Source organism: Emys orbicularis (genome assembly GCF_028017835.1).
Source record: "Emys orbicularis isolate rEmyOrb1 chromosome 21 unlocalized genomic scaffold, rEmyOrb1.hap1 SUPER_21_unloc_2, whole genome shotgun sequence".
NCBI classification, from domain to species: domain Eukaryota; kingdom Metazoa; phylum Chordata; order Testudines; family Emydidae; genus Emys; species Emys orbicularis.
The window spans coordinates 34,754-162,565 of record NW_027045156.1 but is presented as its reverse complement, the minus strand read 5'-3'; the positions used below and the strand labels follow the sequence as shown (position 1 = coordinate 162,565).

The 127,812-nt window shown below is 64.5% G+C and overlaps 5 protein-coding genes across 5 annotated transcripts; all 5 read right to left on the bottom strand.

Moving 5' to 3' along the window:
- Positions 1-7,133: 7,133 nt before the first annotated feature.
- On the bottom strand, positions 7,134-9,761 carry APEX2 (apurinic/apyrimidinic endodeoxyribonuclease 2). The gene is made up of 6 exons (XM_065423069.1): positions 9,653-9,761; positions 9,284-9,367; positions 8,972-9,158; positions 8,604-8,750; positions 8,222-8,291; positions 7,134-8,054 (listed from the first exon to the last, which is right to left on the bottom strand). Exons 1-6 carry the CDS (start codon positions 9,759-9,761, stop codon positions 7,134-7,136), a joined length of 1,518 nt encoding a protein of 505 aa, XP_065279141.1.
- A 402-nt stretch (positions 9,762-10,163) lies between these two features.
- Positions 10,164-13,511, bottom strand: LOC135895012 (Golgi-associated RAB2 interactor protein 6-like). The gene is made up of 6 exons (XM_065423059.1): positions 13,455-13,511; positions 12,443-12,610; positions 11,849-12,030; positions 11,250-11,514; positions 10,904-11,078; positions 10,164-10,261 (listed from the first exon to the last, which is right to left on the bottom strand). Exons 1-6 carry the CDS (start codon positions 13,509-13,511, stop codon positions 10,164-10,166), a joined length of 945 nt encoding a protein of 314 aa, XP_065279131.1.
- Positions 13,512-19,244: 5,733 nt separating this feature from the next.
- Positions 19,245-85,481, bottom strand: HUWE1 (HECT, UBA and WWE domain containing E3 ubiquitin protein ligase 1). Its single transcript, XM_065423058.1, has 83 exons — positions 85,388-85,481; positions 81,462-81,606; positions 66,347-66,417; positions 65,337-65,435; positions 63,575-63,781; positions 63,101-63,253; positions 62,951-63,013; positions 62,170-62,247; positions 61,514-61,561; positions 61,356-61,424; positions 60,868-60,967; positions 60,639-60,739; positions 60,264-60,414; positions 60,024-60,151; positions 59,488-59,628; positions 59,301-59,412; positions 58,509-58,610; positions 58,169-58,249; positions 56,808-56,914; positions 56,099-56,276; positions 55,661-55,752; positions 54,910-55,121; positions 53,838-53,895; positions 53,254-53,430; positions 52,466-52,711; positions 52,242-52,375; positions 51,314-51,414; positions 50,872-51,066; positions 50,283-50,499; positions 49,516-49,638; positions 48,939-49,173; positions 48,221-48,451; positions 47,761-47,883; positions 47,551-47,646; positions 46,821-47,090; positions 46,564-46,716; positions 45,764-45,891; positions 45,265-45,346; positions 44,793-44,969; positions 44,547-44,706; positions 43,962-44,305; positions 43,473-43,668; positions 43,057-43,224; positions 42,826-42,971; positions 42,667-42,733; positions 42,156-42,370; positions 41,803-42,014; positions 41,155-41,337; positions 40,671-40,843; positions 39,973-40,121; positions 39,800-39,875; positions 39,314-39,412; positions 38,831-38,964; positions 38,384-38,555; positions 37,850-38,078; positions 37,507-37,685; positions 37,322-37,411; positions 37,091-37,245; positions 36,523-36,568; positions 35,045-35,311; positions 34,482-34,737; positions 34,229-34,362; positions 33,636-33,850; positions 32,869-33,157; positions 32,124-32,226; positions 30,962-31,505; positions 30,016-30,574; positions 29,509-29,624; positions 29,270-29,426; positions 29,011-29,143; positions 28,730-28,932; positions 26,987-27,114; positions 24,432-24,528; positions 23,953-24,102; positions 23,263-23,508; positions 22,811-22,928; positions 21,768-21,908; positions 21,141-21,428; positions 20,890-20,995; positions 20,655-20,772; positions 20,066-20,247; positions 19,714-19,904; positions 19,245-19,347 (listed from the first exon to the last, which is right to left on the bottom strand). Exons 3-83 carry the CDS (start codon positions 66,389-66,391, stop codon positions 19,245-19,247), a joined length of 13,050 nt encoding a protein of 4,349 aa, XP_065279130.1. The 5' UTR covers positions 66,392-66,417; positions 81,462-81,606; positions 85,388-85,481.
- Positions 85,482-88,011: 2,530 nt separating this feature from the next.
- On the bottom strand, positions 88,012-100,002 carry PHF8 (PHD finger protein 8). Its single transcript, XM_065423056.1, is given in 24 exon segments — positions 88,012-88,100; positions 88,824-89,184; positions 89,467-89,576; positions 89,764-89,859; positions 90,067-90,188; positions 90,190-90,333; positions 90,823-90,862; positions 90,865-90,952; positions 91,712-91,797; positions 91,959-92,134; positions 92,784-92,881; positions 93,077-93,310; positions 93,970-94,059; positions 94,436-94,527; positions 94,735-94,841; positions 95,078-95,165; positions 96,518-96,554; positions 96,556-96,681; positions 96,778-96,964; positions 97,491-97,632; positions 98,084-98,244; positions 99,025-99,145; positions 99,283-99,368; positions 99,905-100,002. Coding segments are annotated over 24 exon segments (2,979 nt in total).
- Positions 100,003-108,866: 8,864 nt separating this feature from the next.
- FAM120C (family with sequence similarity 120 member C) lies at positions 108,867-122,492 on the bottom strand. Its single transcript, XM_065423067.1, has 16 exons — positions 121,710-122,492; positions 119,429-119,675; positions 117,394-117,476; positions 116,302-116,430; positions 115,739-115,841; positions 115,112-115,197; positions 114,414-114,715; positions 113,800-114,079; positions 113,370-113,541; positions 112,760-113,009; positions 112,382-112,496; positions 110,899-111,108; positions 110,361-110,562; positions 109,754-109,892; positions 109,330-109,387; positions 108,867-109,106 (listed from the first exon to the last, which is right to left on the bottom strand). Exons 1-16 carry the CDS (start codon positions 122,490-122,492, stop codon positions 108,867-108,869), a joined length of 3,399 nt encoding a protein of 1,132 aa, XP_065279139.1.
- Between the last annotated feature and the right edge of the window lie 5,320 nt (positions 122,493-127,812).

Here is a 127,812-nt window from a genome sequence, read left to right as displayed (position 1 = left end):
GCCCCCCCCCCCCCCCCCACGCTGTCCTAGCAACAGACATTTTTGGAAGAAAAGTTTGGAGTGTTTCCTGCGGGGAGGGGGCAAATGGGGCGCGGGGGGGTCACTGTGTTTCCTGCTGCCCCACTGCCTGGCATCCCCGCCTCCGGGCTGCCCCCCCAAGGCAAACACTGACCCCCCGAGCCCAGCCATCAGCCTCCGCCCCCCCGAGACCTCGTGGTCATGGAGGGGGCCTGGAAGGGGTCACGTGTGAGGGACACCCCCGATCTCTGGGGGCGCCCCCCACTGCGCCCGGAAACTAGTGGGGGGGGTTACAGCCTTGGCCATTGGATCAAGGTCCCCCCGCCCGCCCGGGACTGGCGGACAGGATGGGGGGGCCCATAGGGGGGCGCTGTTTGTCACCAGGGAAAGCTGGGGGGGGAAATCAGCTGATTCGGTCACATGACCAGCCTCACAGCTGGGTCCCGATGGGCCTCCGAGCCCCCACCCCATCCCCTAGAGACCCCCCCCTTAGCTCCTGTCCCCCCCTTGCTCTCTGTCTAACCCCCCCCATCGGGGAGGTTTGGGGAGGGTCGCCCCAATCCCGGGGGCCGGGGGAGGAGCAGCCGGACGCCTGGGTTCTGCCCCCCGCCCCCACTCAGCCCGTCTGGCCAGGGAGCCGGGCCGGGCCAAGCGCTGAATGGAGCCATCGGCAGCTGGACCGCCCCCCCCCCCAGGCACGGAGCACGGGGGGGTGAGAGCCCAGGCGTCCGGGCTCCCCCGCACCCCAACCCACCAGACGCCATTCCCAGAGAACCCAGGCGTCCGGCCCTAACCCCTGAGGTGCAGGTATGGGGGAATGGGGAGCAGGTACTGGACGGGGGGAGACCGGGACTTGGATAGCAAGGGGTGGGTACTGGGTGGGGTGCTGGGGGGTCACGGGGGGGTGCGAGGTGTGGGGCTGGTAGAGGGGAAGCAAGAGGGGCCCACGCCCCTGCCGCCCTCCAGGTCTGGGTCTATGCTCTAGTCTTGGGGGGTATGGGGCCGGGTGGATTAAAGGCCTGGGGGGCTGAGTAGGGCACAGGCTGTGGTCCCAGATGGCTGCCCAGGGGGGGCTGGGAGCCCGGACTCCTGGGTTCTCTCCCCAGCTCTGGGAGGGGAGGGGGGGCTACTGGGTTAGAGCAGGCGGGGGCTGGGAGCCCAGACTCCTGGGTTCTCTCCCCAGCTCTGGGAGGGGAGGGGGGGCTACTGGGTTAGAGCGGGGGGGGGGGCTGGGAGCCCAGACTCCTGGGTTCTCTCCCCAGCTCTGGGAGGGGAGGGGGGGGCTATTGGGTTAGAGCAGGGGGGGGCTGGGAGCCCAGACTCCTGGGTTCTCTCCTCAGCTCTGGGAGGGGAGGGGAGGGGAGGGGGGGGGCTACTGGGTTAGAGCAGGGGGGGCTGGGAGCCCAGACTCCTGGGTTCTCTCCCCAGCTCTGGGAGGGGAGGGGGGGGCTACTGGGTTAGAGCAGGGGGGGCTGGGAGCCCAGACTCCTGGGTTCTCTCCCCAGCTCTGGGAGGGGAGGGGGGGCTGGTGGGTTAGACCAGTGGATCCTGGGGTACTCAGAGGTCTTCCAGGGGGTCCATCAACTCATCTGGAGATTTGCCTGGTTCCGTGGTTCCCAAACTGGGGTTTGTGAAATGTTCGGGGGGGGGGAACTCCCTAACAGCAGACAGACAGAGCTGTCCCTAGGGCCCGGGGGCCAGCAGCCCAAGCCCCTGGACTTCCAAGAGCGAAGCCGATCAAAGCCGGCGTCTCTAGCCCACTGAGGAGATTTAAACTTCAAGACTCCTTATAAGAAACGGAAAAGGAGGCGGATAATTTTTTGCTGGTTTTAACATTAAGTCGGCAGCGAGTGGCGTTCTTAACGTGATGACGAAGAACAAGGTTCAGCTTCAGCGGAACGTGCGTCCTTTGCCTGGACTGCTCAAGACCCGAGTCCTTGGGGGGGTCGATCCGGCGGGTAGTGTGGACATGCCCTGAGTTGGTGCTTAAACCCCTTCCTGCTGTTCCACATCTGAGACTCCCTGGTGAAACGGGGCCTCGTCTCATGACAAGGGATCGAGCGACGGCCGCGCGGTCTCGGAAGCGGGCTGCCGTCGTTATCATGTAATAAGCATGCCATAAAACCCGGCGTTAGCTTTCCAAGAGCTCGGCCTTTCTCGTTTATACTCCCGGTGAGGTTCATTTGTAGGAGGGGGTTGGCGAGACGGGACGTTTTAGTGAAAGGGGCTCCCGGGTTGGTAACGTTGGGGAACCACTGGCCTGGTTTTACAACAGACTCTGTGAAAAGCGCTAGCGGAGCCAGTACCCGCTAACGTCACCCGGACATGGCCTTGGTCACGCGGCTCCGTCTCTACACACATTGTACAACTGTTACGGGGGGGGGGGGGGGGGTGCGCGGCATTCAGCACCAAAACATTACAAATTCTGCGTCCAATATTTCAAAATCCGGCCAGTTTTATTTGTCGAGCAAACACAGGCAGAGGCCCCAGCCTGGCCAGGGTGAGCACTGCCCCCCCCCCCCCCGGCTGCACCAAGGTGGGAGATCACCCTCCGCCCCCAGACTCGGTGGTGGGGCTGCCCCCCACCCAGCCCCAGAAACACTGTCGGGCACTGCCCCTCGGCGCCAGATAGGATCCAAGTGTGGAGGGGCTCGGTGGGGGGGGTGGTCTAGGTGTGGGGGCAGCTGGATGCACAGAGGCTTGGGGGGGGGGGTCCAGGTGAAGGTGGTTGGGGCTTGGGGTGGGGGTGGGGGGCAGCTGAAGAGCAATGAGGGAGGGGGCAGGAAGTTGAGGTTTCTGCAGCTGGGGGGCGGGTCCTATAAAAGTCCCCGCCCCTGACGCCACCTGGCGGCCGCTCTCTCCGACCCGCCCCCGCCCGGGCAGAAGGGCGCATGCGCGGCTGGTCCGGCCGCCCCATTGGCCGGCCCGGGGCGCGGCCGGGTATAAAGCCGGGCGCGGCTCCCGCGTGGGGAGCGGCGGCTGCTGCTGCATCCGGAGCAGGGAGCCGGAGGGAGCGGCGGGGCCGGGCGAAGGGACCCCGGCGTCCGGGAGGGGTCAGTCTGGCAGGGACCGGGACCCGGACCGGGCATCTGCTGGCGACCGGACGGGCGGCGGGACCGGCTGCCTCGGGCTTGGGTTCGCGGGGCGGGTTCAGGGCGCCCGGCCCGTCCACACGGGGGTTGGGGGACACACGGGCTCGGCGGCGGGTGGGTCCAAGGAGCAGAACTCGCCGAGCACCTGGTGGGTTAATAAAGCGAGACAACAACGGGGTCATTTCTGTTCCTGCGTCTGGAATCCAAATCCCACCGCGGTACTGTGCCGCTGCCGGGAGTCCCGGCTTCCGAGACGCTGCCCGGCTGGGAGGGAGATTCCCACTCGAGGTGAGCCCCGGCGATCACCGACCGCTGTCAGTCTAATGTCCGTACCGGGCAAAGAATAGTTACGAGTAAAATTGTCAGACACCTAGGAGAACATCATGTTGACTATTGCTCAACAGTTTGTTTCTGTAAAGGGAAATCGTGTCCCATGGGATAAAAGGGACGGTCCTAATGTCAAGTAAAGTAATCCACCTCCATGCAGTGTGCAGAGGTGGTCAAACAGGATGTTAGGAATCATTAAAAAGGGATAGAGAATAAGGTGGTCTTGTCTCAAAAAAAAAAAAAAAGTGTGTGTCACCAAATGAAATGTTCACTTGGGGGTGGGGGGGGTGGGTAGTTGATTAGGCAGGATAGATACTGGGCTAGATGGACCTTTTGGGGCTGACCTGATATGGCCATTCCTGAGTCACCTTCTATATAAGGGTAATAGGATATTCTTTATCCACACCTCTAGAGGGCTCTTAAATATTGGGGTAAATCTCTTGGTGGGGGCAGAAGGCTGTTTGTTGTTTGCTCTGCTTCTATGCCAGAAGCTTCAATCTGTGACCATCACAGATTGAAGTATCACGAGAGGAGGTTTTGGAATTAATTGATAAACTCAACAGTAACAAGTCACCGGGACCAGATGGCATTCACCCAAGAGTTCTGAAAGAACTCAAATGTGAAGTTGCGGAACTATTAACTAAGGTTTGTAACCTGTCCTTTAAATCGGCTTCGGTACCCAATGACTGGAAGTTAGCTAATGTAACGCCAATATTTAAAAAGGGCTCTAGGGGTGATCCCGGCAAGTCTAATGTGGACAAGGGGGATCCGGTGGACATAGTGTACTTAGATTTCCAGAAGGCCTTTGACAAGGTCCCTCACCAAAGGCTCTTACGTAAATTAAGCTGTCATGGGATAAAAGGGAAGGTCCTTTCATGGATTGAGAACTGGTTAAAGGACAGGGAACAAAGGGTAGGAATTAATGGTAAATTCTCAGAATGGAGAGGGGTAACTAGTGGTGTTCCCCAAGGGTCAGTCTTGTGAAGAACTTCAAAAAGATCTCACAAAACTAAGTGATTGGGCAGCGAAATGGCAAATGAAATTTAATGTGGATTAAATGTAAAGTAATGCACATTAGAAAAAATAACCCCAACTATACATACAACATCATGGGGGCTAATTTAGCTACAACAAGTCAGGAAAAAGATCTGCTAAACCCAGGGTTGTGAGTTCAATCCTTGAAGGGGCCACTTAGGGATCTGGGGCAAAAATCAGTACTTGGTCCTGCTAGTGAGGAGATGGGATATCTCCATTCATTTATTGTGGATAGTTCTTTAAAGATGTCCACGCAGTGTGCAGAGGCGGTCAAAAAAGCAAACAGGATGTTAGGAATCATTAAAAAGGGGATAGAGAATAAGACTGAGAATATATTATTGCCCTTATATAGCAACTAAAATGATTAAGGGTTTAGAGAGGGTCCCATAGGAGGAAAGATTAAAGGGTCACCAAATGGAATTAATAGGCAGCAGGTTTAAAACAAATAAAAGGAAGTTCTTCTTCACACAGCGCACAGTCAACTTGTGGAACTCCTTACCTGAGGAGGTTGTGAAGGCTAGGACTATAACAATGTTTAAAAGGGGACTGGATAAATTCATGGTGGCTAAGTCCATAAATGGCTATTAGCCAGGATGGGTAAGAATGGTGTCCCTAGCCTCTGTTGGTCAGAGGATGGAGATGGATGGCAGTTGCCTGTTACGTTCACTCCCTCTGGGGCACCTGGCATTGGCCACTGTCGGTAGACAGATACTGGGCTAGATGGACCTTTGGTCTGACCCAGTACGGCCTTTCTTATGTTCTCAGGATTTCTTCTCCCCCACCCAGCCCCCTTGGGAGGTCAAGTACTGTCGGACAGTAACGATGTGCAAAGACTACCCCTGCTTCTGTTTTCCCTGCCAGCTCAGGACTCCAACACAGACCCAGGGTCTCCTCACAGGTAAACACAGCCATCTGGGGATAATGGTCCTCATCAAGATTCCAAACCATCATTAATGGCCCACACTTTACATAATTACAATAGGCCCTCAGAGTTACATTTCATATTTCTAGTTTTAGATACAAGAGTGGTACATTTATACAAATAGGATGATCACACTATTCACTTACAACATCACAGTAAGAAAGACCCCAGGCCAGTAACTGACTCCAGGTCACCCTGGGGGTTGCTGGGCCAGTCCTCCAGGTTCCCCCATCAACACCTCAGTGGGCAAATGGTGGGTGTCTTCACAAACTTGGTCCATCAACCATCGCCTCAGGTCGGATGGGCACTGCTCATACACGTGCTCCAGTACAAACAGGTCAAGCTGGTCTTCTTTTGTTTGGGCCCCCAGCTGTAGCTGTCCACTCAGAACCTTTAGCACTTATCAAAGCTGTTTGGGTCCCGTCCCCCCTCGCTCATTGCTCCTCAGCCTGGCCAGTCCCAGCTCATGCTGACGTTCTGCTCCGCTCCACCGGGACGATCCCCTGCTGGCCACTGGGGGGGTCAGGGTGCCCTCGGTATTTGCTGGGCTTCCCCCAACCCCTCCCCTAGGTATAGGTAGGCAGGGTCTCGGGATGTCCTCGGCAGCAGTCTGACCCCTCCCAGCCATGTCAGGCCCCCGGGGCCCCCGCCAGGCGGCTTCCCTCAGGGACAGGGCTCTGTTCATCTAAGCCACCCTTCTCCTCCAGCTGGGCAATGAGCTTCTTCAGCCCACCTGGTCCCCGTCAATCCCTTCGTTTTACTGCTCCCCAGTCACTTACTGCAGGAAGCGCCGTCCACAGGGTGCAGTAGATCCCAGCGCTGCCACCAGTTGTCACAGAGTGTGTGTGTGTGGGGGGAAGACACAAGGCCCTGAACCTCCGACTTCCTGCGATTCACCATGACTCTTAGCCAGTCAGTAAAGCAGAAGGGTTATTTAGACGACAGGAACACAGTCCAAGACAGGTCTTGCAGGCACAGACAACATGACCCCCTCAGTTAGGTCCATCTTGGGGTCCCAGGGGCACCACAGCCCCATGGGGGGGGGAGGGTCAGAGCCCCATATGGGCTCTCCTCCATTACCAGCCAGCTCCTGACCAACCTCAACTCCCCAGCCTTTGTTCCGTTTCCCGGGCAAAGGTGTCACCTGGCCTCTAACCCCTTCCTGGGTTACATGCTCCGGTGTCTTCCCTCAAGGCCAGTCTCCCATCCCCCAGTGCAGACTGTCCTAGCCAACCTCCTTAAGAACAGTCCCAGTTCGTCACACACGCCCCCGACAAGGGAGCCAGCTAGGAATGGGGGGAAATGGCATGAATCTTGGGAAGCGAGAACCCAGGCGTCATGGCTCCCTATTCCCCCCACCACCCACACAAACAATGACACCAACCCAGAGTCTTTCAGCATCTTTATTTATAAAAATAGATGGAGTTTTCCCTTTCGTACAAAACCCAAGAGTTACAAATAGAATTGAAGGGTTTACGGGGTGAGGAAGGGGGAACAGGACCACAATGCCCTGCACCAACAGCAGGCACCCTGGTGGGTTTAAACCGTATGGGGGTGGTGAACCCAGGAGTCCTGGCTCTAACCACCAGAGCTAGGGAGGGAGCCTGGGCTCCCAGTTTCCTATGCTTGGCACGGGGAGGGGGATTCCTATGGGAATGACTCTCTTCCTTCCCCCCCCCCAGTACAGGGGCTGGGGAGTGAACCTCCAGAAGGAGCTGCTCCAGCCCGTGCACCCCCGCTCATGAGCGCCCCTTGCCGGCCCAGCGGAAGAAGTCGCAGCGGGCACGGGGGTCGTTGGGGCGCCCTGGGGGCCGGGCACAGACGTAGAAACGCCGCCCGCGGTTGGGGCCGGGTTTGCGGACGGTTCGCAGGGCGCAGGGCTCCCCGTGGGCCGGGCAGCAGGGCGGGGGAGCCAGGCCAGGCAGCACCGCGCGCCAGTGGGCCGTGCTGCTGGGCTGGGTGCCCGCTGCCTGCCCCATCGTCAGCTCCCTGGGCACCATGCCATTGCAGGGCTCCTGTTGTCCAACCTGCCCCAGTGCATCCTGGGCCAGTTCCTGTGTCCCGTGCCCTGAGGCATTCTGGTCCGATTCTTGTCCGCCCTGCCCCGGTGCATTCTGGGCCGTGCCTGTCCCCAGCTGGCCCTGTGCGGCTCTGAAATAGCTCAGCAGGTCCGCTTGCCCCCTGGGCGGGCGTCTCCGCCTCCGTGCAGAGCACCCCGGTCCCGCCCCTGCCCCTCGACACGTCCCGCGGCCTCCCGCGGCCCCCGCTCCCCGCTCCACCCTGACCAGGAACCGGCTGAGCTTCTGCTGGGTGCCGGCGAATTCGGGCATGTGGCGGGTGCAGAGTGGGGGGCAGCGGGGCGCTGGCAGGAAGGTGGCCGCCAGCTCAGCCAGCACGGGGCAGTGGTCAGAGCCGGGCACCTCGGGCAGGACGCGGGCGTCCCGCAGCTCGGCCAGCGCCAGGGCCCGGTCAGCCAGGACGTAGTCTAGCCGTGTGCCGTGGTTGGTGAGCCGGGCGCCGGTGTCGATGCGCCAGCAGGTGAAGGCGTAGGGCTGGCTGGGGTGCAGGAGGCGGAAGGTGTCGACGAAGAGCCCCTGCCCGTCTGGCGCCCACAGGAACCCGTCCAGCCAGCGCCGGCCTGGGTGCTCCCGGAACACCTCCTGGGGAAGGGAGAGGGGAGAGTCAGTATCCGGGAGAACCCAGGAGTCCTGGCTCCCCCTCCTAACCACTACACCCGCCTCCCCTCCCTGAGCTGGGGACAGAACTCAGGCGTCCTGGGTCCCCACCAACCCCCCAGATTAGAGGGGGAACCCCCCTGGGCACTAACCGGGTCCCCTGGCTCACAGTGGTCGATGGGCCGATGCGATGTGTTGATGTCCCCCAAGATCACGACATGGCTGGAAGACAAAAAATGGGGTTGGGGGGGGGGGGGGTCAGGAGTCTGGAAGGATGAGCCCAGGCAGTGAGAGGACGGGGGGGGGGGCAGCACCCCAGATGGGGGGGAGGTCTCTAGTACCAGGAGGGATGATGGAGAGACAAGACCTGGGTGGGGGGGTCACAGGGAGATGGGGGGGTGGCCTGGACCCTCTGGCTTCAAGAGGTGTTTGGGTTGATGGGGGTCAGGGGAGATACGAACCCCATCTCTCAGCAGCGCCTTGGTCCATGTTGGGGGCTGTCGGGGATGGGGGGGGGGGGGGCAGGGTACGTACCCGCCGTCTCTCAGCAGCGCCTCAGCCCGGCCCTGCAGCAGCCGGTAGAAGGATGCCTGGTAGGCGGCGCGCTCGGGGCGCTGGGGGTCGGCCCGGGGGCAATACACATTGATCACCGTCAGGGTGGTCTCCTGCTCTGCCGACGTCCTGCGGGGGGAGAAGGCAGAAAACACATTGGGTGTGTGTGTGTGTGTGGGTGTGTGTGTGTGTGTCAGGCTGGCATCTGCCCGCCCCAGCACTTGCCAACAACTATCCCCCCACACCTGGCTCCCTGCCCCCCAACCCAGCACTCTGTGGGCACCTGGCCCACGGCTCCTCGCCCCACGATCCTTGGGGACAAGGCCCCAAGGCCCCCCCGCGCCCCTCACCGTATGCGGTGGTGGGTGATCACCGCGCGCCCCTCGCTGTCCAGCGCCTTCAGCTCCTGGGGCGTGAAGGCCCCTAGGTCTCCGTAACAGCCCACGGCACCGCCCTCCCCGGGCCGGGCCAGGAGCCCGGAGAGCCCCTCCTCCGCCGCCAGCGGGGTGGCACTGTCCTTACAGAAGGTCGCCACACCTGGATGGGGGGAGAGAGAGAACCCAGGAGTCCGGTGCCAGCCCCAGCTCTGGGAGGGGAATGGGGGGCTGGTGGTTGGAGCAGTGGGGAGCCCGGACGCCTGGGTCCCGAGCCGCCCCCGTTACCTGAGTAGCCGCTCCGGGTGCGGCAGAAGCTGAAGTAGGAGTTGTAGCCGTCCACCATGGCCAGTGGCTCCTCCAGCAGGTCCCCTGGGGACAGGGGGTCACCGCGGGGTCAGGCTGGGCTCTGCCCCCCTCCCCCATCGCTCTGGGGGCCCGTGGGGCCCTTTGATCCCTGACCCCCATCGCTGGCCCTGCTCAAACCACCCCCCCCAGCTCATTGACCTCTGACCCCCCCATCATCACTACTTCCCCAGCCATGCCCTGTGACCCCTGACCCTGCTCCTTTCCCTTAGCTCCGCCCCTGTGACCCCTGACCCCATCTCTGTGACCCTTCCCTGGCTCCGCCCCTGTGACCCCCTGACCCCCGCTCACGCGTGACGCGGGTCTCCTGCAGGCAGATCACGTCCCCGCCCAGCGCCCCGAGCCCCGCGGGGCCCGGCCCGGCCCGGAGCCCGGCCACGTTCCAGCTCAGCAGCCGCATCCCCCCCGCCCGCCGCGTGGGAACGCCGTCCGCGTCACTTCCGCCCCGCAACCCCCTTAACTAACTTCACTTCCGCCCCGAACCCACTCTCCCCCCTCGCACCGGAAGTGATGGTCGGGGGACCGGAAGGAGACTAGCAACTCTCAGAGCTCCCGCTTCCGAGCCTTGGCCCCGCCCCCATTGCATGGACACACCCCTCGGGTGCCTGCTGCCAGAGCCCCGCCCCATGGGATAGCCCCGCCCCCTCACGACCACGCCCCTTGCTGGTAACAGACTTTATTGGGCTCTCAGGCAGGTTCCTCCCCCAGCTGCCCCAGGAGGCTCCGCCCCTTTCTTCCCCATGCCCCTCCCACTTCTCTACTGGCTCCTCCCACGTGCAGCTGGCTCCTCCCCCGGCAGCCGTCAGCGCCTCTTCTTCTTGTCCTTGGGGGGGCGGCTCAGGCTGATGCGGGACAGAGACTTCACCAGCGACAGGATCCGGCTGGGCTTCCTGCCTGCGGCTGGGGGCAGAGAACGGGGCGGGGGTCAGACGTGGCCCCGCGCGGACGACCACAACGCCCGGTCGAAAAGGGACCCTGGCAGGGCTAAGGCAGGCTCCCTGCCTGCCAGGGCTCGGCGCCGCTCCCCAGAAGTGGCCGCCAGGTCCCTGCCGGAGCCCGAACTCCCCCCCCCCCCCCCGCGCCCCCAGCCTGGTGAAAGCGAGCGAGCGACAGAGGGGGGGGCTCCCTCCCCCAGCCCGTGTCGGGCTCCTACCTACCCCGGCTCTGCGATGATTTGCTCCGCGTGGCTCCCCCTCCTCGATCTGCCTGCCTGGAAATGAAACGAGACGATGAGACGCTGGGATCCTCCCCCCCACCTCCCCGGCCCTCCATCTCCCCCCCAACCTCCCCATGCCTCCCCACCCCCAAACCTCCCCCGACCCTCACGGCTCCATACGCCCGACACCTCCCATTGCCCCCAACCCCCCAGATCCCAATTTCCTGGGTCCTCCCTCCCCCCCCCCCATCACCTGCTGGATTCTTTCTTCTTGCTCGAGGGGCTGCTCCCCTGGCTCCCCTGCAGGCTGCCCGGGCTCCTCTCCTGGGGGGCTGGTGACCCCCCTGGCGACCCAGCCTGGCTCCTGCGCTCCCCTGCGGACCTGCCCCGCTGCGACCCCCTCCCCACGCTGGGCGACTCGTGGGGCAGTGAGGGGCTGAGGCTGGGGGGGGTGCGGCTGCATGAGCTCTCTGGGTCATCCCGGGAGGGGCTGGGGGTCCGGCAACTGCAGACGCTCAAGGCATCCAGGCCCCCTTCCTCGGGGGCCAGCGACTCCAGGCTCTGGGGAGGACAACGGGATGGGTTATAGCTAGAGAACCCAGGAGTCCTGGCTTCCAGCCCCCACCCTCCCCTCCCAGAGCCAGGCAGAGAACCCAGGCATCCTGGCTCCCAGGCCCCCCTGCTCTAACCACTAGCCCCCTGCGTGGAGGGGAGCAGCTGGTGGTGCCTCACCCCGGTGGTGTCCTGGCTGATGCCTCTGAACAGGGGTTCCCCGAAAGCCCCGGGGTCTCCGGGCAGGGCCTGTCCCCCGTGGCTCCCGTCCGCGGGCGGCCGGAGGAGGTTGATGATCTGCACCCACATGTCGAAGAGCTCGTAATAGGCGTCGCCCTGGGGGCAGAGCTGCAGGTAGAACGAGCGGCCGCTGGCCAGCTTCAGCCGCAGCTGCAGCATCTCGCCGTCGTGCACCGAGAGCTTCACAAACCGCAGCGGGAGCAGCCTGCAGGGACAGCAGAGGCTGCGGGTCGGGACTGAGGCGGGGGAGCCTAGGCCTGGGCTAGCAGGGGCTGCGGGTCGGGAGTGAGGGGCACCGGCAGGACTGGGCTAGCAGGGGCTGCGGGTCTGGAGTGAGGGGCGGGGAGGGCAGGGATGGGCTAGCGGGGGGCTGCAGGTCCAGAGTGAGGGGCACTGGCAGAGCTGGGGGGGCAGGGCTGGGCTAGCAGGGGCTGCGGGTCAGGAGTGAGGGGCACTGGCAGGGCTGGGGCTGGGCTAGGAGGGAGCTGCGGGTCAGGATTGAGGGGCACCATTCATGGCGGGGGGGGTGTGTGTCTCACCTGGTGAGCTCTAGTGCCTTGACAGGGGGACCCCTGCGGCCCCGGCTGTCCTCGGAGGGGACCACGGGCCGGGCCAGCAGCAGCACGTTGGGCACCAGGAGGGCGGGGCTGGTGCAGGCCACGCCCACTGTGACCACTCGGACACGATTGTGCACGTCCACCACCTCCCCGCGCTTGCTGATCTGCGGGTGGGGCAGAGAGGGGCAGGTTAGTGCCTCCCCCTACAGCCACTTGCAGGGCTGGCTCCAGGCACCAGCCTACCAAGCATGTGCTTGGGGCGGCACCTGGAGAGGGGCCACGACTGGGCTCGCCAACCTCCCCGTGGCCGGGCTCGGCGCCCTCCTCCCGGCGCTCTGGCCGGTCGGGGAGAGCGGAGCCGCGGCGGGCTCGGCGCCCTCCCCTGCCGCACTCCCCGCTGGGGGGCGGGCGGGGCGGCGGGAGCCTTTTTTGCCTGGGGTGGCAAAAAAGCCAGAGCCGGCCCTGGCCACTTGGCCCCAGCTGTTCGCTGCCCCAGAGCCCCGCCCCCACCCCAGCTCTGCCCTTCCCCTATAGCCCCGCCCCCAGCTCTGAGCCCAGCCCCCCCACCTCCGGTACCTGTATGAAGTCGCTCTCGAATATGGGGGCGTACTGGAAGATCTCGTACTCGCCGGCCCGGAGCTGGCGCTGCAGTGGCCCCATGGCCGTGTTCATCAGCCCCCGCGCCTGGTCGCCATCCGCTGTGTAATACGGCAGCACCAACTCCTGGTGCATCTTCCCACCAGCCTACAGCCGGGGGGGGGGGGGGAGGGAGCCTGGACGCCTGGGTTCTCTCCCCGGCTCTGGGAGGGGAGTGGGGTCTAGTGGTTAGAGCAGTCGGGGCTGGGAGCCAGGAGTCCTGGGTTCTGTTTGCAGCCTAGTGTGTGTCGGGCCCTTTGCGTGTAAGCTGAGACCCTCACCCCAGGCCTGCTGGTCCTGCACCCCCAGGTGCTTGGCCTCTCCCCCCCCCCCCCCGTTGTGGTAGTGGGACTGGTGGGGGTATCGCAACCAACAATTTTTTGGGGGTGGGAGGGTGGTAGCAGTGGGAAATTTCCCAGCAATCTTCAGACCCCTCCCTTATGTCTCCCTCCCCCCCCCCCCCCGCTCTGAACCCCTCCCCCAGCTCCGGGCTTTCCCATAGTCCCGCCCCCCAGCTTCATTCTGCTCTCCAGCCCCGCCTCCTAGTTCCATGCCCCGCCCCCTCTTGGGGGCAGTTCTCCAGCAGGGGAGGGACCAGCCCCTCTGCTCCTTTGGGGTGGGGGTGGGGGTGTCTCTGTAGCAGCCATTTTAGAGGAAGGGGAGGGACTCACCTCTGCTGCCCCTATAGGGGGCGGTCTCCAGCTCCCACTGGCCCCACCCCCTTTCCCCCTCCCTGTGCCTGGCGAGGGGAAATTATGACGTCACGCTCCTCTCTATGACACAATACCGGGGGGAGCCAATCTAGCATGTGCCACACCCAAGATGGCCCCTCACCAGCGCCCATTGTGGCAGGGCCACACCCAAGATGGCGCACGGGACGCGCGCTCCATTGTTTCCGACACAATCAACATGGCTTCCGTCTTCCCGCGCAACGAGTATTCATCCGCCACACCCAATATGGCGCCCGCGCGACGGCCGCTACCAAGATGGCGCTGATGTCCGCGCTCATTCTGCCCCCCGTGCAACAGAGGCTGTGTGACTAAGGTTCCAGCCTCGTTCCCTGCACTGTGGGTGGGGGAGGGATGTGGGGGAATGAACGTCTCCCCCCCTGCTCCAGGGTGTCTCACTGCACCCAGCTGTTGCCACTCCAGGGCCTGGGGCCAAGTGGGGTGATGCCCAAGGGGCTGCAAGTCAGGAGTGAGGGGCACTAAGCCAGCTGGGGGGGGGGGTGCAGGGCTGGGGGTAGGTCAGGTACAGCAGCTGCCTAGGCTAGGCCTCCCCCCCAAGGCAGCATTTTCTGAGATGCTCCTAGTTCCACAGGCAGAGGTGCAGGGTCTCCGTGTGTGGGTGAGACGATGGTGTAGGGGGGAGGGGTTTAGCGGCATTAGGAACTGTGCAAACTTTGGGGAAAGGGGGAACTTGGAGCGGAAGGATGTGCTCCACCAGCTCGGAACCGGATTCGTGGCACTTAAAAGAGGGTAGAACAGCTTTTAAACTAAGGACGGGGGGGGGGGGGGAGAGAGAGAGAAGCAGACAGGTGGGGAGGAGCACGTGGTTCAGACAAAGACATCCCTGAGAGGAGGATCAATTAGTGGAGATTGTGTCATAAAAATACAGGTAAGGTCAGATGAGAAACAGTCAAATGAAAGAGAGTCCCATTCAATTGCATCATGGAATGGCAGACAGCTAAAAAGTGACCAGTTTTTAAAGTGCTTATGGACACATGCTAGAAGTCTAAGTAAGATGGGTGAACTCGAGTGCCTCATACTCAATGAGGATATTGATGTAACGGGCATCACCGATACTTAGTGGAATGAGGATAATCAATAGAACACAGTAATACCAGGGTACAATAGATAGCGGAAGGACAGAGCAGGTCCTGCTCGTAGGCGAGTGACACGATATGTGAAAAAGCATAGAATCAAATGAAGTAAAAATCTTAAATGAATCAAACTGTACCATGGAATCTCCATGCTTGACTATTAAGAATATAGCAGAAGGGAGATATAACTCACCACCCTGGTGACTGTGAAATGCGCAGGGAGATTAGAGGGGCTATTAAAATAAAAAACTCAATACTAACAGGGGATTTTAACTACCCCCATATTGACTAGGTACATGTCACCTCAGGACGGGATGCAGAGAGAGTTTCTTGACAACTTAAATGACAGCTTCTTAGAGCAGCTACTCCTGGAAGCCACCCGAGGCAGCAATTCATGATTTAGTCCTTAAGTGGAGCACAGGATCTGGTCCAAGAGGTGAATATAGCTCGACCACTTGGTAATAGTGACCGTAATATAATTAGATTTAACATCCCTGTGGCAGGATAAACACCACAGCAGCCCAACACTGTAGCATTTAATTTCAGAAAGGGGAACTACACAAAAATGAGGTTAGTGACACAGAAATTAAAAGGTACAGCGCCAAAAGTGAAATCCCTGCAAGCTACATAGAAACTTTGTAAAAACACCATAAGGGAGACTCAACTTAAATGTATCCCCCAAATTAAAAAAAAACAGTAAGAGAACCAAAAAAGAGCCACCGTGGTTAAACAACAAAGTAAAAGACACAGTGAGAGGCCAAAAGGCCTCATTTTAAAAGCGGAAGTTAAATCCTAGTGAGGAAAATAGAAAGAGCCTAAACTCTGGCACATGAAGTGTAAATATACAATGAGGAACGGCAAAAAATAATTTGAGGAACACTTAGCCAAAGACTCAAAAAGTAATAGCTAAATTGTTTTAAGTACATTAGAAGCTGCTAAACAACCAGTGGGGCCACTGGACGATTGAAGTGCTAAAGGAGCACGCAAGGACGATAAGGCCATTGTGGAGAAACTAAATGAATTCTTTGCCTCAGTCTTCACAGCTGAGGATTCCCGGACTTGAGCCATTCTTTTTAGGTGACAAATCTGAGGAACTGTCCTAGATTGAGGTGTCAGAGGAGGTTTTGGAACAAATTGATAAACTAAACAGTAATAAAAGTCACCAGGACCAGATGGTATTCACCCAAGAGTTCTGAAGGAACTCAAAAGCAAAACTGCAGGACTACCAACTGTCTGTAATCTATCATTTAAATCAGCTTCTGTTCCAGATGACTGGAGGATAGCTAATGTGACGCCAATTTTTAAAAAGGGCTCCAGAGGTGATCCTGGCAATTACAGGCCGGTGAGCCTGACTTCAGTACCGGGCAAACTGGTTGAAACTAGAGTAAACAACAAAATTGTCAGATACAGAAATGAACATAACTTGGGGAAGAGTCAACATGGTTTTAGTAAAGGAAAACTATACCTTGCCAATCTACTAGAATTCTTTGAGGGGGTCAACAAGCATGTGGAGAAGGAGGATCCAGTGGATATAGTGTACTTAGGTTTTCAGAAAGCCTTTGACAAGGTCCCTCACCAAAGGTTCTTAAGCCAAGTAAGCGGTCATGGGATAAGAGGGAAGATCCTCTCATGGACTGGTAACTGGTTAAAAGATAGGAAACAAAGGGTAGGAATAAATGGTCAGTTTTCAGAATGGAGAGAGGTAAATAGTGGTGTCCCCCAGGGGTCTGTACTGGGACCAGTCCTTTTCATATATTCATAAATGATCTGGAAAAAGGGGTGACCAAGGAGGTGCTAAAATTTGCAGATGCTACAAAACCATTCAAGATAGTTAAGTCCCAGGCAGACTGCAAAGAGCTACACAAGGATCTCTCAAAACTGGGTGACTGGGCAGCAAAATGGCAGATGAAATTCAATGTTGATAAATGCAAAGTGATGCACATTGGAAAACAGAATCCCAACTCTACATATACAATGATGGGGTCTAAATTAGCTGTTACCACTCAAGAAAGAGATCTTGGACTCATTGTGGATAGTTCTCTGAAAACATCCACTCAATGTGCAGCGGCAGTCAAAAAAGCCAACAATGTTGGGCATCATTAAGATAAGGATAGATAAGACAGAAAATATCATACTGCCACTATATAAATCCATGGTTTGCCCACATCTTGAATTCTGCATGCAGATGTGGTCGCCCAGTCTCAAAAAAGATATATTGGAATAGGAAAAGGTTCAGAAAAGGGCAAAAAAAGAAGAGATGAATAAGACTGGGACTTTTCAGCTTGGAAAAGAGACGGCTAAGGGGAGATATAATTGAGGTCTATAAAATCACGACGGGTGTGGAGAAAGTCAATAAGGAAGTGTTATTTACTCCTTCTCATAACACAAGAACTAGGGGTCACCCAATGAAATTAATAGGCAGCAGGTTTAAAACAAACAAAAGGAAGTATTTTTTCACCCAACGCACAGTCAACCTGTGGAACTCCTTGCCAGAGGATGTTGTGAAGGCCAAGGACTATAACAGATTTCAAAAAGAAATAGATAAGTTCACGGAGGATAGGTCCATCAATGGCTATTAGCCAGGCTGGGCAGGGATGGTGTCCCTAGCCTCTGTTTGCCAGAAGCTGGGAACAAGCGGCAGGGGATGGATCACTCGATAATTGCCCTGTTCTGTTCATTCCCTCTGGGGCACCTGGCATTGGCCACTGTCGGAAGACAGGACACTGGGCTAGATGGACCTTTGGTCTGACACAGTCTGGCCGTTCTTATGTCTTAGGCCTTGTCCAAACCTCACAGCACTAAAAGTTAGCGGGAGCTTCGGTCCATGTGATTTGCAGCCAGCCCAGTAACAGCTACACCTGGTGCTTCGACAGTGCCACTTTCCCAATGCTGAAAAAGGTGATGGGCCCAGGCAACTGGGAGGAAGAATGTAACCACAAAAATGTGACTAGAATTGGGAACCATTTAAGGACAATGTACTAGATGCCCTAAAAGCTAGAATCTCCCCCTTGACAAAGATTGAGTGGGGATGTGAAAGGAGTTATTTACACACACACACACACACACACACACACACACACACACGGAAGAAAGGGGAAGTTGATAGCAATGAATATAAACCAGAAGTTATGAATTGTAGAAAACTGATGAGGGAAGCTAAGAGACACAAGGAGCCAACAGAATTAAGGACAAAAAGGAGTATTTCATACATATATATCAGGAACAAAAATAATCCTGACACTGGTATAGGTTCATTACTAGATGGAAACAGTAGAATTATCAATTTTAATGCAGAAAGGCAGCTGTGTTAAATAAATATTTCTTTTCTGTGTTTGGGAGGACAACAGATGATACAGTCACATGGTGACTACAACACTTTCCATTCCACTAATATCTCTAGAGGATGTTCAGCAGAAGCTACTAAAGTTAGACATTTTAAAAATCAGCAGATCCAAGTAACTTGCATCCAAGAGTTTTACAAGAGCTGGCTGAGGAGCTCGCTGGTCCATTAACGCTGATTTCCAGTAAGTCTTGGCATGCTGGCAAAGTTCCAGAAGACTGGAAGAAATATTATGCCAATATTTAAAGAGGGTGCATGATGTGGCATCAGCCCCGGACAAGATAATGGAGAGGTTGGAACAGGACTCGGTTAATAAGGAATTAAAGGAGGGTAATGTTAATCAAGATGGGCTTATCGAAATTCGATCCTGTCAAACTTGGTATGTTGATGAGATTACAAGTTGGGTTGACAGAGGTAATAGTGCTGACGGCATTTGAGTTGGTACCACACGACATCTTCATTAAAAACCTCAAAATGATGTCATATGAACCCAGCCCACATTAAATAGATAAAAAACTGGCTAACTGATAGGTCTAACCAGGGAATCGTCATCAAGTGGGTCTTTTCCAGCGGGGTCCCACAGGGACTGGTGCTTGGCCCAACACCATGTAACATCATCAATGACCTGGCAGAAAACAATCCGCACTGATAGAATTTGCAGACGACACAAGCGTTGCAGGAATGGGAAATCGTGCAGAGGGCAGGTCACTGCTCCGGAGCCGGCTGGCAAACTGGGTGCAAAGTGCTTTAACACGGCGAAACCGAAACAGGTCCATCGAGGAACACGAGGCCGGGCATGCGGACAGGCTGGGGGGGCTCTCCCCTGGAAAGCAGCGACTCCTAGACAGATTTGGGGGTCGTGGTGGAGCTCGCAGCGCAAAACTGGAAGCGGAAGTGAGACAAACAGCCTAGGAAGGAGGCGTCACCGGCTGGCACGTGCGACCCAGGGGCGTGGGGCAGTCTCGCCCATCACCACACGGTGTGTTTCTAACAGAGCCGCTCTAGGCCATTCTCTGGCCCGGGTCACACAGGCCCCTCCGGTTTTGGGGCCCATGAACTCTCCACCCCCCAGCGGCGGTGCCGGACGAAGACACGACAGCCGAGTTTCTTACCAAGAGTGCGCTTTTATTTTTTAATTTTTTTTTGTCTTTTTCTTCTTTTGGAGGGGGGAGGGATTTATTTTCTTAAACCTCAGGGTGTCTCCCCCCCTTGTTTTCCCCTCCCCCTCCGCGGGGGCCCAACGGGGTGGGGGTGGGGGCAGAAGGGGGCTGGGGCAAGGGGAAGGATCGAGAAACCAAAGCAGATTGTATCGTCGTCTCGTCTGTCCGGCTCACGTCAACACATTCCAAGCACAACTGAAGAAATGCAAACTAAACCAAAAAAAATATATATATATTTATATATATCATTTGTCTTCTCTCCGGACGCGTGTGGGGGTGTGTGTGTGTGGTGGGAGGGGGGGCGCCACCTCGGAAAGGGAGGGGGTGGAGATCCGCTAAGCCCCGCCCCCATGGCTTGGCCCCTCCCTGTCCCCCGAGTCTGCCTCAGTACAAAAAGAGCCGCGGAGGCGGGCGCCCGGCTCACGCCAGGCCGAAGCCTTCCGAGCACTCCTGGATGGCCAGTAGCAGCATGTGACGTAGCTTCTCGTAGCTCTCGTAGGCGGGAAGGTCCAGCTGATTGAAACTGGGGTGAGGGGGAGAAATCAGTGAGGAGGGGGGGCAGGAGACCAACGAACCTCCCCCCCCATTCTAGGATCAGACACTACTCCCCCCCCCCCCACAGGGGCTGAGACAGATCCCCACCCTACCCCACCCCCCGATTCCCAGGAGATCAGAGTCTACAGCTTTCCCCCCCCGCCAGCTTCTGTACGCCCCCTTCCCACGGGGGGCCCCTGCCCGGCCCCCGCTGGAGGGGAAGGGCCCCACGCCCTGCCCCGTGTCCCCCTGCCCGGCCCCCGCTGGAGGGGAAGGGCCCCACGCCCTGCCCCGTGTCCCCCCACCCAACCCCCGCTGGAGGGGAAGAGCCCCACGCCCTGCCCCGGCCCCTCACCACGTGTGAGCGGAAGGCAATCTGTCGGTGGAGCGGTCGTCCCGGTGGATCTGGAATTTCTGGATGCCGTTCATGCCCTCCAGGGCGGCGAAGCCCTGCAGGGGGACCTTGGAGGTGCCCGTCACGAACTGCAGGAACTTGGCTCGGTCCGCCTGGTCGAAGGAACGCAGGGCTCGCCAGAACCACTGGATCTGCCGGGGCAGAGGGAGCGGGTCAGCCGCACTTAACGCCACATGGGGCTGGCTTGCCCGGTACGGAGCTGCAGCCAGCTCTGGGGCGGGGCAGCTGGGGAACAGCCGCACATAACAGCACCTGGCGCAGAACTGCAGCCAGCTCTGGGGCGGCCCCTCACCTGGATGGAGTTGGACTGGTACTTGTGGTACTCAGTGTTGGATTTGAGGTCGTCGATGTCGATGGTGGGCAGCCCCGAGATGAGAAGCTCCAGCTCCTGCTCCGTGAAGATGGAGATGAGGCGCTTGGGGATGATCTCGTAGAAACCCTCCAGGAAGGCAGCCAGCTGCTTGCGGATGGCTCCTGGGGGGCGGGGAGCAGAGTCAGTGAGCCCCCTCCTACTCCAACCCCCAGCCTCCCCTCCCTTCCTGGAGCTGGGAGAGAATCCAGGAGTCCGGGCTCCTACCCCCCATGTTCTAACCACTCCCAGAGCGGGGAGAGAACCCAGGAGTCCTGGCTCTCAGCCCCCCTGCTCTAACCCACCAGACCCCACTCCCCTCCCAGAGCCGGGGAGAGAACCCAGGAGTCCGGGCTCCCAGCCCTCTGCTCCAACCCCCAGGCCCCCTCCCAGAGCCAGGGAGAGAACCCAGGAGTCCTGCTTAGCTCTTTAATTTACATCTCAGTCTCACTGGGCTGCTCGGCAACGTTCGTTTTGTGTAGGTCCTACAGAAACCCAGGCCCCTTGCCAGAACCACCCCGCAGCCACCTACCCGTCATCCTCATCTGGCAGACCAGGTGCACGTATTCCTTCTTGTTCTCTTCCGTCACCAGGATATTGGCGCCGTTGGGCTTGAGGTCCCGCACCTCACACACCCCAAACTCCTGCACCTGAGGGGTGAGGGGGGGCAGCGGATGAGGGGGGGCTCCATTCCCAGCCAGTGCCGCCCCATCCAGCCTCCCCCAAGACAGCCCGTCCCGCAGCCCCCCAGCGCAGCCCCCCGGTACCTCGGTGCTGAAGGTCAGGTCGTAGCCTAGTGTGGACACGTCGTTCTCCAATAGGTAAACCAGGCCCTGGTAGAAGTGGTAATCCTCGCTCTCCATATCTGTGTACCTGTGGGGGGGACGGGGTCAGTGGGGTCACAGAGCCCCCCTCCAGCCCCAGTGACCCCCAGCGGGCGCCCCCAACCCCAGTGACCCGCCTCGGAGACAAGTGTCCGCCCGATCCCAGGCCCCACCCTCCCCAGAGCCCCGCGCACCTGACGGACTTGCCCAGGATGTGCTTGTAGAAGGAGCGGGTGAAGTAACACTCCAGCAGGCGGTTGTCGTACACGGCCTTGGCCACGATGCGCCCCACAAATTTGAAGTAGCTCAGGTGGTTGGGGTTGCAGTGGGACGAGGGATTGATGGTGTAGGTGACGCGGTCGCCGGGTGAGGTGCGGAACAGGGCGTACATGGGGTTGAACATCTCCCGCGAGATGATCATGTACCACTCCCGGAGCAGCCCGCCCGCGTCCTGCCCCTCCTCGCCCTCGAACACGATGTACCTGGGGGGGAAGGGGGTTAGGGGCAGGACCCACGCAGCCCCGGCCCCACCGGGCCCCCTCTGCCCCACTCCCGTACCCCCTCGCCCTCAAACACGATGTACCTGGGGGGGCAGGGGGTTAGGGGCGGGACCCACGCAGCCCCGTCCCCACCGGGCGTCCCCTGCCCCCTCCTCCCCACGTCCTGCCCCTCCTTGACCTTGAAAATGATGTACCTGGGAGAGGGTTAGTGGGCGGGACCCACGCAGCCCCGTCCCCTGCCCCACAACCCTCTCTCCCCTGCCCCAGCTGTGGGGTACCCGGCTGCTGCCCCCCCCCCCCCCCCCGAGAAGCAGGGCTCACAGTCGGTTCTTCATCTCCTCGGGCGACTTGCGGTGCAGCTCGCGGTACGAGTCCTCGAAGACGTGGTCACGGCGCACGTGGACGGCCATGTCCTCCTTGCGCAGCCCCTCGTCCAGACGCTCCAGCTCCTGGCGGAAGTACCTGGGGGGTGGGGTGGAGGCGGTGTCAGGGCCTGGGGAACACCCTGCCACTGGACACGGCGCCATTGCCCCGCCCCCGGTGCAGGGTGTCAGGGCCTGGGGAACCCACCGCCACTGGACACGGCCCCATTGCCCCGCCCCCGGTGCAGGGTGTCAGGACCCGGGGAACCCACCGCCACTGGACACGGCCCCATTGCCCCGCCCCCGGTGCAGGGTGTCAGGACCCGGGGAACCCACCGCCACTGGACACGGCCCCATTGCCCCGCCCCCGGTGCAGGGTGTCAGGACCCGGGGAACCCACCGCCACTGGACACGGCCCCATTGCCCCGCCCCCGGTGCAGGGTGTCAGGACCCGGGGAACCCACCGCCACTGGACACGGCCCCATTGCCCCGCCCCCGGTGCAGGGTGTCAGGACCCGGGGAACCCACCGCCACTGGACACGGCCCCATTGCCCCGCCCCCGGTGCAGGGTGTCAGGACACGGGGAACCCACCGCCACTGGACACGGCCCCATTGCCCCGCCCCCGGTGCAGGGTGTCAGGACCCGGGGAACCCACCGCCACTGGACACGGCCCCATTGCCCCGCCCCCGGTGCAGGGTGTCAGGACCCGGGGAACCCACCGCCACTGGACACGGCCCCATTGCCCCGCCCCCGGTGCAGGGTGTCAGGACCCGGGGAACCCACCGCCACTGGACACGGCCCCATTGCCCCGCCCCCGGTGCAGGGTGTCAGGGCCTGGGGAACCCACCGCCACTGGACACAGCCCCATTGCCCCGCCCCCGGTGCAGGGTGTCAGGGCCTAGAGAATGCCCTGCCACTGGACATGGCCCCACTGCCCGGCCCCCAGGCCTGCCCCGCCCCCTCACCCCACATTCCCAAACCCGCCCCCCCACCCGCCCTACTTGCGCTTGACGTCGAAGTCCAGCACGCGGATGTAGTCGACCAGGACAGCGAAGGGCCCGTCGGCCAGGTGGGTGGTGGACTGGCGCAGGATCTGGTTTAGCACCGTGCGGTGGGTCTCTGGGGAGGGGGGACGTGTGTGTGGGGGTGTCACTCACTGCTCTCCCCAGCACCACGAGACACCCCCCCCAAACACCCGGGTGGCCCCAAAACCACTCCCCCCCGACGGTATGTGCGGCTGTTCCCAGGCTGACCCACCCCAGAGGTGGCTGTATCTCAGCGCTGAGCGAGCCCATCCCATGTAGGGCCGTTCCCCATCTGTCTCGCCCCTCCCCCTTGGAGCCCCGCGACCCCCCAACCCTGGACCATGCCCCTTGGAGCCCCTCCTTTCCCCCAACCCTCCCCACACTGCAGCCCCCCCCTTCTCTCCCAGCCCAGGCCCCGAGCCCCTCACCTGCGAAGCGCAGGAACTTCTGGGTGTCGGGGGGCAGGCTGGAGGAGATGTGCATGGAGGAGGGCTCGCGGGAGAAGAAGGGGTCCAGCGAGGAGGGGGTGGCGGGGGTGAGGGGGGCGGGCGACAGGGGCGGGGGCTCGTCCTTGATGTGGGCCAGCTGGCTCTCGCGGGTGTCCCGCACCGGGGGCTTGCTCTCCCGCTCTGTTGCGTGCACTAGGAAGAAAGCTTCCACCGCCGGCTGCAGCACTGCGGGGAGAGAGAGAGGGTGAGATCTGGGGGCCCCCACCCCATGGCCGGCTGTGGCACTGCAGGGAGGGAGGCTGAGATCTGGGGGATCCGGGGACCCCACCCCACGGCCGGCTGCAGCACTGCAGGGACAGAGGAAGGGTGAGATCTGGGGCCCCTCACCCCACGGCTGGCTGCAGCACTGCGGGGAGGGAGGAAGGGTGAGCTCTGGGGGCCCCACCCCATGGCTGGCCAGCTGCAGCACTGCGGGGAGGGAGGAAGGGTGAGCTCTGGGGGCCCCCACCCCATGGCTGGCTGCAGCACTGCGGGGAGAGAGAGAGGGTGAGCTCTGGGGGCCCCCACCCCATGGCTGGCTGCAGCACTGCGGGGAGAGAGAGAGGGTGAGCTCTGGGGACCCCACCCCATGACCGGCTGCAGCAGGGGGCTGAGAGCCGGGCCCCTTACCTAGCACAGCGTGCTGGTCGTGGGACTCCTCCAGCTCCTTCAAGCACTCGCCCAGCATGGCCCAGAGTTCGTCCAGGTTCAGCTGCTCGCTCAGGAGGGGCAGGTCCGGGGGCCGCTCGTCCTTCTCCCCGGGCTGGGGTCCTTCCGAACCTGCAAAGGGGGGGCAGGGTTACCCCAGGGGTCCCTGCAGCTAAGGAGCCCTCCACATCCCTGGCTGAGCTGCGTATACACAGCCGTTCCCCAGCCGTCCCGCCCCAAAGGTGGCTGCATCTCAGCACCAGGTGAGCCATCCCAGTGTGGCGTTATGGGCAGCCATTGCCCATCTGCCTCGCCCCAGAGGTGGCTGCATCTTAGCTCTGAACGAGCCATCCTCGTGCAGCGTTATGTGCGGTTGTCCCCCCCGCCCCACCCCAGAGGTGGCTGCATCTCAGCGCCGGGCGAGCCGGCCCCAGGCGTGGCTGTGACAGCAGGACACTCACCAACCGACTGGGCGTCCTGTGTGACGGGCGAGGGCTGATCGACGTCCATAGGCGACTCGTCCCTCCGAACAGCCCCTTCCGACTGGCTCGGCTCGGACTGCGCGGGACAAAGGGGGGGTCAGGGCGGGGCTGGGGGGCTCTTTGGGGCCGGATGTATGGTGGGCACGGAGGGACTCACTCCAGGAGTAGCGGGGGGGGGGGACGACAATTTGACTGATGGACAGCGTGCCCCCCCGCCACATGCAGCTCACACACACAAGCTGAACTTGCAAGGGATGATGGGTAGATGCCCCCCCACCCCCGCCCTGGGGGCAGCTCCAGCATGGCATGCATGGATCAGCGATGGCACAGCCCCACGGCAGCCGGATGGGGGCGGGGGCATGCGGGGGGGAGGGGAAGGGGGACTCTCTCCAGAGGGGTGAAATCGGAGGGGGACGGCGGATTCCCACCTCCCCCAGGGCCTGTGAAGTGGGGGACCCTGGGGCTGGGAGCCATTAGATGTATACCGATCCCCCCTCCCCTCCCACAAGAGAGAACCCAGGAGTCCTGGCTCCCAGCCCCCCCGCTCTAACCACTAGACCCCCCTCCCCTCCCACAAGAGAGAACCCAGGAGTCCTGGCTCCCAGCCCCTCCCGCTCTAACCACTAGACCCCCCTCCCCTCCCAGAGCCGGGAGAGACCCAGGAGTCCTGGCTCCCAGCCCCTCCCGCTCTAACCACTAGACCCCCCTCCCCTCCCACAAGAGAGAACCCAGGAGTCCTGGCTCCCAGCCCCTCCCGCTCTAACCACTAGACCCCCCTCCCCTCCCAGAGCCGGGAGAGACCCAGGAGTCCTGGCTCCCAGCCCCTCCCGCTCTAACCACTAGACCCCCCTCCCCTCCCACAAGAGAGAACCCAGGAGTCCTGGCTCCCAGCCCCTCCCGCTCTAACCACTAGACCCCCCTCCCCTCCCAGAGCTGGGGAGAGAACCCAGGAGTCCTGGCTCCCAGCCCCTCCTGCTCTAACCACTAGACCCCCCTCCCCTCCCAGAGCCGGGGAGAGAACCCAGGAGTCCTGGCTCCCAGCCCCTCCTGCTCTAACCACTAGACCCCACTCCCCTCCCAGAGCTGGGGAGAGAACCCAGGAGTCCTGGCTCCCAGCCCCTCCTGCTCTAACCACTAGACCCCCCTCCCCTCCCAGAGCCGGGGAGAGAACCCAGGAGTCCTGGCTCCCAGCCCCCCCTGCTCTAACCCACCAGCCCCCACTCCCCTCCCAGAGCCGGGGAGAGAACCCAGGAGTCCGGGCTCCCAGCCCCTCCTGCTCTAACCACTAGACCCCACTCCCCTCCCAGAGCTGGGGAGAGAACCCAGGAGTCCGGGCTCCCAGCCCCTCCTGCTCTAACCACTAGACCCCCCTCCCCTCCCAGAGCTGGGAGAGACCCAGGAGTCCTGGCTCCCAGCCCCTCCCGCTCTAACCACTAGACCCCCCTCCCCTCCCAGAGCTGGGAGAGACCCAGGAGTCCTGGCTCCCAGCCCCTCCCGCTCTAACCACTAGACCCCCCTCCCCTCCCAGAGCTGGGAGAGACCCAGGAGTCCTGGCTCCCAGCCCCTCCTGCTCTAACCACTAGACCCGCCTCCCCTCCCAGAGCTGGGAGAGACCCAGGAGTCCTGGCTCCCAGCCCCCTCCCGCTCTAACCACTAGACCCCCCTCCCCTCCCAGAGCTGGGAGAGACCCAGGAGTCCTGGCTCCCAGCCCCTCCCGCTCTAACCACTAGACCCCCCTCCCCTCCCAGAGCTGGGAGAGACCCAGGAGTCCTGGCTCCCAGTCCCCCCTGCTCTAACCACCAGACCCCCCTCCCCTCCCAGAGCTGGGAGAGACCCAGGAGTCCTGGCTCCCAGCCCCTCCCGCTCTAACCACTAGACCCCCCTCCCCTCCCAGAGCTGGGAGAGACCCAGGAGTCCTGGCTCCCAGCCCCTCCTGCTCTAACCACTAGACCCCCCTCCCCTCCCAGAGCCGGGAGAGACCCAGGAGTCCTGGCTCCCAGGCCCCCCAGCAGAGCGTGCGGGGGCCCCTGAATTCCCAGGGGAGAAGGGACACCCCAGGACTGTGCCCCGAGGGGCGGAGGCGGGGGATTGGCTGCTGGTGCCCGGGGGTGAGGTGACGCTACTCGCGTCTTCAGGACTTGGCTCCCAGCAGGCGAACGTCTCCTCGTTCTCGCTAGGAGGGGGCTGGGAGGGAACCCTGGGGGCAGCCAGCGGCCGGGCGCTCGGAGGTCGACACGTGCCAGTGGCTGGGTTTCGAACAGCAGGGGGGGCCCTCACAGCCCTGGGTACCCCCAAGGAAACCTCACCCCCTCCCAGGGCCGGGAGCGAACCCAGGAGTTCTGGCTCCCAGCCCTGCCCCAGAACTGAGGAAAGAACCCAGGCGTCCTAGCTGCCAGCCCCCACCCCGAGGTGGGGAGAGAACCCAGGCGCCCTGGCTCCCAGCCCGACGCAGGGTGGAGCGGGGGGGTCCCAGGAAGGGGGGGCTGGACCCCACGGATGGAGTGGCCCCCAAGCGCCACAGGCCCCATGCTAACCGTTGCTGCTTGCTGCTGCCGCCGCGCCCGCTGCCCCTCACGTACCATTTGTATAATGGCGTCAGCCTCAGCCTCCAGTTGCCGGACAGCGGCCTGGATGCTGCTAGCTGAGCCCAGACCGGAGCTACCTGCCGGGGGGGAGACGGGTCAGCGCGCGGCCAGGCCCCCTCCGGCCCAGAACGCCCCCCCCTTCGCTCAGCCCTGGTCCCCCTCCGGCCCAGAACACGCCCCCCCCCCCCCCTTCGCTCACCCCTGGTCCCCCTCCGGCCCAGAACGCGCCCCCCCCCCCTTCGCTCAGCCCTGGTCCCCCTCCATCCCAAAACGCCCCCCCCCCTTCGCTCAGCCCTGGTCCCCCTCCGGCCCAGAACACGCCCCCCCCCCTTCGCTCAGCCCTGGTCCCCCTCCGGCCCAGAACGCGCCCGCCCCCCCCCCTTCGCTCTGCCCTGGTCCCCCTCCGGCCCAGAACGCGCCCCCCCCCCCCCCTTCGCTCAGCCCTGGTCCCCCTCCGGCCCAAAACGCCCCCCCCCCTTCGCTCAGCCCTGGTCCCCCTCCGGCCCAAAACGCCCCCCCCCCACTCTGCCCTGGTCCCCCTCCGGCCCAGAACGCGCCCCCCCCCTTCGCTCAGCCCTGGTCCCCCTCCGGCCCAGAACGCGCCCCCCCCCTTCGCTCAGCCCTGGTCCCCCTCCGGCCCAGAACGCGCCCCCCCCCCCCCCTTCGCTCAGCCCTGGTCCCCCTCCGGCCCAGAACGCGCCCCCCCCCCCCCCCTTCGCTCTGCCCTGGTCCCCCTCCGGCCCAGAACGCGCCCCCCCCCTTCGCTCAGCCCTGGTCCCCCTCCATCCCAAAACGCCCCCCCCCCCCTTCGCTCAGCCCTGGTCCCCCTCCGGCCCAAAACGCCCCCCCCCCCACTCTGCCCTGGTCCCCCTCCGGCCCAGAACGCGCCCCCCCCCCCTTCGCTCAGCCCTGGTCCCCCTCCGGCCCAGAACGCGCCCCCCCCCCCCCCTCGCTCAGCCCTGGTCCCCCTCCGGCCCAGAACGCGCCCCCCCCCCCCTTCGCTCTGCCCTGGTCCCCCTCCGGCCCAGAACGCGCCCCCCCCCCTTCGCTCAGCCCTGGTCCCCCTCCATCCCAAAACGCCCCCCCCCCTTCGCTCAGCCCTGGTCCCCCTCCGGCCCAAAACGCGCCCCCCCCCCCTTCGCTCAGCCCTGGTCCCCCTCCGGCCCAAAACGCCCCCCCCCCACTCTGCCCTGGTCCCCCTCCGGCCCAGAACGCGCCCCCCCCCCCCCTTCGCTCAGCCCTGGTCCCCCTCCGGCCCAGAACGCGCCCCCCCCCCCCTTCGCTCAGCCCTGGTCCCCCTCCGGCCCAGAACGCGCCCCCCCCCTTCGCTCAGCCCTGGTCCCCCTCCGGCCCAGAACGCCCCCCCCCTTCGCTCAGCCCTGGTCTCCCTCCGGCCCAGAACCCCCCCCCCCCCACTCTGCCCTGGTCCCCCTCCGGCCCAGAACGCGCCCCCCCCCCCCTTCGCTCAGCCCTGGTCCCCCTCCGGCCCAGAACGCGCCCCCCCCCTTCGCTCAGCCCTGGTCCCCCTCCGGCCCAGAACGCGCCCCCCCCCTTCGCTCAGCCCTGGTCCCCCTCCGGCCCAGAACGCCCCCCCCCTTCGCTCAGCCCTGGTCCCCCTCCGGCCCAGAGCGCCCCCCCTTCGCTCAGCCCTGGTCCCCCTCCGGCCCAGAGCGCCCCCGGGCCCAGCCCTACCTAGCCGGCCCGTCTGCTTGGCCTTCTTGTTGGCGCGGCGCGTGTCGTCCCGCAGCTGGATGATGACCTGCAGCACGCGCAGGAAGAATTTCTGGGTGGAGGTCTTGGAGGTCAGCATGGACATGGAGGGCAGCTGCAGCTCCCGCCCGCCCAGGGGCCGCTTCTGGGAGGCCACGATCACCACGTTCTCCGCCGTGTCGAACCTGCCCGGGAGGGGGGGTTAGCGGGGGTGGCCGGGGGGGGGGGGAACACGGGACAGGGGGCCGGGGCGCATCACTCACCGGCTCTGCATCTTGCCCTTCAGCTTGGTGGTCTGGGGCTGCTCGTCGGGGAGCCCGTCGGGGGAGAGCAGCTCGCACTGCGCCCGCCGCTGCTGCTCCAGGTTGTACTCGCGGAGCTCCGCCAGCAGGGTGCCTGGGGGGAAGGGGGGGGTCAGGGCCTCCACACCTCACTTATTGCAGCCCCCAGGTAGTTCCTGCTGGCCCCGCCCCCCCAGCACCCCTATGCCCACCCCCCTGCCCCCGTGCCCCGCCCCGTTACCGATCTGCTTGCAGAGGGTGTAGCCCAGCTGACGGGCCCCACTGAGCAGGAGCCGCAGCACCGTGTCCCGGGTGGGCGAGTCGCCCCGCGACAGCTGGAGCAGGACGTTGGCTGCATCCTCCAGCCCCTCCTCCGAGCAGGAGTGAGACGTCAGCACCTGGGGGGAGGCACATGGGGTGAGCGGGGGCGGGGCGGGCACCGGGCGCCCCCGCCCCACCCGGGCACTGCCCCGCACTCACCTCTACCGACAGCTGCAGCTGGTTTTCCGTCAGGCCCGACGCCACCATCTTGGCATCTGTCCCGCCGCCGCCCGCCTCGCCCGCCTTGGCCGGAGATTTGCTGCCCTTGGCAGGAGCTGCGTGAAAACACCGTGGGGTTAGCGAGGCCCGGCCCAGGATCCATGGGGAATGCGGGTGGCAACCTGGGCGGGACCCCAGCTGGGACCCTGTGCCCCTCGCCCCCAGAACCCCCCGGGGCAGGGCAGTATCAGGATCCCACCACCCCTTAATCCCAGAAGTCTCCGGGGTCGGGGAGAGACCAGCCCCCCTCCCCCAAACCCCTCAATCCCAGACCCCCCTGGGGCAAGGCGGAATCAGGATCCCACCACCCCTCAATCCCAGAAGTCTCTGGGGTCGGGGAGAGACCAGCCCCCCTCCCACAAACCCCTCAATCCCAGACCCCCCTGGGGCAGGGCGGAATCAGGATCCCACCACCCCTCAATCCCAGAAGTCTCCGGGGGCAGACACACACCAGGTGCCCCCTTAATCCCAGAAGCCCCTGGGCCAGGGAGACGCCAGCTGCCACCCCCCCCCCAATCTGGCACACCCTCAATCCCCGAGACAGTAGGTGTCCCCCCTCACCTGGCACGGTGGGGGCGGGGGCGGGGGTGGGGGCGGCGGCCCCGGCGGAGGGCGCGGTCGGGGCGGGGGCGGCGCCCGGCCCCTCGGGCGCCTTGTTCTCGGGCAGGGCGATGGAGATGAGCGAGAGCAAGCGCAGCAGCTTCTCGGTCAGCAGCGAGCTGCGCCGGATGACGGGGTGCGAGAGCATGTTCATGAGCTGGCCCAGCGGCGAGGCCTCCAGGCTGTAGGGGGAGCTCTCGCCCTCGGCGCCCGCGCTCACCGGCACCGACTTGACCGAGTTCTTGCCCTTGCGGCTCACGTTCATGTTGTCCAGTTTGACCAGCAAGTCCCAGAAGTCGGTGGAGATGCCGCTGGCCTGGCCCGGGCTGCCCGACTGCCTGGCGCCCCGCTCCCCCTCGCAGGGCGTCTCCTTGGGCCGCTGCTGCGTGAAGTGGCTGGGGAACACCTGGGGAGAGGGGAGAGTCACAGCCTGGGGATGGCTGGTGTGGCGCTGAGATGCAGCTGCCTCTGGGGTGGGGGGCAGCTGGGAAACAGCCGCCCATAACGCCACGTGGGACTGATTGCCGGGAGAGAGCGATCAGCCCAGCCCCCCCCTCCCCCATGCCCAGCTCTGACCGGGGAGAATGCCCCCTGCCCAGCCCCTCACCCTGCACCCTCCCAATGCCCAGCGCCCACCAGCGCCCAGCCCTGCCAGGGGAGAGCTCCCCCTGCCCCCCCTCCCGCAGTGCCCAGCTCTGCCAGGGGAGAGCGCCCGCTGCCCAGCCCACCACAGAACGGCGCCCAACACCTACCCAATTGCCAGGGGAGAGCGCGCCCAGCCCCGCCCCCTCACCTTGGCCAGCTGGATGAGGGTGTCCAGCACGTGGCGACACACCACGGGGGCGGCCTGCGGGTGGATGTGGACGGCGGCGCCGGCGGCAGTGCTGGCGGCGTGCTTCTCCGTGTGCTTGCGCCCGCCGGCCCGCTGGATCTGGAAGATGTTGGTGCGGCAGCCCAGGGCGGCGTCCATGGAGACGGAGAGCCAGGACAGCTGGCCCGAGCTGCGGGCCTCCATCTTGTGCAGCAGCTCCAGGGGGCGGCCCTCGGGGGCCCCGGCCTTGGCGGCCCGCTTGCCCCGCTCGTCCGGCGGCCCCTTGGGCGTCTCCAGGCAGGGCTCACTCTCGCTGCTGCGCTGCAGGATGGAGAGCAGGCTGCGGATCACCCAGCCCCGCGTCTGGCCGTGGTAGCAGAGGTTGCGCAGCACCCGGTGCAGCCGGCTCGTGTTCAGCTTGGGCTCGTCCACGAAGAGCAGCACCAGCAGACAGGACAGCGCCTCGTGGTCCAGCAGCAGCCGGCCCCGCAGCCGTAGGAGGCTGTCCACCGTGCTGCCCGACGGCCTGGGGGGGGAGGCGGCTCAGACAGCGGGGCCAGGAGGCCGGGCGGCTACCGCCCCCCACAGAACCCAGGAGGCCGGGTGGCCCCCACCCCGCTATAACCACCAGCCCCCACATACCTCACGGAGCCCAGCATGGAACCCAGGCATCCGGGCTGCTATCCCTGCCCCGCCGCTCTCAGCGCCAGCCCCCACGTCCCTCCCGGAGCCCGGCATGGAACCCAGGCGTCCGGGCTGCTATCCCTGCCCCGCCGCTCTCAGCGCCAGCCCCCACGTCCCTCCCGGAGCCTGGCATGGAACCCAGGCGTCCGGGCTGCTACCGCCCCCCCCTCACTGGAACCACCACCCCCCACTCCCCTCCTGGAGCCCGGCTTGGAACCCAGGCGTCCGGGCTGCTACCGCCCCCCCTCACTGGAACCACCAGCACCACTCCCCGCCCAGAGCCCGGCTTGGAACCCAGGCGTCCGGGCTGCTACCGCCCCCCCTCACTGGAACCACCAGCCCCCACTCCCCTCCCGGAGCCCGGCTTGGAACCCAGGCGTCCTGCGTCTCCTCAGGAGATGAGACTTGAGCCTTGTAGCTAAGAGGTCCCCTCTCAGCTGTGCCCCCCCGGGGCAGGTACCTGCTGTGACTGCTGCTACCGCCCATGTGGAAGGTGCCCCCCCTCTGCACGGCCAGGCGCGTGTACTGGACCCCGCGGTTCCCGCTCAGCCGGCTGGTGAAGGCTGTGGGGAGAGGAGCAGAGACAGGAGTTGGGGGGCTGCAGACCAAGGTGTTGGATTGGGGGGCGCCGGGGGCCCTACCCGGGCTGCGCAGGATAGCCGACAGGGCCGAGGGGCTGGAGTGGGGGTAGGGGGGTGCGGGGGGGCCCTACCCGGGCTGCGCAGGATAGCCGACAGGGCCGAGGGGCTGGAGTGGGGGTAGGGGGGTGCGGGGGGGCCCTACCCGGGCTGCGCAGGATAGCCGACAGGGCCGAGGGGCTGGAGTGGGGTAGGGGGGTGCGGGGGGGCGTACCCGGGCTGCGCAGGATAGCCGACAGGGCCGAGGGGCTGGAGTGGGGTAGGGGGGTGCGGGGGGGCCCTACCCAGGCTGCGCAGGATGGCCGACAGGGCCGAGGGGCTGGAGTGGGGTAGGGGGGTGCGGGGGGGCCCTACCCGGGCTGCGCAGGATGGCCGACAGGGCCGAGGCGCTGGAGTGGGGTAGGGGGGCACGGGGGGGGGCCGTACCCGGGCTGCGCAGGATGGCCGACAGGGCCGAGGCGCTGGAGTGGGGTAGGGGTGCGGGGGGGGGGCGTACCCGGGCTGCGCAGGATGGCCGACAGGGCCGAGGTGCTGGAGTGGGGTAGGGGGGTGCGGGGGGGGCCGTACCCGGGCTGCGCAGGATGGCCGACAGGGCCGAGGTGCTGGAGTGCCCGAAGAGCCGCTCGTGCATGAGCTGGCGCTGCCGGGCCTCCTGCTCGCGGCGCAGGGCCTGGGCCTCGGCGGCGATGTCGGGGGGCATGACGGCCAGCACGCTGTCCTCCATGTCCTCCAGCACCGAGCGCCGCAGGTCCGAGGGCAGCGTCTGGATAAATGTCACCGGGTCCATGGGCGTGTCCGAGCTGATGCCCTGCGCCAGCTCCCGCCGCTGCTGCTCCACCCGCTGCTGCGCCAGCACCTGGGGGGACAGGTCACTGCCGGGGGGGGGCCCTGTCCACGGGGCCCTGGCCCTGCCCACAGACCACGCCCAGAGCCGTAGCCCCGCCCACAGACCTGTAGCCCAGCGCACAGATCATGCCCAGAGCTGTAGCCCCACCCACATACCACCCACAGAGCCATAGCCCCACCCACAGAGCTAGCGCCTCACCCATGGGTCCGTAGCCCCGCCCATGTCCAGAGACCCCACCCATGGGGCCGTAGCCCCGTCCAGAGAGCCCACCCACAGACAAAGCCCCCAGAATCGTAGCCCCACCCATGCCCAGAGACCCCCCCCCCCGCACAGGGAAATGGCCCCCAGCCCTGCCCACCCTGACACCTAGCCCCAACCCCACGCCCCAGACACCAAGCCTGGCTTTCACCCCACTGACCCCCACCTGAGACAGAGCCCCTCCCCTCAAACATAGCTCTCTCTCCTCCCCCCCAGGAGGAGCACTTACCTCCTCCTGGATGGCGGGGGGCAGGGCAGCCAGGAACTCGGGGCTGACCTCTGTCACCCCGGGGTTGCTCACCACGGGCGGGGTGGGGGTGGTAGCGGTGGGGGGAGGCCGGGCTGGCGGCCGGATGCCCAGCTGGTTCTGCAGCACCTCACGCCGGATGTCGTCTGGCAGGGCCGCCAGGAAGGAAGGGTCCACGCCCTCGGGGAGGTTTATCCCTGAATGGAGATGGGGGTGTCAGCAAAAGATGCAGCCACCTCTGGGGCGGGGCAGCTGGGGAACAGCCGCACATAACACTGCACAGGGAAGGCTTGCCACACACGGAAATGCAGCCACCTCTGGGGCAGGCTGTGCACCATGGGGTTGCAGCAGGAGAACCGACACAGCTGGGACTTGACGAGGATACCAGGATTCATCCCGACTCCATCGTTTGAATGCCCAGAAGGGATCAAGAGCCTGGCCCTGGCTGCCAGGGGAGAGCGCCCCCTGCTGAGGTCCCTGCCCACCCTCGGCAGCACAGCGCCCCCTACAGCCAAGCTAGAGCATCACAGCGACCCAACCCCTCTGCAAAGAGGCCTGTCGGTCGCCTCCGGTACCTGCTAGCGGGTCCTCCTCTTCGCTGCTGGTGGAGGGCAGCGGCTCCTCCAGGATGCCCCGGGAGTCGGCTCCGGAGATGGCCACGGCCGAGTCCCTGGTAGAGGAGCTCTCGGAGGACGAAGCAGGGGGTGAGCTGGGGGGGGATGGGAACCAGGGGGTGAGTGGGGGCCAGATCCCAGCCCCCTCCTTAGCGAGTCTCGCCCCAAGCCAGACCCCCCCCCCCCCCCCCCCGCCGCACACCCTGCCCCATACCTGTCCTCCCCTTGCTGGCTGGCATCGGCCAGGCTGTCGCCGCCGGCCTGGCCCTCGGGGTGCTGCTGGGCTGGCTCAGCCCCGGGGGCACCGTGGGCAGGAGGCTGCTCCGCCCCGCCGGGCAAGGCGCCCTCCCCGACGCCCTCCTCCAGGCTGCAGGAGGCCAGGCTGCTGGTGTCCATGGGCGAGCCCTCCAGCTGGCTGCTAACGGCCGTCAGGGCATCCGAGTCCTCTGCCCTCTCTGGGGACAGCGAGGCTGGGGAGAAATGGGGGGGGGGGGGTGTCAGAGGATCCCAAAGGGGAAACTGAGGCAGATAGGGGAAGGATGCCTTCCCAAGGTCAGCCAGTGACCCAGCCAGGCCAGAACCAGGAGTCCTGGATCCCAGCCCCCGCTCCCTGCTGTAACCCCTAGATCCCCCTCCCCTCCCAGAGCCTAGGAGAGAACCCAGGTGTCCTGGCTCCCAGCCCCACTTCCTGCTAACCCCTAGATCCCCCTCCCCTCCCAGAGCCTAGGAGAGAACCCAGGCGTCCTGGCTCCCAGCCCCCCAATCTCCCCCACTTACTGATGGTGGGGGCAGGTGACAGCTCCATCTGGGTGGCCTCCGCATCGGCATTGGGCCTACCCGGCCCCGAGTCCTCTTGCTCGGCCGGCACCAGCAGCTGGCGCGAGGCCTCGGTGCTGGGCTGCCCGGCGAGCTCCGGGGGCAGCTCCCCACCCACCGCTGCCGGCTGTGGGGTCTCCAGGGTGACCAGCGTCTGCTTGGGGCCGGCGGAGGGGCCCTCGGCAGCGGGCGGGGCGGCGGGGAAACCGTCAGTCCGGCCGGCCGCATCTGGGGCAGGGAGGGAGGGTGAGACGGGGCTTAGATGGGACACCCCACACCCAGGCCATGCCGGCCCCTCCCCGCCTTGATCCCTGCTCCCCTCCTGTCTGGGCCCAGGCTCCCCCCGCCGCAGCTAGGAGAGAACCCAGGAGTCCTGGCTTCCGGCCCACCAGGCTCCTCCTGCCGGTGAGGGCCCGGCGCTGGGGAAAGTAGTAAGTTGTATCGTTATCTCTGATTGGGGCACGAATCCCGACCCCACAACAATACAACGTACTACCTCATCCTGGCGGGGGCGGGGCCTTCACTGTGGGGGCCGGATCCACCCCCGGGGGCCTCCCGCTGCCCGCCATCCGACACCCACATGCTGGGGGGGCTGGATCCACCCTCGGGGCCTCCCGCTGCCCCCCATCTGACACCCACTCACTGCGGGGCTGGATCCACCCTCGGGGCCCTCCCACCACCCTCCATCGGACACCCACACGCTGCGGGGGGGGGGGGGGGGGGGCTGGATCCACCCCCGGGGCCTCCCGCCACCCCCCATCTCCCACACTCGCTGGGGGGGCTGGATCCACCCCCGGGGGCCTCCCGCCGCCCCTCATCCGACACCCACACACTCACTGGGGGCTGGATCCACCCCCGGGGCCCTCCCGCCATCCCACACACATGCTGGGGGGGCTGGATGCACCCCCAGGGGCCCTCTCACCGCCCCACATCTCACACACACGCGGCTCGGCAGGCTGCACAGACCTACAGAGACCCACGATTGTGGGAAAAGGCGGGACCCCCTGTGCTCCCACCATCAGCCCACACTCCCCTCCAAGAGCCATGAGAGAACCCAGGCATCCTGGCCCCCCATGCTCTATCCACTACTCCCCATTCCCCCGCCTGCTCCCAGCGCCAGGGACAGAACCCAGGGATCCTGGCGCCCAGCCCCCTCTGCTCTATCCGCTTGCCCCCCACTCCCCTCCCAGAGCCGGGAGAGAACCCAGGCGTCCTGGCTCCCCCCCCTCCCCGAGCTGGGGCAGACGGCGGTTGCTGGCTCCTGCTCGCAGTGCTGAGGGTGACCCCGCGGGAAAGACAGTAGACTGTATAGTTATCTCCGAGACCGGGTGTGACCCTAAAACTATACAATCTACTACCTCATCCCCCAGGGCCTCGGGGCGCTGCTGGGCCCGGCCTGGGACGGAGGGGCAAGTGGGGGTAATGGGCGGGGCAGTTACCTGAGAGACTATGCTCGGTGGCGGTGTTAGGTGTGGGCACCGCCCCCTGGAAAGCAAAAGAGGGACAGGATGGAGTTAGGAGGGGGCATGTGGCCTGGACCCCCTAGGGGGCTCCGGCTGGCTATGGGGGGGGTGGGGAATGGGGCATGTGGCCTGGACCCCCTAGGGGGCGCCGGCTGGCTATGGGGGTAGGAAATGGGTCATGGTGCCTGTCCCCTCTAGGGGGCGCTGGCTATGATCCAGCCCAGGGCAGGGACTGGCTGGCTCAGGGGGCAGGGAATGGGGCCCAGGGCCTGTCCCCTCTAGGGGGCGCTGGCTATGATCCAGCCCAGGGCAGGGGCAGGGAATGGGGCCCAGGGCCTGTCCCCTCTAGGGGGCGTCGGCTCCCACCCAGCCACAGGTTAGCTCTGCTCTCCAGCCATCGCTGTGGCTGTAATGAGTCTGTGGGGTCTGAGCCCTGTGCCCCACCAGCCACGGGGGAAGGGCAGGGTTGGGGAGGGGTGTGGCCAGTTCTCCACTGGCCCTTTAAGCCTTCAAGGGCCAGGTGAGCTCAGTGGCAGCTCCCCACCTGGGCGCTCTGCTCCTTCCCGTCCTTTTCCTCCTTGGCTTTGTCCGTGGCTTTGGCCTCCTCCTCGGCCAGCTGCTTGCGGCGCTTCTCCCGGCGCTCCTCCAGCTCCTCGTCCCGCAGCGCCTCCAGGTGGTTAACGATGGGAACCTTCACCACTGCGGGGGGAAGAGCCGGGGTTAGGGGGCTGGGCCGGCGAGGGGGCCGGGTGGGAGGGGGCGCTGCGAGGCTCACCTGAGACGCAGTCGTGCATGCTCTCCGCGTCCAGCACCTTGCACTCCTCGGTCCAGCGCGTCAGGGCGGTGGGGATGCTGGAGAGGGTCCCTGCGGAGGGAAGAGGCAGGGTAAGGAGGCTGGCTCAGAGCCGGCGCCCCCCAAGGGCCAGGACCCCGGCCCCCCCGGCGCCCTCCGGCACTCGCCTGCCTGGCTGGTGGCCGTGCTCTGGTCGTGGAAGAAGTCGTCCAGCAGCTCGTCGTCGGAGCGGGCGATGATGTGGACGTCGTCGTTCCCCACCAGGAGGCGGGCGCGGCCCCGGCTCTGCAGCGGGAGGCTGCTGCTCAGCTGGAGGATGTCGGCTGCGGCCGAGGGACCCAGCAACCTGAGGGGAGGGAGTGCTGTTAGGGTACTTCCCAGGCGCCGAAATGCGGCCACCTCTGGGGCGGAGCAGGTGGGGAACGGCCGCACATAACACCACTCAGGGAGGCTCGCCCAGCACCGAGAGGGGGCCAGGTCCGCAGCCGGGCGGGAGCGAGCGCGTCTCACCTCTGCAGGATGAGGGGGGGGTTGGGCTGCCGCGTGCCGGGGTAGTGCACGTGGATCGTGTGGCCGGTGTTGGCCGTCAGCTGGCGCAGCGTCCGCTGGCTCCGCCCGATGCCCTGGGCCAGGCGGGTGGTGGAGGAGCCGCTGCCGAGAGTCAGGGAGCCGTGGTCTGCGTGCCGCACCATCAGCGGGTGGGTGGCCGGGATGTTTCCTGGGGAGGGGGGAATATCCGCTGGGGGGAGGGGGGGAGGGGGAAAGGGAAGAGAGAGACAGGTTAGCAGCTCCCTGGGCTAGCCCTATCCAGGCTGGGCTAGCCCAGGGCCACAGAGACCCCTGGAGAGCAGCCCACGCCGCCCACTGGGGGGTGCCAAGGCACCATGGGGCTCAGGGGCGGGCAGGGATTGGCCGAGAACCTGGGAGCCCGGCCCCACCCAGCCCTGACCTCTGGGATTGAAAGCCTGGGGACCCCAGCGCTGAGCTGACCCCCCGCTCCCAGCCCTGCACTCCGGGCGCCCAGCGAGCCCCCCGCCCCCTTACTGGCACTGGAGAACATGTTGTCGAACTCGATGATGAGGTCGTCCTCGCGGTCGAAGCGTTCGAAGCGCACCAGGGGCGAGGCGTTCATGTCGGGGTAATCCTCGTCCAGCTCCATCTCCGAGCCATCGTCATCCTCCTCCTCCTCCTCCCCCTCCTCGCCTTCCTCGTCGTCCTGCCGGCGCACAGCCTGCTTACAGCCGGCCTCCAGAGACCCCGCCCCTCCCCCCAGAGCCGGGAGAGGACCCAGGAGTCCTGGAGCCCAGCCCAGCCCCCACGCCCTCCCCCTCAGAGCCGGGAGTCCTGGAGCCCAGCCCAGCCCCCACGCCCTCCCCCCCCAGAGCCGGGAGAGGACCCAGGAGTCCTGGACCCCAGCCCCCCACCATAACCACTAGACCCCACTCCCCTCCCAGAGCCAGGAGCGATGCCAGCTGCTGGCCCCCGCCTCACCTGATCGTCTTCGTCTTCCTCCTCTTCCTCCTCCTCCTCGTCCTGACTGTCATCCTCGTCCTCATTACTGCCGCTGCTGTCTTCCTCCTGCGTGTGCTCCTCCTCGTCTTCGGGGTCCAGGATGTTCATTGAGTCTGGGGACATTACAGGGGGGCCACAGGTCAGCCCTGCCCTTCACCAGCCCCCACTCCCCTCCCAGAGCCGGGAGAGAACCCAGGAGTCCGGGCTCCCAGACCCCCTGCTCTAACCACCAGACCCCCCTCCCCTCCCAGAGCCGGGATAGAACCCAGGCATCCGGGCTGCCAGCCCCCCCTGCTCTAACCACCAGACCCCACTCCCCTCCCAGAGCCGGGATAGAACCCAGGCGTCCGGGCTCCTCTCCGCGCACACAGCCAGTGTTTCCCGCCACAGGGCTCAGCTTCAGGCCTCTCCCGCAGCGCCCCACACTAGCCACTGGGGGCAGTGTCGCGGGTTAACCCTTACCTTCCCGGTTGGCCTGGAGCGTGGAGCCCTGGCTCAGGTTGGAGGGGGCCTCATCCATCAGCACGTCTTCCGGGGCGTCGTCCTCCCCGCTGCGGCTCACTGTGGGGCAGGGATGGGGTGAGGGGGAGCCCCGCGGGTGGCCACACGCGCAGCGCCAGCCAGGCCCTCGGCTCCAGGGCCACAGGGAAGGGGGTGAGTTCACCCCCCCCTCCAGGCTCCTGACCGAGATCCCCCTCGACATGGGCCCTCCGACCCCCCACAGTACCAGAGCGGGGGCCCTGCCCCCACTCTAACCACTAGACCCCCACGACCCCCCCCCCCCCCCCCGAGCTAGGGAGGGAACCCAGGAGTCCTGGCTCCCAGAGCAGCATGTAACCCGCCAGGCCCTGCTTCGTCCCCAGCTGCCATCCTCCGGGCTGTGCCCCAGCAGTCCCCCCCAAGACCCAGCACACGCCCTTCGGGGCCTGCCCCACACCTCCCCCTCACCGATGATGGTGCTGTTCCCAGGGCCGCCATCCCGCTCCAGCAGCTCGTCTATCAGGTCCTCCAGCTCATTCTCCACCTGCGGGGGCAGAGGGGTGGTGGGTCGGGGGCCAGGCCGGTTGTGATGCCCCGTCCTGACCCCCCCCCGCGCCCCGGCTCCCCGGCCGGCCCCTCACCTGCATCTCCTGGGTGCTGAGCACCTCAGGTTGCCCGGCGATCACTACTGCGTCGCCCTCCGCCTCCCCATCCATGATGTCGCCATCCACCACCTCCGCCTGGCCCGCGTCGTGGTCCTCCTCGTGGGCACCGGCCTCACCCGGCTCCCCTGGGGGAACAGTGCGATCAGGAGACGGCCTGGAGCTTCCGGGGCGCAGGGATCCTGGGAGCATGGGGAGGAGCGCAGGCTGGGGGAGTTGGCAGCGGGGGCAGCAGGCGATCCCAGTGGAGTAGGGGGGAAATCGGAGAGGGATCCCGGGAGCAGGGGAGGCGGGTGGGAGCCAGCCGGGGGCGCACAGGCTGTGGGCGAGGGGAGGGAGCCCGGGAGCAGGGGAGGCGGGTGGGAGCCGGCTGGGGGCGCACAGGCTGTGGGCGAGGGGAGGGATCCCGGGAGCAGGGGCGGCGGGTGGGAGCCAGCCGGGGGCGAGGGGAGGGAGCGCGGCAGCGGGGGTGGCAGGAGGGTGGGAGCCGGCCGGGGGCGCACAGGCTGTGGGCGAGGGGAGGGAGCCCGGCAGCGAGGGTGGCAGGAGGGTGGGAGCCGGCCGGGGGCGCACAGGCTGTGGGCGAGGGGAGGGAGCCCGGCAGCGAGGGTGGCAGGAGGGTGGGAGCCGGCCAGGGGCGCACAGGCTGTGGGGCGAGGGATCCTGGCCCCACGTACCCACGTCCTGCTGGTTGCTGTTGGCGTCGCGGGCAGCGCCCTGCACCTCGCCCTCCGCTTTGCTCTTGCTGGTCGTGCTCTTGCTGCCGAAGAGGCTGCTGGGCTGGTTGACGATGCGCGACAGCGTCTCCAGGGGCTTCAGCGCCGCGTTCACGGTGTTAGCCATGTTGGGGCTGCGGGGCAGAGTCTCCATCAGCCCCCACTCCCCTCCCAGAGCCGGGGAGGGAACCCAGGAGTCCTGGCTCCCAGCCCCCCCTGCTCTAACCACCAGCCCCCACTCCCCTCCCAGAGCCGGGGAGGGAACCCAGGCGTCCTGGCTCCCAGCCCCCCCTGCTCTAACCCACCAGCCTCCACTCCCCTCCCAGAGCCGGGGAGGGAACCCAGGTGTCCTGGCTCCCAGCCCCCACTCCCCTCCCAGAGCCGGGGCAGGAACCCAGGAGTCCTGGCGCCCAGCCCCCGCTCCAACCCCCGGCCCCGGGCGCACCTGGAGAGGTCGAGGCTGTGGGGTACCCGCGCCAGGTCGCTGACCAGCCCCTTCTTGAGGAAGAGGCGGATGATGTTGTTCATGCCGTTGTGCTGCGTCTTGGCGGCCGCGCTGCTGTAGAAGCTGGAGGTGGAGGGGCAGGACTCCATGATGGTGCTGATGATGCACATCACGGCCTGCAGCCTGGGGAGGGAGAGAAGGGATCAGCGCCGCGCCACCCCTACTCTGGAACACCCCCCCCCCCCGCACCCAAACAGGCACCGGTGTCTGCACTGGGAGATCACCCCCAGCGAGGTGCTGGTGTGAGCAGTGGGATACCCCAATACGTTCTTCCCAAGTCAAGGGGGGGGCTGTTCTCCTGCCACACAGACCCCTGCCCCGCAGTGCGGTGCTGCTGGCAAAGTGCCAATCGCCCAAAGCTCCCAAAATGGGACTTGACACCCCTTTGAGCTGCATCGAGGCAGATCCCCTCCCCACCCCCAAGCGACTGGCTCAGGCTCTCGGCACACTCCGGCAGTGTCGTCAGGGCTAGAAACCTGCAGAGGGGATTTGGGAGCCACTATCATCCCAGGAGCCTTTACCAGGTCCTGACCCCCCTCCCTCTCCCTGAGCCGGGCAGAGACCCCAGGGCTGCCAGCCCCCACTCACCTGGCATGTTTCTCTGTGCTCTCCGCCATGGCCAGCGCCCGGCCCAACGCCGCCTTCACCTCGTTCACCAGCGCCACCTGGGCGTCCGTGCCGCTGCCCGCTGCAGCCAGGCTGGCGAGGAAGAGACGGGCCAGCGCGGGGGTGTCCTTGTCCTCTGCGTTCTGGGTGTGGGGCAGCAGGTGGTCCAGGACAAAGGCCAACACACTGCAGTCCTGCCGGGACATGGGGAGGGGTGAGCGGGTCCCCACGCCACGCCCCAGAACCCTGGCACGAGCCCCCCGGCTCCAACCCACCAGATCCCACTTCCCTCCCAGAGCCAGGGAGAGAACCCAGGTGTCCAGACTGCCCCTCACCTCCTTGATGAGCTCGGACTGGCCCACGGTATAGCTGTAGTTGGCAATGAGGGCGGCGATGCCCACATAGGAGCGCACCAGCTCGGCCAGCAGACGCAGGATGGTGGAGGTGGGCATGAGCGGCTTGCTGCCCTTGGCCTTCTGCTTGCCCTCCTCCGTCGCCTTGTCTCCCTCCTTGTCCTTCCGGCCCTCCCGCGACTCCTCCGGGGTAGAGGCTGCGGGCGGGGGGGAGATGGGTTGGGTGGGGGGTGCACAGAAAGGGGTCCCCTGGGAACCTGGTGCCACCAGAGATCCCCAAGGGTGCCCCGCGCCAGCTATTGGGGGACAGCAGAGGGGGGTCCCCAGGGGTGCCCTGCGCTGGCTGTCGGGGGCAGGAGGGGGGTCCCTGGGGTGACCCACGCCGGCTGTCGGGGGCAGCAGAGGTGCCCCACCCTGGCTGGGGGAGGGATCCTGGGGACCCCCGGCAGTATTGGGGTACAGGGGGTGCCCTAGCCCAGGAAGTCACCATTACCTTCTCCTTGAGGGGTCCCAGATGGCGGCGTCTCGGCGGCTGCTCCGTCTGCGCCGAACACCTGGGCCTGGGAAAGGAGAGGAATGGTCAGCACCAGGTCACCGCGGTGTGGGGGCCCCCACCCAGCGTCCTGCCCTGCCCCGGCGCGGCTGTACTCACAGTGATGGCGAAGCCGCTCTGCGAGTCGAAGTCGCTGCCCTGGCGGGTGAGGGAGCGGTACTGCTGGTACACGTCGTCGCCCATGTCCGACAGCAGCTGGCTCACCTCCTGGCTGGCCGTGACCGGCTTGGCCTCGCTCTTCTCAGCTGTGGAGAGGGGGACGGGTGAGACAGGGCTCGGCCGGCCCACAGGGAGCCTGGCAATGCAGGGGGGGAGGAGGGGGGCGGGTACCTTCGTCGGGGGCGTGGTAGGCGGCCAGCGCATTCAGCATGTCGTAGATCACCTCCTTGATGGGGTCGGGGATGACGGGCAGGGCCGACGGCTTCACCGGCGTCGTCTTCACCAGCTGCACCGCGTTGGGGCCCTTGATCCGCAGGTTCTCGAACTCGTCGTCCGATGCTCCCAAGGGGAGAGAAAGGGAAGCAAAATAGAACCCAGGAGTCCGGGCTCCCAGCCCCCCCCCGCTATCACCCACCAGCCCCCACCCCCTCCCAGAGCCAGGTGAGAACCCAGGAGTTCTGGCTCCCAGCCCCCCCGCGCTCTAACCACCAGCCCCCTTCCAGAGCCGGGAGAGACCCAGGAGTTCTGGCTCCCAGGCCTGTCCAGTCCAGGCAGGGGGAGCCAGGGGGTCTCTGCGCCCCACTTACCGGTGCCCGAGCCGCGGGGGGCAGGCAGGGCGATGCGGATGCAGCCGTTGGCCACCTCTGTGAAGATCTCGGGGTTGCGGCAAGCGGCCGGGCCCAGCACGCGCAGGATGTAGTTGATCTCACGGGAGCCCAGGCTGCCCGACACCACCCCGGAGGTGGTGCTGCCCGCGCCACTGGTGGCCGCCGAGCGCACAACCTGCGGGAGGGGGAGGCCACAATGCAGCAGCTGGGGAGGGGGGGGCACGGCCCAGTGGCACCCACCTTCTCCCTGGTGTTCCAAGGGCCCACGGGGTCACAGCAGGCGGGGCCAGGGGCACCCACCATCCTCCTGGCATCCGGGGGCCCCCACCCTGCCTAGGAGCCCGGGCAGTGACAGGGGCCAGCAGCACCCACCATCGCCCCAGGGGCCCATGAGGTGACGGGGTGGGGCCGGCAGCACCCGCGGTGTCCCCAGCGGCCCGCGCAGTGGCCTGGGCCGGCAACACCCACCTTCTCCATGGTGTGGCGCAGGGTGCAGGGCTCCTCGATGACGTGCCGGAAGAGCAGGGTGACGAGGGGCGTGAAGCCGCTGAAGCCGGAGCTCTGGGTCAAGCTGAGGACCATGCGGGTGCTGTGCAGCTCGGCGAACATCAGGGCGTACTTGTGGTGGCGCGTCAGGCGCAGGCAGAGGCGCAGAGTGGCGTGCAGCGTGTCGGGGTCCACCGGCACCCCCAGCATGCTCACGCAGGCCCGGATCAGCACCGTCACCATCTCCTCCGTCAGCCCCTCGATCAGGATCTCGGCCGCCTTCGCCTCCTCGGGGGCTGCCTCCTTCTCGGGGGGCACTGGGGCCTCTGGGGGGCAGAGCACATTGGGGATGGCAGCTGCCCCTCACTCCCGACCACAGCCCCCCGCCATCCCAGCCCCGGGCTCCCCCAGTGCCCCTCACTCCCGACCGGCAGCCCCACTAGCCCAGCCCTGGGCTCCTCCCAGCTCTGCCAGTGCCCGTCACTCCTGACCCGCAGCCCCCTGCTAGCCCTGCCGTGGGCTCCCCCCATACGACCCGCAGCCCCCCCGCCAGCCCACGGCACATACCATTTGCCTTCTCCTCCTTGGCTTTGCCCTCCGTTTCTTTGGCCTCCTCCAGGGTCTTCTCCAGCTCCTGCCCGTTGCTCTCCTTGGCTCCCTTCCCGAGCCGGGGCACCCGCAGCAGCGTCAGCATCACCGGGCGCCGATTGCCCGTCTCCTCGTTCACCTGGCAGGGGAAGGGGGGGGGTCAGCGCGTGCTCAGCGGGACCAGGGCTGCCCCCCCCCCCCGCCCCGGGGAGCTTGGCTCCGTACCTGCACCATGGTGGTGAACTGCACGGTGTAGCGCCGGCGGCCGGCGGTGAAGCGCACGCTGGTCTCGCCCGCCTTCCAGGCAGTGTCGATGGTGCTGTTGTTGCTGGCGCTGTAGCTGCACCAGCGGCCGGAGCGGTCGTCAAACCAGCGCCAGTTGTTCCCGTTGGCCTGGAGATACTGGGGGGGCAGAGAACCCAGCGGATCGTGGGGAGCCCGGGCCCTGCCTCTCCTGCTGCTGGGATCCATCCCCGCTGCCCCTCCAGGCCAGCGCTCCCCCGCCGCCCAGATCCCCCCGCCGCCCCCTGGCCTGCTCTCCCCACCACCACCCCCCAGATCCCCCCACCCCCAGCCTGCACTCCCCCGCCGCCTGGATCCCCCCAGCTGCCCCCTGGCCTGCTCTCCCCCCCCAACCCCAGCCACCCAGATTACCCCCCACCCGGACAGAGCCAATAAGGCCTCGCAAGGCCGGTACCTTGTTCATCTGGGCTCTCCTCTTGGACGAGATGGCCGTCTTCTCGTAAAAGTCAATGAGCAGCAGCACCGGGGTGATCCACCTGGGGCAAGGAGGGAAGGGCAGTCGGTCCCACGGAACAATGAAGGGGTCGGGCCGCCAGCTCCCATCTGGCCCCAGGGCGGGGATGGGCTGGGTCAGGGGGGCAGGGAATGGGACATAGGGCCTGTCCCCTCTAGGGGGAACCGGCTCCCATCCAGCCCCAGGGCGGGGACTGGCTGGCTCGGGGGGGTGGGGAATGGGGCAGGGGCAGGCCTGTCCCCTCTGGGGGGCGCCGGCTCCCATCCGGCCCCAGGGCAGGGACTGGCTGGCTCACGGGGGCGGGGAATGGGGCATGGCCTGTCCCCTATGGGGTGCGCATTCGCAGGGTCTGAGCAGCAGCCCAGGTCAGTCCCCCGGGGACCCCGTCCCCCGTTCACACCAGATGTGGGGAGGCTGAGGGCGCCCCCTGGGCCCTTACTTGGGGGTCTGCACCTCCTTCTGCTCCTTGGCGGCCTGGAGGCAGGGCTGCACCACCTCCAGCAGCTTGATCAGTACGTTAAGGACACCGCTCGACTCCACCACGCGGGCACACGGCAGCTTCAGCTCCTGCAGGGGGTACAAGAGATGTGGGGCGGGGCCACCAGGTAAGCCCCGCCCCCCGGGACAGCATCACCCCCTGCTGGAGGGGACGAGCCCTGCTTGGAATGGTCTGTGTTCGATTTAGGAAGCCCAGGCGTGCCTTAGTTTCCCCGATATTTTGCACTGCAGGGACTGTGTGTGTGTTCGTTCCCCAGTTGCAAAGGACTGGCCGAGCTGACCCCGAGACGCCGACAAACCCGCCCCCGGACACCAGGCCCCAGAGGGAGGGCGATTCCCTTGCCCTGGAGCACCGGCAGGTGGCAGACGGGGAGTCTCCCTGGGAGCTGGCTCTGGGCTGTGCTGCGCCGCGGGTAATTCACCAGCCACGCCGGCAGCGCAGCCGGGTCCGCGCGGAGGGAGCCTGGCTCGGTGGGGCCTGCTGCGCAGAGCAGGGGGGGGAGGGAGCTGGAGGACCGGAGCCCAGGAGCTCAGTCTAAGGTGGCTGGAGGCCACGGGGGCGGCCCTGGATGAGTGGAGACACCCCCCCCCTTGGGAGTCAGGCACGTAGGAAAGGGGGGGCTGGGAGCCAGGACTCCTGGGTTCTCCCCCCAGCTCTGGGAGGGGAGTGGGGTCTAGTGGTTAGAGCAGGGGGGCTGGGAGCCAGGACTCCTGGGTTCTCCCCCGGCCCGGCGGCCTCACCTCGAAGAGCAGGGTGAGCAGCAGGATACGGGTGGCCAGGTTGGCAGCCTGGGGCAGCGTGGCCATCTGGCTGATCCACTCCGAGACCGTCTTGGTGTCGCTGGTGGTGAGCGGCAGGGCCGCCTTGATGAGCACGTCGGCCGCTTCCCACACCTGGGCAGGGACGGGGAACAGGGGCAAACGTCAGACCCCGGGACCCAGGCCCCACACCGCCCCCTCCAGTCTGGCCGGGAGGGGGGAGGGGAGGGGCTCCTCACCTGCTTGACCACTTGCTTGAGGATGGTGTCGCGGTAGGGGGCGCCGTTGCGCTTGACGGCCGTCATGATGAGGTCGCAGACGCGGTACACGGTGTCCGGCAGCTCGTCCAGCAGCTGGGAGCAGCCGGGCAACATGGCGTCCGTGAAGCCGTGCAGCTCAGCCGGGTCCAGCGGCTGCGCGTCCTCGAACTTCTCCAGGCACTTGGCCTCCTCCTCCTCCTGCTTCTCCCGCGCCTTGCGCTCCTCTTCCTCCTTCCGGCAGGCTGCCTCCTGTGCCGGGGGGGGGGGGGGGGGGGGCACGGGGTGAGATCTGCCCGCCTGCCGGATCCCCCCCCCCCCCCCGCCAGATCCCCGCCTGCCGCTGCCGGATCCCCCCCCCCCCCGCCAGATCCCCGCCTGCCGCTGCCGGATCCCCCCCCCGCCAGATCCCCGCCTGCCGCTGCCAGACCCCCCCCCCCACCTGCCGGACCCCCCCTGCCCGCCTGCCGGATCCCCCCCCCGCCAGATCCCCGCCTGCCGCTGCCGGATCCCCCCCCCCCACCTGCCGGACCCCCCCTGCCCGCCTGCCGGACCCCCCCCCGCCAGATCCCCGCCTGCCACTGCCGGACCCCCTGCCCACCTGCCGGACCCCCCCTGCCCACCTGCCGCAGCCAGATCCCCACCACTGGCTCTCCCCCAGCACTGCCAGCTCCCCTCAGTCCTGACCCGCAGCCCTGGCTGGGCCCCTCACCTCCGGGGACTCGGCCCGCTGCTCCATGGGGATATCCTGGCCCAGCGACATGGCGATGGCTCGCATCATCTGGTCCTCCTCCGACATGCTCAGGTCCTGCAGCACAAGCCACGGGGCAGTTGAGGGGCGGGCGCCAGGCAGCCCCAGAGGGAGCTGGGGGGCAGAGGGGCCGGGCGGAGGGGACCCGGGGCTGGGCCACGGGGTGCTTACCCGTACGACCCCGCCCATGAGCGGCGGCGGGTGGGTCAGGAGGTACTCAGTGGCCTGCTCCATGGTGCTGGTGTTTAGCAGGGCCTCCATGGCGTGCTCCCGTGTGAAACCCATGTCCATCAGCTGGGAGAGACAGGCAAGCCTCAGCGGGGACAAGGAGAGAACCCAGGCGTCCTGGCTCCCAGCCCTCCCCACTCCCCTCCCCGAGCCAGGAGAGAACCCAGGCGTCCTGGCTCCCAGCCCTCCCCACTCCCCTCCCCAAGCCAGGAGAGAACCCAGGCGTCCTGGCTCCCAGTCCCTCACTCCCCTCCCCGAGCCAGGAGAGAACCCAGCCCCCCCACTCCTCCCCAAGAGCTGGGGAGAGAACCCAGGCGTCCTGGCTCCCAATGCCCACCACTCCCCTCCCCAAGATAGAACCCAGGTAGTCAACCCAGGCTCCCAGCCCGGCATCACTCCCTACCTGCTGCAGCTGCTGCTGGTTGACCTGGGGCTCACGCCGGGCTCCGCCCTCCTCCTGCCCTGCCTCCTCCTCACCCCGCGCCCCCTCCTTCTCCTTGCCCAGGCGCTCGCGGATGAGGGGCTCCCCCCTCAGGATGTGGCACAGGATGGCCAGCATGGACTCTGCCATGCGCCCCCCGTACACTTTCAGGGGCTTGCGGTTCCACAGGTTCTTGATGCAGGTGAACGCCGCCTGGGGGGCAAGAGGAGTTAGTGGCAGCTCCGCTGGTGCCAGCGGTGGGATCCCCATCCCCACCACTACTGGTGCTAACAGTGGGATTTCCCCCACACACACACACCAGCCAGCACTGCTGGTGGCAACAGTGGGATCCCCCCATATATCCCTCGCCCAAGAGCCACAGCATCTGACCTGACATGCTCTCTCCTGCCTGTTTCTTAGGTGGGGCTGACAGGGCCCCATGGCAGTGGGTGGGGGGCAGGGAGCCCCACCCCATCAGCAAGGATCCCCCATGCCCCACAGCGCACATGCCCACCTCGAGTAGCTGGGGCATACGGCCTGGCGCCATCTCATGCAGCTGCAGAGACAGACTGAGCAATGGGCCGGGGGGTGGGGTGGAGAACGACACAGAACACCCCACTGTCTCCGTGCTGTGGCAGTCGCACCCAGGGCCAGTCACACCGCTGCAGCCCGGACGGCACCAACCGGCCTCGCCACCCACCTTCTGGGTCACCACCAGGAAGCGCAGGGCGCTGAACTGCGGGTAGTTCTGCCCGCCCGGCAGCTTGGCGGGAAGAGCGTGGGGCGACTCCAGCACCGTGCTGGGGTTCACCATCTTCTCCACCAGCATGAGCCAGGCGTCCAGGAACTCCCCCGTCCCGTCCGGCAGGTCCGGGTGCTCCAGCCCCTCGGCCACAGGGACCTTGCCCCCCATGGAGAGGGCCCAGTTGAAGGTCCTGTGGGTAAGGGCAGGTTAATGGTCTGCTGGCCTCTGCTTCTGTTTCAGGCTGGGATCCCCCCCACACTCAGGGGAGCAAAACCCAGGAGTCCGGGCTCCCAGCCCCCCCCAGGCCCCCTGCTCCAACCACTAACCCCACTCCCCTCCCAGAGCTGGGGAGAGAACCCAGGAGTCCTGGCTCCCAGCCCCCCTGCTCTGACCACTAGACCCCACTCCCCCCTCAGTACCGGGGAGAGAACCCAGGCATCCTGGCTCCCAGTCCCCCTGCTCCAACCCCTAGCCCCACTCCCTCCGGCACCAGGGACAGGAGCCCGGCAGGCTGGCTGCCCGGGGCACTCACTCGAAGAGAGCGTTGTGGCCACCGGAGCAGAGGAATTTCTGCAGCATGAGGTGGTAGGGGTACTTGCGCTCGTCGAACAGCATGGGCGACGTGAACCCCACGGAGCAGATGAAGAATGTCAGCCTGCGGGGGGTGGGGAGAGAGGTCAGCCCCGCGCTGGGGAGCCCAAGACGCCCCCAGGGGCCAGAAAGACTGGCCAGGCCTAGGCCAACCCCCAACTTCCACCTGGCAGACCAGAACCGTCGCCCATCCAGCCCCCCCACCCATGCCCTCCCCAAGGGATCAGACCCCAGCCCCAACACACACCCGTGACAGTCTATACCATTATGTTCACCACTTTGTGAACTTGTGAGGTGTTATTTGAAAAGTCATAATCTGCTGAACATCATTGTCCCGGTGAAACTAGTGCAGTAACGCTACACGTTGTAAGATTCTTACTGAAACAGGCTGTTTCTTACTGTTAGTCTTTAAGGTGCCATCAGACTCCTTGTTGTTTTTGTAGATACAGACTAACACGGCTACCCCCTGATACTTGAAACAGGCTGTAATTCTGCGTAATGCCCAGCCATCAGACATAGCCTCACACCTCACGCCCACAAGAGCCAGCTTGTCGCCTGTACCCCAGCTGGGGGTGACCAGTGGCCTCCACCTCCCCTCACCAGTGAATACCTGAAGGACACTGAACTAAGGGGGAGGGGTGCCAGGTTGGATGGAGCCCCAACCTCCCAGCACGCGGGGAGACAAAACCTTCTGCTTTTCACACTCACCGGAAGCGGGGCGTGGGGGTGTAGGGCGGGGGCTGCCAGGAGAGCCCCTTGGTCAGCAGCTTGGTGAGGGCCGAGGCAGTGGAGCGGGCGGCCGGCGTGGGGGCGGTGGTGGTGCTGGCAGCATGGTGGCTCCGTCTCTGGCGCACCGGGGAGCCCACGCACAGTTTCACCAGCAGCCCAAACAGCTCGGCCAGAGCGCGGCCCAGCCGGGACGAGGCTGTGGGGGGGATGGGGCGGAGGTGAGCGGGCAACCAACACCGGGCATTACAAGCCCAGCACCCCCCTGGCATGTAGGATTTGCTGTCCCTCCCCCCCAGAGCTGGGGAGAGAACCCAGATGTCCCAAGCTCCCAGCCACTGCCACCCCACCAGACCCCACCCCACTCCCCTCCCAGAGCTGGGGAGAGAACCCAGGAGTCCTGGCTCCCAGCCCCCCCGCTCTAACCACCAGCCCCCACTCACCTCCCAGAGCCAGGGAGAGAACCCAGGAGTCCTGGCTCCCAGCCCCCCTGCTCTAACCCCTAAACCCCACTCCCCTCCCAGAGCCGGGGAGAGAACCCAGGCGTCCCAGTGCCGTCCGCGTCGCTCACCCGACAGGAGGGGTTTGATCTGCTTGATCCTGGCCGCCATGGCTGGCGTGATCTTGGCCTTGCCCTTGGCGTCGGCAGTGCTGGGCTCGTCTGTCTCCATGGGGGCCAGCGCGTCTCCATCCAGGCCGATCCCCTCCAGCAGGCCCTGGGCTGATGGCTCCACACTCCCGCCCGCAACCGCCTCCGCTTCACCTTCTGGGGGGAGGGAGGGGGGGAATTAGTGCTGGGGGGGGGCTTGAGCCCTGGACTAACCAGGAGCCCCCCAGACACTGACCCAGTCCTCACAAGACCTCGCCCCAGCCGTTCATGCCAGGATCCCTGCTCCCCCGCCCCCCGCTCTAACCACTAGGCCCCACTGCCCTCCCAGAGCCAGGGCCCAGGAACCTGCATGTGGAGGAGCTGAGGCGACCCCCCCGCCGGCGCCCGGTCCCCGAGTCTGTACCTGCTTTCTTGGCTCCCTGGGGGGCGTTGGGTGCGGCCTTCTCCTCCTTGGGCACCAGCTTCTGCATGTCGGCCTGGCCGAACTCACAGCCTGTTGGCAAGCTGTGAACAGGAACAAGGGGGCGTCAGGCCCGTGGCCCACCTGGCCCGGTACCCCGCCCCTCCTCACAGCTGTATCCGACCCATGGGCCGGCCCGGTACCCCGCCCCTCCTCACAGCTGTATCCGACCCATGGGCCCACCCGGCCCGGTACCTCCTCCCTGCCCCCAGATCCGACCCATGGGCCCACCCGGCCTAGTACCTCCTCCCTGCCCCCAGATCCGACCCATGGGCCCACCCGGCCTGGTACCTCCTCCCTGCCCCCAGATCCGACCCATGGGCCCACCCGGCCTGGTACCTCCTCCCTGCCCCCAGATCCGACCCATGGGCCCACCCGGCCCGGTACCTCCTCCCCGCCCCCAGATCCGACGCATGGGCCCACCCGGCCCGGTACCTCCTCCCCGCCCCCAGATCCGACCCATGGGCCCACCCGGCCCGGTACCTCCTCCCCGCCCCCAGATCCGACCCATGGGCCCACCCGGCCCGGTACCTCCTCCCCGCCCCCAGATCCGACCCATGGGCCCACCCGGCCCGGTACCTCCTCCCCGCCCCCAGATCCGACCCATGGGCCCACCCGGCCCGGTACCTCCTCCCCGCCCCCAGATCTGACCCATGGGCCCACCTGGCCCGGTACCTCCTCCCTGCCCCCAGATCCGACCCATGGGCCCACCCGGCCTGGTACCCCCCGCCCCTTAGTGTCTAGCCCGAGAGCCGCAGTTGCCCCTTTGCTCCTGACTCCGTGGGTGGCCGTGGGCCCGGAAGCAGCGTCTGAGCCCTGGCTGGCAGACAGGGCTCTCCACCGCCCGTGCGGCCAGGCTGGAGCAGCGTACCTGTTGGGAGTGCAGAGGGACAGTAGCACGGTGCTCTCCCACACCAGGGAGCAGTACAACTGGCTCAGCTTGCTGAGAACGCTCAGGCCCAGGTGGGAGCCCCACTGGTTCACCGAGATGGCCCGGATCTCGCTCTGGAAGAGACAGAGCTCTCGTTACAGACTCAGCCCGCCGCCCGGCCCAGGTGGGCCCCGCCGCCCCCAGCCACCCGCCCGCTGGCTCACCTGGCCCACCCGGCAGGTGTGGACGAACATCATGATGTAGGCGTGGGCGGCCGTCAGCGCGTGGAGCAGCGGCGTGGCCTGGGCCGACAGGGTGGCGTCAGCTACGTTGCCCGCGCAGGCCAGCTCCCGCAGCAGCACGGAGCCGCCCGGCGCCTCGATGGGCCGGTGCAGGGGCTCCAGGGAAGAGAGGATCGAGTCGAGCTGCAGCAGCCCCTCCTGCAGCACCTTGGGCTCGTGGGAGAGCGTCTGGAACAGAGGCAGCAGGGTGAGTCCGGCCTGACACACGGTCACCTCAGGGGACCCCCACCCCGGGAGCTGGGCCTCTTCCTGCCCCTTTTCTCCCAGCGCCCCCAGATCCGGGTTCCAGCCCCGGCTCCGGCTAGCCAGGGTGGGAGACGCAAGGTGCCACGGGTTGCTGCCAGCTGCCCTTTGCCCACCCTGAAGGCAAATGAAGATTCTGTTGAACCAAATGCTTCATGGGAGCCGGGGTGCCCACGGCACCCCTCGAAGCACAGTGGGCTGTGGTCCCACGTCCATTCCTGTCCAAGCCCCGCAGGGTGCCGGCATCCACGGGGAATTCCCCTCAAGAGCTCAGCCTCACTTCCCGGTGGCAGGGAGTTCCGCAGGACCACGTCCCTGCTGAAAAGGATCTGGGGTGCCAAGTACTCACTGAGCCCCGGGAGAGCGATTTCAGAAATGGGGGGCAGACCCATTCCCACCTGCTGTCTCCCCCCCGTCCCAGACCCAACAGCCCAGCGCCCGCCAGCCCCAGGCAGCTCCCCCCTTACCAAGATAGATTTGCAGACGCCCGCCACGGCCTGGCAGGCGGCCGAGGTGGGGAAGTCAATGGGCAGGTTGGGCAGGCCCAGGATGGTGACCAGAGGCAGCAGCCCCTTCTGGCTGACGAACTCCTGACAGTGGTCGTCCGTGGTGTTGTTGCTGAGGATGGATTCCACGAATTTCATCTGAGGCGGGGGGAAGAGGGGGGTCAGCCTGGGGCGCAGTCAACCCCCCCCCCCCGATCTTCCCACTCCACTCCGTCGGGCTCAGCCGAGAGGCGAATTAGAAGGGGAGGGGACCGAAGGGCACTGGAGGTTTTGGGGCCCCCCCAAGGTGGGGAAAGGTCCCTTGCACAGATGGATGGGGAGGGGGGTTAGCCCTGTGATTTTGCACCCCCGTCCCAGCCGCTCCCTGGAGCGTGGGCATAGGTGCTGGTCCCATCAGGAGACTCGCCATGCGGGTGGGAGGCCCTACAGGTTTGGGAGCCTGCCCCCGGACACTGTAACAGGCCAGCGGGGGGATCTTGCCCAGCGGGCAAAGCGATGCCCAGCCGGCGAGGGGCCCCACCCCCCCCCAACCCTGCCCAACTCACCACGTTGAGGATATAGTCCATGAGGGGAATGGGGATTCGCTCCTCTGTCCCAACCACCCTGGAAGAGGAAGGAAAGTGCCCCAGTTAGCGCCTCGCCCAGCCTGGTGCTGAGGGACAGCGGTGGGATCTCGCGCCCACACGGCGTCTGGCTCCAACACGCCCCCCATGAGTGGCCAGGGCACTGCCGTGCCCAGAAACGTGGCAGCACCCGATCTGCCTCCACCCCTCTCTGGGCAGGACTGCAGCTTCCAAGCCACTCTAGGGGGCTGGGATGGTCATAGCCTCCTCCCTGGGGAAACCACCTCCCCCCATCGTGCCTCAGTTTCCCCCTCCTCTGCGCCCCCCCCCACCCCCACCCCATCATCCTCAAGGTGGGGATAGCTTGGCTGTGCTCTGACTGCAGAGCCATTGGGGCCTAATTCACCACATTAGGGGCGGGGGAGCTGGGAGCCAGGACTCTCCCGGTTCTCTCCCGGCTCTGGGAGGGGAGTGGGGTCTAGTGGTGAGAGCAGGGGGGGCTGGGAGCCAGGAGTCCTGGGTTCTCTCCCCGGCTCTGGGAGGGGAGTGGGGGCTGGTGGGTTAGAGCAGGGGGGTGGCTGGGAGCCAGGACTCCTGGGTTCTCTCCCGGCTCTGGGAGGGGAGTGGGGTCTGGTGGTTAGAGCAGGGGGGGCTGGGAGCCAGGAGTCCTGGGTTCTCTCCCGGCTCTGGGAGGGGAGTGGGGTCTAGTGGTGAGAGCAGGGGGGGCTGGGAGCCAGGACTCCTGGGTTCTCTCCCGGCTCTGGGAGGGGAGTGGGGGCTGGTGGTTAGAGCAGGAGGGGCTGGGAGCCAGGACTCCTGGGTTCTCTCCCCAGCTCCGGGAGAGGAGTGGGGTCTAGGGGATTAGACCATGGGTGGGGCTATGAGCCAGGACTCCTGGGTTCGCTGCGAGTAGAGCTGCGAAGACCAGTTAACCCTTTCCCAACCTGAGCTCGGGAAAGACGCGGGGCGGGCCCAGGTGCGGAAGGGCTCCCCTGTGTCTAAGGGGATGAGGGTGAAGCCTGGCGCCCCCTAGCTGCGGGGGGGCGGCACTCACTGCTGGCTGGGCTCTGCCTCGCTCTGCTGAGTGGCGTTGAAGCTCTGCATGGCCTGCACCTCCTCCTCCTCCTCGTCTTCACTGGAGGCCTCCTCGGCCGCGTGGGTGGAGCGGGGCGGGGGGGCCGTGGCCGTGCCATCGGCCTTCTGGATGGAGGGCTTCTGGCAGATGTACTTGGGGTCCCGGCCCAGGTTGCAGATCTCCTCCAGCAGCTGCGGCGGGGAGGAGACGGCGCAGTGAGCCGGGACAGACAGGCCAAGTCCCGGGGCCACGGGGGAGCCGCCCAACTGCTCAGCGCCCGACGCTGGGGGGGTTAGGGCAGCGGGGCGGGGCGGGGGGGACAGACGCCATGACAGGCCCTGTCCCCATGATCGGACAGACAGACAGGGAGGGGGAGGAGACCCAGAGACTGATCGGCCTGGCCGGCGCATACAGAAGTGCCCAGACTATTGCCAGGCGGGGAGGGGGGGGGGGTGGCAGTGGGGGGGGGGGGGAGAAAGGCCAGGAGGGGGTGAAAGGACTGGAGGGGCTTACAATGATGATTTCAAACCAGGTGACACTAGCCAAATGGCTCCTCATGGTGGCCAGAGCCGGGGCGGGGCTGGTGGGGTCAGAGCCACGCGCTAAGGACCCACGACAACCAGCGCTGCAGGATGGCAGTGCCACACCCGACTCCTCCCCCCCCCCCCCCCGATGCCGCAGGCCGGTCGAGTCCAGGGCCCATGAGACCCGGCCCAGGCCCCTCCCCTACCTTGATGATGGCGGTGGTGGCGTCTGTCTTGAGTGTGGGCTGGTGCCTCATGAGCTCGTCCACGGCGCTGCCCAGGTTAGAGGCCGTGTCCCCTGCAGGGCAGAGCAGGCTCAGTGCGCGACCAGAGACCCCCAGAGCTGCCAGCTTCCCACGCGGGCTGGGGCGCCCCCTTGTGGCAGCGCAGCCTGTCAAGTCTGGCCACAGCTGGGGGGGGGGGGGGGGAGGAGGGGAGCCAGGACTCCTGGGTTCTCTCCCTGGCTCTGGGAGGGGAGTGGGGCTTAGGGCAGGGAGCCAGGACTCCTGGGTTCTCAAGATCTTGGGCAAGTCCCTTCCCCGAGAAAAGCATCCGATGCCCATTGCCAGGAGGGTGCCAGGCTTGGGAGCCTAGGGATGGCTGGTGAGTGCCCCCCCGTGGCCAATCTGCCCCCCGGTACTCACCCAGCGGGTCGGAGCTGCGCCGGCGCCGCATGGCGGGCAGGTAATCCGGGGACAGCAGCACCTTGAAGAGCCGCTCGAAGGGCTGGCACTGCACGAAGGACTGGAGGCCGCGGGCGTTCAGACACAGGGCACTGAACACGTTGGGGAGGGAGCCCAGGACTTCCCGCGTGGCCGGGACCTGCCCGAGGGGGGAAGAGAGCAGAGTCAGCCACGGGGGCGGGAAGTCAGCTGCCCCCCCCCCGCCACGCCCTCCCAAGAGCCAAGTCAGCCACGGGGGCGGGAAGTCAGCTGCCCCCCCCCCACGCCCTCCCAAGAGCCGAGTCAGCCACGGGGGCGGGAAGTCAGCTGCCCCCCCCCCACGCCCTCCCAAGAGCCGAGTCAGCCACGGGGGCGGGAAGTCAGCTGCCCCCCCCACGCCCTCCCAAGAGCCACCAGGAGCCAGAAGAGAGGGGGACCGGACTGGGAATCAGACAGCGACCCCACAGCAGGGATTTGTTCAGCACATGCCAGGCAGGTGGGTAAGTCCCCGGCCAAGGTGGTGGTGGTGGGGGGGGTCACCTGAGGCCTGCTCAGCCGGGAACCCAGCCCCAAGTGAAAGAGCTTCGATCCTAGCAGGGACCCACAGCCCGCCCACCGGGGAAGGGGACTCGAGCCGGCGGATCCAGCCAGCCAGGTGAGGGCGTGGGGCCGGGGGGGCAGCCGGGCTCACGTCTTTGATGAGGAGGGCGTGCAGCATGACGTCCGTCAGCCCGTTGTCCTGCAGCGAGGAGAGCAGTGAGGGCTCCTGGAACACGAAGACCGTCACCACTTCGGTGGCTGCGGGGCGGAGGAGAGAGCACGGTGGGTGAGGGACGGCCGTCCCACTCCTCTCGGTAAGACGCCCCCCGGCTGGGGTCGGGCCAGGGATCAGCTCCCGCGCCCAGCCACCCGTTCGTTCGGGAGAGAGCCCACTGAAACGACTAGCCCACTCTCATGCTTTAGGGCTTCAGCCAGGGGGGTCAGGAAGGAATTTCCCTCCCCTCATGCCCAATGGGGCTATTTATCCCCCCCCCCCCCCACCTTCCTCTGAAGCATCAGGGAGGGTGGAGACAGACCATCTGACATCCTGGGCTCTTTTAGGGGCCTGGCTCTGCTGTGGGGTGCGGCAGTCAGGTGGGCAGGGAAGTTGGACACACTAACGAGCCGCACCCAGCTCTTGCCCTGCGCCAGGTGCTGTACATAAGGGCACCCCGGTTTCCGCATGAGGATAACCAGTCTGGAGGCGGTATCGCGAGGCTGCGCTGGGGATACCGGCTAACCCCACTCTAGCTCTCGGCAGCCACAGATCTCACTTCAGCGGGGTCGTTCCCCTGTTTCAACAGATGGGGAACCTGACCCCTGGGGGCTTGCCCAAGGCAGCCAGCGGGCCAGCTAGTGGTCGCTGCCCGGTTCGGGCCCCCAAAGAGAGCGACGAGAACAACCCCAGGTCTGGGAAACCTGCCCTAGAGTCATGTTGATTTCCTTGAACCAGAGCCACTGGCTGGAAGGGGAAGCTGGACACACTAACGAGAAATCTCGCGCCAATTGAACGGGGATCGGAATTGCCCTTCCTCGACCGGACTGCAGAGCCGGCCCATAAATCCGCCATCCCCACACACTGGCAGAGACGGGGATCAAGTCACCCCGAGCCTGCTTCGGCAGCTCCCGGCGTCGCTCGCTCTCAGGCAGCTTTTCCAACGCTTGAATCCTTCTCACGGCTCTGACCCCTCCCCAATTTCTCCTCGTCCGCCTTGAATCTTGGGGACCAGAACCGGGCCGCAGCAGGAGTTCAGGCCTCCTCTGAGCACGCCCTGCCCCGCCCCCAGCTCACGCCAGCCCGCCAGCCCTGGCTCCGCGGCGGATTTGCGGACGCAGGGTGGGCCGTAGTACTGAAAGGCAGCTCTCCAGGGGACGGAGCAGTCGGGGGGATGAGAATCAGGACCAGAATCAACACCCCCCCTTCCCCCGAAGGGCAGCTGGAGGGGACTCGGGAAGGCATCGCTCCGGAGCGGGGGGCGCTGCAGGCTCCCCCGGCCCTGTCCTGTTACTTACCGAGCAGGAAGAGAGACGGGCCGTAGTACTCCGCGTTGCTGATGACGTGCTTCAGAGAGGTAGGCAAGGAGCCATCCATCACTGTGAGGGGAGAGGGGCCGTGAGACACAGCAAGGGGAAGGGGGGGACTCCCCTTCGTATGGGGAGAAAGGGGGGGGCTGGGAGGCAGGATTCCTGGGTTCTCTCCCCGCTCTGGGAGGGGAGTGGGGTCTAGTGGTTAGAGCGGGGGGGGCTGGGAGCCAGGACTCCTGGGTTCTCTTGGCGGGGGAGGGGGCAGGAGGAGGAGATAGGCAGCTCAGATCCTGCTCCCACCCCTCGCCCGCCACGGGCGCCCCCTCACCGTGGCGGATGCCGTCCGAGAAGGCGGGGTCCTGGATGGCCTTCTTGAGGAAGTTGAGCATGGATTTGAGGAGGGCGGCTCGCTGCGGGATACACTGCATGCCTGCGGATGGGGGGAAGAGGTCAGCACCCGGGTCGCTACTTGCCGCCCCCCGCCCGCCCCACCCGAGCCAGCCCAACCCACCGCTGCGGGGGGCGACGACGGCACTGGTCGCGCCACCGGTGCTGCAGCTGGGGGCAACGGCGCTTGGCGTCCTCACTTCCGCCACCACCACTGCCGCCGCTTCCGGCCGGGGCTCCGCTGAGGTCGAGGGGCCCGGGCTGCTCTCCATGGCCACGTCTGACACTGCAGGGGGACACGGAACGTTACACTCCGGGAACCACACACACCGGGATTCCTCGGCACCGTGCCAGCGCCCGATTCCTTCCGGCCCCACGGAGCCGCCACCTCTCTGGGGCTGAGCCCTCTGGGAGTGGGGACTACGGGTTAGAGCAGGGGGGCTGGGAGCCAGGACTCCTGGGTTCTCTCTCCGGCTCTGCGAGGGCAGTGGGGGCTACGGGTTAGAGCACAGGGGCTGGAAGCAAAGACCTCTGGAAAGCTCTTTCACTCCCAAACCCCTCCATCTCCCGGGGCAGGAGACCTGCAGCTCGGCCGACCCCAGGCCAACATCCATCTCCACGGGGTTTCGGCCGCAGCGCCGAGCCCGCCCGCAGACAGCTCCCACTGCTAGGCAATGCGGGGGGAACGCATGGCTCAGCCACCCCCCCCGTGCTCCGGGACGTTCCCAGTTACCTTCCATGTCCGTCTCCATCTCCTCCCCTTCTTGGAGGGGGGCGGTGGGCGGTCTCTGGATCTTTGGCTTTATGACGAAGGGGCACTCCTGGCGGCACAGGTCCACCTCGTGCTGGGGAGAGAGCAGGGCATTAGCGGGGGCTGGGCAGGGGGGTCGGGGGGCTGCGGCCGGCGGGGGGCCGGTTACCTCTAGCCGGTAGATGAAGATGGAGAGGCCGCTGTGGGACTGGAAGGCCGCCATGTCCAGGTTGGTGATGAGATCCACCACGCGGACTGCCCGGGTCACGAAGGTGATCTGGTCCTGTTCATCCCCCAGGAACTTGATCACCTGGCGGGGGGGAGCAGCGAGATCCCTGGTTACAGGCGAGCCGAGGAGCGGGGCCACGCGCCCCCCAGGGGGCTTTGAAACCCACCCTAGTTCCATCTGCTCGGCATGAGGGGGACGCCCGCGGGGCCAGCCGAGACCACCTCAGTCCCATGCAGCCTTGGGATCTGTGACCCGGGGAACCCAGGATCTGCCCGGGGGCGTTCAGTTCCGGCTCCGGGACAATCTCCAGAGAGGGCAGAAGTCCTTTGCTCCCCAGCCCCTCGGGAGCAGCCCTTCCATTGAGCCAGCCAGCTCTCTGCCCTCGGGCCACATGGGAGCTGGGGCCCCTGTCCTGTCCGCCCCACCCCCCCGGAGCCGGCACCCTCGAGAGGACAAAGGCCCTCTCCCCACGTCACCTTCAGTAAGGCCTCCATCATGCCGCAGGAGACCAGCGCTTCCCCGCCCGCGTCGTAGCTGGCCAGGTGGTAGAGGAAAGAGAAGAGGGCCGTGGCAAACTGGTGAGGGTACGGCTCCATGGTCGGGTCTGCAAGGGACATTCTAGTCAGCTGTTCGCCTGGGTCTCCCCCAGCCCCGCCCCCAGCCTGGCCCCACACCCAGCCGCTCCCCCGGCCCCTCACCCAGCCGCCCCCGCTCACCGATCATGGCCTGGATGCAGTTCCGCACGAGGACCGGCAGGAAGCCGTGGTAGGAGGCGGTTCCCGTGCAGTCAATGATGCTGCTGAGTTTCGGGGTCCGCTCCAAGTGGACGATGGAGGTGAGGGTTCTCAAGGAGGCCGCCTTGATGTCCTGCGTGAGGTGACGAGGGGCGTGAGATGCCAAGCCGGGCCCTGGCTTCCCAGCACCCGCGGGGGGAAACTGAGGCACAGCTGCCAAGGCCATCCTGCATCAGCAGCTGGTTGGGTTCCCCTCCCATGTCAGTGGGGCTGACAAGCACAGGTGCCCCGAGAACCCCGGTACCCCCGCCTCCATGGGGTTACCAGCCATCCCAGCCCCCCACCTGGGACACCCACCATGAGCTGCTTGTCCGTTATCTGCAGCACGTCCACCAGCTCCTCGATCAGCCCGTTGTACAGGATGCTGCTGGCCGACTCCTGCAGGGCATTGGAGTACACTGCGGGCACAGAGGGGCAGCGCGTTAGGCCGGGTGGCACAGCTGGCATCGAGCAGGGCCACTGGGTGGCAGCGCCAGGCCGTGCAGGAGGCAGGCTCCGCCCTGCAGGCGGTCAGAGGCCCCCTTACCTAGTATGGAGATGGCATGCAGCCGGGCCTGGACAGCCTGCAGACGCTTTCTGTGGTTGGAGAAGCCGTGTGCCAGGCGGATGTGTGTGAAGAGCAGCATCTGGAGTGGGGCGGGGGACAGAGAGTATGGGGGGGGGTGTATTACGGTACAGCCCACAACCGCGCCCCACCCTTCCCAACACTGCACAGTTCCCCACCACCACCACCACCACCCACAAGGCAAGAGGCTGCCCCCAAGTAGCTTGTAATCATTAGATGGGGGGCAGGAGGGGAACTGAGGCAGAGAGAGGCACGGGCTCTCTCCCAGAGTCAAGTCAAGCTGAGGATAGAACCCAGGAGTCCTGGCTCCCAGCCCCCACCCATTAGACCCCACTCCCCTCCCAGAGCAGGGAATAGAACCAAGCAGTCCTGCCTCCCCCAGGACCCCTCCTCTGACCACTCGCCCTGGGGACAGAACCCGGGAGCCCCGGCGATGCCCCAGCACTGACCTGCTTGTCCTTGGGGATGCTGTACATCTTGGTGAGGGATTCCATGATCTCGGAGGGGCTTTCCGAAATCTGCAGGAGGAGACCAGACGAGGGCTCGGCACCGGGCAGCTTCAAACCCGTGTCCCGGCCCGTCCCCCCCGCCAGGCCCAAAGCCTTACCTTGTCCAGCTGTTCTATGTGGATGTAATGCAGCGTGTTGCTGGTCGTCTGCAAAGGAAGGGGGCGGGGGCATTAAAGGGACAGCGGGTGGGAACTGGGAGGGGGAGCCGTCCACAGCTTCGGTCAGTCTCCCCACACAAAAGCTAGGAGATGGAACCCAGGAGTCCTGACTTCCAACCTCTCCCACACCCGCCCCTCCTGGCACCAGGGATAGAGCCCAGGAGTCCTGGCTCCCAGCCCCCTGCTCTAACCACTAGCCCCCACTCCCCTCCCAGAGCCGGGGAGAGAACCCAGGAGTCCTGGCTCCCAGCCCCCTGCTCTAACCACTAGCCCCCACTCCTCCCCCAGAGCTGAGGAGAGAACCCAGGAGTCCTGGCTCCCAGTCCCACCTCGCTCTAGGGGGCATGGCGGGCCACAAGCTGCTGAGGGTGGTAGGCGTCCTGACGCCGCAGGCACGGCTAAGGAAATCTGCCCTTCCCGGATGAGCGCTGACAGCTCAGGGCGCTAAGGACAGAGCTTGTGAGCCAGAGCCAAGCAGGGCTGGGCCCCCCGGAATTGGCCTCATTCCAGGGTCTTTCAAGCTATGATTCCCTCCCCCCCTGCCCCACACTGGGGTCTCCCCCTACGGGATCAGCCCTCCCCGGCCGGACACTCACCCTTTTATCCACTTTGACCTCGGTGCCCAGATCTGCATAGAACTCAAAGTGCAGCGTGGTGGCACTGGGTGGGTATTTCTACATAGAGAGCACAGCACGGGGGGGTCAGAGCGCTGCAGGGGCCAGCCTGCCCCTTCCCAGACTGGGGAGAGCCCCACCTACCCCGCTCAGAGCTCCCCCTCAAGAGGGAAACTGAGGCACGCAGGCCAAGCTGGGACTAGAAGCCAGGAGTCCGGAGCGCCAGCCTCATGTGCTAGCCGCCCTGGCAGGGCGCCATGTGCTGCTGTTTCAGGGAGGGGAGACGGAGCAGCTACCATTACAAGGAACCCCCTCCCAGAGCCGGGGAGAGAACCCAGGAGTCCGGGCCCCCAGCCCTCCTTCCAACTCACTAGACCCCCCCTCCCCTCCCTGTGCCAGGAATAGAACCCAGGAGTCCTGGCTCCCAGCCCCCCTGCTCTAACCCACCAGCCCCCACTCCCCTCCCAGAGCCAGGGAGAGAACCCAGGAGTCCTGGCTCCCAGCCCCCCTGCTCTAACCCACCAGCCCCCACTCCCCTCCCAGAGCCGGGAGAGAACCCAGGCGTCCAGGAGAGAACAAGCGATGCGGGGCAGCACTGGGGGTCCCCCAGGAACTCCGCCCATGAGGGCTCGGGGTGCGGACAGCACCAGGGGTCCGGCATCTGTCACCGCCCTGGGCCAGGCGCTCAGGGGCCAGGAAGCCGCAGCTCAGGGCGTGCCAGGGCCGGCTAGCGGAAGAGAGGGAAGCCGGGGCGGGAACTCACCACCATGTGCAAGTCTCTACAACACCCGGCCAGTCCAAAGCCGTTTTCCTTGCCGCCCCAGCTCTGCGGGAGAGGAGAGGGGGGTTAGCCACATCCAGAGCCGCTCCAGCCCCGCCCCTCCCCACCCCCCACGGCGTGTGGGGCGCTCACCTCGGCCAGGTGCTGCAGCCGGGACAGCAGGGGCGCCCGCTTGTCGGAGCCCAGGCGCGTGATGTAGTTGGAGCGTTTGCTGAAGACGTAGAGCAGGTTCAGCACGGCCAGCACCACCTGCATGTCCGAGGAGGCCAGCAGCGTGGTCAGGTGCTGTGGGACAGCGGGAGGGGTTAGACACTGCACGGGTCGGGGGCTTCTCGGGGCTCAGAGCCGGGGGATCCCAGCCTGAGCCAGGGAGAGAACCCTGGAGTCCTGGCTCCCAGCCCCCCCATACTCTAACCACTAATCCCCACTCCCCTCCCAGAGCCGGGAGAGAACCCAGGAGTCCTGGCTCCCAGCACCCCAACAGTCAGCTCCCACTCCCCTCCCAGAGCCAGGGAGAGAACCCAGGTGTCCTGGCTCTCAGCCCCCCCACTCTACCCACTAGCCCCCACTCCCCTCCCATGAAAGCCAGGGGCCCTGCCTCCCCACCTCGATGGAGCTGTAGAGATGCCGGGAGAAGCTGTACTCTATGAGCAGGGCGGTGAAGTTGAGCACGGCCAGCAGCAGGGCCTTGAGCTGCTCCCGCTCCGGCCGGTCGCACACCAGCATCCACAGCATGTTCTCCACCGTCTGCCCGGCGTCGGCCAGGATGCCGTCAAAGCGGTCCAAGAGATCCACCCAGTGGTACAGCTCACACTGAAGGGGGGGAGACGGGGTGAGGGGAGCAGCCAGCGAACCCAGGAGTCCTGGCTCCGCCCTGCCCCTACACGTCTCTTCTCCCCCCCCCCCCCCCCAGCCCCAGGCCAGTACCAAGATGGGAGGCGCTTACCGTTGTGACCTTATGAGTGTAATTGAATATCTCATTGAAAGGTGACAGGGCCAGAAAGAGTTAATTACCTCCCAGACTGACCTGCCCCAGGGCCGAACTGTAGCGACTGGTTAGGAAGATCGGTGAATGAACAGAGCTCTGAAATGCAGCGGCATTGTTAGAGAGAGAAGGGGAGCGGTTTGCTCAGGGCTTGTGATGTGAGCAAACAAGTCTTGTCTATTGCTAGAGCTTTGATTCAAAGATCAAAAAAGGAATATTAACATTTGTGATGATACTTGAGGGAAATCGTATTATTGTCTCTATGTCTCTTTGAAGGTTGGGGTAACCTGGATCTGAACTGTGTAATGGATAAATGACCCTGGGCTAATTGCCAGGATGTTTGGGAGAAGGAGAGTTAGGCCTATTGTTTTCTCAGGCCGAAAGGCTGCAGGAAATGTATAAAAACCCTGGGACACGACCCTGCTTCATCTCAGATCTGCTTTGGGTTCCAAGAGGGGGAAACCCGGAGCCACAAGGATTGAGATCCCCAGTCACTGACTGGAGTCACCCTGAATATGGACATTGGACTATAACCTCTGGACTGTTTCTAAAAGGACTTTTGGCACTACAAGCTCACCTGCTATGCATCTGAACCTCAAGAATTGAACTCAAGTCTGTCTGTATATTGATCTTTGAACCAACACTCTCTCCTTTTTTAATAAATTTTAGCTTAGTTAATAAGAATTGGCTCTACGCGTGTATTGTGGTTAAGAGCTAAGTTATCATTGGACCTGGGTGTGTGGCTGATCCTTTGGGATTGGAAGAACCTTTTCTTTTATATGAGATCAGATGTTCAGTAATCATCATCCTATCTGACATGTGTGTCTGGATGGAGGCCGGAGGCCGGGCACTTTAAGGGAACTGCGTTGTTTGGACATCTGAGGAACCAGGGAGGTCCTATGGAAGCTGTTTTGTGCTGGTTGGTAAATCTAAGTGTTGGAAGATCCACCAGCTTCTGGGGTCTGTCTGCCCCATTTTGTTTGCAGTTCACTCTAATTGAGTGACCGCAGCTGGCTCCCACGGGCACCATCGTCACAACCGTACACTAGAACTTACACTGGCCACCAAATAGTCCCTCACGAGCCACGGGCTCGGCTGGCGGCCACCACTGCGCCGGCCTGGATCACAGCTGGCGCCCCCTAGAGGGGAAGGCCCCATGCCCCATTCCCCACCCACTGAGCCAGCCAATCCCCAGAGCTGGTGCTCCCTGGAGGGGACGTGGTATCTTCTCCTCAGTTCTCACAGATCCCTAGCAGGTGACCCCCCGCAAACAGTGAGCGACCGATTCCTGCCAAACCCCCGGCAACGGCTGGGGCTGGCCCAGGAGCCGAGGTCCCAGCCAGAGGCAGCCCCAGCGGAACAGCGAGCGCCCCAGACACCCACCTTCCCGATGTTCCATGTCTTGATCTGTTGCAGTTCCAGCAGCAGCTGCTCATCATTGCAGACTTTGAGCTTGTCAATCAAGGCCCTGCAGTCGGCAGGCTGGGGAGAGAAGTGGGGAGAGGCAGGTCAGGGGGACCAGGCTGCTTCGGGCCCGGGGCCATGATCCGGCCGGACCCCCTCGCCCCGGGATTCTCCCAGGGCTGATTTCAAACATGCCTGGAGAACCCAGCGGTTCTGAACCCCAGCCCTCTGGCATCAAGGGAGAGCACTCCCTCTTCACATGCAGGGCCCTCAGAACACCCCCTACAAGGAGCAACAGTTTTCACACCAGGTGGGTCTAGTAGTTAGTATGGAAGTGCTGGGAGCCAGGACTCCTGGGTTCTCTCCCCGGCTCTGGAAGGGGAGTGGGGGCTGGTGGTTAGAGCAGGGGGGGCTGGGAGCCAGGACTCCTGGGTTCTCTCCCCGGCTCTGGGAGGGAAGTGGGGGGCTGGTGGGTTAGAGCAGGGGAGGGCTGGGAGCCAGGACTCCTGGGTTCTCTCCCCGGCTCCGGGAGGGGAGTGGGGGCTGGTGGTTAGAGCAGGGGAGGGCTGGGAGCCAGGACTCCTGGGTTCTCTCCCCGGCTCTGGGAGGGGAGTGGGGGCTGGTGGTTAGAGCAGGGGAGGGCTGAGAGCCAGGACTCCTGGGTTCTCTCCCCGGCTCTGGGAGGGGAGTGGGGGCTAGTGGTTAGAGCAGGGGGGGCTGGGAGCCAGGACTCCTGGGTTCTCTCCCCGGCTCTGGATTCAGTTTGATCCCAGTAAAAATGGCAGCCCAAGCATGGCCTGGCAATTCCTAGGCCAGAGGATTTACATCCCGTTGCGAAGGCAAGATCCCGCCTGCAGCGGTAATATCTCCCAGGCAGCGTGATGGCCCGGCTGGCCAGTAGCCAGCCCCGAGCCCTGTGTTTCCCGGGAGCCTTCCAGCCCCCAATCCCGCCCGGAAGACCGAGGGTTCCAATCCCCAGCGATACTCACAGCCTCAGTGGGGGTTTTCTTCAGTTTCGTTCGGTCCACTTTCATTTTTTATTCTTTTCCACTTTCTGATCCTGGAAGAGAAGAGCGGAGAACCGGCGGTGAACACGGGAGGGCCAGGAAGGGAGCCTCGCAGCCAGCAGACGGGTTTGTCCTAGTTGCGCTGCCGTAGGATCCAGGCCCTCTTGTCCTGGCTCAAGGCGCCACCATGCCAGGCCTGGACAGACAGCGCTCCCAGGCGGGCCCTTCCCCCAGCAGGGACAATCTAAGGAGACCGGCCACAGGTCTCGCCCAAGGTCACAGGTTAGTGGCAGAGCTGGGGACAGAACTCAGGAGTCCTGGCTCCCAGTCCCCCCCCCCACACACACACACACCCCGCTAGACCCCACTCCCCATCGGAGCTGGGGATGGAATCCAGGAGTCCTGGCTCCCAGCTCCACCCCCTCCAACCCTCACTAACTACTACACCCCACCCTCGGTCAATCAAGATGTGGGCACATGGGGTCCCCAGACTCGAGACCAGGGTCCCCCTAATCACACCAGACTCCAGCTGACTTGCCCCCTTCCCACTGCACCAGGTGCCACTCAGTTCCCCCCTCCCCCAAACAAAATCAGCCCCCTCTGTTGTGCCAGCCCAGCTCCAGGTCCAGCCCGCGGCCCATCCCACTGGAGCGGGGAAGGGTGACCCCCCAAGAGTTACCCAGGGCAGGCCGACAGTGCCACGTATGGGCGGAGCCAAGGCTGACTCCGCCCCCAGCCAGCCCGCACATCTGTCCAATAGCCTGGAGTTCTGGGAATGCCCCCACGATCCATTCTCTGCTTTCCCCCCTACCCCCCACCCGGGCAGGGGGCTGGGTCTCTGCTCCGGCCCCCGGGGGCTTGAGCGCCTCAGAAAGGAATCGGCTTCTGACCCTCGATTCAGGCTCCAGCCCCGACCTTGACTCGGCTGGCCCGGAAGAGACGCGAGGGGCGAGCCCAACTGTCCCCCGCTAGCCGGCGACTCTCGAGAGCCGGGTCTGACCCTCAGGCACCCAAATGGCTTTGCTGCTCTGGGCTGCAGCTGGCCAGCGCTCCAAGGAGCGCAAGCTTCGGGACAGGCACTGGCTATGCCGAGCCCCCTTGATTGCCGCACAAGGGCCCAGCAAGCAAGCGGCATGGCTGGATTGGAACCCACCCCAGGCAGATCAACGGCAAAACAACAAAAACTTCCACCCCAAGCCCGATCTCCCCCTGCACCAAATGCCTTCGGGTTCAGAGCAAGGCAGACAGCTTCCCGGCCCCCAGATCAGCCCAGAGGGGAGGGATCGGGGGCCGGAACAGCCCCAGCGCCTAGTTTCAGGAGTGGCTTCGCAGTCGTCCCCAGCCCCCGGCAGCCCCCGGCCCGCAATGCTTTATTCGGCACTGGAGAGACCACGGCTGGACTGCGGTGCCCAGTTCAATCAGAGAGGGGCTGGCGAAAAGCCACAATTAATGGATTCGCAAACCGGCCTTCGAGCGATGACTCCAGGTCCGCCAGCTCTTCAGCTTCCCAATGAGAAGGTGTTAAGGGGGGGGGACTTGAGCCCAGGCGAGGGGAACCAACATATGAGAACAGGCTCTTTGATCCCACGGAGAAAGGTCTAACAGACAAGCCGAGCCCCATTGTGCTGGGAACACCCGGACCTAGAGAGCCGGGAGGGAGACTCCGGGCCCCATGCCAAAGCCTGAGCCAGAACGAGGCACTTCTCCTCCGGGCACATGACCTCCGCTGACCCCTGCCCTTGCACTCTGCTTTTTAGGGTCGGGCTGCCCCGCAAACAAAGCCGGGGCCTGCAGTCGGGCCAGAACTACAGCTCCCAGAAGGCAGTGGGCTTGCCTCGGCCTCGGCTGATGACGTCACGGCTCCGGCTCCGGAACAATGAATGTGCAGAAACCCCCGCAGGAGCAGTGGGTGGGAGCGGGGGGGGCGCGCATGCTCAGGGCTGCTGGGGCAGACTCGGGTCCCGAAATCCAGCGTGCACGCTCAAATCCACAGCACGTGCACACAGGGAACCTGAGCTGTAAGAACGACAGCGCGGCCCGTTCTCTGGCAAAGGACCAACTGGCACTAACCCCCCAGCACACACCTGAGTTCGTTCAGAGCCTACGGCCTAGGAGCAGCCCTGCCCGCTTCCTCTCAGGCTCTCTCCACGGCCCGAAGCGCCCCCGGGGATCTTACCTGGCCCCCGTAGCGCACAGGCCAGGAACTGCCCCTCGACAGGGCCCAGAGCAGATCTTTTGGGGGCGGGAGCCTGATCCTGATTTACGGCTGGAGAATCAATCGCTCCCTCGGTTGCTCACTCTTGGGTCAGGCTGGGAAGGGGGGGGGAGCAAAAAAAAAAAAAAAACCAAAAACTAGGACTCCTGGGTTCTAGTCCCAGCTCGGCGGCGAGGGGAGCGGAGCGAGAGCAACGGGGAGCCAGGACTCCTGGGTTCTAGTCCCAGCTCAGAGGCGAGGGGAGCGGAGCGAGAGGAACGGGGAGCCAGGACTCCTGGGTTCTAGTCCCAGCTCGGCGGCGAGGGGAGCGGAGCGAGAGCAACGGGGAGCCAGGACTCCTGGGTTCTAGTCCCAGCTCAGAGGCGAGGGGAGCGGAGCGAGAGGAACGGGGAGCCAGGACTCCTGGGTTCTAGTCCCAGCTCGGCAGCGAAGCAAGAGGAACGGAGAGCCAGGACTCCTGGGTTCTAGTCCCAGCTCGGAGGCGAGGGGAGCAGAGGGAGAGGAACGGGGAGCCAGGACTCCTGGGTTCTAGTCCCAGCTCGGCGGCGAGGGGAGCGGAGCGAGAGGAATGGGGAGCCAGGACTCCTGGGTTCTAGTCCCAGCTCGGCGGCGAAGCGAGAGCAACGGAGAGCCAGGACTCCTGGGTTCTAGTCCCAGCTCGGCGGCGAGGGGAGCAGAGGGAGAGGAACGGGGAGCCAGGACTCCTGGGTTCTAGTCCCAGCTCGGCGGCGAGGGGAGCAGAGGGAGAGGAACGGGGAGCCAGGACTCCTGGGTTCTAGTCCCAGCTCGGCGGCGAGGGGAGCGGAGCGAGAGGAACGGGGAGCCAGGACTCCTGGGTTCTAGTCCCAGCTCGGCGGCGAAGCGAGAGGAACGGAGAGCCAGGACTCCTGGGTTCTAGTCCCAGCTCGGAGGCGAGGGGAGCAGAGGGAGAGGAACGGGGAGCCAGGACTCCTGGGTTCTAGTCCCAGCTCAGCGGCGAGGGGAGCGGAGCGAGAGCAACGGGGAGCCAGGACTCCTGGGTTCTAGTCCCAGCTCGGCGGCGAGGGGAGCAGAGGGAGAGGAACGGGGAGCCAGGACTCCTGGGTTCTAGTCCCAGCTCGGCGGCGAGGGGAGCGGAGCGAGAGGAACGGGGAGCCAGGACTCCTGGGTTCTAGTCCCAGCTCGGCAGCGAAGCGAGAGCAACGGAGAGCCAGGACTCCTGGGTTCTAGTCCCAGCTCGGCGGCGAGGGGAGCAGAGGGAGAGGAACGGGGAGCCAGGACTCCTGGGTTCTAGTCCCAGCTCGGCGGCGAGGGGAGCGGAGCGAGAGGAACGGGGAGCCAGGACTCCTGGGTTCTAGTCCCAGCTCAGCGGCGAGGGGAGCGGAGCGAGAGGAACGGGGAGCCAGGACTCCTGGGTTCTAGTCCCACCTTGGCAGCAATTTCCTCCCTGGGCTCCCTAAGGCGAGCCAGGTGAAGCATTCGGGTCCCTGGGCAGAGGCTCCTCATGCAAATTGTGAGCTCGGCCAGGGCTACACTACGCAATTACTTCGGCCCCCGAGCTCCAGAGCTGGACGAGCCCGTGCACCGGTGTACACAGCGCTAGGTCGGCGGGCGACGAACCCATCTGCCCGCGTTACGACCGCCTCATCTCTCGCTTCACATGCCCGTCGCCAGCTCTTTTGGGGCCGTGCTGGGCGACGAACGGGGCCGCCGACCGAAAAGCCCACGCCGGGTGCTTTAAGACACTAGATGAAGCTGGTGGCCAGGAGACAGGCACGAAGCAGCAGGTGCGGCAGATTTCTCCTAGATTGCTAGAGCCGCTTGTCGGAAGTGCCAAAGACCCCCGACTCCCTGGCCAGAAGAAAATGATCGAAGCAAAGGAACCCAGCTTGCCAGGGAAGAGAACAGCAGAGACTCACGGGCTCTTGAACCGAGCAGAGAAAGGCAGACCAAGGCTCAACACCTGCAGGACACAGGCCAAGCACCAGTTTCTAACAGTTGAGGGGAATGAACCACTGGCACAACCTCCCGAGGGAAGCGACCGACTCTCCCGTCGCTTGGTGTGGCGAGATCAAGACCACTTGCCTTGCTCCAAGACAGGCAAGTTTAGGGCTCTGGGGGAAACTGACGTGCGTTGTGACATTTAGATGTACCCAGGATCCTTCTAACCTTCTGCCCACCATCCCAGAGCAGAGCCACGGCCGGGCTGGCCTTAGACCAAGGCTCGGTCTCAGTCAGTGGCCGGCACCAGCCGCGTCAGGAGACGTTGTAAGAAGCCCCGAAGTTATTGTTTAAGTTTCCCTTCCAGATAACCAGAGTTCGGCTCAAGCCAAAGGAGAAGAATTTAGATCCCTTCCAAGAGCTTCTTTAATTTGTATAGTAACTCTGGATGTTCTTGTGACCGGTACATGTGTCCACGCCTGCTACGCTCTTGGCCTCTTGTGGCCAGGAGTTCCACCAGCTAACTGGGCGCTGCGCACTTAAAGGAAGTTTCCTTTGATCAGTTTGGAGTTAGAGGCCATTGGGAACCCAGGAGTCCTGGCTCCCAGCCCCATGGCCCTCACTCGCTACAGACCCAGGAGTCCTGGCTCCCAGCCCCATGGTCCTCACTCACTACAGACCCAGGAGTCCTGGTTTTGCAGCACTTCCAACGTGACTGAATAAACTGGATGACACATTCAAAAAATGAGAGAGAGAGAGAGATTGGAGGAGCACAGCAAGGGCCGCTTTTTGTAAAGCAAGTCAGCGAAGAGACTGGCTCTAGTTTAAGCAGGAATTAATTCAGGGAAGTCCCATGGCTGGTGTAAAGAGGAGGCCAGACATCTTCGCAGGCCGCCAGGACAAGTGTTTGAAAGGCAGGTCTTGGGAGAGCAGCAGCCAAGGTCCACAGATGGCCACGCGTCACAGCGGGGCTGGGCCAGGAGGGAGGTTTATTAGCCCACCCGCCAGTTGTACACAAAGGAGGCCACCTTCCTGGAGGCCGGGGAAACGTACTGGTCGGAGACATTCTTTACCGAGGCCAATTTCAGAGCTCTGACCTTCTGGAGTCCAGCCAGCATTCCTCCCCGCCCAAAGGAAGTCATTAATTATAGCCTGACCGAGCATAGGACCGGGAACCAGGTCCTCACAGATCACACAGTCCCATGCCTCAGTTTACCCTTTCTAAACTAGCCACATGCGCTCCAACAGCCTGCAATGCACAGGAGGTCAGACTAGACAGAACTAAGGGTCCCTTTTAGGTCCAAAACACTTTCACACCCCGTTGGGGGGGGGGGGGTAGATTAAGTTCCTCCGGCAGGACCTGCTCAGCTCCCTGCACAGCTGATGCCTCTAGACGCCATGGTCAGGCCAAACTGAACGATCACAGAGGAGCCTTCCGGCCACATAAGCTAGGAATCCAGAACTGGAACAATGGGATCTTCCCCCCTTTTATAGAAGGGACGCTCAAGGCATAGACAGGCCAACCGAACCCAGGAGTCCTGGCTCGCGGTACCAGACGCCAGCCAGAGGCACTGCCGACTCCTGCACCGCCGGTCAGGTCCTTAGGGGAGACCGTCCTGGCTCGCAGAGCCTGCCCCACGGCAGATTGAGTTCTAGCGGCCAATGAGCTCTCCTGCCACGCAAGGGGCACCAGGATCCTACCCTACAGAGCACAGGACCCGGGACAGGGGAGGGAGGCAGCCGGATGGGAGAAACATAAGGAGACAATGAGCCAGTCCTGGCCTGATTAGGTTCTAGCCCAGGCAGCCCACATGACATCATTTTGCTCCCCCAAAGGGCAGGTGGGTGCCATGCACTGGGACCTTTGTGCCAGGATAAGAGCCGTGGTTTGATTCCCACGCCGGAGGTGGGGGGACAGTTGGACAAATGTCATCAGTAAGAAAATCTGACTGGGGGGGGGGTGTGTGTGTGTGTATCTCGGGCCCCATCTGCTCAAACAGTCCCAAATGTGGACCGCTCACCCTATCCCGGGTCCGTATGAGGGGCACCAAATTTCAAGGCAATCTGAGTAACCGTGCGGATTTGTCACTCGTTTTAACACCCGCCCCTTTGATCCAGGCGCAGGCCGGTGGCTGGGACCAGCTTTACACGTGTCTAGACTGTGAACTCCTCAGGGCAGAGACCTTCCGACTAGGTGTCTGTCCAGCACCCCACGAAGCCGGGCTTTTCTCAGGCCCCACAGCCGAGCCACGGGGGCTAAGAGCTTCGCCCCTGGGCTGGAGCTGCCGCCATCTCAGTCAGCCTGGCCGGGCAACGTTGCTCTGCAGCGTTTCAATTAACGGGGCCACAGCGACAGGCTCCCATTGAAAGCTCCTGCCCCTCTTCCGATGGCGACGGACTCGGGCTCCGAGCCTGGGCTTCGGATCACTGCTAAGTTCGGCCACTTTTCCCAGCACCGCGTCCTACGTTCTGGCTAGGCCCTTGGGAGAGGAGCTTTCGCAAGCGTTCGCTCGAGTCAACGCAGCCTTCAGCACAGAAACGCCACGCCACGCCTCCCCCCCAGGCCGGCCCGGAAAAGCTGACAACGCACTTCCTGCTGGATGACCCAGTTTGCCACAGAGAAACCAGCCTTCGATGGGAACCAAAGCACGGTCGTGGGCCGGAACCCGGCCGTACACACCCCGCTTGGCGGGGCCTGGGATCCTACCCCGCCAGCCCTCTGCGCCAGACGTCTCAGGAGGCCGCAGGCCAGTGGGCCCCCACCGCACCAGGCTGGCTGGCTTAACTTGGCAAAACAACGGCTCCTAGAGCCTACTGCTCCTCTCTGCTCCAGCCGCAGGCCCTGAGGCTGTGGGGCAGATTGCGTTAGCTCCTCTCCTCACGCTGGCTGCTTTTAAAAGCCACCCGGCTACACTTCCGCACGGCTCCCAGCTGAGCCGGGGCCGCTGCTCAGATGCTAGGCTTCCTCCAGCTGGGCACGGCCCAGACACCCACCCTTTCCCACCCCTCGAAGAGCCATGCTCCAGCCTGAAACTGAAAGCAAAACTCGCTCAGCATCCCCAGCTGAAGAGCCGCTGCACACAGCACGGGCGGGCGACACTCACCAGACCGCCCCACGGCAAGAGACCCACGCATCCGCTTCCCACAGGCAAACCTGTTCAGATCAGAGTGACCAGGAAGTCAATCTCCTCCTGCCCCCCACCCCCTAGAAGGGACCAGGGCGTCCTCCTCCATAGACTTCCTCCTGGGGATTTGCACAGACACCTTGCAACCCGCAGCTGCTTAGTCACCGGCATGACTCCACGAGGAGTTTTCGTTTCGGTTCTGGAACGAGAGAGCCCTCAGCCCCCGCCCAATAAAGAGCTGCCCGCTCACGCGGCAACGCCAGAAATATAGGCCAAAACCTGGAGCGCGCCAGGGCTTCCAGCCCCCTCGTTTGCATCCTGCCTGCTGTGACTCACAGCTCCAGCAGCAGCATCTTCCGAGATCAGCCAGCGGTGCTGCAGCGAAGCTGGCGCTAGACAAAGCCCATGTGCTGCGGAGTGGGGAGCTGCCGGGGCACTGAACCTCGGAGCTTCCCCCAGCAAAGGGGCAGCAAGGAACAGCACATGGAGGACGGAATGAAGGGGCCGGGCGGGGTTTGATCCCTGGCTTTTAGATACTTACACCGCACAGGGGATGGGCATGTATCTCAGTCTGCAGGTCACTGATCCCCACAACCTCCTGTGAGGAAGGGCAGTGCCAGTAGCAGCCCTGCCTCAGTTTCCCAACCTAAGAGTCTCAATTCCCAGGCTAGCACCCTAACTGCCAGACAGTCCTGCTAAGGCCCGAGGGGCGCATGGCGTTCACCCCGGCTGACCCCCGGATGGCCCTGAATTCATTCCTAGTCGATCTAGAGCAGAACTCTTTGAAAAACATCCCGGCTGGACTTTGCCAGCGCTGGCGAATCCAGCGCGACCTTCAGCAAGCTGTGCCAGCGGTTAATTCGCCTCCCTGTTAAAAACGTGCATCTTCTTTCTCCTCTGAATTTGTTAGGCTTCAACAGTTGGCTGGATCTGAGAGGGCTCTTCAAACTGGGATCGAGTGGCCCCTTTGCCTTCTCTGTGAGGTTAACCAGAAAGAGCGAAAACAGTGAGAAGTCCCTGTGGCACCTTAGAGCCTAACAAATGTATTGGGGCATAAGCACAAATCAGACATCAAGAATTATAACATTCAAAAACCAGTTGGAGACCACTTCAATCTCCCTGGACACTCAGTGCCAGACTTAAGAGTGGCAATTCTTCAACAAAAATCTTCAAAAACAGACTCCAGTGAGAAACTGCAGAACTGGAATTCATTTGCAAACTGGACACCATCAAATTAGGCCTGAATAAAGACTGGGAGTGGCTGGGTCATTGCAAAAAGTAACCCCCCCCCCCGGTGATACTCACGCCTTCTTGTCAACTGTTTGAAACGGGCCACCTTGATTGCACTGGCCTCGTTAGCACTACAAAAGTGATTTCCACCCCTTCTCCTCAACTGTTGAGAGCAGCCCACTTCCACCTTCATTGAATCGGCTCATTTGCACTGACCCCCCACTTGGTAAGGCAACGCCCAGCTTTTCCCGTGTTGTGTATTTATACCTGCTACTGGATGTTTCACTCCATGCATCCGATGAAGTGGGTTTTAGCCCACGAAAGCTTCTGCCCAGATAAATGTGTTCATCTCGAAGGTGCCACAATGACTCCTCGCTGTTTCTGCTGATACAGACCAACACGGCCACGCCTCTGAAACCTGTCAGAAAGTGACCCACACAGGGAGCTCAAAGGGATGTTTTCCAATCCTCCCTCTCCAGCTGATCGACATCCGCCTTGAATCGTGGGCACCAGAACGGGACACAATATTCCTGACACTGGTGCGACCGCGGCTGATCCAAAGATAACTGAACCTCAGTCGTTCCCGTGTGAGGCTGGCGAAGTCAGGCGGCTCTCAAGTCCTCATCTCCACATAAGGTTTCCTAGCCTAGCGAGAACAGCAGCTCCTTGGGGCGGGGACCGGCTCTTCTAGGGCCACTGCCCAGCAAGCAGCACTTGCTCACCCCCCACCCCGCTAAGCGCCTGCTGGGCAACATGCAGCACTCAAGGCAGAACCCCGCACTGGTGCGAAGTCTGGGGAAGATTTTGGTTGCGGTGGTTTTGGCATTGCGGTAGCCATGTCGAACAAAGACAACGAGACACAGGATGGGAGAGGAACAGGGGCACCAAGAGGGAAAAGAGTCGCCCGATGGGGCAGCGGGAATAGACCCCGGGAACAGTATGTTGCTTCAGCCTGCAAGAGCCCCCACTCACACCCACAGCACGTTGGACGGACTGTGCAGTGACACTTGTCACGGGGGCAAGGTCCTGGCTGCTGTGAGCACTCGGTTGCCGGAGGTTTTGACGTCTCAGACGAAATACAGCCCTGCACGGCTCCGATGTTATCAGAGACTAAAAGGTGGTTTCCCCCCAATATCTGAGGCAGAAGGAAGTGCAGCCACCTCTGGTGCAGAGAGCAGCAGCTAAACAGAACACAGCAAGCTGCAGACAGTGAGGGAGGGGGAATTCTGGGCCACCGGGGAAGCCCTGTGAAGAGCAATACGGGATCTTTAGCATCTTACTTAAGACTTTGGGCTGTTTTTGTTCTATGTTTGTGCAGCACCTAAAACAAGAGGCTTCTGGGACTGCCGCCATACAAGTAACCCGCGCAGAGCAGACGGGACCTTGGCTGAAGATGCCAACGATGTGAGGAGCAAGGCACTCCGAGAGATCAATGCAATTTGAGTCCAGTGTGGTCGGGGAAGACAGAGTGCTTAAATCCAACAGGGGAGGTGGCAAACTTTTCCGGGTCAGCGCCCCTGTTTGATCTACAAATCCTGCTCGGCCATCTCCACTCTTCGAACGTTGCTGGGGTCTTCAAACACACTTTCTGGCTTGCGGTTTTCAAACAGGCTGGTTTGCTTCAGGCCTTGAGAGCAAAGCACAGTCGGAGCACAAGTCACCCGACGGTAAGGACGAGGGACCCCTTTGAGCCAAGATCAAACCGGAGACATTCCGGCCCAACATGGCCCACGCGTGCCAAAAGCACAGCCAGAAAGAGAGACCCACGGATCTCTCATTGAACACCTCCTCTCCGGGTCTTGAAGAACATTGTTAGCCTCCAGCTACAGTCCCCGTCCCACTGCTGAGCTAACGAGGAGGTCTTGGACAGTCAGTGGAGGTGCCGGTCTTGTGGGCCGCACAGTCTGAAGCCACCCAACCGGTTCCTGCCCTTCCAAAGGGAGCCGGCACCTCGGAAGTGTTAAGGCTAGAAAGGAACCGTAGATCTAGTCCGATCTCTTGTACGGCGAGACACAAGACTCCTGAGCTGAGCTCAATAAGGTGCAGTTGAACAAACATCCCTCTTACAGATACGCCCAGTCTCGACTGAAGACCTGCATGTGACGGAGACTCACATACCAGATCCCTGCCCGTCTGTCCCAATGGCCAGCAGCCTACTTCTGATTTTCATCCATCGTGGACCAACTCCGAGCCAGTGATCTCAACCTGCCTCGTGGCTAGATCCAAGAGCTGTCCGAGGTCACATCTCTTCTCCCCAGGCTGCGGTTAAGTCACTTCTTAACCTTCGCTTCCATAAAGCTACTTCAGTTGCTCACCACACGAGCCTTGAATGGCCCCCATGGTTCTTCTCCAAACCCTCTCCTAGTTTTCCCAGCGTCGTTCTAGATCCACAGGGGCACCAGACCTAGACGCAACCTCCCAGTGAAGCAGCCCCATGTCTGCAAGGGATGAGGATCTGTTTTTCTAATGCACCCGGCGTAGCTGCATCCTCACGTTAGCCGCTGGGACTGCCTGGCACATGTGAAATATTCCACCCGCCTGTCTCAGCCTTGCCACTAACAGCTCCAGTGACTGCCATCGATCAGTCACATGTTAGCCCTCAGCATGTGCTAGTCAATTTCTCGCATCCTGCCCGACAGCAACCGCAGCGCACACAGCGCTCCGCACAAGCGCCTTCCCGTTGCCAGGTGCCGTATGGACGCCGCTCACGGCCTCACAAAGGCCGGGGAGAGGAAACACGCCTGGAGATGTGAAGCCAGCAAGGCAGTGATAAAACCCAGGAGTCCTGCCTCCCACCTCAGCACCCTTTGTTCCTCACTACGCAGCCGCCGTTCTAGAGTGAAATGAAAGCACTCGGCATAGAGGGAACTGGGTGTGTATATAACATCCCCCCCCCCCCCCTCAGTCAACACCCTATGGCTTGGAGCATCCGTGGGAAACCACCAGACGAAGACAGCCACTGCGCTAACCTGAGCTACAGTCCAGAGAGGTTCCTTGATGGGACACCACCTCCCTTCTCCGCGAACGTCTAATAGTTTCCCCTGCCTACACTTAACACCTACAATCAATGGGAGAAACAGGCTCTTTGGTTTGCTGAACGAGGGGCCAGATTGGAGGGGGTGATGGGGGGGGGGGGGAACAGACATGACCTACAAAGGCAGGGGGACAGGTGCGTGATCAGCCAAGTGTTTTAAGTGGCAGGATTTCAGTTGGACAGCGGCCCCTGAAGTTTGTAACTTGCCATTCCAAGGCCAGAAGGGATCATCCAAGCCTGTCCTCCTGGACAACACAGGCCAGAGACTTTCACCAGTTCCCCCCAGGGGTGGAGCCCAACAACTTGTGTTCAGCAAAAGCACACCCCGAAAGGCAGCCAGTCTGGATGGGAGCCTCCATCTCCGTCCCGGGAAGTGTACCCCAAGAGCTCATCATCCTCTTTTAGAAACAGGCGCCTCATTTGCAGTTTGCGTTTGGCTGGCTTTAGCTTCCAAGCGGTGGTGGTTCCACCTTTCGCCACTAGAAGGGGCTTCGTGCTGAAGCCTGGGATGAAGGTACTTAGACACTGCTCAGGGAGTCTGACTGGTCGTTAAGCAGAGTAGATCAGGATCACGTCAGGCTCCTTTCAATATTTGCTCACCCAAGAACCAGCTACCGCTGCCAAGTACAACACAGTGGTTAGAGCGCCCGGCTGAGTGCCAGGACTCCTGGGTTCTGTGCCCTGCTCTATTCCGGTCACTGACAAGGTGGGACCACCAAGCCTCAGTTTCCCCACTGATTAAACAGGCAGAAAAGAAGTTTGAGACACAGGAAGTGCGGAGATACTCTGACCCGTGGGGTCTCTACCCCGGAGCAATTTATTCGGCACAGGTTCTAGACGTGGTGACAGCAGTACACAGAAGGCTGCAGGCATTAGCAGTGAGACCAGCTCTTCCGAAGCACACCCTTAAGAAACTGCAGAGGTTGGAAGGCACATTTACACATTTTTGCCCAGGGGTCTTGTCCTCCACACCAGAAGCAGAGCGCTTGGTTAGAGAGGAGAAATCTGCCAATACCTTTAACGAGGGGCGGGGGGGGGAGAATACACCCATCCACTCACTCCAACCCGCTGGCTCATCTGGAAAATCGCTCCAGCGAGCTGACCAACAAGTATAGCAAGTTTAGTAACTCGGCCATTATGACACACATCAGATTAAGAGTTTCTGAAGGATCCAGGGCAGAATTGGTTCCACCAGTGATGTCCTATTTATCTGGCCATGCAACCACCACTTAGCTATTGCTGAGGAAATGTGTCAGACACCAGGCCACAAAGCCAGTCTAGTACGTCTCTCTGCAGACACACACACCCCCCCAAGGGCTACCTGCAGGCTCTGAGCCTTGCTCCAATCAGTTTCATGGTTCTCTAAGACGCAGGCATTTAAGAGACTGAAAAAAATGACATCTTGGACTCGATTATCTTGAGTCTCCCATCAGCTGACAGTGGACAATGCCTGGCGGGCTGGCGGGCTCCAGTCCTGGCACAGCTCCGCCGGGAGAGCCTGCCTCCGGGACTGGCTCGCCGTTACTCACAGGTGTGCCAAAGCAGGGGAAGTTGAAGTGGAAAAGGTTCTTTCAACTCTGTTTGATTCACAAGGCTAAATATGGGATCCCATAGTGACGCTGCATTTTAATAGGTACGCCAAGCCGTCTGAATCAGCCTTTCTTCAAAGAAAAACGATAGCTCCCCCCCAGGGCTAACCCCGAGCCTCACAGACAAGCCAAGAGATTGCAGAACGCCGCTAAATAGGTATTACACCCATTCCAAAGCACAGGGCAAAGCAGAGCGGTGCTGCAGGCAGTGCACATACACTGGCCTTGGCTCAGGGACTGAAACGGGTCAGGCTGGTCTGAACGCTTACAGAAAGGACCACCACTTGAACCTAAAACATCCAACCTTGCAGCACACCCCCTCCACGTGCTGTCCTCTGGGTCCTGACTAGCAAAAGGCACCAGAAAGTTAGGTGACTTGACAGAGGTCACAGTCAGTGGCAGAACTGGAAACGGAACCCAGGAATTCTGGCTCCCAGCCCCCCCCCCCCCCATGCTCTAACCACTAGACCCCACTGCCCTCCCAGAGCCAGGGAAAGAACCAAGGAATCCTGAATCCTAGTCTCCCCTGCTCTAACCACTAGACACCACTCTGCTCCCGGAGTCGGAGAAAGAACTCAGGAGACCTGACACCCAGTACTTCACACCAGGAGCGCTCAAGCCGGAGTGGGGGGGGTCATCCCACAGGTGTTGGGGTATCAGACCACCCAGTCTCTCTCGCAGGAGAGCTATCAAGGCCTGCGCTAACCATTAATTAGACACACTCCCTTCCCTACACAGTGATCAAACATAGGCCTGGTCTACGCTACCCGCCTGAATCGGCGGGTAGAAATCGACCTCTCGGGGATCGATTTATCGCGTCCCGTCAGGACGCGACAATCGATCCCCGAATCGACGCTCTTACTCCACCAGCGAAGGTGGGAGTAAGAGCCGTCGACGGGAAGCCGCGGAGGTCGATTTTGCCGCCGTCCTCACAGCGGGGTAAGTCGGCTGCGATACGTCGAATTCAGCTACGCTATTCGCGTAGCTGAATTTGCGTATCTTAAATCGACCCCCCCCCGTAGTGTAGATGTAGCCCTACATTCTTCAGGCAATGTAGCAGTACCGAGAGGAGTCCGTTGTCCCTGGGACTGTCGGCCCGCTCAGGGCCTGTAATTGCGGGGAGGGGCCGTTTCTAGGGCTGAAACCCTGGGACTGAGCTGCTCGGACATACAGCTCCGCTGCATCACATCGGGCGCGACCACACCTGGATCTAACTGGACTTAATCAGGCAACTTTCCGTGCTGCTGCAGGCTGGAAGTTTGGGAAGAACCTAGGAACCCGGATTCCTGGCGCCCAGCCCCGCCACCTGCACTAACCCACTCCACCTCACCTCCGCCCAGAGCCAGAACGCATAAGACGCTGAAAACCCCCGAAGGTCTTGCTCTAACACCCACCACCTTCAGCACATAGTCCATGTGAGGATCTCCAAGCACATCACCAGGGGACTGGTCAGCACCAGCCTTATTTTCCAGAGAGGGAGGATGCCCTGGCCAGCACCCAGAGCTGACGCCAGGGCTTTCAGAGCCAGAACCCCTCACCTACAGCCACCAGGCCCCCTCCCTGCAACAGAGACAGCACTGTCTGGAGGCCAGAGCTCCAGGCCTAGTTCTGCCTTGTTGTGAGCTCAGACGTGCCTCAGTTTCTCCTCCCACCAACTCCTTGGGACAGGGGCGTTCTCCCCACGCATCTGTGCGGGCCCCAGCACACAGGCGGCCTCCCTGATCTCGAGCAGGGCCCCTGTCAGAATCCAGATCAATCCAGAGAGAACACGCCTGCCGGCTGCGGTGTTGGCCAGTTCACCATGTGCCCTCTGCCGCACACGGGTCCTTACGCCCCTTAATCGGAGGAGCCTCAGCGGCGTGACCACCGTCTCCTCTCGCCACAGACAGGCGATCGCACCTAGAGCTCACCACCAGAGCAAAGCACCCTGCTAGGTCACCGACAGGCTGATGGAAGCAAGCGCCGGCGGCGCGCGGACACTCACCTGGAATCACAGCCAGTCCATGCTCGGTCCAGTCTGCTATCCGAATCACTAATCCGGCACCCACACTTCGCCCCAGCCGGCCAAGGGAAACACCTTCCGGTTCTCGCGGTCGCTCTAATCCACTTCGACCAGACTAACTGAGGGCCTAGGAGAAACCAGAGACACGGGTGAGACCTGGCACTGGGGGAGATCTACAGAGACCTCAGAACGGGCACAGGGCAGAGGCCAGACCATGGATACCTGGATATTTCATTATACGGGGTTAAGAACAGATACGCCCCTAGCAAGCGAATTGGGCAATATATTGGGGGACAAGTAGGAGCAACTAAAGGGCAGACAGGAAGGCAAGGGGGGTACCTATAATTCCATCCCATTCACCCTAGGGGATTCCTGCCTGGCTTATTTACCCTTCCCACCATACAACACCCAGGAGTTACCTGATAACATTCATAAGCAACAGCTTTAATATGAAACAAGGAGAAGTACCTCTTCACTCACTCACACACACACACACACACACACACACACCGTTAACCTGTGGAACCCACTGCCACCTCATTGAGGTGTTGTGAAGGCCAAAGGTAGATAACGGGGGCCCAAAAAGAACTAGACAGCCATCGATGGAGCTATCCTCCATGAAGTTATGAGCCAAGACGGTCAGGGATGCTTGGGGCGTCCCGATTCTCTGACGGCCAGAACCTGGGAGGGGAAGATTCGGGGGGGACTGCTCTGTTCTGTAAGCTCTGGGCCTGGCCACCATAGGAGATGGGATACTGGGCTGGATGGACCATTGCTCTGCACCACTCTGGCCCGGCGTATGTTCTCACCTGCTACAAAGCAGGAAATCGGGGGGTGATCCACGGTGAGCTAGTCTTACCCACCACCCTAGACAGATTTGCTTCCCACACCACTTCAGCCACTCTGAGAAAAGCGCTGAGTGGTGTTATTCCCGCAAACGAAGCAATAGAGAGCTAGGCAAGCCCTAGTCACCCAACAAGCATCCTGCCCTAACGTAGGCACGACGGTTATTTACAGGGGTCCCCCAGCTCTGCACACCAAGCGGCTGGGCACCCCCAAACTGTGCTGAAAGCCGGCAGGAGGGAGAGGCTGCGGCAGCCGGAACTTTTGGCAGCTCTGGGACGAGCCTGGGCAGCCCGGCGGTGCTAGAACAATCCCCGCCCCCGTGCTAGGCTTGTCAATTGCTCCAGCGATTTCAGCAGCCCTACTGCTCTAGAAGTTCCCCGCCCACTAGCCCTGCTGGGTCCCGGGCAAAGCTGGGCACCGCTCAGGGCAAAAAGGGGGAGGGGAGAAAAACCTCCCCCTGAGCTGCCACTTCAATTTAGACCCAGAATTGGGGGGTTCTGCAGCTTTGCCCCACATGCAAAGTGCGGTAAGAACTGCCAGCTCCAGGTGCCCCCACTCTCCTGGAGAGATTCCTACGGCTTGGCCTGGGAGGGGGGAGCCCCATAGCATCGCTCCCAGCTGGGCGGGTGGGGAGGGTTTTCCCCAATTACAAAGTTTCCTGGTGGGCTTCCCACCCAGACCTGGAGGTGGGGCACCATTCTCCCCCTCTCAAAGAAATCAGGGAGACCTCCCTGACCCACCCTCTTTCACATCTCCCTACCCCGGCAGCACCCGCCAAAAGAACCCTCCCCTTTGGGTGAGAGTCATATAGTGTCTCCTCCCCACCTCCCACTAGCTTCAGGGGTCCCCCTTTGAACTCTTCACTCCCACAATCATCCCCTGTCTTCGGGGGACATCCCCGCCCAGGTTTCGGGGGGCATGGACGTCCTGTTATGGAGTTATGGGGAACTGGGGCAAATACTCTGCAAGGAGGGAGATGGGGAGGACGGGTTCCAGAGAGAAGTCCCTGTGGGAGGTAGCAAGTTCAGTCCTGGGGGATCCCAAGGGGAGGCAGGATCTCTGCCCAGGAAGGGGGAACGACAGGCTCCCTCATAGGGGGGGGAAGGTTTTGCGGGAGAGGGGAGGCCCGGCACTGAATGGGGGGAGATGGACCCTCATGGGGGGAACCCATCCTGCACGGATGGGGGGGGGGGGAAGGAAGGTACCTACCCAATGGGGGTGGGGGAAGGGCAGCAGTCTATGGACGGATGGTGCAGATCAGGCTTGGGGGGTCTCCATGGGGAGATCTGGGATGGGGTGGGAAGGTAAGAGAGGGGCAGGCTTGCTGGGGGGGGGGGGGGCAGGGCTCTATGGGAAGGGGGAAAGCAGGTCTCAGTCACGGCATGGGGGAGGGGTCGCCGCGGTGGCTCTGTCCCTGTCCAGGGGGAGCAGGTCCCCATGAGGGAGGCAGGTCAGTCTGGGGGGAACAGGTCTCCGTGGGAAGCAGAGTCCCCTCTCTCCTGTGGCGGCGGCGGGGGGGGGGGGCGCTCCCCATCTCCCAGCAGGCATCAGGTCTCCCCTCTATCCCGGGGGGGGGGCAGGTCTCCCTTCTCTCCCTGGGGGGGCCACATCCCTGTGCTGGGGGGGTGTCTCTTCCTTCTCTCCCTGGGGGTGGAAGATCCCTGTGGGGGAGGGTGACAGATCTCCCTTCTCTCCCTGTGGCCCATCTGGGTGGGAGGCCCATATGATGGGGGTGGCAGGTCCCTGGGCAGGGGGGGCAGGCCTAGAAGGGAAATATGATGGGGGACAGGCCCAGTGGGGTAGGAGGGATATGACAGGGGGGAGGCCGGCATGGGGGGCAAGGTGCTGGGGGCAGTGACGAGGGGGCACAGGCTGCTGGGGGGAGCCTGGCGAGGGGGAAGTCCCTGGGTGGGGCGGTCGCTGGGGCGGGAATATGATGGGGGGAGGTCCCTGGGCAGTGGGGGATACGATGGGGGGGAGGTCCCTGGGCAGAGGGGCCCGGCGGGAGGGGGGGTCAGGTCACTGGGGAGGCCCGGCCGGGGGGATATCAGGGGAGAGGCAACAGGGGGCAGGTGGCTGGGGGGGATATGACGTGGGGGCGGGTCTCTGAACGGGGGGGGGGATATGACGGGGAGCAGGTCGCTGGGGGGCATATGATGGGGGAGGATCGGCAGGGGGCAGGTACCTGGGCAGGGGGGTACGACGGGGGGATATGACGGGGGAGCAGGTCCCTGGGCGGCGAGGGGGCAGGTCGCTGCGGGGGGGCGTCGCTGCGGGGGGGCAGGTCCCTGGGCCGGGGGGGAGCGGTCGCTGCGGGGGGGGCCGGTGGGGGGGGCAGGTCCCTGGGCCGGGGGGGGGCATGTCGCTGCGGGGGAGCCAGCGGGGGGCAGGTCCCTGGGCGGGGGGGGGGGCAGGTCGCTGCCGGGGAGGACAGGTCCCTGCGGGGGGGGCCGGCGGGGGGGGCAGGTCCCTGGGCGGGGGGGGGCAGGTCGCTGCCGGGGGGGGCGGTCGCTGCGGGGGGGCCGGCGGGGGGGGCAGGCCCCTGGGCGGGGGGGGGCGGGCAGGTCGCTGCCGGGGAGGGCAGGTCCCTGCGGGGGGGGGCCGGCGGGGGGGGCAGGTCCCTGGGCGGGGGGGGGCAGGTCGCTGCCGGGGGGGGCGGTCGCTGCGGGGGGGGGCGGGTCGCTGCGGGGGGGGCAGGCCCCTGGGCGGGGGGGGGCGGGCAGGTCGCTGCCGGGGAGGGCAGGTCCCTGCGGGGGGGGCCGGCGGGGGGGGCAGGTCCCTGCGGGGGGGCCGGCGGGGGGGGCAGGTCGCTGCCGGGGGGGGGGCGGTCGCTGCGGGGGGGCCGGCGGGGGGGCCGGTCCCTGGGCGGGGGGGGCGGGCAGGTCGCTGCCGGGGAGGGCAGGTCCCTGCGGGGGGGGGCCGGCGGGGGGGGCAGGTCGCTGCCGGGGGGGGCGGTCGCTGCGGGGGGGCCGGCGGGGGGGCCGGTCCCTGGGCGGGGGGGGCCGCCCCCCCACGAGGAACAGGGCCCAGCGCGGCGGGGTCCCCCCCCGCCCCGGCGGTACCTGCTCCGGGCGCGGGGTCAGTGCCAGGCCCAGTCGCCTCCCGCCGCCGCCATCTTAACAGCAGCCCCCGAGCCTCAGCCCAGCAGGCAGATCCCGCGAGAACTCCTTGCCTGCCGCTCGGGGACGGGATCCCGCGAGAGTTCGGGAGCGAGTTCCCGCGAGACAGGCTCCGTCCCTCCCTCCCTCCCTCCCGCGAGACCCGAAAGGGGCAGATCCCGCGAGACTTGGCGGGGGGTGACTTCACCGCGCTGGGGCAAAGCGGGAGAGATCTCGCGAGAATTCAGGCGACAGTTCACGTGAGACTTCCCCGCAAAGCTTTCCCGCAAGAAGCGCAGGGCCGAGATCTCGCGAGAGCTTGATGGTTCTCGTGAGCATTCAATACCGGGGTAGCGATCCCCGGAGCTAGAAAGGACGAGCGAAATCTCGCGATAGTTCGGGGAGCAGAACTCACCGCGAGGCCGCCAGCTGAGCATTAGATCCCGCGAGACTTGATGGTGAAAATCTCGCAAGGGTCGCGAGACTGATCTCTTTAACCGTTTACAGACCGGAATAAAAGGGTGCGGCGAGATCTCGCGAGACTTGATGCCGCAGCTCTCGCTTTGGTCCCGCCCTTCCCATGAGACTAAATTGCCTGTGGCCCGGGAAGAGAATCGCGCGAGAACTGGAAACGGAACCTCGCGAGAACTCAGGCCCGGCGGGGGAAAATGAACGCGCCCCCCCCCCCCCGAACCCGGTGCTAGAAGGGGATGGGAGCCGTGAGGGGAAATCGCGCGAGAACTCACCGTCTCCAAGGCGACAGGGGGCGAGAACGGCCGGCCGCGGCGGGGGTGGCTGGACAAGAGCCCACGTGAGGTATCGCGATGACAGGAAACCACGCGAGAGCGCCGACCTGCGACGTCGTCGCGCTTCCTCCAAGGACGCTTCTAATCACGCGAGATCTCAGGAGGCTGTCTCACCCCCATCAAGTCTCGCGAGATCTCGGGCGACGCTCTTCCGCCATAGAACCCGAGTCTCGCGAGACCTCGCTGCCAAAGCCCAATCCCAGTCGTTCTTGAGACAAATGTAACTTTATTCAGCCGCCTCCGGGCGGACACGCGAGGGGGCGGGGCATGGGCCAGGTCCCGCCCCTCCCCCCATGAGGTCATGTCACATCACCGCCCAAGCTAACGACGGCCCAGCCCCCGGGGGAAGTGTGGGGGGCAGAGCCCCTGGGGGGGCTGGTAGGGGGGGGCACAGGGGGGCTGGTTGGGGGGCAGCGCCCCTGGGGGAAGTGGGGGGGGCAGAGGGGGGTTGGTATGGGGGGGCACAGCTCCTGGGGGGGCTGGTGGGGGGGCAGAGCCCCTGGGGGAAGTGGGGGGTTGGTATGGGGGGCAGAGCCCCTGGGGGGGCACAGGGGGGCTGGTGGGGAGGCAGAGCCCCTGGGGGAAGTGGGGGGTTGGTATGGGGGGCAGAGCCACTTGGGGAAGTGGGGGGTTGGTATGGGGGGGCAGAACCCCTGGGAGGGTTGGTAGGGGGCACAGGGGGGCTTGTGAGGGGGGGGGGCGGAGCCCCTAGGGGAAGTGGGGGGCTGGTATGGGGGGCACAGAGCCCCTTGGGGAAGTGGGGGGGTTGGTATGGGGGGGCAGAGCCCCTGGAGGGGAGGGGGGCACAGGGCCCCTGGGGGAAGTGGGGGGGCTGGTATGGGGGGGCACAGGGCCCCTGGAGGGAGTAGGGAGGGCTAGTAGGGGGGCACAGGGCCCCTGGGGGAAGTGGGGGGCTGGGATGGGGGTGAACAAAACCTCTAGGGAGGGGGGGCTGGTATAGGGGCACAGACTCTGGGGAAGAGGGGGGCTGGTATGGGGCACAGAGTCCCTGAGGAGAGTGGGGGCAATGGTAGGGGGGGCACAAAGCCCCTGTGTTGAGGGGGGCTGGTATGGGGGTCTGTGCAGCGCCTGGCACGACGGGCTGGGGGTCCGTATGGCGAGGGGTGACGGATGGCCGGGGGGCTGCAGGAAGTGGGGGTCACAGGAAGGAGGCGGGAGCTGCTCGGCGCAGAGGGGCACAGGAAGGGGGGGCACAATTAAGAGACGAGGGGGTCTCCCCGAGACGGGTGGAACCGACAGATTTTTATTCTAACCCTGGATATAAAACGTCTGGCGTGAGCCCTGGCCCGGCCTGAACCCCCACGGCCATGAGGGAGCCCCGGACCCCTAGACTGGGGGGCAGAACAGGGACCCTCTACCACAGCCCCCTGCCCGCTGCCCCCGGGTGCCCCACCATCGGGGGGGGTCACTGTCTGGGCTCAGGGTCCCCCAGCCACCTCCCTCCCTGGGCCGGTCCTACCGTGGGAAAGGGGGGCCGGGGTACCCCAAAAATCGGGGCAGGGGAACAGGCTGAAGTCTGGATCCCCGCTGGTGGGGGGGCCACTCAATCCAGGCTCGGAAGAGCCCCTCCAACGGGGCAGAAGAGACCAATCAGACCCAAAGGGGGAAGGAGCACTGGGGGTAGGGCTACCAGGACACAGCAGCCAATCGGTGGAGGTGCCAGGCAAGCCCCTCCCCTGTGCAGGTCCATGGAGGGGTGCAGTCCCGGGGTAGGGGGGGGGGGCGGCGGTCCATGCTGCCCCCCCCCCGGCTCCATGGGGCTCAGAGAAGCAGCTTCCCGTTGCGATGGATCTTGAGGATGCGGCCGAGCCGCTGCTTAGCCGTGGCCAGGCCCTTCTTGGGGCGCTTTCCTGGGGGGCAGAGCAGAGGGTTAGGGGGGCTGGGCGGATCCCTCCCCCACCCACAGGAGATACCAACAGCCCCACCATGGAACCCAGGCGTCCTAGCTCCCATCCCCCCCTGCTCTAACCACCAGCCCCCACTCCCCTCCCAGAGCCGGGCCAAGAACCCAGGCGTCCTGGCTCCCATCCCCCCCTGCTCAAACCCACAAGCCCCCCTCCCCTCCCAGAGCCGGGGAGAGAACCCAGGAGTCCTGGCTCCCATCCCCCCCTGCTCTAACCCACCAGCCTCCACTCCCCTCCCAGAGCCGGGCCGAGAACCCAGGAGTCCTGGAGTCCCATCCCCCCCTGCTCTAACCCACCAGCCCCCACTCCCCTCCTAGAGCCGGGCCGAGAACCCAGGAGTCCTGGAGTCCCAGCCCCCCCTGCTCTACCCACCAGCCCCCACTCCCCTCCCAGAGCCGGGGAGAGAACCCAGGAGTCCTGGAGTCCCAGCCCCCCCTGCTCTAACCACCAGCCCCCACTCCCCTCCCAGAGCCGGGGAGAGAACCCAGGAGTCCTGGAGTCCCAGCCCCCCCTGCTCTAACCACCAGCCCCCACTCCCCTCCCAGAGCCGGGCAGAGAACCCAGGAGTCCTGGCTCCCAGCTCCCCCTGCTCTAACCACCAGAGCCCGCTCCCCTCCCAGAGTCGGGCAGAGAACCCAGGAGTCCTGGCCCCCAGCTGCCCTGCCTTACCCTGAGCGGGCGGGGTGCCGGGGGCGCCGGCGGAGGGGCGGCGCTGGGACAGGAAGACGCCGGGGGCCATGGGGGTGGTGCCACGGCTGAGCTGGGCCATGCCGAAGACGCTGGGCCGGGCCGTGTACTCGTGGTCGGCCAGGCTGCCGGCATAGGGCTCCGCCTTTGGCTCGGGGGTGGGGGGCGCGGGGGCTGCCCCAGGGGCGCTGTCTGGCACAGCAGGCACCTCCGGCTCCAGCTCCGGCTCCGGCTCCGGTTCTGGCTCTGCTTCCGGCTCCGGGTCGGGCTCCGGGTCCGGCTCCTTCGGGGACGGAGCCCTTCGCTTGGCCTGGCTCTTCCGCCGCTGCAGCCGCTGGTGTTCCTGGGGGAGGGAGCGTGGGGGTGGGGAGGGGGGTGGGGGAGTGCCCCCCGTCTGCCCCCCACCTGTCCCCGCAGCACCGTGCCCCCCGCCTGCCCCCCACCTGTCCCCGCAGCACCGTGCCCCCTGCCTGCCCCCCACCTGTCCCTGCAACACGGTGCCCGCCGCCTGCCCCCCACGGCATGGTACCCGCCGCCTGCCCCCCACCTGTCCCTGCAACACGGCGCCCCGCGCCTGCCCCCTCAGCGCGCCCCCTGCCCAGCCGTCGCCCCGCAGGGCCGTTACCTGCTGCGCCAGCTTGGCTGCGGCAGCCGCCAGCCCCGTCTCGACTGACGCCACTCGGGTCCCCTCGCGCACGGGCCGGTCCTGGCGGGGCAGCGTCGGGGTCACCCGGGCTGGGGGGAGCAGAAAGGGAACCGCAGAGTTCTCGGCCCGGCCAGCAACCGGGCCCCCCCGCGTCCCCCCAGAGCTGGGAGAACCCAGGAGTCCTGGCTCCCAGCCCCCCTGCTCTAACCCACCAGCCCCCACTCCCCTCCCAGAGCTGGGGGAGAACCCACAACCGGGACTCCTGGGTTCCATTACCTTTCGGGCTCCAGGGGGCGTCATCCGTACATTTCTTCTTCTTTGGTAGCGATTTCAAGGCTGGGTCGTCCTCGTCAGACTCAAGAGAGGGGTAAACTGGGGGGCAGGGGGGCAGTGGGTAAGTTGGGGGGCCCCCTCCCCCCTGACCCAGCCAGCCCCCTGCCCAGAGGGGTCAGGCCCCTGCCCCATTCCCTGCCCCCCTGAGCCAGCCAGTCCCTGCCCTGGGGCAGATGGGAGCCGGCGCCCCCCAGAGGGGACAGGCCCCTGCCCCATTCTCCCCCCCCCCCCCGGCCTGGCACTCACTGAACTCAGCGTCCTTGAAGCAGGCGCCCAGGCTCTCCTGCTCGTCCAGGCTGCCCGTCTCGCCCTCGCTGTCCGTGCTGTGGGCGGGCGCCCGCGTCGGGGGGTCTCCTGCGGGGGCGCTTGGTGCCCGACCCGCCCGCCCAGCCGCGCTCGTGGCCCGGGACCCACCAGGCCGGGCGGCCGGGCGAGGAGCCGGCGGCCTGCAGGTTGGCCATGCAGAGCATGCCCTGGATCGCCTCCTGCGTGCTGGGCGAGGCCGGCGCCTCACTGGGGGGGCGGGAGGGTTAGGGGGGCCCGGGATCCCCCGCCCCGGCACAGACCTCTGTGACCCCCCTGGTGCCCCCCAGTGCCCACCCTCCCGCACAGCACCCCCGGCGACCCCCAGCGCCTTCCCCTCCCCTCCCCCCCGGACACGCCCAGCGCCCTCACCCCTTGGCACAGCGCCCCCCAGAGCCCTCCCCTGGCACAGCGCCCCCCAGCGCCCTCCCCCCCGGCACAGCGTCCCCCGGCGACCCCCAGCGCCGCGCCCTCCCCCCTGGTACAGCGCCCCCGGTGACCGCCAGCACCCTCCCCTCCCCCCGGAACAATACCCCGTAACTCCTCTCCCCCCCAGCACAGCACCCCTCGGCCACGCCCAGCACCCTCCCCCCCGGTGACCCCCAGCGCCCTCCCCTCCCCCCACTGAGCTCCCCCCGGCGTGGTGCCCCATGACAACCCCCTGCCCCTTCCCCCCACTCAGCCCCCAGCGCATCTCACCTGAGCTCCTCGTAGTGGGGCCCCCCCACCTGGCGACTGCCTTGAGCAGGTCGAGGATCCCGGCCGCGCTGCCCCCCGGCCCCAGCGCCTCGTCCCCCGAGCCGCCCTCGTCCTCCGTGGTGTAGTCCTCCTGGGGGGAGAGAGACATGGGGCACCTGCCGCCAGCCGCCTGCTCCCAGCCCCACAGGGCCCAGCCCCCACGGCCCCCTGCTCCCAGTCCCACAGGGCCCAGCCCCCCACGGCCCTCTGCTCCCAGCCCCGCATCCCCTGCTTCCAGCCCCCCACGGCCGCCTGCTCCCAACCCCACAGGGCCCAGCCCCCCACGGCCCCCTGCTCCCAGCCCCCCATGGCCCTCTGCTCCCAGCCCCGCATCCCCTGCTTCCAGCCCCCCCACGGCCGCCTGCTCCCAGCCCCACATCCCCTGCTTCCAGCCCCACAGGGCCCAGCCCCCCACGGCCGCCTGCTCCCAGCCCCACAGGGCCCAGCCCCCCATGGCTCTCTGCTCCCAGCACCACAGGGCACAGCCACATAGGGACCCCAGCTCCCAGCCCCATGGGCCCGGCCCCCTACGGCCGCCTGCTCCCAGCCCCACAGGGCCCAGCCCCCCCACGGCCCTCTGCTCCCAGCCCCGCATCCCCTGCTTCCAGCCCCCTATGGCCGCCTGCTCCCAGCCCCAAAGGGCCCAGCCCCCCATGGCCCCCTGCTCCCAGCCCCAAGGGCCCGGCTCCACACGGCCTCCTGCTCCCAGCCCCACACCCTCTCCTCTCAGCCCCACAGGGCCCAGCCCCCCACGGCTCTCTGTTCCCAGCCCCACACCCCCTGCTCCCAGTCCCACAGTAACAGCCCCCCATGGTCCCCTGCTCCCCACACCCCCCGATAGCCAGTTTACCTCGATGTCGAACTCGACCTCCCCAGGCTCCCGCACGCGGTTGGGGTCAGAGCAGGGTTTGGCCCTTGGCAGCTTCCTGGGGAATTCTGGGAAAGAGAACAGCAGAGCCCCTCACCGAGCGGCCCTAGGGGGCAGGGCTGCGGGGCGGGAGTGGGGGGCAGCGCCGAGCCAGGGGCAGGGCTGCGGGGTGGGAGAGGGGGGCACCGCCAAGTCGGGGGGGGGAGCTGTAAGGGGGGGGGTGACCTACTGGCCAGTCTCCTGGGGGGCGCTGGGCCCCGCCGGTCCTTGCGGGGAGGCGCCTCGTCGATCTGCAAATCCTCCTCCGAGTCGAGGTCCAGCCCCTGGGCGCCCGGGGAGCTGGGGGGCGACGGGGAGCGGGACGGGTGGGGCCGCCGGCGCCCTGAGCCCCTGGCCCGCTTTGGCCTGCCAGGGGGAGAGCAGGTCAGAGACCCCAGCCGGCCCCCCAGCCCCCCCCGCCCTGCCACCCCCCGGCCCAGCCCCCCGCCCCACTCCCCCAGGCCACAGCCCCCCAGCTCCCCGCCCCGCAGCATCCCCGGCCAGATCCCACCCCGCAGCGCCCCCCCAACAGTACCCCCTGCCCCACAGCACCCACTGCCAGCCCCCCGCCCCACAGCACCCCGTTAGCCCCCCACCACGCAGCGGCCCCCCAGAGCGCCCCCCCGCTCTCCACAGAGCCCCCTGCCGGCCCCAGCCCCACAGCACCACCTGCCAGCCCTCCGCCCTGCAGCACCACCCCACAGCACCCCCTGCCGGCTCCCTGCCCCACAGCACCCCCTGTTAGCCTCCCTCTCGCTCTCCACAGAGCCCCCTGCCGCCCCCCAGCTCCCCGCCCCGCAGCACCCCCTGCCAGCCCCCCACCCCGCAGCACCCCCTGCCCCACAGCACCCCGTTAGCCCCCCACCGCGCAGCAGCCCCCCAGAGCACCCCGCCAGCCCCCAGCCCCACAGCACCCCCTGCCAGCCCCCCCACTCTCCACAGAGCCCCCTGCCGGCCCCCACCCCCGCTCCCCACCCTGTAGCGCTCCCTGCCCCGCCCAACACACCCCACTCACCGCACAGGCCGGCCGTCGGCCAGCACCAAGGTGAGCTCCCCTTCGGCCAGCTCTGAATCCCCGTCCGTCTCCTCCAGGCTGGAGCTGGGAATGTCAAACTGTGAAAGAAAGGGGGGGGGGGGGGGGCTGATGAGATGCAGCCACCTCTAGGGTGGAGCCGCTAGGAACAGCTGCACCTAACACTGGCGAGGAGATACAAGTATTCTGATTTCCAGGGGAGAGCGGCCCCTGCCCAGCCCCTCTGCCCCACGGCACCCCCCAGCCCCCTGCCCAGTCCCCGCCCCAGCCGTCACCTCCTCTGCCTGGGGGCTCTCGCTGCTCTCCAGCGTCGGCGGCTCCGTGCACGTGTCCAGCAGCTCCAAGTCCAGCCTCGTGGGGGCGCCAGCAGCTGGGCCCTCGCGCCCCTTCCGGCCTCCCCTCCGGCCCGGCTCCTGGGGGCTCTGGTCCCCCCTCCTGGCGCCTGGCGGGGGGGCCCGCTGCACCCCGAAGGGGCTGCCCGTCTTCCCGATGTTCTGCTGAAAGATATCCTGGGAGGGCTTCAATCCCCCCGCCGGGAGAGGCCCCCCTCCCGCCGCCCACAAACTGCCCCCCACCTCGCGCCTGCCCCGCAGTGCCCCACCACCACCCCTAGTGCCCAGCCCCGCCCCACAGTCCCCAGTCCTGCCTGCCCCCCAGTGCCCGGTCCCGCCTGGCCCCCGCCCCCCAGTCCCCAGTCCTGCCTGCCCCCCGCCCCACAGTGCCCCCTCCCCCACAGTGCCCGGCCCCCGCCCCACAGTCCCCAGTCCTGCCTGCCCCCCAGTGCACGGCCCTGCCTGGCCCCCGCCCCGCAGTGCCCCCTCCCCCACAGTGCCCGGCCCCCGCCCCACAGTCCCCAGTCCTGCCTGCCCCCCGCCCCACAGTGCCCCCTCCCCCACAGTGCCCGGCCCCCGCCCCACAGTCCCCAGTCCTGCCTGCCCCCCAGTGCACGGCCCTGCCTGGCCCCCGCCCCGCAGTGCCCCCTCCTCCACAGTGCCTGGCCCCCGCCCCACAGTCCCCAGTCCTGCCTGCCCTCCAGTGCCCGGCCCTGCCCCCGCCCCACAGTCCCACCTGCCAGGGGAGAGCCCCTACCCCCCCAGCACCCAGCACCGAATGCCAGGGGAGAGCCCCCTGCCCCATGGTGCCCCCCAGTGCCAGGGCTGCCCCGCACCTCGACCAGGCGGATTTCCTTGGCCAGGTCTTTGATGAGCTGCGCAGGACGCACGGTGCCAGGGATTTCGTCCTCGTGTTCCTCCAGCACCTGGGAGAAGGGGGGGGTTACTGGGGGCTCCGGCGCTTGGGTCTGTTCAGGTTTGGGAGGCCCCTGTGCGGATCTGAGAGCCTGGCTCTAGCCCCCGGCTCTGCCCCTCCCCAGACAGGGGAAGGGCTCCTGGTGAGGGCGTGGGGGGGGGGTCCCACGGGAACTCCGGGGTGGGCTGTGAGTCGAGCTAACACAGGTCGTGGAACAGACACAGCCCAGAGCCGGCGCCTCTGTAAGTCCAACGTCCCCCCCACTAGCCCCGAGCTGCGGCTGACGCTGGGGTGGGGCGCGACGGCTCCTTGGAACTGAGCGTTCTCCTCCCTCCAGCTCCGCCCAGCCGGGGATCGCTCCCGGCCCCCGGATCAGAGCCACTTGCCTCTCTGCGGGTCCAGGCGCGGAACGCCGTGTTCAGAGCTTTCGCTCCGTGGACCAGGTAGGCGGCCGGGTGTCGGCGGTTCTCCCGCAGGCCTGGAGGGGCGAGAGGCACAGGTAGGGCTCAGGGAATGGGACACGGGCCCACCCAGCCCCGCTCCCCCTTCCCCCCCGGCCCCGCTCACCTCCGACTCCCCCCCCCTTCCCCCCCGGCCCCGCTCACCTCCGACTCCCCCTCCCCCTTCCCCCCCGGCCCCGCTCACCTCCGACTCCCCCTCCCCCTTCCCCCCCAGCCCCGCTCACCTCGGAAGATGTCCAGGAGGTGTTTGCCGACGTACCAGCAGATAGTTTCAAAGTTGGGAAATCTGAAGAGATCAGCCGTGCTCAGACGCTTCTCAATCTCGTAGGCCCTGCCGGGGGAGACAACCGAGCCAGGTTGGGCCGGGACAGCTCGGGGCCGGCTCACCCGGCGCTGAGATGCAGCCACCTCTGGGGCGGGGCAGCTGGGGAACAGCCACATATAACGCAGCCTGGGGATGGCCGCGACGTGGGCTCTTTCCCAGAGCGCTTTGCACCAAGCCCACCCCCCGGCAGGGTCGGTGTCCATGGGGCGGGGCTGGGGGTCTCCGGTGCCCCTGACACTCACTTGAGCTGCATCTCGATGTTGAGGCTGTGCAGGAAGTTGCCCCCGAAAGCCAGGCAGTCGATGGGGGTCAGCACGGCGTGGATCCAGCCTGGGGGCAGAGCGGGGTCAGACTCCGGGGGAACCCGGCCCTGCCGTGGGGTGATGGGGGGTCGGGGACCCACAGGTAAGGGAGCAGGAGGGGGGCAGGTACCGGAGGGGATGAAGGGGGCTGGGAGGGTGCCTGCAGGGGGCAGAGGGAGGGTACTCGTGGGGATTAAGGGGGCTGGGGGGTGCCTGCGGGGGGAAGAAGGGGGTACCTGTGGGGATGAAGAGCGTCTGGCCCTGGCGCAGGGGGCACCGGTAGCGGTGGGGATGGAGGGGGCTGGGGGGGAACCCGTGGGGGGCAGTGGAAGGGTACCCATGGGGATTAAGGGGGCTGGGGGGTGCCCGCGGGGGGAAGACGGGGGTACCCGTGGGGATGAAGAGCGTCTGGCCCTGGCACAGGGGGCACCGGTAGTGGTGGGGATGGAGGGGGCAGGGGGGGAACCCGTGGGGGGGAGGGTACCCATGGGGATTAAGGGGGCTGGGGGGTGCCCGCGGGGGGAAGAAGGGGGTACCCGTGGGGATGAAGAGCGTCTGGCCCTGGCGCAGGGGGCACCGGTAGTGGTGGGGATGGAGGGGGCTGGGGGGGAACCCGTGGGGGGGAGGGTACCCATGGGGATTAAGGGGGCTGGGGGGTGCCCGCGGGGGGAAGAAGGGGGTACCCGTGGGGATGAAGAGCGTCTGGCCCTGGCGCAGGGGGCACCGGTAGTGGTGGGGATGGAGGGGGCTGGGGGGGAACCCGTGGGGGGGAGGGTACCCATGGGGATTAAGGGGGCTGGGGGGTGCCCGCGGGGGGAAGAAGGGGGTACCCGTGGGGATGAAGAGCGTCTGGCCCTGGCGCAGGGGGCACCGGTAGCGGTGGGGCTGGGGGGGGAACCCGTGGGGGGGAGGGTACCCATGGGGATTAAGGGGGCTGGGGGGTGCCCGCGGGGGGAAGAAGGGGGTACCCGTGGGGATGAAGAGCGTCTGGCCCTGGCGCAGGGGGCACCGGTAGCGGTGGGGCTGGGGGGGAACCCGTGGGGGGGAGGGTACCCATGGGGATTAAGGGGGCTGGGGGGTGCCCGCGGGGGGAAGAAGGGGGTACCCGTGGGGATGAAGAGCGTCTGGCCCTGGCGCAGGGGGCACCGGTAGCGGTGGGGCTGGGGGGGAACCCGTGGGGGGGAGGATACCCATGGGGATTAAGGGGGCTGGGGGGTGCCCGCGGGGGGAAGAAGGGGGTACCCGTGGGGATGAAGAGCGTCTGGCCCTGGCGCAGGGGGCACCGGTAGCGGTGGGGCTGGGGGGGAACCCGTGGGGGGGAGGGTACCCATGGGGATTAAGGGGGCTGGGGGGTGCCCGCGGGGGGAAGAAGGGGGGTACCCGTGGGGATGAAGAGCGTCTGGCCCTGGCGCAGGGGGGCACCGGTAGCAGTGCTCGGCCTGATCCCCGAAGAACGTCTCGCTCTGGTTGGACGAGCTGCTCCAGGCCTCGAACCGGGCCAGGTTGGTCGGGCTGGGCCGCACCAGGTAGAAAATCTTCTCGCCCTTGGGGGGGGGGGGGGGGGGGGACAGTGAGTAGAGTAGGGGGTCCCCATACCCCGCCCGCACACCCCCCCCGCACGGCGCCCTGCCCAGCCGTACCCACAGCACGTGGTACCAGACGGAGGTGCCCCCGAAGTCGATGTGGAAGTCGGTGTAGCTGCCCTGCGTGCCCATCAGGCAGTACTTCTGCACGCTCGGCCGCTCGAACACCGACTCGCCCGGCCAGAGGTTCTCCACCCACGACAGCTTCCGCACAATCTTCGGGGTCTCCACCAGGTTCGACAGTCTGGGGGGCAGAGCAGTCAGCCCGCGGGACCCCGGCGTCCGGGAGGGGGGCCAGGCTGCCAGCCCGCGGGACCCCGGCGTCCGGGAGGGGGCCTGGCTACCCGCCTGCGGTATCCTGGCGTCCGACTGTCACCCCGCGGGACCCCGGCCGCCACCCCGCGGGACCCCGGCATCCAGGAGGGGACCCCGGCCGCCACCCCCGCGGGACCCCGGCATCCAGGAGGGGACCCCGGCCGCCACCCCGCGGGACCCCCGGCATCTGGGGGGGGGGGGGGGGGAGGCCTGGCCGTCACCCTGTGGGATCCCGGCATCCAGGAGGGGGACCCAGCCGTCACCCCGCAGCCATAGGAACCGCGGGATGGAGTTGGGGGGACAGAACGGGGCGGGTGGAGGATGCATCTCAGGGACCCAGGTTTCTGGGAGATAACACAGATAACATGCTCTCCCCTGGCTTTCCCCCTGCCCCAGCCCCCTCCCCCCAGTCCTGCCCAGCCCCCCACTGCCCCAGCCCCCCGGCCCCCACTGACCGGCTCTCGGAGAACTCCAGGCTGATGACGTTCAGCACCTTGTCCCGCCGGGCGGCGCCGAAGTAGCTGACGAAGTCGCCCAGGCGCATACGGAGATCAGCCTGGCGGCTCACGTCGATGACATCGATCTCTTTGTCAGGGCCTGGGGGGGCGCAGGGTGAGAGCGACCGGCCCCCAAGCCAGCTATGGGCCCCCTGCGGCCCCCTGACTCCCCCACTGGCCCCCCGGCACGGCCCTGTGATCACCCACACCCCCCACAGCCAGCCACGCCCCCCCTGGACCCCCACTGCCCCCCGCCAGCTATGGGCCCCCCGCCACGGCCCCGACACCCCCACTGCCCCCCCACCACGGCCCCCCTGGACCCCCATTGCCCCCACACCAGCAATGGGCCCCCCGCCACGGCCCCCTGACCCCCCCAGCCCCCTGACGCCCCCACTGCCCCCCCGCCACGGCCCCGTGATCCCCCACAGCCAGCCACGGCCCCCCTGGACCCCCACTGCCCCCATGCCAGCTATGGACCCTGCCGCAGCCCCCCGCGCCCCCCCCCCCGGCGGCCGTTCCCAGCACTGGCAGCCCCCTGGGCCCGGCCTTACCCACGTAGTGCTCGATGTCCCGCACGGTGAAGGACGGGGGGGGCAGCGTCATGCCCAGCCCGTCCTTCTTCAGCACCAGGATGGGGACGCTGAAGCTGTTCTCCTCCAAGAACTCGACCGTCAGCTGCGCCCCGCTGGGCTTCAGGATCACCTCGTCCGCGCTGACAGGGCGGGAGGGAGAGTCAGCGAGGTGCGGCCACCTCTGGGGCGGAGCGGCTGGGAATAGCCGCACATAACACAGCATAGGGACAGCTCGCCCGGTGCGGACTTGAGATTTAGGGACAGAGAACTAGAAACAAAGATCCTGGGGACAGGCGCTGACAACTTGAGAAACCTCCAAGCGCCCAGCTCTGACTGCCAAGGGTGAGAAGCCCCCTGCCCAGCCCCCCATCCTACTCTGGCTCCGGCCCTGCCAGGGGAGAGCGTCCCTCACCCAGCCCCCCACCCCAGCGCCCGGCCCTGCCAGGGGAGAACGCCCCTCACCCAGCCCCCCACCCCAGCGCCCGGCCCTGCCAGGGGACAGCGCCCCTCACCCAACCCCCGTCCCACTCCCTGGTGCCCCCCAGCGCCCGGCCCTGCCAGGGGAGAGCGCCCCTCACCCAGCCCCCCACGCCAGCGCCCGGCCCTGCCAGGGGACAGCGCCCCTCACCCAACCCCCCGTCCCACTCCCTGGTGCCCCCCAGCGCCCGGCCCTGCCAGGGGAGAGCGCCCCTCACCCAGCCCCCCACCCCAGCGCCTGGCCCTGCCAGGGGAGAACGCCCCTCACCCAGCCCCCCACCCCAGCGCCCGGCCCTGCCAGGGGACAGCGCCCCTCACCCAACCCCCCGTCCCACTCCCTGGTGCCCCCCAGCGCCCGGCCCTGCCAGGGGAGAGTGCCCCTTGCCCAGCCCCCCATCACCTCCCAGCACCAGCCCCCCAGCCCCCTCCACTGTGACTCTCACCTGGGGAACGTCCGGCCCCGAAGCTCCTTTATGAACTGGGCGCTGCCCGTCCGCACCATGGCACCCGCCTCTCGGCTCAGCCCCGCGTCCTGCTGCTTCTGGGGCCCCCGGCGCCGCTTCACTGCGGGGGGCAGGAGATCCCGTCATGGGAGACTGAGCCGGGGGGGGGAGGAGGGAGCAGATCCCCTCCCCGAGGCAGCCACCCCCAGCCCTCCCGGCCCCCCGCCCGGCCCGAGGCGGGCAGGTTTGGGTACTCACTGACGGAGGGACCGTGCGCCAGCTGGCAGTTGGGGCAGTGATACAGGTCGATGTCAGCAGCCGCGTCCTCTTCCACCCCGACGCAGCTGGGGGAGAAAGAGTCGCTTACCCGCTGGCCCAGAGCTTGGCCCCCCACCCAGGCCCCTGCCCCATTCCCCTCCCCCCTGAGGCAGCCCCCCTGCCCGGGTCGGAGCCGGCGCCCCCCAGAGAGGACAGACCTGCCCCATTCCCCAGCCCCCCGATCCAGCCAGCCCCCATGCCCGGGTCGGAGCCAGCGCCCCCTGGAGGGGACAGGCCCCTGCCCCATTCCCCAGCCCCCCGATCCAGCCCCCCTGCCCCGGTCGGAGCCAGCGCCCCCCAGAGGGGACAGGCCCCTGCCCCATTCCCCACCCCCCCGATCCAGCCAGCCCCCCGGCCCGGGTCAGAGCCGGCGCCCCCAGGGGGGACAAGCCCCTGCCCCATTCCCCACCCCCCCCCGATCCAGCCAGCCCCCCGGCCCGGGTCAGAGCCGGCGCCCCCAGGGGGGACAGGCCCCTGCCCCATTCCCCACCCCCCCGATCCAGCCAGCCCCCCGGCCCGGGTCAGAGCCGGTGCCTCCAGGGGGAACAAGCCCTGGCCCCACCTGCCGTGGAACCAGTCCTGGCAGATGTCGCACTCGATCATGAAGCGGGTCACGTCGTAGGGCAGGCGGCAGAGGCAGTAGACGGGCACCGAGGCCATGGCGGCCCCCCCACAATAAACGACTGACCCCCCCCCTCAGGACCAGCAGGGGGGCATGGGACACGGGGGGCCCCTCACCCCTCCCAGAGCCCGGCCCAGGGGCACGGCCACCTCTGGGCCCCCGAGGTGCCCCCAAATCAGTCCCGAACCCCCCAAAAGAAACCCTAAGGGTCAACTGGGCTCCCCTCGACACCCCAAAAGAGCAAATACCCCCCTCGGGGTGCCCCGCCCTGGGGCCACTGACCCCCAAACGAGCCTGAGCCCTGGGGGGGTCTCCCCTCCCCCTGCACCCCCCGGGGGTCACCCCGCACCCCCTCCCTGTGCCCTAGAGACGGGGGTCTCTCTCCCGCTCCCGAGTGGGGGTCTCCCCGCTTCCCGCTCCCTCCCTTCCCAATGGGGGGGTCTCCCCGCCTCCCGCTCCCCTCCCCCTCCCGAGTGGGGGTCTCCCCGCCTCCCGCTCCCTCCCTTCCCAATGGGGGGGTCTCCCCGCCTCCCGCTCCCCTCCCGCTCCCGAGTGGGGGTCTCCCCGCCTCCCGCTCCCCTCCCCAATGGGGGGGGTGTCCCCGCCTCCCGCCGCCCACGGGGGGGGGTCTCCCCTACTCCCGCTCCCCTCCCGAGGGGGGGTCTCCCCTACTCCCGGTCCCCTCCCCCTCCCAATGGGGGGGTCTCCCCGCCGCCCACGGGGGGGTCCCCGCCTCCCGCTCCCCTCCCCCTCCCAAGCGGGGGGGGTCTCTCCAGGCCCGGTCCGGTCCCACTCGGCCTGGCCAGGCCCCAGGATCCTGCTCCAGCTCCGGCCTCCCAATAAAGTTTATTCAAAACACGGGGAGGGGCCCCGGCGCCATCTTGGGAGCGGCCCAGGCCACGGCCGGGCGACGCGGCCATCTTGAGAGTGGCCTGGCTGGGTGCGGAAGCCCTGTCGGCCCGGCCAGGCTCATCCGCCATCTTGAGTGTGGCATCGATCACGGGCCAGGGAGCGGCGACCACCTTCGGAGTGGCAGCCCCGCCGCCGCGGGACACGCGGGCCGGCCGGAGAGCGGCCTTCGCACCGAGCCATGTGGGGAGGGGCTGCCAGGGGAGCCAGGCCGCCATCTTGGAAGTGGCAAAGGGCAACGTCCCCGGCTGAGCGGCCATGTTGGGAAGGGACCAGGACGAAGACGCCATCTTGGGAGTGGCACGAGCCCGTTCAGGGCTCGGTCCAACCCGGCCCCCAGCGCGCCCCGACGCCCAGTAGCTGCCGTCGCCATCTTGGGAGTGGCACCAGTCCCCCATAGGGTGTGGGCCCTGGTCGCCATCTTGGGTGTGGCGTGTGGCCACTGTTGTGTCACTGCCCGGGGTCACCCCCGCACTCCCTCCTGGTGCCCAGACCCCACTCCCCTCCCAGAGCCATAGAGAGAACCCAGGAGTCCTGGCTCCCAGCCCCCCCCCCGCTCTAACCACCAGCACTCGCTCCCCTCCCAGAGCCGCGAGAACCCAGGAGTCCAGGCTCCCAGCCCCCCCCCCCCTCTAACCACCAGCACTCGCTCCCCTCCCAGAGCCGGGGAGAGAACCCAGGAGTCCTGGCTCCCAGCCCCCCCCCCCCCCCCGCTCTAACCACCAGCCCTCACTCCCCTCCCAGAGCCGCGAGAACCTAGGAGTCCTGGCTCCCAGCCCCCCCCCCCCCGCTCTAACCCACCAGCCCCCCACTCCCCTCCCAGAGCCGGGGAGAGAACCCAGGAGTCCTGGCTCCCAGCCCCCCCCCCCCCCGCTCTAACCACCAGCCCTCACTCCCCTCCCAGAGCCGCGAGAACCTAGGAGTCCTGGCTCCCAGCCCCCCCCCCCCCCGCTCTAACCCACCAGCCCCCCACTCCCCTCCCAGAGCCGGGGAGAGAACCCAGGAGTCCTGGCTCCCAGCGCCCCTGCTCTGATCCACCAGCCCCCACTCCCCTCCCAGAGCCGGGGAGAGAACCCAGGAGTCCTGACTCCCAGCCCCCCCCCCACGCTCTAACCCACCAGACCCCACTCCCCTCCCAGAGCCGGGGAGAGAACCCAGGAGTCCTGGCTCCCAGCCCCCCCCCCCCCCCCCGCTCTAACCACCAGCCCTCACTCCCCTCCCAGAGCCGCGAGAACCTAGGAGTCCTGGCTCCCAGCCCCCCCCCCCCCCGCTCTAACCCACCAGCCCCCACTCCCCTCCCAGAGCCGGGGAGAGAACCCAGGAGTCCTGGCTCCCAGCCCCCCCCCCCCCGCTCTAACCACCAGCCCTCACTCCCCTCCCAGAGCCGCGAGAACCTAGGAGTCCTGGCTCCCAGCCCCCCCCCCCCCGCTCTAACCCACCAGCCCCCCACTCCCCTCCCAGAGCCGGGGAGAGAACCCAGGAGTCCTGGCTCCCAGCGCCCCTGCTCTGATCCACCAGCCCCCACTCCCCTCCCAGAGCCGGGGAGAGAACCCAGGAGTCCTGACTCCCAGCCCCCCCCCCACGCTCTAACCCACCAGACCCCACTCCCCTCCCAGAGCCGGGGAGAGAACCCAGGAGTCCTGGCTCCCAACCCCCTACCTTCAGCTGCCGCTCAGAAGAACAATCCAGCTCAGCTGCGGTTTACTAAAAGAATAGACTTTTATTAAGTACTGTAAGTCTCTCTCCTCGATCACAGATGACCGTACCACGCGTCCAGATCCACCAGATCCACCCAAGCAAAACACATCGCCCCTGCCGGCTTCGCCTCCGCCACGCAGCCTTCCCCCGCGTCCCCACTACTGCCAATTTCCCTCCCGAAGCGGGACCCGTCCCAACTTACATGGATAAACTAGGGAGCAAGTTGTGGGATCTGGGGCTAGCGGGACAACAGGGGTTTTTATAGTCATAGGGCTGAGGGGCAAGGGAAATAGAGGTAACATTTATCCGTCCACTAATAAACACGTGTCAGTAGCTTTAAAAAAAAAAAAAGGAGGGGTGGGGGGATTTAAATGATAAAATTAATAACAACAAAACCCGTGACATTTCTTACTTGGATTTCTTTCCCCTCGTAAATATCACACACAACTGTAAATTGACAAGATCGCAAGGAAGAAAATAACCCGACTGCTCATTTCAGTGAAAGATACTTTGAGGTTTAAACAAAACAAAAAAAACCCCAAAACCTAGGTTCTTATGCTAAAAGCATTTTAAAAGTTGGGGAAAGAAAATATATGTATACATAGATACGGTTACAAAAACCGGAAGCTTCAGAATTATTTGAAGGATTGGGGAGGGGGGGCGCAAAGTGGGGAAAGGAAAGTCAGCTGGTTTACAATTTAAGAACCAAAAAAAAAATACGATTGAGACTTTTGAGGTTTGCTTCAAAAAAATCTCACTAGTCATTAGTTTCTATCCAGAAAAGCATCTAACATAGAAGTGCAATGACTATCATCAAAAAGGTGTATGCCCCAGGTGAGGTGATAGGTAGATAGATAGATAGAGGAGGTGGATGGGGCTAGATAGATAGATAGATATGGTTTATGGGGATGGATAGATAGAAATAATTTTAATTTCAAAATTGGAGGAGGGAAAGTTCTTAACATCAACAAAAATTATTTTAAAAAATCCTTAACCATAAATAGCAGTATAAACCCAAAGGATTTTCAATGGGGTCTGATTTTAAAAAGTTAAATTAAATCAGCAGCAAAGGAAATTAACAGGAGAAAGACGCCATGAAGCAGGGAGGCCAGGGGAACAGAAAGGGGTCCAGGCCTACTTAGCAGAAATACAGGTCGGGAGACAGCTAGTGCCCAGACCTGGCTCTACTGAATTCCGCTAACTAGATTAAACTGAAACACCAGGACTGCTCATTGCCCAGTTGCTTCTCACGTGCGGCTGGGGGAGTGGTGAGATTTTAAAGGCCAGCTAATCTGAGCGCAGATTCTCGGACGCTGGGGCCGGAGCTGTGCTGTCAGACTTTATATTCGCCTCCAGGCTGGCCGGCCACAGTTACAGCCCGTGGTCTGAGCAATTTCCCCAGGCTGGCCACAAACAATTCCCGAGGACGGGTTTTGTCTCATTTGCGAGAAAATTCTCTCTCCTTGGTGGAGGTCGAATGAAAATTCAAGAAAACGTGGTCGGGGGCCGGTTTCTGACACACAACGGGGGACACAAAGAGAAGACTGAGAAATCCACGTGTGAGTTAATACGATTCACACACACACCGTTTAAAAACCAAAAGACGAGGAGGAGGGGGAGAATAATGTCCGAGTGGCTAGCTTACAGCATCAGCCAGTTGATTTAGTGGACAAAGGTAGGAAGTCAGTAGCCACACCTGGCCCAGGGCAGGCTGGCTGGCTTAAAAGTCAAGAGAACTGCAGGTGGGTTGGTTCGAAGTTCTTTGCGTTTTTTGTTCTCTTTTAAAGCTTTGAGTCAGCAAGAAAACGAACCTGAAAACCCCACTTCAGTGTGTGCGTCGTCCGCAGATCGAAGTGGAAAGCAGTAATCCGGGAGCGGAAGGGTGAATTCAGATGCTGATGCCAAGGGTCCAACCCCAGCGAAAAGGCTCCTCGCTGGCAGCGCGATTTCAGCTGCCCGGATTCAATCCACAAAGAGCTGTAATGGGCCAGATCCCCACCTGGGGCACATGGGTATAACTTTGCTGCAGTCAGCGGGGCCAGACCCCCACTGGGGTCCATCAGCCATAGCTCCATGGAGTCAATGGGGCCAGACCCGCAGCAGGCGTCAATGGGCCGCAGCTCCATTGGGTCAATGGGGCCAGACCCCCAGCTGGGGTCAATGGGCCGTAGCTCCATTGGGTCAATGGGGCAGATCCCAGCTGGGGTCAATGGGCCGTAGCTCCGTTGGGTCAATGGGGCCAGACCCCCAGCTGGGGTCAATGGGCCGTAGCTGCGTTGGGTCAATGGGCCGCAGGTCCGTTGGGTCAATGGGCCGTAGCTCCGTTGGAGTCAATGGGGCAGATCCCAGCTGGGGTCAATGGGCCGTAGCTCCATTGGAGTCAATGGGGCAGATCCCAGCTGGGGTCAATGGGCCGTAGCTGCGTTGGGTCAATGGGCCGCAGGTCCGTTGGGTCAATGGGCCGTAGCTCCGTTGGAGTCAATGGGGCAGATCCCAGCTGGGGTCAATGGGCCGTAGCTCCATTGGAGTCAATGGGGCAGATCCCAGCTGGGGTCAATGGGCCGTAGCTCCATTGGAGTCAATGGGGCAGATCCCAGCTGGGGTCAGTGGGCTGCAGCTCCGTTGGGTCAATGGGGCCAGACCCCCAGCTGTGGGAATCCCCAATTGACACCAGCAGGGGAAATGGGCTCCATGCTAGTCATAAAGTGTTTCACCTAGATAAGGAAAAAAAACCCATGGAGAAATTTAGCAGCACAATCCCCAAGCCTCCAATATGTTCCAGGTTCATGTGAAGGACTGGCCGAGCCGAGCTCCAGCACACGAGGCCAGCGACTTTCACCAGTCAGTCCTGCAGCCAGCCTGAGGGCTGAGAGAGAGGTGTGTCCTCCCGACTCCACCGCTCACTCGCAGGGCTGAACCTGGGCGGAAATACCTCTCCTCCTGCCTTTGTCCACTGGTTTCCATCGCCCTCGGCTGCCAGACACGCCGCCCGCAGCAAGCCACACGCACGCTTCAGCCAACAGCAATTTCCCACACACGACTCTGGGCTTTGATGGGTTTTTCTGGGGCTTTTCCACCTTCTCTGAAGCAGCTGGGACCAGCCCCGGCTGGAGACGGGACCCTGGATGAGGTGCTTGGAGCTGCTGAGCGTCGACAGATTGGCAATGGGGAAGTTTCATCTTCCACTGCAGCCCGAGCCTGCTGGCATCATCCGGGCACGTCTCACCTAAATCGATTCCCTGCGGCCCCTCACAACCGCTCTGTCTCTTTTAGTCCAACCACCGTCCTCGGGCCCAGTGAAACCGAACGCCCTGCCCTACGCAAGACTCGAGTTCTGGCCTTGGACACGGAAACACAGGGTCTTCCAGGCCACGAGCAAGGCCCCGGATCCTCAAAGGTGCCCGACTCCACGGGTCGGAAGGCACCTTGAGAGGTCGTCCAGTCCAGCTCCCGGCACGGAGGCAGGACCAAATAAACCTAGACCATCCCTGACAGGGGTTTGTCCGACCTGTCCTTAAAAACCTCCAACAACGGGATTCCCGAATCATCTCCTCAGCGGTTCTTCGAGGACCTAAGTCCCTTGCTGGGTGGGGCAATCGAGGCTTCTTGAATGCCAACGGTGAAAGAAAGGGATCTTCTTACCTCCAGTCGGGTTTGCGGGGCACCTCACGACATCAGGAAAGGCAGCATGGGTGGGAATTGAGCCCCCGAAGCAGATGCGGAAGGGGCGAGGAAACTGGCCACGGTTTTCCAAAAGGGACGAGCGATTTCCAGCGCGGGGAATCTGCGATTCCGCCGAATGGTGCCGAGAAAGGGGCTTCTGCAAAGCCAACTGAGCCAGCGGCCCCAACTCGGATCAGTTCAAATCCCCCATCCGAGGTTGAGATTTGCGCTAGTTTTATTTCCAGTGTAAATCTAAAAGGTGACTCTCCGCCGATCTAGTCAAGACCGCTACACCCCTGCCAGGCAGGATGCTTATCTCGGTGTCTTTTCAGCGTAGTTTATGTCACTTGGCGAGGGGCATAAACAATCTCACCTGGACGGGAAGACCCCAAGAGCTGGAGAACGGGCCACCTCAATTGGGAGTTCGTCCCAGCTGTTAATCACCTGACGGGTAAGAATTGGTCCCTTCTTTTCAATTTGTATTGGTCTGGCTTCAGCCTCCTGCCTCTTGCTTTTCAGTCAGCCTGTCTCCACCAGACTAAAGAAGAGCCCTGTAGTACCGTGACTGCCCAAGATTCTCCAGCAGAATCCAGTCCCCTCTCGATCTCCTTCCGAACACAGCTGGCTACTTACGCCTCTCAAATCATTTCCACGGCTCTTCTCCGCGCCCCAGAGCGACTCCGTGTTTAAAATCTCGGGGACGGCAAAAACTACAAATCTTCCGAAGCACCAACGACTGGTGGATGCGTTTCAGAATTTCCCCCCGGAGGGAGTTCGGGAGGCTGTGATTTCAGGTTTAGTTTTCTGGATTTCAGAGGAGAAAAATGGCTGCACTGAATTGGGATGAGCTCTGTAAAATGCTGAGGGTCCTTAAAATCATATCTCCCCCCCCCCCCCGAAAAGGGGGGTTATTCCAGCAATAAAAGTGATTGCAATTCCAGGCGTCTGTCCCTAAAGATTCCCAACCCCAAACGCTTCAGATTGACTCCTTCGCGATTCGCAGACACGGCCGATTGTCTCCAGACACTCAGAGACGCCTGATCTGAAGCCTGACTTTGAAACATGGTTAAAGTAATAAAAACCGACAGGGTGACGCCTGCCGACGAGCTGCCTCGGGCGGGCGGGCGTCTTCCGAGCGTTGGATTCGGAATTGGCCTCGGTTCGAAAGCTCAAGTAATCAGAGTCCGGAGAGAGTTTTCCGGAGTCTTTGCTGGCGGATCAGTCAGGGTTAAAAGGGTTCAGTGCCCCCGATCGCAAAAGGGGGCGTTAAATTTCCTCCCATCCCCCCACCCCCGAGGCGGGGGGAAAATAATATATAAAGTTTATCGAGATTTGGGCTGTTTCCTGCCCCCTCCCTGTTCCCCAAATCCCCATGTCTCTGCCTGGATCTGGGGGAATTCAAGCCTTCCCGTGCCGACAGGGGCGTGGACTGGTCAGGAGAGGAGCCGTCCGGGGGGCCAGGATGGGAATTCACCACCAGCCCCCCGGCCTGAAGTTAGAGTCGGGGGGGGGGGGGGGGGAATTAGGATACAAAACCTTTCCACCAGATTTGAATGGGACTTTAAGGGGGTTCCCCCCACACCAAATACATCCCCGACCAGTCAGCCTCCAAGTCCCCGCATTCCCCTCCCATGGGACGGAAACCCTAACAGCCCCCCAGCCTCAAAATCCCTGCCCACCAACCTGAACCCCTCCTCCACCCTCCATTGGCCAGCCCAGCTGGGAACCGCGGCCAGGAGGGGGGACTCCGCGGAAGTCTGGTTTCGGAGGGACCCCCCCCGACTGCCCCTGCCCCCCTGGGTACAGGCGGACGGCTCTGGAGCTGTGGCTGGGGACACGGGAATTCCTCCCCCCGAGATACGTAGTTTCTATATAGAATCTGTCTCTGTAAATATAATCTCTCTCTTCTCTCTGTACAAAGCACGGGCGGATTTCAGCCATCCGCGCCTCTGCCCCGAACTTGCCCCCACGCCGCCCGAAACGAACACGGGCTGGGGGCATCTGCACCCGCCAAATATTAGGGAAATCCGCCTCCCCACCCCCGGGACGTTTTGGGGCTCCACCCAGAGCAGCAAGGGGCGCTGTGGGTGCCGGGGAGTGGAGGGCGCCCAGCGTTGCAGGGCAGTGGGCGCCACGACATCACCCCTCCCCACTCGCTTTTATTCATCCTGGCTGGCTTCCTTTTAACGGCTCCCCCTTTACTTAATAGCATTTCTCCCGCCCCCCCGCTACAAGAGCCGGGAGAGGGGTATATATATAATATGTTAAAAACCATAAAAAACCGTCAACTCCCCACCCACAAATATTAAAATAAAAAAAATAATAAAATACGCCATGTTGTGGAGCCAATCAGCATGATCGGGGTGGGTGTCAGTGCCAGGAGGGGGCAGGGGGTAGGAAAACAGGTACAAATCCTCCCACAATGCACTAGGGCGCTGTAGGAGACCATCCCTTTAATTAGGGGACGATCCCCCACAATGCACTGGGGCGCTGTAGGAGACCATCCCTTTAATTAGGGGACGATCCCCCACAATGCACTGGGGTGCTGCCTTTCCAACCCCCCTGTCCTCATGGTACCCTGAGGCTTTCACACTCCTGGCCCCGCCCCCGAATCAGGTCCCCCCCCCCCCCGTCACTCTTCCTTCTGCAGAGCCGGGAGGGGCAGCTTGGTATCGGGGCTGCGATCCACCTCCTGGGCCAGCCGCCCGCAGTCCTGGCCCTCGTCACCGCAGGGCTCAGCGTCTCTGGCTAAGGCACATTGTGATGGGGCCGGGGGGCAGGGACCGCCCCCCGAATCCTCGCCCCCGTTCACCTGTGACGGGGACTGCCCGCTCTGCCACTCTGCTGCTTTGGCTGCTCCCTCCAACGAGCCCTGCGGAGAACAGGAGTGCAACATATTCGGACACCCGCTGGAATCCCGTCCCACTAGGCCCGTGGCTGAGATGCAGCCACCTCTGGGGCGGGGCAGCTGGGGAACAGCCACACATAACGCTGCACGGGGACAGCAACCCAGCTGTAGGGGGGTGGGGGGCATGGAGAAGGGTTGGCGGGAGCATCCAGACCAGTGGGGCTGAGGGAAAGGCAGAAACACGTACCTGCTTGCTAAGTTTCTTGTTTCCTTTGGGGAGTTTTCCAGACCCGTCTCGACTGCGTCTGGGGTGGAGCAAGGCGGAAAATAATACTGATTAGCTAGCAGCAGGGTTGTTACACTGATGCCCCCGTAATAAGAGTAATTAAGTAATGGGCCTAATAACCAGGGTGACGTTAACGAGGATAAAAACAGTGGCCATTAATAGTTCTAATGATTACAAATAATATAAGCATAATTCATGAGGACAGGGATGGCTTGCCGGGTGCTGAGATGCAGCTGTCTCTGGGGCGGGGCGAGGCGGCTGGGGAACAGCTGCCACACACAGATGGCTCGCATGGCGCAGAGATGACCCAAGGGGAGAATGCTGGTCCCCCAGCAGCCAGCAAAGCCTCTCTCCAGCCCACCCCCAGCAGTGCTGCGGTACTTACCCCTTCCCTGGCCCCCCGACAGACACCACCTGCATCCCAAAGGAGCCCCGCCCCCGCGAGGGCTTACTGCCCGCCCACTGGCCGACAACCATGCCGGCGATCTCCAGCTTGCCCCCCTGAGGCGGGATGGGGTGGAGACCTAGGGAAGCGGAGACAGAGGGGGGGAGATGAGTGACAGGTGACACTAGGGTCACGTACAGGCCCCAGGAGATATGAGACAGTAGCAGAATGTCATCTTTTGGGTCAGAAACAGGGTCTGCCTGAGTCTGCAGAGACTCTGAGCCAGTCACTGGGAGAGGTGTGAACTGCCCTAGGCATTACCGACCTCTGCCTGAGTCTGCAGAGAGCCTGAGCCAATAGCACTTACAGAGGGAATCTGCCCCGATGCATCTCAATAGGATGATGCCCCCCAGCCCCACTGCTCTGGAGCACCCCACCAGCCCCCCACACTCCACATATCTACAACTGGAGGGGGGAGAAAAGAGGCCTCCCCTACCCCTGCCTTCAAGAGGGCATACAATCCAGCCATCTGGGGATCCCACTGCTGCCACCAATGCCCCGCGGGACAGGGCAGGGACACGGCTCAGGGGACACAACGATCTCTCACCTGTGAACCCTCTGCTCCTCCCAGGAGTTGGTGGCAGCACAGAGCCCGTGGTGCGGGGGTAGAGGGGCATCGAATAGAAGGGCGCGGCCATGGCAGGCACAAAGGGAGGGGGCGGGAGCAGAGGGGGCGGGGCCTGGCGGTTGAAGTTCACGCCCTCCAGGATGCTCTGTCTCATCCTCTCCACTTTGGCCGCCTGCTCCATCTGGGGAGGAAAGTGGGGGGCGGGGGGAGTTGAATCCAGCTGACCTCCTCCCCCACATCCCTGCCCCTCCCCCACAGCCTGCCCCAATGTCAGAACATCCAGGTACTTCCAGACCAAGAGGAGCAGCCTCTCAAACCCCCTCCCGCACTCTCCCCCCAGATAGAACCCAGGCGTCCTGGCTCCCAGCACCCCCTGCTCTAACCACTAGACCCCACTCCCCTCCCAAAGCCGGGGAGAGAACCCAGGAGTCCTGGCTCCCAGGCCCCCGCTCTAACCCACTAGATCCCACTCCCCATCCCAGAGGCAAGGAGAGAACCCAGGCATCCTGCCCCATACCTGCCCGTCACACAGGTCAATGAGGGGGGCCCTGTCGCGGGTGGCTTTGATGAGCTTGCTCTGGAAGAGTTTGCCATCGAAGTAGATCCAGGGGCAGCAGTGTTCCCAGGGCACCGGCTGCCCGCAGGCGTCGTTGGCAAACAGAGCCGTATCTACTCCACTCATGAAGAGGGCTGCCAGCTGTACGCCCCGGGCATCCAGCTTCTCGATCTGCAAGGGAACCATTCCCATCACGTTAACATGGGGAGGAGTGCAGCCACCTCTGGGGCAGGGCAGCTGGGGAACAGCCACACATAACACTGCATGGGGAGGCTCACCCGGCGTTGAGATGTGGGCATCTGGGGAACAGAGCAGATTGGCAGTTTTTAATCTAGTAAAGGAATAACTCCAGCACATTCTCCAGTGAGAGCTGGGAAGAGAACCCAGGAGTCCTGGCTGCTAGCCCCCCATACTAGTCACTGCACCCCGCTCCCATTCACCTTTCTCCCAAACAGCTCCAGTGCTGGCTGTCACTAACTGTACCCCATGTTCACTGCTTTTACAGACTAGGATAAATTGTGTACAAAATGTGCCTTGTGAGGTATCACCTGAAAACTCATAATCTGCTGAACATTATTGTTCCAGTAAAATGTGTGTATCAACGTTGTATGGAAAGTTATGAGATTCCACTGTGTAACATCGCTGTGACATGCAGGCACAAACCAGTTCCTCAGAGACAAGGGACACACTGACGGCCTGGCCAGGTGACAGCATAATAAAGCAGACTATCACCTGGGTAAGCGGCCAGTCTTTGGCGGGAAGAAGGGTGCGAACAAGAACTTTACACATTGGCAAAGACACAGCTGGGGTTTCCTGCACCCAAGCTGGAGATAATCCTCAAGGGAGGGAGAGGGGAATACGAATGGAAACAGAGGAGCCCAAATCGTATTCTCCCCTCATCTCTACTCAGGGCAGCAGCCCCGTTTGAAAGACAAATGAAGCATTACTGAACTGGGCCGGGGTCCTGGTGGAAAGATCGACCCAGTAGGTCCTTATAGGGAGAAAACCCTTTTTGCTTTTAAGTTCACCTGGCTCGTTACGTTAGGTACCGGTCTGGGTCTTCTCTTGTTTGATTTTCTTTGGGACCCAGCGCGACTTTCACGCCTCACCACCAGTCATCACTTCAAATCTTTCTGCCTGGGGTTAATGAACTTCTTGGATGGTTTTCTCTACCCCGGCGTGTTTGGGAACCTCCGCCGGAGCGAACGGGGTCTGGGCAGGCCGGTTTCCATTGGGGAGCCGGGAGAGACGGGGCAGGACGAGCCGCACCCCTGGGCAAGGGCTGGGAGTAGCTGGTGAGTGGCCAGCCAGAGCAGGCAGTGACGCCGAGGCGGGTGGCTGCGTGGGCCGGGCAGCAGCGAAGCAGGGTGCGAGGCACCCCAGGCTGGAGAAGCGGGGGGACACGGCAGCTTTCCCCCCGGGAAACGTGGCGGCAGCCCCCTACCTTCAGCTCCTGCAGCTGATCCGGCTCGTAGAGCTGAGAGGAAACCGCCTGAGCCAGGAACACGTCCAGCTCATGCCTATGAAGGGTCCTCCCTCCGGGCCACTGCATCATGTAACTGAAAACAGAACAGAGAGTGAACCTGGCCAGGCCCGGCATTCCCACATGGAGCGGCTCGCGGAGGGGAGTGGGGGCTGGGAGCCAGGACGCCTGGGTTCTCTCCCCGGCTCTGGGAGGGGAGTGGGGTCTAGTGGTGAGAGCGGGGGGAGGTGGGGGGGCTGGGAGCCAGGATGCCTGGGTTCTCTCCCCGGCTCTGGGAGGAGAGTGGGGTCTAGTGGTGAGAGCAGGGGCCTGGTTCTGTCGCTGGTCGCCCCTGCTCACCGCAGCACACAGCACATCAGCAGCAGGTGCGTGGGCACGTTGGCCGGGTTCAGCATGCCGGGCGTGTCGGCCCGCAGGCAGGCCAGGAAGGCCCTCATGCGCCGGTTCTTGTCCTCCACCGCCTTCCCCAGCCACAGCTTCCGCAGGTTGGGGCAGGTCCACTCGCGGAAGGCCAGGGCCGAGACCAGCTCCGGCGTCTGCGGGGACTTCCCCTTGTAGGCCGCCCACTCCTTGATGATCACAGGGGGCACTGCGGGGCAATGAGAGGGGAAGGGGTCAGAGAGAACCCAGGAGTCCTGGCTCCCAGCCCCCCGCCCGACCACCAGCCCCCACTCCCCTCCCAGAGCGGGGAGAGAACCCAGGAGTCCTGGCTCCCAGCCCCCCCCAGCTCTAACCACCAGCCCCCACTCCGCTCCCAGAGCGGGGAGAGAACCCAGGAGTCCTGGCTCCCAGCCCCCGGCCCGACCACCAGCCCCCACTCCCCTCCCAGAGCGGGGAGAGAACCCAGGAGTCCTGGCTCCTCATACCCCCAAACACCACTCCCTTCCCAGAGCTAGGGACAGAACTCAGGTGTCCGGAGTCTCCCAGCCCCCACCACGGGGGTCCGTACCTTCCGTGGGGATGCGGCGGCGGATGGCCAGGCGCTCCACCCGGCGCTGGTTCTCGGCCACGCCGAACAGCACCCCGTAGACATGCTGGCGGGCGCCGCGGAAGAGGACAGCGGCTGGAGGCAACTCAGTGTTACACTCGTCCTCGATGCACACGGGGAGCTTGATCTCGCCCTGCGCCGGAATGTCAGGAGAGGAACTGAGAACCCAGGAGTCCTGGCTCCCCCCACTCTAACCCACCAGACCCCTCCCCTCCCAGAGCCGGGGAGAGAACCCAGGAGTCCTGGTGCCCAGCCCCCCAGCTCTAACCACCAGCCCCCACTCTCCTTCCAGAGCCAGGGAGAGAACCCAGGAGTCCTGGCTCCCAGCCCCCCCTGCTCTAACCACTAGCCCCCACTCCCCTCCCAGAGCCAGGACTGGAGCCGGGCTCACCTTGGTAAGAACATGGTAGATGGAGGGGTACATGAGGCCGCGTCGGTGCCGGTGCTCAGCCACCCGCAGGACCTCGGGGGCGACGGGGGGCAGCGGGGGGGTGGTTATGTCCATGTGGTTGCGGGTGGCCATGGAAAGCAGCGAGGGGATGGAGGGCTCGGGCCCAGCCAGGGGCCCGTCGGTGTCGCCGGAGCCCCCGGCCTGCCCCCAGCCCTGTCTCAGCTTCTCAGCACCGGGCCCCTCCCAGCCAGACTTCGGCTGCAGCACTTCGGAGACGTGGCTGGAGAGGAGACATGGGGGAGGTGATGACGCACTCCCCTCCCAGAGCCAGGGAGAGAACCCAGGAGTCCTGGCTCCCAGCCCCCCCTGCTCTAACCACCAGCCCCCACTCCCCTCCCAGAGCCAGAGAGAGAACCCAGGAGTCCTGGCTCCCAGCCCCCCTGCTCTAACCACTAGCCCCCACTCCCCTCCCAGAGCTGGGGAGAGAACCCAGGAGTCCTGGCTCCCAGCCCCCCTGCTCTAACCACCAGCCCCCACTCCCCTCCCAGAGCCAGAGAGAGAACCCAGGGGACCTGGCTCCTGCCCCCCTGCTCTAACCACTAGCCCGCACTCACTTGGCACTGCCCCCGTTGTGCTCTTCGCCGTCGGAGGAGGAGGAGGGGGAGGAGGCCGGCCCAGAGGAAGGGGAGGGCTTGGGGCCCCGGTGGTGGTGGGGGAACTGGGCGTTGTAGGTGCCGGGCCAGCTGTTGAAGTCGCCGCCCTTCAGGACGGGGTCCTCGTGAAAGGGGGGCACGTCTCCAAGCAGGTGGGGGGAGAAGAGGAGGCTGGCGCTGGGGCCCGGCGGGAAGGAGGCGGCCGAGGAGGAGGGCGGGGCTGGCGGCTGGTACTGCATCTTTGGCCCCAGGTGGGGTGAGAACTGGGGAGGGAGGCAGAGAGAGAGGTGAGCAAAGAGCAGCAGACCCCACCTCCCCTGACAGCCAGGAGAACCCAGGAGTCCTGGCTCCAACCCCCTCCCCCCTCGCTCTAATCCCTAGACCCCCCCTCCCTTCCCTGAACTGGGCAGAGAACCCAGGAGTCCTGGCTCCCAGCGTCCCCCGCTCTAACCACCAGCCCCCACTCCCCTCCCAGAGCTGGGGAGAGAACCCAGGAGTCCTGGCTCCCAGCCCCTGCAGCTCTAATCACTAGACTCCACTCCCCTTCCAGAGCCGTGGAGAGAACCCAGGAGTCCTGGCTGTCAGTCTTCCCCACCCCCACTCCAACCCACTGACTCCAGAGACCCCAATCCCATTCCGCACCCCGGATTGGAACATACCATAGGCTTCCCCGTGGGGAGGGATCCCACCGGGCTGCGCTGCGCAGGGGCTGCTCCTCCGAAGTGGTTGGATCCATAGCCTGGCACTGAGACACAGAGCGGGGGCTCGGCAAGCGGAGGGGAGCGGGGCTTAATGGTTAGCAGGGGGTGGCCAGAACTCCTGGGTTCTCCCCGGCTCTGGGAGGGGAGTGGGGTCTAGTGGTTAGAGCAGGGGGTGGCCAGAACTCCTGGGTTCTCCCCGGCTCTGGGAGGGGAGTGGGGTCTAGTGGTTAGAGCATGGGGGGCTGGGCGCCAGGACTCCTGGGTTCTCTGCCTGGCTCTGGGAGGGGAGTGGGGTCTAGTGGTTAGAGCAGGGGGGGCTGGGAGCCAGGACTCCTGGGTTCTCTGCCTGGCTCTGGGAGGGGTGTGGGGTCTACTGGGTTAGAGCGGTGGGGGGGGGGGCTGTGGGGAGGGGGAGAAGCGCTGGCTCTGGGGGGAGCTCCCGGCTGCTCCAGTCCTGGCCTCGCCCAGCAGGGGGCACTGTGGGAAGGGGGAGGGGCGCTGGCTGTGGGGGGAGCTCCTGGCTGCTCCAGCCCCGGCCTCTTCCAGCAGGGGGCGCTGTGGGAAGCAGCCCCGTCAGATACTCACGTACAAACGAGGACAGGCCCACAGGAGCTGGGGGCATCTTGGCAGTCACCGAATAATAGTTCACGGCTTTCTTGAAACGCTCAATCTTATCCTCTGTCCTGGACTGGGGGAGCAAAGCGGACAGGAGACTGGCTGGGGATCCGGGGCCTAAAAGCGGCCCCACCCCGGCCATCGAACCCACCTCTCAAAGCAGGAGCTGCTGTGCTCTGTCTGACGCTACAGAGCGACACAGGACTGCAGTGTCAGCCCAACGGGGCTTGGGAGTCGGACCCCCAAAGAGATGGGGCAAAAGCCAGCGCGCCTGGGGCCCCCTGATTTCAGCCGGAGGGGGTCTCACGGCACGCTGGGGCCCCCAGTCTCAGCCGGAGGGGGTCTCACGGCACGCTGGGGCCCCCGATCTCAGCTGGAGGGGGTCTCACGGCACGCGGCGGGCCCCGGATCTCAGTCAGGGGGATCTCTCGGAGCGCTGGGCACCCCCCAATCTCGGCCAGAGGGGGTCTCATGGCACGCCAGGGGACCGGATCAGCAGCTCCGGTCAGCAAGCCAGGCCCCTCCCCGCTCACCTGAGAGTGTTTGAAGACGTCTCTCCCCACGGCATCCAGGTCGCAGGGGTCTTTGATGGCGCTGACGTACTCCGAGACCGCCTTGATCACCACGTCGCAGGGGGGCAGCACCAGCTGGTGGGCTCGGACCTGGGCACGGGGGGGGGGAGACACGGACAGTGCTCAGCATCTGGCACCCCACAGGCAGCCAGGCTGGAAGCCCCACCCTCCATCACCCCCCATGCGATCCCCGACCAGAGAGCCTGCCCGGAGAGTCCCCAGCCCCCCGGGGGCTCCCCGACCACAGACGCCCGCCCAGAGAGTCCCCAGCCCCCCGGGGGCTCCCCGACCGCAGACGCCCGCCCGGAGAGTCCCCAGCCCCCCGGGGGCTCCCCGACCGCAGACGCCCGCCCGGAGAGTCCCCAGCCCCCCGGGGGCTCCCCGACCGCAGACGCCCGCCCGGAGAGTCCCCAGCCCCCCAGGGGCTCCCCGACCAGAGAGCCTGCCCAGAGAGTCCCCAGCCCCCCGGGGGCTCCCCGACCACAGACGCCCGCCCGGAGAGTCCCCAGCCCCCCGGGGGCTCCCCGACCGCAGACGCCCGCCCGGAGAGTCCCCAGCCCCCCGGGGGCTCCCCGACCGCAGACGCCCGCCCGGAGAGTCCCCAGCCCCCCGGGGGCTCCCCGACCGCAGACGCCCGCCCGGAGAGTCCCCAGCCCCCCGGGGGCTCCCCGACCGCAGACGCCCGCCCGGAGAGTCCCCAGCCCCCCGGGGGCTCCCCGACCGCAGACGCCCGCCCGGAGAGTCCCCAGCCCCCCGGGGGCTCCCCGACCGCAGACGCCCGCCCGGAGAGTCCCCAGCCCCCCGGGGGCTCCCCGACCGCAGACGCCCGCCCGGAGAGTCCCCAGCCCCCCGGGGGCTCCCCGACCGCAGACGCCCGCCCGGAGAGTCCCCAGCCTCCCCTGTTCTAACCACGAGACCCCACTCTCCTCCTAGGGCCAGGGATCCTGGCTCTCCGTCCCCTCTGCTCCGACCCACAATGCCTATCTGCAAGGCCAATCCCGTCCCAGCCCTACCAGGCTGCTGCGGGCGGTGCCAGGGGACTTGAGAGTCTACCTTGAGCGATGCCAGCGGGTGGTCTGGCCCCAGCAGGCTCCAGTGGAAAGCAGCCAGGTCCTCGTCCGGGAGGATGTGGTTACCTGGGGGGGGCGGGAATAACACGGTCCCCGGTTACTGCGCCCCAAAGGGATTCGGTGCCCACACCCCGCTCCCAAAGAGGAAAGGGGGGGGCGGTCACGGAGTCTTCTGATTGGAGGATTCAGGCCAGAGGGCCAGAAAACAGATGTTATGCAAATGAGGCAGCCCTGATTTGAATATTTGATTACTAGGCGCTGTTATTTGCATAAATGCACCCCTCTTTCTCTCCGGATCCCCTTTGAGTGATCCCCTTTCTTCATGCAATTCCAACACCCCCCCCCCCCCCCCCAGCAGGGCCGGCTCCGCGGGGGGGGGGGGGGGGCGAAGCCGGGGGGAGGGCGCCGGAGGGGAGGGCGGCCGGAGCCCTGGGAGGAGGGCGGCGAGCCCCGGCGGGGGCTCGGCTCTCCTCCCCCGGCGGCCAGAGCGCCGGGGGCAGGGCGGCGAGAGGGCGGCGAGCCCCGGCTGGGGCTCGGCTCTCCCCCCGGCGGCCAGAGCGCAGGGGGCTCTCCTCCCCCGGCGGCCAGAGCGCCGGGGGCAGGGCGGCGAGAGGGCGGCGAGCCCCGGCTGGGGCTCGGCTCTCCCCCCGGCGGCCAGAGCGCAGGGGGCAGGGGGCTCTCCTCCCCCGGCGGCCAGAGCGCCGGGGGCAGGGCGGCGAGCCCCGGCTGGGGCTCGGCTCTCCCCCCGGCGGCCAGAGCGCAGGGGGCAGGGCGGCGAGCCCCGGCGGGGGCTCGGCTCTCCCCCCGGCGGCCAGAGTGCCGGGGGCAGGGCGGCGAGAGGGCGGCGAGCCCCGGCTGGGGCTCGGCTCTCCCCCCGGCAGCTGGGGGGAGGGCGCGGGGGGGGGGGGAGGGCGGCCAGAGCGCCGGGGGGAGGGCGGCGAGCCCGGCTGTGGCCCCGCTCTCCCCGGGGGCCCAAGCGCCGCGCCGCCCCCCTCCAGGTGCCGCCCCAAGCACCAGCTTGGTTGCCTGGTGCCTGGAGCCGGCTCTGTCCCCCAGTCCATTCCCTGACCATAGAGACCCTACCTAGAGTGGTCCCCAGCCCCTCATGTCCTCCCTGACCATAGAGACCCTACCTAGAGTGGTCCCCAGCCCCTCATGTCCTCTCTGATCATAGAGACCCTACCTAGAGTGATCCCCAGCCCATGTCCTCCCTGACCATAGAGACCCTGCCTAGAGTGATCCCCAGCTCCTCATGTCCTCCCTGACCATAGAGACCCTACCTAGAGTGGTCCCCAGCCCCTCATGTCCTCCCTGACCATAGAGACCCTACCTAGAGTGGTCCCCAGCCCCTCATGTCCTCTCTGATCATAGAGACCCTGACTAGAGTGGTCTCCAGCCCATGTCCTCCCTGACCATAGGGACTCTGACCAGAGACTAGCCCCTCCTCCCCAATGTGTTTTAACCATAGAGTTCCTGGCTAGACTGGTCAGCAAAGGCCTTGCCTAGACAGTAGTTCCCAATCCCCCCCCCATGTGCTCCCTGACCATAGAGTGCTTGCCTAGAGGGTGGTCTCCAGTCCCCTGTACAGGGTTCCCTGACCATAGAGTTCCTCCCTAGAGTGATCCCCAACACTCCTCCGTGTGGTACTTCCCATAGAAATGCTGCCTAGAGAGGTCCCCAAACCCCCACCCCACCAGGTGTCCCCCAAAGAGCACAGAGACCCTGCCCAGAGCGGTCCCCCAGCCCCTCGTGTGCTCCCCAACCCCAGAGCACCTCTCGCACAGCCACAGAGACCCGGCTAGAGCCACCACCGCCGCGGCTGCCCTGTCTGTCATGCCACCATCTCTCTACGGCGGTGGGGTGGGGAGCAGCTCCCCCAGCCGGGAGGACCAGGGCGCAGCTTACCCAGTGCCACGGACCCCTCGATCCCAGGCCCAGACTCCCCCTCCCAGAGGGACCTGCGTATCCGTGCCCCCAGCTAGAGGGGCTGAGCCCCATTCCCCCCCAGCTGTTCCTACCCAGCAGGGCAGCGAAGACGGGGAAGCTGGAGACCGTCAGGCCCAGCTGCTTGGCCACCTGGTGCATGAGGAACTGATTGGTGGTGAGGCTCTTGCCGTTCCAGCTCAGCTTCAGGGCGTGGGCGCTGAAGTAGCAGGGCAGGCTGGCCAGGGCGAACTCCGCGTCGTGGGCCAGCAGCCCGTGGAAGCCACGCTCCCGGAAGAAGGACACCACCTCCAGGTGATGGTCCTCCAGGCTCTGGAAGACCTGCAGGTGGGAGAAGACTGTGGTGAGACAAGGGAAGGAATGGGGCCCGCACGGAGCCCCCCGCCGCAGAGGGGGGAATGGGGGACCCAGGTATAGGGGAGGGAGAAATGGAGGGCCCTGGTATAGAGGGAGGAGGGAATGGGGCACCCGCAGGGCCCCCTGCTGTAGAGAGGGAACGGGGGGCCCTGTATAGGGGGGAGGAGTGGGGGACAGAGCCCCCCGCAGAGGAAGGAAGGAGAGAACACAGCGCGCTGGGGGGTGCAATTGGCAGGCGCCATCTCTGGGCTCGGAGGAAGCCGGCAGCTCTTTGCTGGGTTTCTCTCTCCCCATCAGCGCAACCCGTGGTTCTGCCCGAGGGCCCGGGGACTCAGTACCAGCCATCAGCCAGGGCAGAGGCAGAGTTAATCAGGCCAACCCCACATTGGGCGACCAGGGGGCTAGACAGAGGGCTCTGGCTTGCCGGCCCACGACGCCTCTAGCTGCAGCCAGTCCCTGATGCTTCTGAGGAGGGCAGAGAAACAACAGTTCTGCATTGGGGAGAGATGGAACCTTCCTTCCTGACCTGAGCTGGCGAAGCCCTGAAGCATGGGAGTGGATCACAGCCCTTATCCGGAGGCAGAACTATCCTCGGGCATGGGACAAGCAGCTCCACCCAGAACTGCTCCGGCTGCCTGTCCTTGAAGCGTTGCCGTCCCTTGATTGTCCCCCACCACACCCCACCTCCCTTTGATCGCAACCCTGGCACGATTCCACAACCCTCCGGCTGGCTGCTCCTTCCCTCCCTTTAATTAAAGCTGGGTTGCCCAGCCCCACACTGCCAACACGCGGGCGCTGCTCTGGGGCGCTGGGCGTCTCATGCCTCCCAGAGACGCCTGTTTAAACACAGGCCACAGGACGTCCTTGAGTTCAATGGAGAATCCACACGTCCCTCGGGAAATGGGCCCCTCCCTGTTCAAAATCTACACCTGATTTCCAGGCTGGATTTGTTTAGCTTCAACTTCCAGCCACTAGCTTGTGTTCGAGCTTCCACTGCTGGACTGGCGAGCCCGTCAGTAAACGTTTGGTCCCTCCGGAGGCGTTTAGAGACTGGGATCACGTCACCCTTCCCCTTCCCCTTGTGGAGCTCAATAGATCGCTCTCCTGGCGTCTCTCGCAGGCCAGTTTTCTAACCCTTTACATCGGTCTCCTGGCTCTTCTCCGGACCCTCTTCAACAGATCAACAGCCTCCTTGAATTCCAGACACCAGAAGTGGACGCGGGATCCCAACAGCGGACGCACCAGGGCCGAATCCAGGGTGAAATCACCTCTCTGCTCCCACTCGAGATTCCCCGGTCTATACATCCCAGGATGGCCTTAGCCCTTTCGGCCCCAGTGTCGCACCAGAAGCTCCCGTTCAGCTGCTTCTCCCCCATGACCCCCCTGTCCTATTTCTCCACTTTGCCTGGCACAGAGCGTTCCCCTGGCACCTACAGCTCAAGGGCGGACGATGCAGCTAGCCCCGTAAGTACCCTTCCTATCCAGCACTCGGGTACCAGGACCCCACATTAAAGGTCAAAAGACAACCACTGTTGATGATGGAGAGAGAGATCCAACAGACGCAATGAATATGAGTCTCCCAGCGCTGAGATGCAACCACCTCTGGGGCGGGGCAGCTGGGGAACAGCCGCATATAACGCCACAGTGAGGGCTCGCCCAACGCTGAGGTGCAGGGGCAGCTGGGGAACAGCCGAACACAACGCCACATAGGAAGGGCTTGCCGGGTGCTGGGATGCAGCCACCTCTGGGGAACAATCACAGAGCCAGGCAGCCCAGCTGGTCGGGAGAGGAGACGAAAGACAACGATGGAGTGCAGGGGAAGGAGGCAGAAGGGGTTACGGTCACAGCTCAGACCGCAGGAAGCGGGGCTCATGCAGGTGGAAGGGGTCATAGGTGGAAGGGCAGAGGGCAGACTCAGGTAGGCACAGTCATAGGGCGCCAGGGGGAGGCGTGGGGTGAACGGACATGGGGGGCAGGCGCGCAGCCGCCCTCTCCTACCTTGACCCGGAAGCGGATCATGGCCAGGCGGACGCAGTGCCCCAGGCAGGCGGGGGGCAGGAACCAGGCGCGGGGGGGCGGCGTGCCCTTGTTGCCCACGTGGCCGGCGATGAGCTGGGCCGTCTGCCGCTCGGCCTGGGCCTTGCGGCCCCACTCGGGCAGCCGCTCCTTGCCCAGCCCGCCGTTGAAGATGACCGCCAGCTCCAGCCCGCCCTGATAGAGGCAGGCCTGGGACAGGGCCGCCAGGTAGCCCACCATGGCGTTCCACTGGCCGCCGCACACCCAGTCCGTCTGGTAGCCGCCATACAGCCGCTGCAGGGCCGAATCCGCGTCCACCAGCAGCCGGGCCGGGCAGGCCGATGTCAGCCCCGGAGCATGCTGGGAGTGAGCCGCCACCGTCGCCAGCCCCGGAGCATGCTGGGAGTGGGCCGCCAGCCCCGGAGCATGCTGGGAGTGGGCCGCCACCGTCGCCAGCCCCGGAGCATGCTGGGAGTGGGCCGCCACTGTCGCCAGCCCCGGAGCATGCTGGGAGTGGGCCGCCACCGTCGCCAACCCCGGAGCATGCTGGGAATGAGCTACCGACGCTAACCCCGGAGCATGCTGGGAGTGGGCCGTGAGAGGCTGGGGGTAGGGCCCGGGCAGCGGCTGGAGGTAGCCGGCCAGGCCGCAGTAGGGGGGCCCCCCGCGGACCCCCGCCGCCCGGGCCAGCTTGAGCAGGTCGACGGGTACCACGGCGCCCGGGCAGCGCTTCTCCACGAACTCCTGGAAGCCCTGGACCCCCATCGCGGTGGGCCCCACTTCGGGGTCAGGGCGAGGGGGGGCGGGAGCCCCCCTCCCCTAACCGAGGGCTGGCTCCTGGGCTCCTCCCCGCCCCCCCTCACAGCGCCCAGCGCTTTGGGGCGGCCGTGGCCGCCATGTTGTAGCTTTCTTCTCCTTCTCCGCCTCCCTGCCAGCCCCTCCCCCGCCCGGCCGCGGGGCACGTCGGGAGTTGTAGTTTGCTCCCTCGGGGTGCGCCCGTTAGAACCCATGGACGGGCGGGAGGGGCCGGGACTAAAAGTCCCGGCAGGCCCTGCGGGAAGCGCGGCGCCCTCCCGCCATGTTGTCCGGGTCGCCTTCGCGTGGGCTCATGGGAGTTGTAGTCCTTTCCGTCAGGGCAGGCCCGTTAGCACTGAGGGCGCGGGGCGGGAGGGCTCGGACTACGACTCCCGGCAGCCCGAGCGAGCCCCCCTCCAGCCCTTCTCCGCCATGTGGTCCGGTGCATCGAGCAAGGCGGCGTATGGCCTCATGGGAGTTGCAGTGCCCGGCTTCCAGGCTACTGTGCGCCCTTAGGTCGCCATCTTGCCGGGTGCCGCTTCTCTCCCAAGGGATCATGGGAGTTGTAGTGCGGCTCGCAAAACGCCATCTTGTACGCCGCAAGGCCGCATGGGACTTGTAGTGCGGTTCCCAGATCGCCATCTTGTCCGTCGCAGAGCCTCATGGGAGTTGTAGTCTCCGCAGTGGCGTGACCGGCAAGGACTACAACTCCCAACGGCCATTGCTGCCCTCAGCCACCTTTGCCCTCCCTGCTTTCTAGCCACAGGGCATGCTGGGAGGTGTAGTCCACTAGCTTCCCCAACCCAGCAGCCTACAGTTCACAGTAGCCTCCTTACCCACAGTGCTGAGAGAAAGGGATTATATTACCCAGAATCCTCTCTGAGAAGGGGGAGGTGCCTCATTGACATTACCCAGAATCCTCTTGGGGAACAGGGCAAGGGGCCTCACTGACATTACCCAGAATCCTATTGGGGAACAGGGCAAGGGGCCTCATTGACATTACCCAGAGTCCTCTTGGGGAACAGGGCAAGGGGCCTCATTGACATTACCCAGAGTCCTCTTGGGGAACAGGGCAAGGGGCCTCATTGATATTACCCAGAAACCTCTCGGGAATAGGGGGAGGGGCCTCATTGACGTTACCCAGAATCTCTCTGGGAAAGCAGGGGGGTTCTCGATTCGGGCGCCTAACGTCCCTGGGCCTCAGGCAGGGCTCACAGCAGTGACAGGGCGAGGCCGCTCTGCACTAGCTCAACGCTTGGCCCCATAGAGAAGCTGGAGGGACGGGGCTGCGCTGCTGTGCTTCACAACGAGCTGCGTCCGCGTTACAAGCAAGTCCTGCCCGGCCCAGCTGAGCGGATCGTTTTCCCGGGGGCTCAACCTCACATTAGGACCCACACGGGTCTATTCACGTTGGTCGAGGGAGGTGGTGGGCGAAGGAAGTGGAGAATTTTTTCCCTGTGTCCCGTCCACCCCGCTCCCCCAACCCACACACTCCTGCTTGCTGCTGGGATGAATTGGAGATTTATAACTACCAAAGAGAAACAAAATATTAAAAAACGAAAATCCAAATGTATTTCAGGTTAACATAGTTTTCACCAAACATTTCACCTCGACAGAGTAAGAACGTGTAAAATGAAGGACAGACAGACTGCTGGGTTTCAGAAACGAAACAGCCCAGAATGCATCATTTTAACGACTTTTAAATAAAACACCTTAAAGGGACGTTAAGAATCACGCCCCGCGGAACAATGCCAGTGGCTTGGCTTATTTTGATGGCTTAATTGGGGACACAAATAATTCATGAGGGTTGTTTCTGTTGACAAAACAAGCGTTTCAAATCGTTGCTACTGAAAGGCGGATCGGCGCTCCAGCTTTCACATGCTTCACCAAAGATCCCAGGTCAACTGTGCACTAAATCGTATTTTCATTCATCCAGCTGAATTCAGGGGGGGATCTGCCACTCAAGGAAGCAAATGCGATCGCTACACAAATAATTAACTTAGAAAACTGAAGATCAAATGTCACTTTGAATCCATAAGACAAGGGGTGGAAATAAAGCAACATCGGGAAATCGGAGGCTGGATTCAAACGGCACTAAAAAAAAATAAATGAGGTAGATAAAACCAAGAGCAAACGTAAAAAGCGCCAGGTTCAGCAGACTGTCTCCCAAACCAGCCTGTTATTAAAATGATACATTCGTTACAGTGGATGACGACCCCGGTACACTTCCACCTGAAAGAGTCACAGCAGGAAAATAAAAAGTCTCTAAAAAAAAAAAATTTCACATTTGTTTATCACCTTCAAATCCTTCATGCTGGATAGAAACTAAAAATGCCACGTGGGGCCCGGAGAGCTCCTTCTTACATTACAGCAAACGAAAATATGAACCGTTAAATACAGACCGAACGCTGCTACCGACTCTTTTGGGGGGTGGGGGCGCGGTTTGGTTTGTTATCAGATTCACAGCGTCTATGTCTAACGTGCTGCTCAGACACTTCAGGATAGGGAGGATACATCTGGAGGGACTGCAGTCTTCCAAGGACTTGTAGTTTGCCCTAGGAAACAGACACAAGTGACTGGTCCATACAGACATAGGCGTTTTCCCAGTCTAACTGCAGTCATTTCTGCTGTCGGGCCCTGATCTAGGACACCCTCCCCTGTTGCTGTTTAAACCCTTCCTAAATCAAAGCTAGATTCCCAGTGTCACTAAGGGTTTGTCTGTGCATGGGCTCTTCCCAATTAACTGTTCCTGTCCCTGATTACTCACACACTTCAACTTGTGCTTTGCTAGATCAGGGCCAGAGCGCGCAGAAATTAGCAGGGTCAAAGCCCAAAGCATCCTCCGGACCTGATTTTATACCACTCTACCTGTGTCAGTTACAGATACGATACCAGTCCCACCCCTCCTGTAGACACGGGTCTCCTCTTCCTACAAGGGAACAGGCGTACCAACAGACGCACGCTACGGTGTGCTTTCACTCTACCTGTGTCAGTTACAGATACGATACCAGTCCCACCCCTCCTGTAGACACGAGTCTCCTCTTCCTACAAGGGAACAGGCGTACCAACAGACGCACGCTACGGTGTGCTTTCACTCTACCTGTGTCAGTTACAGATACGATACCAGTCCCACCCCTCATGTAGACACTGGTCTCCTCTTCCTACAAGGGAACAGGCGTACCAACAGACGCACGCTACGGTGTGCTTTCACTCTGCCTGCATAGCGCTCGGATTTCTGTCCGGTTTTGGTGTCAATTACAATCAGGTCCCAGAGTCTTAGGCCTGGGTCTACAGAAAATCCCTCCTGCTGCAGCCTTGCAAGGGCAGACAAGCCCTTGATTTCCCCTCCCGACGGAAAACCAATGGCTGTTTCGCAGATCTGTGCTTTGGGGAAAGGAAGAAAACTAAGGCCAAGCACCTCCCATTCTCCTCCAAGGGGAAAACAAAACCAGACTTCGTAGTCCAAGTGCCTGCGCCGTTTGGTTCTTGTTTTTAACAGCGTGAACACAACCAGCCAAGAAACAACTGAAACGTCTTAAAAAACCCCCAGTGAGATGAGAAACGCTGTTCTCGGGTCTTCACAAACTCCGCTCGCTATCTGCGGGTGGGTTTGTTTTCTGCACATGTTCGCTATAAAAAAGTTAAACCCACTGGTGTCAAGTCACCCTCGGGTGCACGCCCCTCCCAGTAAAACTCTGACCCAAATCCTAGGAGACAGCAGATATAAGGCAATGCAAGTGGCTGCAGGCAGACGGGGTGGGGGGAGGCATCTAATGGGGCTGGGTTTGCACCTCTACCTGGGTCCATGTCTAATGCTGTTCTAAGCGGGGTTTTCAGGGTGGAGCAGAAGCATTTGGCACGCCTGAAAAGTTCCTATCTGACAAAGGGCCCAACGGACTCGAAAGCCACCTGGCAAAGAAATGTCTGTTTGAAACTCAGGAGGCAGAAAAGGCCACGAGACAGCAACGCCGAGGGGAGTCGGGATGCGTTTTGGCAAATGATTTGAAGTCCCTGTTCCTACCACAAATCTAACCCAACCCCACGTGCTAAAATCCTCGCAAAGACGACAAGGAATTGAAGCCAAGCTGGGCGCCGGAGTCAGCGAGCCCATCAGGTGAGAGGGAGAAACGGGATTTGCTGCACTTCACGTAAACCAAAATCTCCATTAGCCTCAACTAGTCTCTTGCTGTGAAAGCTCCCTCCTAGCATAGCCACAGCAGGGCGGCAATCGGGACACGCTAGTCTACAACCCCCGGCCTCGGAGGCCGGCTGCAAAGGGAAAGAATAGTAAAAAGAAACAAACCCACTGAAAGTGAGCGGCTTCGAATGTTCTCCAAATCATAGAGCGAAGTCGAGTGTGTGCGGGACCCCAATGTTGTTCGGGTTGCTGGGCTTAATAGTTCAGAGCCCAAAAGGGGCAAGATATGAGCTATTAGATCAAAGCCAGGATGACGCAGGATGAAATTTTCAGAAGTGCCATTTTCAAAAGAGACATAGGAGCTGATTTTCAAAGGTATTTAGGAGCGTAAAGATGCAAACAGGCACCTACCGGCACAGTCACAAAGCAGGTTAGGCAGCTAAATTCGATTGAAATCAATGAGTTAAGCCGCTAAACTGCTTCTACCTTTGAAAATCCGGAAAAGTCCCTTTCGAAAATGGGCCTTGAGGCAGTATTTTCAAATGCGCCTAAGACAGAAAAACATTGGGAGCCAGTGCTTCCGAAAGGCTGGCTTTTCAAAACGAGGGCGGCTGGAAAAGCACAGGGTTTGGGTAGGGCCCAATTCACTGCAGCACCGAGGTGCGCACAGCCCTGTGTCCGTGTCTAATTTTGTACCTCCAAATCTGTGTCCCAGATGGGGTGACTGAGATTGGAAGAGATTTAAAATAGCCCCCTCCCAGCACCTCCCCCCACTCTGCAAGAATAACCAAACCAGAGCTCATTTCAACAGGAAACACACAACTCCCCAAGCAGCTCTCAGCTGCTCAAATCAAAGAAGTGCGTGCGAGGAACGAGGAAATAGCTGCTGGCTTTGCACGGAGCTGCCCTGAATTGGTCAAGGATGTTCCCGACCCAGCGACAGTATCGGTGAGATCAAGGAAACCCCAATCCCCCTGGCTCAGGCTTGGAAGGAGGCGCTTTAGAACTCGGCAGAACCTAGCTGCACTAAGCAAAACATTTTTTCTTTCTAAACTTCCCGGCCGCGGCTCAAACCGACGTGAGTTCTAGGAGCACTTTTTCCATCAACTAACTTAAAAACCAAATCAGAAACTCCTCCCCACCATCACGTCT

Coding starts and splice junctions, on each gene's coding strand:
- APEX2 (XM_065423069.1), bottom strand. CDS start 9,761: ATGCGGCTGCTGAGCTGGAACGTGGCCGGGCTCCGGGCCGGGCCGGGC. Junction 8,751..8,971: donor ATCACCCACCACCGCATACG/GTGAGGGGCGCG, acceptor CTCCCCCCGCAG/GACGTCGGCAGAGCAGGAGA. Junction 8,055..8,221: donor ACTGTGAGCCAGGGGACCCG/GTTAGTGCCCAG, acceptor TCCCTTCCCCAG/GAGGTGTTCCGGGAGCACCC.
- LOC135895012 (XM_065423059.1), bottom strand. CDS start 13,511: ATGAGCGCGGACATCAGCGCCATCTTGGTAGCGGCCGTCGCGCGGGCG. Junction 11,515..11,848: donor AAGGCACTAGAGCTCACCAG/GTGAGACACACA, acceptor CTGTCCCTGCAG/GCTGCTCCCGCTGCGGTTTG. Junction 10,262..10,903: donor GGGGAGGGGGTCGCAGCGGG/GCAGGTCCGCAG, acceptor CTCTGCCCCCAG/CCGCAGGCAGGAAGCCCAGC.
- HUWE1 (XM_065423058.1), bottom strand. CDS start 66,391: ATGAAAGTGGACCGAACGAAACTGAAGAAAACCCCCACTGAGGCT. Junction 55,122..55,660: donor CCACCACCGCCATCATCAAG/GTAGGGGAGGGG, acceptor TCCCCGCCGCAG/CTGCTGGAGGAGATCTGCAA. Junction 37,686..37,849: donor CCCCCCCTCATCCTGCAGAG/GTGAGACGCGCT, acceptor CCCTCCCCTCAG/GTTGCTGGGTCCCTCGGCCG.
- FAM120C (XM_065423067.1), bottom strand. CDS start 122,492: ATGGGGGTCCAGGGCTTCCAGGAGTTCGTGGAGAAGCGCTGCCCGGGC. Junction 111,109..112,381: donor ATCAGCTGCAGGAGCTGAAG/GTAGGGGGCTGC, acceptor GTTCCCTTGCAG/ATCGAGAAGCTGGATGCCCG. Junction 110,563..110,898: donor TTGACCTGTGTGACGGGCAG/GTATGGGGCAGG, acceptor TTTCCTCCCCAG/ATGGAGCAGGCGGCCAAAGT.